The 107,901-nt window shown below is 39.9% G+C and overlaps 5 protein-coding genes and 1 pseudogene across 6 annotated transcripts; 3 read left to right on the top strand and 3 right to left on the bottom strand.

The window, feature by feature from the left end:
• Positions 1-6,241: 6,241 nt before the first annotated feature.
• LOC131234684 (2-hydroxyacyl-CoA lyase) lies at positions 6,242-9,205 on the bottom strand. The gene is made up of 2 exons (XM_058231609.1): positions 7,674-9,205; positions 6,242-6,792 (listed from the first exon to the last, which is right to left on the bottom strand). The coding sequence occupies exons 1-2, from the start codon at positions 9,105-9,107 to the stop codon at positions 6,478-6,480; spliced, it is 1,749 nt and encodes a 582-aa protein (XP_058087592.1). The 5' UTR covers positions 9,108-9,205; the 3' UTR covers positions 6,242-6,477.
• Positions 9,206-29,694: 20,489 nt separating this feature from the next.
• On the top strand, positions 29,695-36,684 carry LOC131234974 (uncharacterized). The gene is made up of 6 exons (XM_058232010.1): positions 29,695-29,927; positions 32,527-32,583; positions 33,803-34,056; positions 35,014-35,142; positions 35,610-35,675; positions 36,326-36,684. Exons 1-6 carry the CDS (start codon positions 29,759-29,761, stop codon positions 36,407-36,409), a joined length of 759 nt encoding a protein of 252 aa, XP_058087993.1. The 5' UTR covers positions 29,695-29,758; the 3' UTR covers positions 36,410-36,684.
• A 3,764-nt stretch (positions 36,685-40,448) lies between these two features.
• Positions 40,449-44,030, bottom strand: LOC131235208 (uncharacterized). The gene is made up of 4 exons (XM_058232353.1): positions 43,669-44,030; positions 42,615-42,797; positions 42,490-42,549; positions 40,449-40,921 (listed from the first exon to the last, which is right to left on the bottom strand). Exons 1-4 carry the CDS (start codon positions 43,915-43,917, stop codon positions 40,637-40,639), a joined length of 777 nt encoding a protein of 258 aa, XP_058088336.1. The 5' UTR covers positions 43,918-44,030; the 3' UTR covers positions 40,449-40,636.
• Positions 44,031-46,038: 2,008 nt separating this feature from the next.
• On the bottom strand, positions 46,039-77,132 carry LOC131234403 (DNA ligase 6). Its single transcript, XM_058231249.1, has 20 exons — positions 74,788-77,132; positions 74,547-74,664; positions 74,316-74,397; positions 72,106-72,208; positions 71,920-72,016; positions 66,306-66,408; positions 60,681-60,809; positions 60,295-60,342; positions 59,441-59,538; positions 59,268-59,333; positions 52,028-52,187; positions 51,778-51,885; positions 51,623-51,672; positions 50,906-50,940; positions 50,715-50,776; positions 50,347-50,508; positions 50,156-50,244; positions 49,559-49,658; positions 46,583-46,700; positions 46,039-46,478 (listed from the first exon to the last, which is right to left on the bottom strand). The coding sequence occupies exons 1-20, from the start codon at positions 77,036-77,038 to the stop codon at positions 46,288-46,290; spliced, it is 4,170 nt and encodes a 1,389-aa protein (XP_058087232.1). The 5' UTR covers positions 77,039-77,132; the 3' UTR covers positions 46,039-46,287.
• A 7,362-nt stretch (positions 77,133-84,494) lies between these two features.
• Positions 84,495-86,030, top strand: LOC131235655 (ATP synthase subunit beta, mitochondrial-like; annotated as a pseudogene).
• A 3,612-nt stretch (positions 86,031-89,642) lies between these two features.
• On the top strand, positions 89,643-97,239 carry LOC131235215 (fruit protein pKIWI502-like). Of its 2 annotated transcripts, none has more exons than XM_058232360.1 (5): positions 89,643-90,248; positions 93,118-93,217; positions 93,375-93,470; positions 93,585-93,665; positions 96,984-97,239. In XM_058232360.1, the coding sequence occupies exons 1-5, from the start codon at positions 89,725-89,727 to the stop codon at positions 97,044-97,046; spliced, it is 864 nt and encodes a 287-aa protein (XP_058088343.1). In that variant the 5' UTR covers positions 89,643-89,724; the 3' UTR covers positions 97,047-97,239. The 2 variants fall into 2 exon arrangements, with proteins under 2 accessions (XP_058088343.1, XP_058088344.1); XM_058232361.1 differs by lacking the exon at positions 96,984-97,239 and adding an exon at positions 96,539-96,565.
• The last annotated feature ends 10,662 nt before the right edge of the window (positions 97,240-107,901 follow it).

Below are 107,901 nucleotides of genomic sequence, written 5' to 3' on the forward strand. Positions count from 1 at the left end.
GATCGCCTTCTTTGTCCTAAAATATTCCCTCGGCAAAGCAACGACTTCCTCTGGAAAATCATTCCATTCATCATTGTGATAGATAAGTAAATGCTGAGGCAACCACTCTTTATAAAATTCAAATAGTTCTTAAGCACAGATTTCCTGAAACAGCACCTGCAGTTGTTTTTACAGCCACCAGATCTCACTTTCTTGTAATGCCTCTCCCATGGCTAGTCCAAGGTAGTCCTCAGCAATAACGACTTCTGACCAGCACGAGTGAGATACGCTGCATTGTGCTGCTCGCTTTCTCTTCAGATCAATCAGAACTCCTCTTCCACTATCCAACACCTTTGTGCTCTTCACTTCCATTTTTAACTAAAGAATCAATCCCTATCTGAATACTAGTCCTTATGCACAGATGTGACTCAAAAAAGTCTAACTATTCGCATTAATATACAATCCACCTTAGGGTAATTTTCCAGAAAAACCATTGGGAGGAAGACAGCATGCAAGGTGACCCTGAAAACTAGTAGGCAATATAAAATCTTATATATGAAATTCTTTGCATTGAATACCTTAAATAAATGTAATACAGGCTGAATCTGGTTCATCATGCTTAAAGTCCATTTCATGACCAAGCTATGCTGTGGTCCACATCGCATGGACAGATGATCCAGGCCATCATCCATTAGGTGGGGCACATAGTATACGAAAATATCCAGGCCCCTGTAATCCATGAGAGAGCCCTACATCCATTACATGGAATTGATACTTGGCTACCTTTCTATAAACGGCTGATGTGGAACTAAGCCCACTATGCAATAACATAAAGGCACGAGACGACATATGAACGCCAAACTGAAAATCATGGAGTTTGCATTCTTGACACTCTCACCTTCCATAACCACAATTTTGGTCTCACAAAGACCTATTTACATATTTCAGTCACTCCATTTTTGGTGGCCAGGCCATGGAGTGAAACAATATCATATGCTTGATATACATGTGCAAGGGCTTCTACTCTTATGCATCCCCCTTGCTTTCATCTGAGCTAAGACAGGTCAAATTCTCATGGCTGTTGGACAAGATAGAGAGATATCGATAGCAGCCGGAGAATATGCCCATTGGATGATACCGTGCATTGTTTGCCTATGGCTTCCTTCAGTGCTCAGATTCCTACAAACCCAGAACATTGTCTTTCCCATGATGATAAGCACTGCAATTAGTGCCCTATTCCACCTTTGTGTGTGTTGGATTCAGGTGTTCAAATCTGGGCTTGGTAGCAAAGGTGCTGCCTTGGCAAATTCCATCTCTTATTGGATCAATGTGTTGCTGTTGGCTCTTTATGTTAATTACTCTCCTGCCTGCAAGAAGACTTGGACTGGTTTATCAAAGGAGGCCTTACATGATATCCTCAACTTTATAAGACTTGGTATTCCTTCAGCAATTATGGTTTGGTAAGTAACAATTCTCCTAAGTACTTGTTATTGAAATATAACGATTGGTGTTTCGCTTTCCTACAGCCTATCTTAAGAAAGCATAACACTTACAATATCTCTTGTTGAGAAGCCTATTCGTATTTCATTATTAACCTATTAGTATCTGGTAAATACTCCAAATCTGGACTGGAATGGATGGTGTGGATTTTGGGAAGATGATGAATGCATTGAAAGCCAAAACAGAAACAGCATACAAGCCACAACAGAAGGTGACCCTATCGTCACTCAGCACTGACCAAAGCTACAAGGAGAACTAAAAACAAAACAAGCCTACTGAACCCAGGCCATCCCAAAGAGACGGCAGAAAAACACCAAACACCCAAAAACAATGCCAACCACTGCAAGCTCTTATTGCTAACCAGAACCTACAAAAACCATTGTGAAAGGTTTTCGAGTCCAGCAGGAAACAGCAATGCATGTACAAGGTTTGATAAGCCCATATGGGTGTAAAGTGCTGCCCATCTACAGCATCCACACGCTCATGCACATACCAATATGAACACACTCAAGAGATCTGAGCTTTCCATCAGGTTCGCCGCACTGATTAGATTTCCTGGCTCAAACATCGGACCATTTAACTACTCAGCTGGGCTGCAATGTATAAAACAAACGGACGGCTAAGACAATTGTTTCTACTTTCTAGACATCTTTTATTTTGTGCACCATGGGCCACACTAGAAGATCTATGCAATGTGGCCCACCTGATGGAAAGAGGATCTTGTAATGTCTACCATATTGACATGTGCTTGCGTGCAGATTGGTATGTGCCTGGGTTAGTGAAACCCCAATCAGGTAAAGAACCAAATGGCATAATTCACTCACTGGTATTAATTTTAGGACATTGGAGTGTGAAGTGCACAACCATGACTGAAATCCTCTCTCTAACACTCCGGTGTTCATTAACGTTCCACTTCAATGTGACACGCAACATCAATGTGCTGGATGATAGGATGTTCACATGATCATGTTCAGAGTCTCGCAGAATGTTTCCCTAGAAAGCACGCATGTGTGCATGTGAGCTTCACATTTAACAGGGTGCACACATACTAGCATGTTACATGTACTATACGTCCAAGTTGTGCAAAAGGTGGGCTCCACCAAGAAGATAGACTGGTGTGAGAATAGGCCGGTTGACTCATTCAAAGGCCCACCCTGACATGTGTGCCTGCCTGAGCTTCATGCAGGTGATATGGCAGGTTGGGTCCATGTTTCGCACGGTCCAAATCATAGTTTAAAACCCTGAAAATTTAACTCAACTCAATGTTCACCCGGGTTGGGTTGACTTGAAGATTCATCCCAACCCAACTTGAAGACTCAATAAATATAAATTAAAACTTCTAGGAGCAGCAAAGTTGTGTCATACCTTCATGGCTGGGATTGTCTGCCAGTCAAGACTCGTGAGGAGGTCGTGGGTTTGATTCCCCCTCCAATCTGTTTAGATCTTATTTATGAAAAACAGTCTTCACACAGCGACTGATTCGGCCCAAGTCACCGTGAGAGTTATAGACTTGATGAATCCTTCCAGGTCAGGGCCAAACTACTACCAGAAATGAGCTTCCTAAAGACTTGGCTCAAAATCTCATCAAGTCGAATCAACTTGGCTGAGTTTGAGTTGAGTCAGCAAGTTTTAAAACTATGGTTTAAATATCATATGCACATGACATGATGGCACATATGCTCCCATTGCTTGTGAAGGTCACATGCAGTGCAGTGTAATTGAACAATCTCTGCAATCTCTCCAACAGGGTGGCAACAAGTTACTACAACAATGACAGTTATTCCACATTGTTGCAACAAATGCTCTTTCTACAAGCATGGGGTTACCAAACTCACCTTCTTCTGGAAGTAGGTTTGGGCATTCAAATAGAGTGGAGTTGGCGACAATTAAGACTGCAGTGGAAACTAGCTATTTAGGTGGGTGGCCATCTCATGGTTGAGGGGGATTCTTCCTACGCCACTGCTTGGGATGCTGGGATAATTCCTCCCCAGAACTTGGTCTTCATCTTAGATGATATAGAGACATGATCTTGCTATATGGTCATTAAATTAAAATGTGTCCCTAGAGAAGCAAATCACTTGCAAGGGAAGGGTTCCTTAGGTCATGTCTCTTTACAGGGGACTCTTAACCATTGCCTTGGATTTGTATAGCTTTCTTTTCACTTCACAATAACGAAAGGAAAGAAAGCAGATGTTCTTTCTTCAGGACTTTAGGGCCTGTTTGCAGCTATCATTCAAAACAGACAGATCCAAACCCAATCAAACCATGAAACTAGACCTTTCTCAGCTGCTCTCTTCCTATACTCCCAAGTTACCAACCTTTGACCTTTCTCTCCAAGTCCAGCCACAATCATGGATTATTCCTTCTTCTCTTTTGAGGTCCAAACCCAACCGAACCCCCGAACTTTAAGATCTTGCTCTCTTCTGGATATACCCCAACTTTTTTTTTTCTTTAATCTTTCCTAATTTCCTCATTATCTTCTTTAAAGAAACAAGAGTTCCTCATTCAAGGATTTTTTTTTCCATTTTTGTAGTCATTGACTCGGCTGTCAATCGACTCACTAATTTGAGTGAGTAGGTTGACTTCAACTCACAAATTCAAGGACCACTATGCAACACCTTGTAACGTGAGTTTACATTTTCATAAAGGAGTGTTTTAACCTAACCTCCCTGTAAAACCTCAAAACTCTCTCTTAAAAATTAAATTAATAACTGACTTCTTGCAAAAAGAAAAAGAAAAACATTCACCTCCCTAAGCTTCATTAAACACGGTATTCCCATTTTATCCTGAGGATACAAACCCATGCAGTGCTAGAGACATGTACAAGATAAGGGATATTCATCAGGTGGGGGCCACCATCAACTTGCCCAGTCCAAAATCAGGTGGGTTATGTGTATGACAAAAATAGATAGAAGAGAAATACCAATGGCGTATTACATTCATGGCCCACTGGATGACTGTCCAGCTTGAATTTTGGCTCCGGCATGTTCATGGCAGGTCCCACTAACTGATACACTTGGAGAGATGAGTATGTGTAAGATCTAAGCCAGGCATGTTCATGGCAAGTCCCCACCAATTGAAATATACCAACATACTGAACTCGAGTAATCAGACATTCAGCAAGTGTACCCATGCAAATGTGCCTTGCAAAAATCAAGCTGGCCCACTCATCAGGTGAGTCACGCCTCCATTGAATATAGACTGCTGGTCTTTTGACTCCAATCACCATTTTTCTCCTACACATGTAATCCATTTGATGAGAGCACCTGACTGATTTCAGTCCATGGCATGTCATGGGTAGGCCCACCTCATGAATCTCTCAGATCTTACGTGTATGATTGGTCTGTGTGATGTACATTGTTTGGCATTTCAGGCCATCTTCAAGTGCCAAAAACAAGCATCACACATGTTGGAACCAGTATGTTCACTGAATGGTCCCCTTAGTGCACTCTCTGTCCTAAAAATCAGCATGGCCCACTCGCCAGGTGGGGAACACATGTAAATTGAGTATATACCACTGTTTATCATTTTTGAATCATACATTTCTATCTATGAGTCTGTCCACCTATATATATGAATGAGACAAATTTTCAAACTGTCTACTTCGATATATATGTATGGCCCACCCTATGAACAGCCTGACCCACTCGCCTTAGTGCACTCTCTGTCCTAAAAATCAGCATGGCCCACTCGCCAGGTGGGGAACACATGTAAATTAAGTATATACCCCTGTTTATCATTTTTGAATCATACATTTCTATCTATGAGTCTGTCCACCTATATATATGAATGAGACAAATTTTCAAACTGTCTACTTCGATATATGTGTATGGCCCACCCTATGAACAGCCTGGACCTGCGGGGACTTGCACATGTGTGCCATGCAAGCATATATGGGGGGTGTTTATGTTTTGCACCCAAAAATGAGCATAGGCAAATTAAAATCTCAATAAGAATGCTAAGCATTTAACGAGGCAAAGGCAGGTGCAGGCAATTAATTATTGTTTTAATTTTAGTTTTAAGAGAGACTGATGGAGTTTCAAGGTTTTAAAATATGCTTATTGTAAAGGACCCCTTTTGCAAATTATTCATTGTTGTTTTACATGTTTTTGCTTCCACATTAAATATTAGAGACTGAGTTCCCTCAGTGAACTTCCCTATTGTTCGCCAAGTTTGATGTGTGGAGCCCATGGTTAGCTTATCCAACCCATTGATCTGACCCCATCATGATTCATGATGGACCATGCCTTATTTCCCCCAAATTGGAAGATCTAGCCATTGAATCTTTGGTCTTTCCTCTATTGAATGTGGCTGGTTGGTGCATTTCTTCTTAACCATCTATTTGCATTTCAACAATGGAAATGTTAAAGTAGACCAATTACAGAGATCTTTTGGGCATGGTTCATCCATGATGGGGGGGGGGCATGGATAAACCAACCATGGTACTCACATTTACAAACTCCATGCACAATAGGGAAGTTACCTGTCCATAGCAAACAGGGAACTTGGCTTCAATCTTAAATTTCAGTTTTTTTTTTTTCATGAACAAGTCTTATGGTAGGTAAATAGTTCTCCAGCAGATGACTTTTTCATGAAAGAACCAAGTGACTCTTTCGGGCATCCGAATTGATGGAAGAAGACAGGTCCAAAATCAGATTCAAAAAAGAGAACAAGACTCCAGATCTTTGATACCAGCTGCATCCAAAATGCATTTCCAATAACCACATCACAAAGATCATATAAATATATGGAGCATGGCATCTGATATTCCAAAATTCTAACTTCATTGACTTTGACATGATAATGATATAAATACAACGTGTCACTCTCAGCGTTTAAGGACTTATTCAAACAACATAACAATCTCCTGATATGGACCAGTATATTAACAGCTATTGCATGCTAGCATCAAACCGTTTGGGAGTTATTGAAGTATGTCACAAAACCCATCAGACTCATCATGCGTGAAGCTCAATCCTAAAGAGGCACTGAGATACCTCAGTTCTTGTGCTGCATTCTGCCGCTTTCAGCACCAGCATAAGGATCGATGGTAACATTTATAACTGCAGGTTTCCGTGCAGAAAATGATTCAGTGAGAGCGGACTTGAGCTCTTGTGGTGTCCCAACAAGATAACCTTTTCCTCCAAAAGCTTCCATTAAGGTATGATAAGCTGCACCTGGGACAAAAGAAGTTGGTGCAGGGTCTTCTTTGTAAGGCCCTGTAATTTCTTCAGGGTTCCTCCGGTCACCACCATATACACCACCATTGTTAAAGACAATCACAACCACTGCTAACTGGTATCTCACCAAAGTCTGCAGAAGTTCAGAAAAGCAAATATGTTTACGATCTTCCACTTGAGCAATTGACAAGCATAATAAAGCAAAGAAATTGCAACGAAATAGTCTCCCTCCCACTCGCCACCAAATGAATACATGGCGCCCATATAATGATTAGAACTGGTGATCCGATGGATCCAAATATGGATGGCCGAAGAAGTTCCAACTTATTGCACCATCCTAAAAGTCTGATGAAATAACTTTTCCCTGTTGAATGTGAACATTGACCTTCGTTTTATATAGCCTCCAGTTTGCAGGCCACAGATCAGACAATTTGAACATCTAGAGCACAATCCATACATTTGGGGAGAAGATCGGGGATCCAGACTGTTGAGCTAATGCAACCCAATGTGGATGGAGGATGGCTCATAAGTCTAATAGGTTGGAAGATCCTAATCCTCCAATCCTTGGCATATTTACATTAAATGCGGACCAAAGAGTGGACCCCACGTCACTGAATTGTATATATGACTTCATGGACATGAGGAGAAAAGACTGCATACATTGTGCACACATCACCTATTGGAATGGCCAAAGACCAATGTCCAATTCTTGCCCATCTTCAGCCAGTTAGGAATCTGTGTGCACTGTAGAGATAGTCGTGTACAGATTTGAATAACCAACTAGCAAATCTTATGTAATATCATACGATATATACTTAGCTATACTATATTATTTGATATAGCTAAGTATATATCATACAATATTATTACAATATTTGCCAGTCAGTTATCTACATCTGTACATGACTAACTCTGGATGCACTCATGAAAAGAATGAGTGTTTCAATGTCTATCCATCCTTGTTTAGTATGGATGAATGCATGTGTGTATTGATGGATGTACAAGTGATCCAACCTCGACTTCTATGGCGCTGAACGTGAATCCAGAATCCCCTTCAACAGCAACCACGAGCCGATCAGGCGATGCCACTGCAGCAGCAATGCAGTAACCCAGACCAACCCCCATTGTTCCCCAAGTCCCTGCATCCAACCGCGTCCTCGGCTCAGTCTGAACCAGCACACCCCGCCCCACATCCATCGTATTGGCACCCTCCGAAACCAAAATAGGTGCCGGGCTCCCCTCTGCAAGAATCGCATCCCTTATAATCCTCATCGGCGTAAAGAAATTAAATGGCACTACATCCTTCGCCAGCTGAATTTCCATCTTCCCAACATTATCTTTCGCCTTCTTCGAAATTGCCTCAACCCACTGATGTGATTTTCCGAAACAGAAAGGATTGTCCTTAATCTCCTCATTCATCAAACCCAAAATCCTCTTCGCATCCCCAACCAAACCCAGATGCGGTTTCCGAAGCTCAATCTCTTCCTTTGAGATGTCAACCAGTATAAATTTCACATCTTTCGACCATTTCGGTGGCTCTCCAAAATGCAGCAGCCAGTTTAACCGGGCCCCAACAACAAGAGCAACATCACAGCGGCCAATTGCGAGTGACCGCGCAGCTGTTGCTGCAAGCTCATGCGTGTCAGACACCAAGCCTTTTCCCATCGGTGTCGGCAGGAACGGAATCCCCGTCTTTTCTATCAACTTCTTAAGCTCATTTTCAGCTCGTGAAAAAGCAGCCCCCTTTCCAAATACAATCAATGGCCGTTCCGCGTGTCTGAGCAAATCAACTGCTTTCCCAATTTCTACTGGTTCTGAGGTTTCTGGTCCCACACTTTCAGATGACGCAGCAGCAGCCAAGATTTTAGCAGCTTCGGATTCAGTAACCGTCTGGTGGAGAACATCCGTTGGAAGATCGAGATAACACCCGCCAGGGCGCCCCGACACAGCGCAACGAACCACTTCGAATACAAGATGGGGTATTTCCGTAATATCCTTCGCTTTCACAGACAGTTTCGAAAAGGGTTTTACCGCCCCAATCTGATCAAGCTCCTGGAAGTCGCCCTTCCCAAAGTCCTTCTGATCACACGAGCCGGAGATCATAACCATCGGCCAGGCGTTGGCCGCAGCATTGGAGAGGCCAGCGAGGCCGTGAACGCATCCGGGCCCAGAGACAGTGAGGAGAATGCCCGGGCGGCCGGTGAGGTAGCCGTAGGCAGATGCGGCATAGCCAGCAGACTGCTCGTTGTGGAAGGCGAGGAAGCGGATGCCGAGGGCGACGGAGCGTGTGGCAAGGGATGTGACAGGGATGCCGACAACACCGAACATGCGATCGATGCCGGCGAGGGCAAGGGAACGGGCAACGAGGACGTTGCCATCGATTGGAGCTTCTGAGGATTGGGAGCAATTGGATGGTGGGGCTAGGGTTTGGGAATTGGAGTCTGCCATCAGAGAGATGGAATTTGCAGAGGATGATGAGAAATGAGATTCGGGAAGAAATGGTGGAGAGGAATTTATAGCGTTCGGGTTACGGAAATACCCTTCGTTTTGGACAAAGGGAAGGCGTACCTGGGTCTGGGTGCAACTCGGGCGGGTTGGATCGGGTTGACCCCAACCCGACTTCTACAGTACCCAACCCGCAACCCGACCCGACACAAGTTCCATCCCACTCCACCCGACTACACCCAAACACGTTTGATTATTTCCAACCCGAACTAACCATCCATCAGGTTCTATCTTCATTTCTAGGGAAACGGATTAGCTATTCCCCCCTGCCACCAGCCCGGTGGCTCGTGGTCGGTGCTCTGTGAGCCCCACCATGATGTATGTGTTTCATCCATTCCGTTCATCCAATTTTACAGATTATTTTAATGTTTCATCTCAAAAAGGAGAGGTATATAAATCTCAAGTGGACCACACCACATAAAAACAATGGTGATTGGATATCCACCATTAAAATCCTCCTAAGGCCCACTGTACTATTTATTTGACATCCAATCTGTTGATTACGTCATACAGACGCACATGAAGGGAAAAAAAACAAAGATCGGCTTGATCGAAAACTTTTATAGCCCCCAAAAAGTTTTTAATGGTCAGCGTTCATTCAACACTGTTTCCTGTAATGTGGTCCAGTTGAGATTTGGATATACCTGATTTTTGTTTTCATACCATAAAATGATCTATAAAAACATGTAAACGGAATGGATGAAACAAATACATCATGATGAGGTCCACGGAGCACTGAACATCAGCCATTGGCCGATGGCGGGGAGAGTAGCCAATCCGTTCCCCATTTATAGGCAATGAGATAAAAAAACCTTAGGTGGGCCACGCCTCAGGAATGATGGGATAGGATGCCAGCCATAAGTTCGCATGTGAACTTATCATTTCTATCTACGGTTTGCACGTAGGTTCTCGTTTCTATGGGAACGCAGATTGCATCCTACACGAGATCTAAGGGGCCGCTGGGATGAATAGGTTTTATCCACACCGTCCATCCATTTTTCCATAACATTGTAAGATATAGACTCAAAACTGAGACAGATCCAAGACACAACTGAACCACAAAATGAGGATTAAACTCTTACCGTTGAAAATTTCCTATGCCCCCACAAAAGTTCTTAAGCCAGCTGATATTTGTTGTTTCCTTCCATCAAGGTCCATGTGACTTCATAATTAGCTTGGATGACAAATAAACAGTACATTAGGTTTAAGAGTTTTAACGTCCATCATCATTATCACCCTTTTTCTTATGGTGTAGTCCACATGATCTTTGGATTTGTCTTTGTTTTAAATAGTGCGGATAAAACCCATACATAAGGGTGGCCACTGAAAGCCCTTGCTTGTCCCTTTTGTTGACTGAGTGATTTACGTATATGAAATGGTGGGTCCCAAAGAGTTTAGGTCAAGCCCTTAACCTCATCCGCTACGTTAGAGCCATTAAGGTTTGATTTGGCCAGTGTTATTTAACTTCAAGTGTATGATAAATTCACACCCAGATCCATAGCTCAACTGACAGCCTGAGTGGAGTTACCTCGTTTCAACACTTGAGGTCCTGGTATCGATCCCTAGCAGTATATGATCAATTCAACCAATTACTTTGAAACATACTTTACCCATCCATGTACTACCGTCACAGCATCACATCCCGCGGCCACCGCATTGCGTTTTGCTTGGACGGTTTTGTGTAGATTGCAGCGCGCACGAGGGGTATCTGGGAGACATACGAGGATTTTTCCTTATACATGGCATGTTCCTTAAATCCAAACCGTTCAGATTGTGGAGCCCACTGTAGGTTGGTCACTTACTAAATTTAAGATATCTTCTCGTTGAATATGGAATACTTGCTACTTCCATTTTTACAGTAGATAAATGTCTATATATATCCCTGTTTTTATTTTTTTTAATTTATATTTCAATTTCTTCTTTTTTTAAATCCATATGTGCACTTTTATTTTTTTTGAATCCATCTTGGTTGGTTTGACCATTGAAAGGATGACATATATACATTTCTTAATTCCCCATTTCTCTATTCACATGTGGCTGCTAAAAATTGCCATTGGCATTCCTCATAAGTAGTAAGGGCTCTATGGGCCCACCTTGATGTATATATTTTATATACTTGGTCTGACCAAGTCATGAGTACACCTCATCATAGAAATCAGCGGGGACGAAATGGCTACGGATGAAGACCTTGAAAGCTTGGATAAATTGATTTTTATATTTTTCCTTTTATTTAAGTTTGTCTTACTTTATGAAAAGGTGGATGGCAAATAAACGGCATGGTGGGCTCTAAAATGTTTTAATGGTGAGAATCATTGTCATTACTGTTTTCAATGATATGTTCACTCGATACTCTATTTGAATTTTCTTTTTCTTATTTTTAGTTCATGCCTTAAGATAACATGTTAAAATGATGTTAAAAGAATGGACTGTACAAAAAGCTCCTGCTAAGACTATCCCTCTCTGGTTAGGTCCCGGTGGAGTAGTACGCAAGTGCACAAGCAAGGTAAGCCCAACCTGATAACGGCTATGATATGGCACGTGGAAGGGAGGAAGTCATACTCTCGCGAGTAGACGTCGCATTTCAATCGCTTGTTTGGTAAATAGAAACCCGACTCAGGAAAGGGCGTATCTGGCGCACTGCTCGCCTTCTGCTTTTGTGGCGACGGCTGTCAGAAGAAAATACCAAATCGGCCACGCTGTGTTTGTAGGGGGAGATATGTCGGGCATTCGCGCGAGGATAGATCAAACTGCCAGCGTGGCAGCGATGCTGGAGATCGGGGCCACTCATTATGTGAATCGAACGTCTCATCTTCAAAAATCAAGCTTGTCGGCTCGATAGCATTACCAGACGTGTAAATTGAATATAGGCTGTTGGTCAGCATTTTCTCCAGCTTTTCGGACACGTATGGCCCACCTGATGAGTGGGCCTGCTCAGTTTATGGGCTGCAATTGACCTCATCTCATCGGACCCGGATCTGGTGGTGTGGCCCAAACCACCCCAGCAGCGGTGTGGTTTGGGAGCTGTAGGGCCCACCAGGATGTTTGTGTTTTATATCCATGCGGCCCATCCGTTTTGCGAGTTCATTTTAGGACATGAAGCGGATCCGAAGCTCAAATGGAGCACAGCACATGAAACAGTGGTGATTGAACGCCCGCCATTAAAGATTTGAGGCCACTAAAGTTTTAGATCAAGCTGATATTTGTGTTTTCCCTTCATCCAGGTCTCTGTGACCTGATCAACAGATTGGATGACAAATAAATATTACGTTGGGCCCTAGAAAGGTTTCAACGGTAGGTGTCATTATCCCCACTGTTTTCTGTGGTGTGGTCCACTTAAACTAGGATCTGCTTCATTTTTGCTCCACATCTTAAAATGAGCTAACAAAACGGATGGACGGTATGAATATAAAACACATACAGTATGATGGGCCCCACATGATGCGCATGTGAGACATTAGATCGAAGCCATCAGTTGCGTCGCAATGGAAACCGGAAGCATCAGAAAAATCGGGCAGTTAAGAAACGAACCACGACTACGTCCCACACGCTTGCGTGCCACTTGGGTCAGCGATGAAATATTCATGGTGGGGCCCACCTGATTTGTGACCCTGATATCCCCAATGTAGGCCACTTCGGCATGTGTAGCGTGAACTACCTCTTCAATCCTCTCCATGCTGATGGCCTTAACGTGTCCTGAAAACGTTTTAATAAACTTTGATACTCTTGGCAGTAAAATAAAAAAATACTGAGATCTGAACTTAGAAAGCAACGGTGTGTAAAGCTTAGATATCTACTTCTTTAAGAATAACAGGAAATATGTACAAGGTGGACAACATCTTAACTAGAGTTGGGCAAAATTGATCCGATCCGGTTGATCCGACCCTATCAGACTCAATCGTAACCGAACCGACGGCCTGGATCGGTGAGGATCGGGTTAGTCATTTCAGATCCGAATGGTTTTCAGATCTGGCTCGGATCGTCGTCAATCCGGACAAATCCGATCAGAAACCCGATCCGAATGGACCCGATCCGATCAGATTCGACCCGATCCGGAGCCTGGCAAGGATTTTAATAGAGGATATCCAATCATTATTATTTTCCTATGGTGTGGTCCACCTGAGATTTTTACCCTCTAATATTTTTTATCAAACCTTAAAATGATCCGTAAAAATGGATGAACGGCATCGATGAAAGACATATATCATGGTGGGGCTCACATATCACGAACACAGCGAGTAGCCCATTCATTTCCGTCAGCACCACTAACATTATTTGAAGGCACAGATGACGTATTCAGTATGCTTTTATGTCATTGAGTAAACTCAGTGGGGCCTACCATGAATGTGTGTGGGTTATCCACGTTGTACATCCGTTTTTCTAGCTAATTTTAGTAGTTGAGCCGAAAATTGAAGAATGGACAAAGTTCAAGTGGACCACACCACAGGAAACAATGGGAATAATGACTTCCACCGTTGAAACCTTGGTAGGCCCCACGGTAATGTTTATTTGTCATCCAACCTGTTCATAAGATCACAAAGGCATGGATGAAAGGATAACACGAATAAAAGATTGACCCAAAACTACTGTGGCCCCTAAGAAATTTTCAACGGTATAATTTCAATTCACACTGTTTCTAGTGGTGTGGCCCACTTGACATTTAGATATATTTTGTTTTTGGTCTAGGGTACTCAAATTTTCTTTTAAAATGGATGGACGGAGTGGATAAAATAATTAAATCATGGTGGACCCCACAGAGGCTGGCGTGCTGAGTTACTTGGTAAGCAGTCTGCGGCCAGACTCCCAGTACAAGCACTAGCCACCAGCTGTGCCGTAGGCTGTAGCCTAGGCCAGCTGGCTGTGGCGTGCGAAGACGAACAGACGCTCCTCGAGCTCCGAGTTGTACGAACGGTTCAAAGGAGATCAAGTTATATGGGCCCACAGTGATGTATTTATTACATCTACACCGTTCATATATTTTTAGAGATCATGTATTAGCATTATTCAAAAAATAAATAATATCCAAAGATCATCTGGACCACACCACAAATAGCAGCAAAGAATGATTTTCACTGTTAAATCATTCGTGTGGTCCACTTGATATTTAGATCTGCCTTATTTTTCGTCTCAGGCCTTAAGACAAGCTTGCCAAATGGATGAACGGTTTGGATATAACACCTACCCCATCATCAGATGTACAAACCTCATTAACGTGAATACACAATTCACCCGGTCGAATTCACCAGGGCGTGCTTACGTGAAAAGCAAGCAAACAGTTTAACTTTAAAAGTTAAATAAAACCCTATGCACGGAGATTAGAAGTTCTTACAGAGCCATGTGGGGCCCACCTTGATGTATATATTTCATCTAAGCCGTTTATCGATTTTGAAGTATTATTTTAGTCATTGAGCACAAAAATGAGATATATTAAAGGTTAACTTAGACCACATTATATGAAATAATTTGATTTAATTTATACTATTCGAATCGTACCTAATCCGATCCGGCTCGGTTTTCCAGACCGAGGCGGACTCGGTTCGAGTAAAGTCAACCAGGCATCGGGTCTGTCCGAATCAGGTGACCCAAATCCGGTCTTGGATCGGGTCGAGTTCGGATCTGACCATTGAAAATTCGGATCTGATCGGATTATGCCTAATCTGATCCGATCAGGACCGATGCCCAGCTCTAATCTTAACAGAAGTTTCAAGATCTACCTAACTCTATTTATTTAGCGGGTAAAGTGGTATAAAAAATTGTAATACTTGTCTATACTCTACTTATATTCTAACAAATAGCTGTAAGAAATGTTTGATTTTTCAAATCCTTGGTAATGATGTGAATGGTTTGTTATTACGTCCATTTAAAAAGAGATGGAATTCTTACATTTATAAAGAGATGGAATTCTTAACATCGAAAAGGAAAATAGTCTCATTAAAATAGCATTCCCACAATGACGTATGTGCCTCATCCTCATTGTCCATCCGTTTTAGTAGAACATTTTAGGGCATGAGCCCAAAAATGAATTAGATCCAAAGCTTAGGTGGACCACAAAATAAGAAACAATGGTCTCTATGTAACATTCACTGTTGAAAGATATTTCTTTTTTTTTGCCCACATTAATGTTTATTTGTCATTTAACTCACATAGATAAAGGGAAAATACAAATATCAGATCGATCTAAAACTTTTGCAGCTCTAAAAAGTTTAAAAAGTTTTCGAGGTAGACATTCAATTATGATCGTTTCCTATAGTGTGGTCCATTTGAGTTTTGGAACTTTCTCATTTTTTTGACGTGACCTAAAATGAGTGGGGGAAGAGATGAATGACATGAATAAGTCTAGGGTTGTACACGAACCGGGCTATTCTGATTAACTCGCTCGACTCGGCCCGACCCGGAACTGAGTTCGGGTTGGGATGGGCCATTTTCTTCGGCCTGAAACTGAGTTCAGGCCGAGTTCGGATAAGTTCCAGTTCGACCCGACTCGGCGTGTGTGTGTGTGTGTGTGTGTGTGTGTGTGTGTGTGTGTATCCTAAATTCTTACCTAGTTACCCTAACCATTTACAGCAATCCAGGCCGTCCAAATCGTGGGTCTCTTTGTAGATGGAGCAAAGTCCTAAAAATCTATGACAAAAGCCCTTCCCAAAAATCAAGGTTGTTCAATTTACCTGCTAAAGCCCTTCCCATGAAGTAGATGGAGCAGAGTCAAAAAATCAAGGCCGTCCAAATCGTGGGTCTGAAACTGGCCCGAACTTGCCCGATTGCTGACTGGGGCGGGTTCGGGCTGGACAAGTTGGCCCGGTGACCGGGCTGGGCCGGGTTTGGGCTGGTTTGGCTGGTGACCGGGCCGGGCCGAGTTGAGCCCAGTTCGACTCGGTTCGGGCCGATGTACACCCCTAAATAAGTCACATACATCACAATGGGCTTCATAGTTTTTACTCTCATGCTTGGATACCTATAATTTCAAATCACAACCATCACCATCGCATCAAGAAAGAACACGAATTACCGATGAAAATAATAATTTCTTAATTACACTCATTTAGAGGGAAATTTGAAAAACTAAATAGACCCATGGATTATTTGTAGACACCCCACCTTAGGCTGATAAATTGATTAAGTTTGAAATGATGGATAGAAAATCAAACCCCAATCCTAAACCCTAGCCCTATAAGCATGAACCGTAAGAACTCCAATCTTAAACCTTAAACTCAGCCATTTAACCCAGTCAACTAAATTAGCGTAACCTTGAACCTTATGAACCTAAAACCCTAGAACATTGAGTCAAGTCACCTAATCAACTCGCTCAGTCAACATACTAACCCTACAACCCAGTCAACTAACCTAATTAAGCCTAAAACCAAGCTTAAAAGAAAGCTCAATTAGAGAAAAATGAAAAACCTAAAAGCAAATATCTTCAAAGCAGAGCCTCCACGAGCTTAGAGGATACTGTCTACCAAAGCAAGGAGTCCAAGTGGGGACCGACGGCAGCCAAGTTGCCACCAGTCATGTGGCACTCCTCTTTGGGGTAGCATCTCTCAAGCATGTAGAATTCTCTTTTTTCAAATCTTAAGCATGCGGTTGAGTGTATTTACTCTGATGCCCATTTCTTTACCTAAAATTATCATTTTACCACATCATTCAACTCATGAGATGATGTCATATGGCAATATCAAATCATATCCCTTCAACCACTTTTTGCCCTTATGATTAGCAGGAATTATAAGAAATCTAGGTTTGATGCTATAAATAGCCCCCTCTCCTCATTTCAAGCACTCACCCACCTCCATCAAAGACATATAGAAGAGATTTCTTAGCCTTAGCCATTTATTCGTTCTTCTACCAAGGAGAGTGAGAGTGAGAGAGAGCTCAACCTTAGTCCAACCTAGCCTAGCCAGAGTTCAAGCCTCCTAAGCCACCTAAGTTCAAATTTGAGCCACCCAATCTATCCTTGTGACACTACTGTTCATACAATCATTTAAGTTTCAATCAATTTCATCAAACCCGAGCATTAAAATTGTGCGACATTCATTCCATTCTCAACCCCCTTACTCACTATAGACATCAGCACCATAGTGCATTTCATCGTTTTCTCGCATCTAACTAACAAGTGTATGCTTTGAGGCTTGCCGATATAATCGGATCATGCCCACCAGAAACCTTAGTCGGTTAGCCGTCGTTTTGATAGCTACATCGCATTCCATCATTTTCTTGTATATAATTGACGAGCGTATGCTCTGTGTCTTACCAATATAATCAGAGCAGATCCACCAGAAACCTTAACTGGTTGGTCGTCGTTTTATCATAAGCATCAACACATCATTAAGCATCCACATGCATACGTATTTTACACCCTGCACTTGATTGTTACGAACATATGCTCTATGGCTTGCTAATATAGTCGGATCCTACCCATCAAAAATTCAAATCGGTCAATCATCACTATCATTGCATCGCATTACATTTTTTGCATACAAGAACTAGTCCCATTCCTCATAAATTAGTTCGATCTTGTGAAGTATCGTACATTCGTACGGGCAAAGTAGGTGCCTAACACCTTCCTTCTCTGTAACTGCGGTCCCTTACTCAGAATCTCTAAAACGTAAATTCATGAGTCATCTTAGGGTTAAGGATTTGTGGGTCTTCGATCTTAAGCGTTTCTACGAGTCTAACCGAGTGTAGAATCGTAATAATTGGTTAATGGTGACTCTATTAAAATATAATACCCTTTTACCCCCAAACGAAAGCCCTCAAGCAAAGTAACCAGTGAAAAAGTGAGAGTCGATCTCCCGTCCCCTCGTGAAATATACCCTCCAACGTCTACAAAATGGCGACTCTGTTGGGGAGAAATTAGTCATACTAGTCGCGACCCGACTTGAAAAACAAGATCTTACGGACTATTGAGGAATATCAAGTTCTCGCATATCTGCATTTGCATCTGCATCTGCATCAACATTCATACTAAAATCAACAACAAAATGTGCATCCACGAGTCAGGCGTCCTCGAAAAAATCTCCCTTATTGCAGTATAATTTGCAGCAGATCTCATGCAGCAATGGATCACCATGAGGAAGATGTTCAACCCTTCCACGCTCTCGATCTCGCAAAAGCCCAGCCTGTACAACCACAGCAGGCAGAAGCCACATCAATGACTTGCATCCAGGAAGTGGCACAAGGCATGAAAGCAATGCAAGACATGCTCTGGCAATTCATGCAAGCACAAGTTGTTGTAGCCAACAACGAAGTTGGTCCAGTTCAACAACAACAACAATCAGCTCACAAGCTCTTTCCAACCTCCGGTTCAAATTAAGCATAGCTACCGAACTCTGTATAGGACCACACTAGCCAGCGCAACCCTCGACCATGGGGCACTTTCTTCGGTACCCTCCCACAGCTGGGAGTCAATCTCAAAACAATCCCACAACTAGAATTTCTAATCAATTTCAAACTAATCCTGCAAACAGAATCCCCAGTCAATTTCAAGAAAGCTTCGCATCCGAGGCTTCCAGTTAATTTCCAGCATAATTTCAAGTCGATCCTGCAAATAGAGTCTCAAGTCAATTTCCAGCACAATTTCAAACTGATCCTACAAATAGGGTCTCCAATCAATTTCAGTACAGCCTCACAGTTGAGGCCTCCAATCAATTTTCAATTCTGTTTCAAACCGATCCTACAAACAGGGTCTCCAGTCAATTTTCAGCACATCCTACAGCAAAGATTTCAAGTGAATTTCAAGCAGTAGCTTTCCCGACTAGAAGCCCTGGAGCAACACTGGCGAGTGCCCACAATGGGGCCAGTGTCAAGCCTATTTCAACTAGCAGAACGTGAAGAATACCCAACAAGGGGATCACTTCTTATCATCTCAGCCTCCCCCAACCAGGATTGCTTTTCAAATTCAATTTCCCGCACACAGGAACACGATTAGATTTCAACAAGCTCCCCCATCACGGGAGCTATAGGATCAAAAAAATCGATCACTATACTGAAGAAGTGAAACATGCCTTGTCCTGAGAGATGTCGGTCCCTCAAACGAGCTGCACAGAAATAAAGGAGTTGCGAGAGCAGCTCCAAACCATGCAAAATTAGCTTCAGAGACAGTAAGGGATCGATCTCTCCTTAACAAAGCTTAGGGAGTTGTGTCCCTTCCTAGATGCGTAGGTACCTCAGAACTTCAAGGTACCCAAATTCAAATGATACGATGACAACGAATGTTTTACGATACATCTCAAGGCATTCTATGGAGAACTGAATGCAGTGGCAGGAAATGAATGAGCGCTCATCCTTATATTTTAAAAATCTCTGAAGGGTAATGCTTTGTATTGGAACACTTCCTTGGATTGACACCAAATCAAAACCTGGGAACAGATCTCAGAGGCATTTGTCAACAGATTTTCTTATAACCTCAACACGGCTCCTAGAAGAGAAGACTTGGCAGCCTTGAGACAAAAGGGTAACGAAACGTTATCAGCATATGTAGGGCAATGGCAAGCGATGGCCGCCAGAATGTGCACCCCAATCGATGAAGAGGAGAAAATCTCCATGGTCGTCCATTCAAAAAATTCGAGCATTTCTTGATATCTGATCTCACATCCCTTTGTAAACTTCGCTCAACTCATTCGTACTAGAGAGCAAGTGAAAGCAAGAATACGCATAAGAACAATCTCATTGTGGCCTCTTTAGGCCGCTCCAGTCAAACGGAACAAGGTCAAGAGAAGACCCATAGGAAACGGCAACGAAAACGACAACAGTGCTACCCATTGCTTCACAGAAGCCAACAACATCATTGTCATAACTTAAGGCAACCAACATGCGCCTCAGCAAGGGCGCTAGCAGTACCATCCTCAACATCAACAATAGAGATATCAACTACCACCCCCGTTACGGGAAAATCCACAACCTTCATGATAGTAATAGCAACAGGATCAGTAGCAACTCAGGGGAAATGTCCAGTACCCCCCATCAAAATAAGTAAGTGAATAGGGAGTTCAAGAGATTCACTCCACCCACACAAACATACGGCCAAATCATGACAATATTGGTGCAAAAACAACTCCTTACTCCCCTACAGCCCAGACCATTGCCAAATCAACTGCCAATGAACTACAACGAGAACGAGTACTGCGAGTTCCACTAGGGTCGAGGTCACTCGACAGAGAGATGCTTCTCCCTGAGGCATGCAATCTAAGATCTCATCAACAATCGAAAGATCTCCGTTTCAACCCCTATGACTGCTCCAGCGGCTCCCACAGACATCCTCCAGAATCCTCTGGCATAACATCTATTAAACCCTACCTCATCACGAGGTCCAGCTATCAATGTCCTCAAAAAGGAAAACATAATCATTTCTTTACTCCTCTGCGATTTATCCGTGTTATATCAGGAGACTGCTCAAATACGCCACTAGTCTTGCAAGGGGCACCCCAGACCCCACTCACAACAGCTGAGCGAATAATCCTTCAAGGAAGAAATACTCCATATAAACCATGTGAATCAGTGGTATCGAGAGGTGCACCCTCCAACTTCGAGCCAGTCATCCTGCAAGGGGCACCCCCAAGTTGCGAGCCGGTAGTATTGGAAGGGGCACCTCAGCATATGAGCCAGTCATCTTACAAGGAGTGGTAAGAATAATCACTGACAGGCCACTAAGGGAACCTTTCCGCATGCCGCATCAACAAGCACATGACAGGAAGAACCACCTTCATTTTAACACATGACAGGAGGACCCCCTGTTAAGCATCAGCGACACTCGAGGAAAATGAACCTCCATGCTACAAGGCGGTTCATTGGCACTATCTGGAGTGCGACAAAGTAAAGAACCTGAACCTTAATGGACGCGATAACAACCAAGGTGCTCCATCAATGCCAGGACAAGAAACACATGATGCAGCAGTGCAGCTCAAGACAATCTTAGCACAAATATCTAACATGCTTATGAAGGTGGTTCCCACAGAGAAGTTCAAGTTATGTGCAACTTATCTGGGCTTGACAAATGTATAAATGGAAGACGGAATGTGTATGAGAAGTGATGATGGAGCTATTATGTAAGGCAAAATTAGAGATGAGGAAAATGAGTTATGATGAATGAAGATTAAAGACATGGTGAGATTGTTGTTGACATCTCAAATCTGTCAGTAACAGGGGTCTGTCGATGCCATCGGCAGACCACTCAATGCCATCAATTAGAGGTCGATGTCATCGATAGATGCTCGATTCCATTGAGAAAATCCCAAAAATCCCATGTTAGTTGTTGGAATATTTTAGTGTTGCTACTCGATGTCATCGAAGTAAGTTCGATGATATTGAGGCTCATCGATGACATCGAAGGTCACATCGAAGATGTGAGCATTAAAGTGCCGAATTTGTTTCCTATTCCGGCTGTGATAGTATATATATCGGGTGTAATCAGGATTAGGGTAATAGAGAAGGCTTTCTAATTCATTCCTAAGAGTTTCAAAGGCATAATTATGGCTTGTGAAGTGAATTCGAGGCTTGTTCAAATCGGTAACGCTCTATCTCTTGTAATTTTTGCTTTCATAGTGCATTGCTCATTATTTTGTGCCATGGTTTTTTCCCGCAAGGGTTTTTCCATATAAACTTTAGATTATTCTTGTTTGCACTTGGTTATGTGATTGCGAGTACTTTGCCTGATTCATCTATGGGTGTTTTCGCAGTTCCCCACCAACATGAACCTACCCTCCATGAACCACTCTAAAATAACCTAATTTGGCTCAAAGAATAACAAATATTAATTGTTGACGAGATAGTAAAACTTCATCCAAAACATATAGTTAATTTTTTATATTAATACCAATGGTTAATATCATTACCTAATGCATGGGTTATAGCCTAGAGATTTGGACATAATCAAGGCTTTGATAAATATTTATAATAGCCATGATATACAATTGCACTGATGATAGGCATGCACCAGGGATGTGAGTGCTAATACAACATCTATCATGAGAGAGAATCACATTTATTCTAATTACATTTGATATATACATATACCACTGATGGAGTTTTCCTCCTCAATTCAGAGAAGAGGTAGTGCAGATCGAATGCCTCAAATCTTGGCATTACCGCGCTACTTGACTGGTCGAGGCTTGCTCGATTCAAAGTCCAGCAAGCTCTATTTTTTGATCTCGACCAGTCGAGGATCGGCTTGACCAGTCGAAGACCTAGCTCGACTAGTCGATGGTTACGCAGATTCTGCGCGGATTTTATTCGGACTACGTAAATTTGAGGCGGTTTCGCAAAGGTGCGAAACGAGAGTTTCATAAACTATAAATAGGGGTCTATAGGGCTATTCTAGGGCATGCTAAGGAGTTTTCACGACCAAGGTGAGAGAGAAAAAGAGAAAAGAGAAAGAGGAAGCTTGTGGAAGGGAAGATTCTTCTCGTAAAGGTGATCTACTGTGCAGTTGACGTCTCAGCACTTCTATGTCCTCGTGATCAGTGAGATCTCTCCGTTTTTCATTATTCTCTTATTGTTCATCAACTCTTGCGTGAGTGAAGAAGGTTTGATTTAAGCGGTGCGTACCTGTGATCGGTTGTAACGTTTCACTTTGTAGTGAATTGTTACTCTGGACTAGGTCCCGTGGTTTTTACCTTTTCGAAGGTTTTCCACGTAAAATCTCTTGTGTTGTATGGTTTGTGTTTTAATTTATTTCATTGCTTTATTATATCCCATAATTCTAGTGTTTGGGAAGCGAGATCCTAAGGTGTTTTGTGCAACACTTCCAACAACCACAACCTTATGTATGATCTGCAATACATTTGTTTGGACTGTCTTATCCTCTCTTGTGCATTGCACCACATGCCTCTATATGTAACTAGGGCACCTTTGACGTTTGTGATATCTTAAGACACCACTCAAATCACATTTATGAGGTTAACCATGACAATACTGTAAGGACTACATATACAAACATCATTATATGCATAATATGGGGTTGACCTATTAAAAACTCATGATCAGGCCTCCCCTTGATTCATATGAATCAGTGGATGTGTTCTACACATCACCATTAGGCAAAACATCAAGTTTTAGCTTAAATTAATCCCAGAGGATTGAGATTCATTTAAAATAGATTTTTTAGTTTAGATTAAATCCGGGACATATCTGATCATCACACACCAGATCCATATTACCCAAATGGTTGATAATGTGGAACAAAGCTTTGATGTCAAATTTGAGGTCAAATGGACCTAAATCGAGCAAGACCCAGCACGACCAAGCTCAAGGCATCTTCACCGCCCAAATCGTCCAATGTCGATGGAAAACAATTAATTTAGTGTGTGTCCCATGCAGTTTCCACCACTAGATCATCCCACTGAGTCATGTGGTGCAACTAAGCCTGTGACCGCATGATTAAAGGAAAATCTAACTAGCTGATGGTCATAATCGTGTTGGCATGCTCATTGAGATGAGGGCTCTACGCAATAACATGGGCTAATTAAACATATGATGCCATCACCGATAATACGTCAGTGAGCCCCATACATCCCACATGTGTAGACATTCAATCAAGTGGGTTGCATAAAGTGGTCCCGGCACACATGAACATTTGAACACATATGAATAACCATAATCGAATGTGACACTAGGGTAAGACTTTTTTATAATATCAAATTGTTTTTTTTTTTTTCAAAATCTTAAATTTTCCAATGTGAAAACATTTACACACATTTAATTAAGAGCACGTTTCAATTTCAATTGGTCATGCCAAAAGTTACATTCCACCGATTAGAGGATTTCCAACTCACCAAGGGCATGAAAAATCTAACCCATCTAAGTATCTCAGTCCCACCATGAGGATCACCTCGCACAAAAATCAACCATATCTACTCATCGGGTGGGCTAAATTTGTATTTTGCTATTGATCAAAGCCTAAACATAGTTTTTTTTTTCCGCATGGTCTACTTAATGAACAAAAAAGGCTAATATATACCTGCATAAGGTGATTCTCATGGTAGGGTCAAGCTATTTGATGGGTTAAATTTCCCATACACTTAATCAGTTTGAAGTTGACTACTGGGTGGACCATTACTTGTGGCCCAACTGGTTAGACTTGAAACTTTTTCTTTAATTAATTGGTTTTTAAAAAAAAAATAAATAGAAATTAAGAAATTAAAATAAAGAAAAAAGGAGAGAGAAAGAAGTTAATAATGAAAAGGAGAGTGGGAGAAGAGATGTCTTTTTCATTAGAACTTTGAATTTTTTTTAATGGTGTCCAAGATGTTTTTTCAATGACTTGAGATGGTGTATCTAATATCCTCAATTTTTATAATAACTTCGGATACTAGTAGCATTCTAAGAAGCTAAACAAATTAGGATTTATAATATTAAATAACAAATTATTTCGAACTTACAACTCAAGAACCACTAAAATCCAGTCACTTCTATTAGACTGAAAAATATAAAATTTTAAAATAATATTAAACTAAGACGTTAGCATCATCAATTTACACCATTCATTATATAAATAATAATTAATTAAATTTAATAGATTATAATTGATTAGATCAACCCATATTTAAAGAGTGTCCTCAAACGATAATACGTCCTAAAACAATAATACCTCCCATTTCGATAGTTGTCATCCTCGCACTGAGTACCATGACTCCATTAGCCAACTCAAAAGATGAGTGAGCATACAATAACGCTTAAAAATAAATATAGATTATGGTACAGCTATATGGCCATTCATCTTCAAGCACCCCACACCTAACATGTGTGCTAATGTGGCACGCACGTAACATGCAACACCTTCCATCATACACCCTAAATGTGCATGCCATGTGGACCAATCTCTCATATGGGCAACATGGGTCATTTTCTTCTAGCACTCGAACCGATGTGGCAAATGAGCTAGGGCTACAGCTCGCTCGGATGGATTAGGTGCACCATAATTTCTAGTTTGCACTGATCACACGTGGCAACAAAGCCTAAGTATGCAAGATCTGAGCCGTCCATCACATGATCACCAGCAGATGCCTTGTCTCTAATAGCAAGTGGATCTGATTGTCAGCTGCGCCACACAAGCACGAGTGCACACGCATGTGGTCCAACTGATGTTCAGATTGGCCTATGTTTTACACAAAGCATCTAGTTAGTGGGAATAACATAATGAGCGGCTCCAGTTGCTAACGCGTGCGTTAGTGCGGACAACATTCTTAGTACCTACTTTTCCTTTCCTGGTCAGACGCGACTGACCGCGTAATCTATGCAGGTCCAAGAATGTTTAGTGCATTCACCTGGTTCCTTATACTTACCCGGTGGTAGACTCTCAGGAGCTTCAACACCTGGTTGAGGGTTCGAGTACCCATAGGTGGTGAAATTCCACTACGGCGAGAGTGTGTGTGCGTATGTAAAAAAAAAGAAAGTGCATTCACCTTGCACGTGTATTTTAGGCACACGTGTGTAAAAATCGGAGCCTTTCGGTAGACGGTCCTCACATGGTAGACGCTATATCATGAACATCAGGTCAATATGATTTTCGGGTAGGCCACAAGTATAAGAGAAACACAAAGACCGTCATATTCTAGGGACCCACATGGCTCTCTCTATCATCTTATCCGTGTGATTCTCGAGACATGTGCATGTACGATTACTAGGGCGTGTCAAAGTTTGCTAAACTTAAGAATATTAACTAAGTTGGTCGGTACTCTTGCATAGAGACAAGATTGAAACCAAAATCCTTTTGACCACCAATTTGTTGATTTAATACTTGTCGTCTTTCAATATTTTGATCAAGAGAATAGGTTAGCCCTCACAAATAAGTTTCGTTAAGGATTTTATATTTCACTAGTGCTTTAACGTGATATTCTTCAATCACAATAGAAGATTTACACGGAACAATATAAAAAACTAGCATAAACATAATTAATCTTTATTAATGCATTGACCATGTTACAACTGTCGTGCTTTATGATTTAATTGAAGTAAGAAATGAGATAAATACTTGATGTACTTATTGAGACAAACAATTGAGGCATATGGTCAGTAGGATATAATCAAGATATAAATAACTCAATTAGAACTCAGATGAGCATAGGAATGATATAAGAACTTAAGATTGTAGATATTTAATTTACTCCTAAGATAAATGTATTGTACGAGGAGCTAGGGGTGTACATCGAGTTGAACCGAGTCGAGCTAGCCTCAACTTGACTCGAATTAGCCACTAGCTGACCTCAACTCGAATTCGGCTCGGCTCGATCTTCGAGCCTGACTAGCCAGCTCAGCTTAGCTTAGTCAGCAGCTCAGGCGAGTTCGAGCCAAGATCAAGCTGAGTTCACCTATGCAGCATTTTCACTAACACCTGGACTGCACCTTCAAAATCTCACGGTATTTAAGATAGTAGCAATGGTTTTACAGGTATGTTATCAAACACATTATAAGCAACATAAAAATCAAGAAAAAAATAGGTATTGGTTTCATATACATACCTTCCTTGCCACCAACCACACTTTGTTGGGTCATTTCATCAAACACTTGGTGAGCAACATCAATATCAAAGTAACCGAGTCACCGAAGTGGTTCTATCCGAGTTCAATTTGAGCTGGGTTAGATCCGAGTTGAGTCAAGTTGGGGCCAAATCAAACTCAACTCGAACTCATTTTCGAGCTTAAAAAATTAGCTCGACTCGGCTTGAACTCAGCTTTGAATCGAGTCGAATCGAGCTTTTTCGAGTCGAGTCGAGCGAGTTAACCGAGTTAGCTCGGTTCGTGTACACCTCTACCAGGAGTCATTGCACTATAATGAACTAGGCTAGGAAGTGTAAGATAAACATCAATATAAAGTAGACATGATATATATGTTTGACATGGGCCATCAAGCTCTTCTTAGGGTGCTCCTCTTATAGCTTTCTCGAGGCAATAAAAGTCCATCGCCGAGCTTTTGTATCCTTCATGTGGACTTCCAAGATACGTAATCTCTTCCTTAACAAAATGAGACTCACCTTGGAAAGAAATGACTCCAAATTCACCGACTTCTCGGATCTTCTTTTCATACTTGATCCTTTGAGGTGACTTTCATGCCCCACTCAAGATCTAGCCTGGGACCACCAAAGTTCACTTGATGAAGACAACCAGACAAAGGTCCAAGGACCTCAATGGCTAATCTTTATTGAACATGGCCAACCAACGTCTCTTGATGAGCTACCTTGTCAACTTGCAAGTATTGGATGGTCCAAATCAAACCACCTCCTTCATTTTATTACCTAGAATGGTGATAGCTTGGAGTGTTGGAGGGATTCAACCTCCATACTGATCTATCATTTGGACAAACCATATTTCTCATTCTCTTTATTCTGATGATCGTGTGAAACAGGACATAACATAGGTTTAATGATTCCCCTACAATTTGGGCCCTAGCGTTGCGTCCAGTTTAGCTTGGGCATCCATTCGCTCCCTTAGTCTTTGGAATCCTTTTGGGTCATTGCTTGTTTTTCGAACGTCTTGGAAAAATTTCTCATTTTAGAAGGATTGTAAGAGACAACCCTGTGGATGAGATCATATCTAGTTGTATAATATGATATACTTACTCGATGGGTCTTTTATAGCCATGCCAAGCATATTTATCATTTAATGGGCATGCTAATTGTGATCACATGACAAGTGATGGTTCGTTCCCTTAAAGAGCCTAATAAGGGCATGTATCGTCACAATAATGATAGAATGGTGGGCCCATAAATATTGTTTATACCATAAGTGGACTGAACACCAACTTAGTAAGGGCGTGTTTGGATTCACGTTTTGGTTGTATTGTATTGTATCCGGTACTGTTCACGTATACGTTGGGTGATATTCAGAATACATCCAATGGAGACATGCCACTAACCAATGTTTGGATAGGACTTATTACTCTAGCATGTATACAATTTCATATCCGATCAATGTTTGGAAACGATCGGATAAGGATCACACGATGTATATACGTGCGTGTAGTGGGGCTCACTCACTGTTCCATTGAATGATCTAAGCCATTCATTCACTTCGGAGGGTGGGCATTATCCTTGCCTAGGTGTCCTTTTGTTTCTATGCAAACTATTGCAAAATTTCAACCGTTAAATATGAAATGGACGCGGAGTAAACACCCTCATGTGCCACACTGATTTCACTCCAAAAGCACTCTCTTCCGGATGGTTTTTCGCCTAAATCCATTGGACGGAGTGGATTTTCCAAGAAGCTTCAAGAAGTGGGCAACCAAACTTCACTGAGTCGACGTCCGTCGACTCTGTTACGAAATAGAGGTTCCATCTTTTCGTTGTGGGCCACCACCATGCAGTGAAAGGTGGATCTGAACCGTTCAACAGGTAGAGGGAGAAAAACCCATCAAAAACATGTTGACCTTTCATGGCCATGTACTTCCTCATGATCGCTACAATGATCAAAAGAAAACCATTCGGCTGTTGTTTCAGCTTGAATGTCTCAGTGGGTCATATTATCGGATGATCAAAGCTCACCATTCATGGTTTAAACCTCGAGAGGAAGATGATGGACGGTGTAGATTTGTCAAAAGACAGAGATACTGGGCATTACCAGCAACACAGTGAAAGAAGAAAATGCTTTCTTCCTGTTTACGTCTGACTGAACATCCGACCGGTTGCGCGGTACAATCCCATCGATGATGCAAAGTGGTTCTCGGGCGTATTCACGCGCGTTGAATGTGTCGCCCGCCGTTAGTTTCCAAACGAGGGACATGTCCCATCAACCCTACTAATATAATACTATACACTCAAAACCGTGAATCCAAACACGCCCTAAGTGTAGCACACTGAGTAAACTTTTACCGGACCTGTGAGACCCACTGTGATGTTTGCGTCTCATCTACTATTGTCCATATGTTTTACCAACTTATTTTAGGGCATGAGCCTAAGCAACAAGTATATTTAAATCTCAAGTGGTACACACTATAAGAAATACTGTGCATTAAAAACTTATCTTTAAAAACTTACAGGGGGCTAAAGAAGTTTTAGGTTAAGCTGATAATTGTGTTTTCATTTTATCCATGTCTGCCTGGTGACAAATAAACATCATTGTGTACTCTGAGAAGGTTTCAACCGTGGACTCACTTCCCCTGTTTTCTGTGATGTCGTTTACCTGAGCGTTGGATATACTTCAATTTTGGGCTCGTGCCCAAAAATGAGCTGGTAAAGCAGATGGACGGTGTAGATGATGACAAATATGTCACAGCGGCCCCACGGAGTTTCCTCATAATTACCGAGTGCACAGTCCGTTTACACCGCATTGACGTGAAAACGTTTGCAATTGGTCATTTTTCTTTATTTTTAACTATTTTAACCGTTCATTAAATATATATTAACAGGATATTTTTGGCATCATTTCATCTTAATTATTTGTTTTTGATCCATCTAAAGCTTTTTCCTACTATTTGGACGGCTTTAATTCGAGTCAAAATACGACACATACGCAGTTTCTGGCGCCTGCGTATTAACTGTCACACTCTGCCAGAGTATCAAAATATTTCTCCTCCTGATATGTACACTACACGAGGCAACATAAAAAGAACAGTTGTCCGCCCTCTCGCTCTCTCCCCCTTCTCTACCCGCCGTCGATCCTAAACAGCGAAAGAGAATGATAAAGAGGCGTTTCTTCAAGCAAGATCTTGCGGATAGAAATGACGCATCTGACTCTTCTTCTTCTGATTCTGACTCAGATTCTGTAGAAGCAGAAGAAGAAGCAGAAGAAGAAGCAATAACTGAAACAAAAGAAGAAGCAGAAAAGTCCAAATCACCATCTTCCGGTTTGATTTTTCCCACCTGGGTTCTTTTACATTCTATGTATTTATGGATATTCTGAAATGGGTTTTGGAGATTTTCACATTTACAGTGTTCGTTCGTGTGTTGGGTTTGGCTAGTTTTATCTGTTTTTCCTCAACAGTTTTTTGGGTATATCTGATGTTGGATTCCGATATTCCAGTGATTCTTCCATGGTTTTAATGTTTATGCATGGTGGGATTTGGCGCTTTTGATTTCATTCTGGAATGATATGCGGAAATTAGATTGGTGCGGTTCTGCTATTCGCGAGTAATGGGTTTTCGCTGTTGTATTGGTTTCTCTGTTTAGTGGGGCTAATCTGCATTTGGTTCCGGGGATTTGAGGCGTTTTTCGTGTTTTCGATCTTCGTATGGGAGGATTTTCCTTCATTCTGAAATGGGTTGGGGAGATCTTTTCTGATATTTGTGAGTATTGGATTTTTATTGGTTGTATTGATTTCCCTGTCTTTTATCCTCTGGATTGTGCTTTATACTGATTTTCAGATTCAAGGGATTTCACATGGTCTCAAGTTCCATGTTTGTTTTAGATTTTATACGCAAATTGTCTAGATTTCATGTGCGTGAGGGCCTAATTGGATGCCTATAAGTTCTTAAAGTTGTAAGTGACTTACAGGTGAAAGTCAATTACAGGTTATTCTGATTTGGTAAGTCACTTATATGTAAGTTGGTTTTTGTGTTTGGGTAACATGTAAGTTAGTTACAAGTAAGAAGCTGTATATTCACACCAAGCTGATCTTGGAGTAGGGAATTGTTCCAAAATGTTATAATCACATAAGACATGTTGACACCAAATATGCCATTTTGCTAAGCCTAATTGGATGAATATTTAAGTCAATTTTAGGTTAAATCAATCATCAAGTGTGTCATAAAAATGGGCCCACGGATTCAAAATACCCACGATGCAGAAATCCTAGTAATGCTAAGATGTGCCAAAACAAAAACTTACTAGTCAACAGCTTGATACAACTCATTTGCAACTCACAAGAAGAGGAGAGGCATTGTACAATATGCTGGATTACATAATCAGATCCCTAGATGTGCCAAATTTCAGTAAGCTAAGCCGTTCTGATTGAGACAAGATAAATTGCTTCAGGAACAAAAGTTTTCATGGGGACACAAGCAGTCCAGTCAATTGGTCCAGATGTTTCCATGAAGTTTAGCCCACAAATAACGAACTGCCAAGCAAAATTCACAAAATCACATTGGTCAAATTATTGAAACCCTCCAGTCAATAGCCAAAAAAATTGAAAAAAAGAAGAAGAAGAAGAAGAAGAAAGGACAATAAAGATTGTTTATGGAAATAATAGGTCCAATCAAGAATTTGAAACACCCATTTGGAGGGACTATAGTTGATTGCTTATGGTTGTAAACGACCCCTTTGATTGTATGCTCCTAAACATCTCATCCATGGATTGGAAAACCAATGGCTACAAGAAAGAAGGCCAAGTTCCAGATCCACGCTGTCCATCAGTTCTGCCAGCTCATTTTAGGGCTTGGGCCAAAACATGAAGTAGATCTAAATCTCAAGTGGGCTACACCACAGGAAACAATGGTGTGATTGAATGCCCACCAATAAAACTTCTTGTGCGCCACAAAAGTTTTGGATCAAGCTGATATTTGTGTTTTCCCTTCATCTAGGTATGTGTGACCTTATCAACAAGTTGGATGGAAAATAAACATTTTGGTGGGTCTTAGGAAGTTTTTAATGCTAGACATTCAATCACCACTGTTTCTTGTTGTGTATTTGACTTGAGATTTGGATTTGCTTCATGTTTGGGCCCAAGCCCTAAAATGAGCTAGCAAAACTGATCGATGGCGTGGATATACCAAAAAATACATTAAGGTGGACCCCCACTATCATGGCCTCACTGAATCGGGTTGATTCAAATAAAAGGGAAAAAAGCTCATAACCCCTAACTGCAAAGTGGGAGAGAGGGGCACACAACGACCCTAATTGTAGAGAGGGAGAGAGAGACGCGCAACAATCATAATTGTAGAGAGAGAGAGAGAGAGAGAGAGAGAGAGAGCTTCTTCAGTGGTCGGAGCTTTGTTGTAATGGTCCTAATGGAGGTGTGTGAGCTTCTTCAATGGTCGGAGCTTTGCTGTAATGGTGGTGTGTTTCCCTCCTTTTCCCCTTTTTTTCAAAAATCAAACTGTTGGTCGGTAAGTCACTTACATGGAAATGACTTCTCACCCCTAGCCTCTAGAAGTTTCCTAGCAATTTTGCCTGTAAGTGACGTACAGGTGAATTTCCTCCCCCCTAAGACCACTTGGAAGTGACTTACCCTACTAACCCAACTTTCAGGCATCTAAACAAGCCCTAAATCTCACATTTGGTAGTTTATAGATTTTCTTATTCAAATAAGTATTTGAATGTGTTGGTTTTGATCATTGTTGATTCCTTTTTTACATCTTAATGATCTATGAAGTTTTTGCTTCGTCTTTTGAATGTGTTGGTTTTGATCAACGTTGTTTCTTTTCTTTTCTTTTCTTTTTTTTTTTTTTTCTTTTTTTACATCTTAATGATCTATGAAGTTTTCACTTCTTATTACGGTTTATATTGTAGGTTCAGGATATGAAAGTGAGGATAGTTCTGGGAATGAGGTTGATTGTGACTCTTCAGGTGTGGTTTGATTGAATTATAATGTTTCTGAATTTGAGATGCTTAGAGTGTGTTTTGGATGCATCATTGAGTTGCATTGAAATGACTGGTCTAGTGATTTGGAAACAACCAAATTGTAATTTCCTTGCCATTCACATCAACAATCTGGACTCCAAATTGCTATTATGTTACTTCCAAGCTGTAATTGAAAGGAATGTGAGGACAATTTGATGGCTACTTCCTCATTATTTTGACATCATTAATTTTTGTCATTTGCTTGCAATTTAATTATGTTCTGCATCAAAGTGCAGCTTTGGAGTTCTTTCTCTTTGATCTCTCTGAGGCATTCTATCTTTAATTTTTGAGAGGATGATTTTATTAGAAAAGCCAAAGACAAAAACAACATACAAGCCTTTAACAGAAGATGACCCGATTGTCCCCCAACAACTGCCAAAGCAAACAAAAATATATGAAATGTACCACCAAGCCCCTAGCCTGCCCAAAAAGATCTCCCACCCAAATCTCTCAAACAGAGTATTCTCTCACCCATTTCAAAGCCGATTGAGAGAGATCCCTTTAAATTCAAGAGGAAGAATGGCCCATTCAAAAACTAAAGAGGCTACTGACCACTTAAGAGCATCAATAGAGATCAATTCAAGATTTGGATGCAGTTGGGTTCAGGCCCAGGTCCTATGTGTGAGGCCCTGGACCTATGTCCAATTGGCTTCAGGTACCCATTGGGTCTCTCATCTTGGCTTTTGGTCAGTTTGATTGCCAAAATTATTAGTCGGTACACTAATATGCATAATATTAGTATTACAAGTAACCAAATACCTGACCTGACCTGATTTGTAACTGGGTCAGTTTTGGATCCCAACCCAGCCTTTTTAAAAGGGGTCCACAAATTGAAAATGTACCTGTTAAAATGGGGCAGGTACTCTGGATACCTGTGGATCTGGGCACTGGTGGATAGCCTTATGGGCTAGGCATGCTTTGGTTTCATGTCCAGATTTTGAACAGTTTGTGCTGTCCCGTCCTTATTCAAAATTTTGATTTTGCTTAGCCTGGGCCCAGGCTATGGAAGCCCCACTAAAAGCAAGACATTCTTCTTTCTGCATTTGGATAACATGCATAACAACCCTTTTTACTCAATTGGCTAACATAAATCATGCACATCAAGGATATTTCATAATGTTTTATTGTTTTTTATCAACTATCTTGATTCTTGAGCTATGTTCAGTTCTTATTGATGAGGATGAAGAGAGTATTGGGAACAGCACGCGACAAGGTCTTGAAGACGGTTTGGTAACTGGTAATGTCAAAACAGCGGAGGAGACACCTAATAACCCCACCAAAGCATCGAATTCAAAAGATAACACTCAAATTGATTTGGATGATTGTGTCTTGAAATGCAAGTCCGTCTTCAAGTGCAGGCTCTGCCCAAGGATCGTGTGTTTGTCCGAGGATACTTTAAAGGCTCACCTTAACTCAAAGGTAAGCAATGAGCATCTCCCAAGAGTAAAATAAATGTCTGTTATTAGCTCATACATTTCCCATGGAAAGGTGGCATTATGTTTACATTGAAGGAATCAGAAAATCACATACATAGCCCTGGAGAATTCCTAACCAGAAATAAGGGTCTGCGCCAGTTGGATTAGGCATGATTATGTGGCACAGTTAATTCAATGGTGGTAGATTATATAATTATTATCATACATTCTTGGGATGCTTTAGTGAGAAATTCATCATCGGAGCCTGTCCCAGATATTTAGGGTCCAGTTTTGTGATTGTTTTAGTGAGAAGTTATATTTGCTAATCGCATGGGCCTGTATAGCCCAGTGCCTCTACAGGCTACTGCAGGGGTCAAGAACATCCAAGCCGTCCATCAGGTGGGCTGCATCGACTTATCAGGTGGGATGCAGGCCCACAGTGTTCAAAACAAATGGATGGATAGAACTAGTTTTTTAAGCTGTCCGTCTTTTCCATCTATTGTGGCCTACCTAATGAACAGACCAGCCTGTTTTTTGGGCCAGGGCATGTAGAAAGTGGGGCCCAAATAGCGGACGACAGGAATCTTGCATGTGTGATGGGAGGGGCAAAGCCAGCATGTGGGATTAGGACTTCTGTTGTTGCTATTCACCATTAGTTTCTTTTGAGATGTGCAAAATCATGCATTGTCATGTCTAGTTTCTCCCCGTGTGCATGCTACATGGGTGCTGTATGGGTGTGGAAGATTTTGACGGCTGTTGCTTTAGAATTTTCAACTCTGAGAAGTACAAAATCAGTTGAAGCCCTGTCTCATTTGTTTCGATGCAGACGCAATTTGAAAACTTGTTTTTTCACAGACAAATACATTAAAATTTACTGAATTCATGTATATTCCACTTCTATATTTTGCTTGCCCAGTCAGATCAGATGTTTGGATGCCATAACAGCTTTCTTTTGCCACAGAGACACGCTCGTTCCAAGAAATTGCTGAGCGAAGGGAGGCTAAAGCTTATGCTCAATAGTGATGGTGAAATCGAGGAAGATCAAGAAACCCATGCGGAGAGGCATGCTCGAATCATAGCTCTTGCGCAGGTTGTTACAACTCAAATGCAGTTCAGTGATTCTTGTTCTGCCAAAAATTTAGGAGGTTATGTTACCCCATGTGTGTGTAGACAGCAACCCATCTACATCCACCAAGTCATCAAAGCCATCCATCAGTGTGTCTTGCTGTGTAGACGTCCTTGCTAAAAAATCAGGCTGTCCGTAATCAGGCGGGGTACAGTTTATGAGACAAATGGAGAGCACAAATGACCTCAGCCAAGATTTTTTAGGCTATCCATTTGCTTTTAACATTCTGGCCCACCTGATCAGTGGACCGCCCTAATTTTTGGGCAAAGGGCATATGTGCAGTCGGACCTACCTGATAGTTTGTGCATCTCTCACCCAAATGCCAGTGGCACATTGGGTGGTGTGGCGCATGTGGGGGTTTAGCAGACCTTATTAAAGGTTTCTTGTGTGTGCGCATATGTAATGGGTTCAGTGTGGCTAACTTATCTCAGGATTCAGCTAATTCAAAGAAGAGAAATAGAGGGCGGCAGCGGCAGAAGCTAAGGTTATCGAAGAAGGTAACATAATATCATATTTCAATAGTTTCTTGTGCCTTTAAAGCCTGTTTGGGTGTTCTTGTCATGGTGTGCTGTAGAGGCCGTTACGAAAAGGTAATAGTGGCCACTGTTACACGTTACGAGTTCATAAAGGCTGTAACGGCCATTACAGAAAAAATGACCTGTAAAGGCTGTTACAGCCCCCATTATGGCCCGTTATGGCCTCCGTAAAGGCCGTAACGGCCCGATAACGGTTCATTACGGGGCCGATATAGGTTTTTCGGTTTTTTTTTTTTCCAAAAAAAAAAAAAAGAGACTATAACAGCCGTTACACCCCATATCGTAAAGGTAATGGTGGAACGGCCACCGTTACTCTTATGGAATGCCTTGGTTCTTGCTCTCCTTCAGATGGCATGCACTTCCCCCAAAATAACATTGGTTTCCTTTCTGCTCCTACTTGAAAGGAAACCAACATGGAAGTGGAACAGAAAAGGTGGGAAAATGAAAAACTTCTTAATTCGGTTTATCATTTTTCCACCCTCCAAACACCAAGTGGACCAGTTCCGCTCAAATCACAGAACCAATCTTAATTTGGTAGTACTCCCAAATGAGCCCTCGATATATGAAAGAAGTTGATGCCTCATTGAGATGCTTTGTCTATGTGATTGCAGAAGCTGCGAGATGGTTCGCAGGGGGGAGACGTCAAGCAATCAACTAAGACCCCAACAAAGAAAAGGCGTAAGGTTGAAGATTGAGGATGTGGCGGCTGCATCATGTGCAAAATGGTTGCCTGAAACAGGTTGTCAGCACTCTGCAATTTGGCATGAGGTTTTAATTATTTGGTGTGAAACAGGCAAAGATTGATCAGAGAGAGTAGTTTTTGGCAAGTGTTGTAGTTTTTGCTCTCTCTTTCTCATATAATCATTGTCATCATCTCACCTACCCTTATTTCAACTAATTGGGGTTTGGCTACATGAATCCTTTTTCAAGGGCCATAACTGAAATGCCGTAAAATAAATTTGGAATGTCATTTTATCCCGATTCATGATAGAAGTTATGGCAAAAGTTTGACATTGGCTGCAAAGTTGATTCAACCCACCTTTATCTGGGCTTGGGACCGGCAATGAGAACACAACTCTCATTGGTGCTATGCAATAGACTATGACAAATACAAAGGTTGATTACAATTCAGAACTATCTAATAGTCTATTACATAGGTTGATTACATTCAGTCTCTCTCTCTCTCTCCCTCGTAGTCATATCAATTAACTTATTCTTGCAAAAATGAATAATATAAGGTGGACGGATTGGTAAGGGGAAAATTCAACAACTCCCTTGAGAAATAAAAAAAAAAAAATTTTAAAAAAAGAAGAAAAGAAGACCCAATGTATCAGTAGAGCCCTCTTCTTGTACAGTCCTTCACACTTCTGATGGATAAAGTTTGACAATCTAGCCCCTTTTCTTTGTTCTTTCGGATGGTTGAAGTCACATAAGATATTGGTATTACAAGCATTTGATGTAATACATTTTGGTGCTGGTTCTGATAGGTTTTGTGATTATATATAACTCAAAAAATTGAATTAAAAATAATAATAATAATAAAAATAAATTTTAAAAAAATCAGGGTGCTTTTGTTGTCTTCTTGACTTAAATAAGATGTGAAAATCTTTTTTTAAAACTCACACACACCTTCCCACATGGGCACTCAAACCAAGGACTTAAAAGGTGTTGAAATGTAGCACCTTTACCATTGAATCATGGATTGAGACCTATCAAATTAATTGTTTTTCCTATATGTATGTCAAATGCTTGTATCAGAACAACTATGTTATGCCACTGAAACCACTGCAAATGACAAAGGGTGAGATTGTCAAAATTTATCCCATGGAAGCATGGGAGGCGACGGGCTTTTACTGATACCTTGAATCACCCAGGGGGTTTTCTCAAAATTTAATTGGTTTTTAATGATTCTTGAAACCATCCCTAGAAAAAATAACAAAGGGAGAAAGAATAGAAATTTTGATCTCACTGAGTAGGATTTTTCCACATTATGGCATAGGGTAGCATTTCCATAGAATGTTTTTGCTGTTGGACAACCTTCTGAGTCTGACCATCCCAGGATCAGATTTTCAATGGCCCACTCACAACTCGTTCCTTCCAAATAAGTCAATGAAAGAAAGGAGAGGGGCCTACTCACTATAAGCAACAGGATCAAAAGCCCAATCCAAAACTTACATGAGCCAAAGCAGTGGGAACATATTGAGAGGGAACGCCCACCATGGATTATTGTGGGGGGTCATTATGTTGTGTATATATAATCACAGCCGTTTAGTTCCTTTCCAGTCCAGAAGGGTCAGTCCAAAACTCAGGCTGCTCATGTGGGCCCCTTTGCAATTTAAGGGTGGCTGTTTCCTACCAGTTCGTTCGTTGCTTTGCTGTAGCTCAGCTTAATTCTGAATCTGACCGAGCTTTTGGGCCCTAAAGGTTTTCTGAGGTGACGCATCTGATAGACGGGTAGGATCTTGTGTATGCATCACACTGGAGTCTGCCCCCAAAAATAATACCACAACTCCCTCTTCACCTGGCAATGCAGGAATAGACTATCAAAGAAGGGTTTTTTTAGCAAAAGAAACGAGTATTTATGTAATGATCCACACTGTTGATATGATGGGCCACATTGAATGATGGATCACCAAAACAATCTTCATTATTTGAAGACCCTATGGAAGGCCCACAGCCTAACGTTTGTAGGGGATGACAGTTCACACTCAAAAGGGAAAGAATTAAATTATCAAAAGGTTGAAATATTCTAATCTTAAATGTATGCCCAAGCCAAGATGAGGCACATCATGTGAACGGTTTGGATCATTGAAACATAATCTCATATTCAACTACTAGTCCTTTTTTCTTAATTGCTTCTCTTTCCCTTTCTCCCTCTTGTGATCTACTACTTCTCTACATGTGCATTGCACATGACATGGCACTAGTGTATTTTAGGCAGGCATGGGAAGTTAAGATTTTTTTTGCCACAAAAAACAATAAAAATAAAAATCATATTATAAAGATTTTTAGTGACAATTGAGGAACACGACAACTTACAAATAATGATAATAATAATAACAAAGGCTTTGCTAAGTGCACACACGTGTGCTATGCTCGTGTACACACTACACGTGCTAGCATGGCACATAGGTGCGAGATCCTCCATCCATCAAGTTTTGTCCAATATAAATCTGGTCCCCTCAGCTTGTGGGTCCTAATTTTGGAAACAAATGAATGGGTTATTAAATTTCAGTTCAGCCAAGTTTTTCGGATATGTATATATGTTTTACAAAATGTGGCCCCATCTGACCAGTCAATCAACTTGATTTGTAGGCTAAAATATCAATTTAGTGGTTCCTTTCTGATGGATGGATTAGATGTTGGAACTATTTATGCCATTTTAGCATGTGTGGCACGTACATGAGCTTTGAAATCACTTCAATACAAGATTAATTGAGTAGCACAACTTGGCTGATCTTGTAAAAGTCAGCTATTCTTGTATGAAGCAATCCAGCTACATGGAGGTTCTTCTTTCTTTTTTCAAGTGACTCCAACTCACCAATCTTTCCCAACAGAAAACATTTCATCAAAGTCATTTATCTTTCCCAGAGTACTGATTTTACCTATGCTGAGTGATAAATAGTGACTTGCCCTTTAGTGAATCACATAGATCGCAAGTGATTCAAGGGGCTGAGTCACCCTTCGATTGAGCAGGTCGGATCCACGCCCATGACAGCGACACCCTCTGTCATACCTGTGCCATTAAGATTGTTGAGATGGTTTTTATGGGTTGTTTGGATGCTGGAACTTTTATTAGTTGTAAAGGGTTTATAGGTAACTCACTTCCACTTACAGTTATTAGTGTTTGGATGGAAAATTTCACCTGTGAGTGAATTACAAGCTGTAAGTTACAGCTTTTCACCCCACCTGTAAACACTTTAAGTAGCTATTTTTGTGCTTGGCAGCACCAGATTTGGAGCTAAATGAAAACGGAGGCATTTCAAATACACCTTTTTGGTGTGTTTTGAAATCTCAGCAAAATGTTGGGATTTCAGTGTAATTCAAATGAAATGCCTTTTTTAGCTCATTTTTAAAGGCGAGAAAGTCACACATGTAATGCAAGGGTTGCTAGGCTATTGATCTACTCTACACATGGCAAACTGATGATACCCCAAGATAATCCAATTATCGGTTGTAACACTAAAATCACATCAATAAAATGATTCAAACCATCCCAATGTTGGACATCTAAATGGATAGAGTTAGAAAACGTCAATGAGTCTCTTGTTGGTAATCCTTATATTTGTGGCCCACACAAGGCTTGGAATTTCCTCATAGCCAAAATATATATTTCAACGGGCTTATCACCATCATTCTATCAAATATCACACACACACACATGAAAGCTGATTTAGTTAATCAAATCTAAGTTCTATGAATATATTGAAGAATTCTAATGCATTCCAAATACAACCTCCCAAACGAAATATTTGGATTCTAGTCCATTTCAACCAAACACAATTGAGGATTCAGAATCACCTTGATTCCAATGTATTTGTGATTTGGATTCAAATGCATTCCAAATCCAAGCTCCTAAACTAGCCATTATTAGATGTAAGTTACATCCCATCTAAGGTAACTTGTTTACAACTTCAAAAAGTTACAGATGTCCAAACGGCCCTTAAGCACTGTCATGAGACACTAAATCAATGAAGAGAACAACCACCAACCTGACCATACATTGCAGCCGAGTCAAGTTTGAAGACATGGGCTTCTTTGCTATAATGCCAATGCTGTCTGATTTACAATACACATTGATGAAATAGGTTTACTTGGTGACTGTCATCCTTTGAATAATAAGTCTATTAACAAAACAGAAATTATATGATTATATACACCAGAAAACATATGTACTAATCAAATTGAAAGATGGACCAGAACTATGTGACACGGCGACACCGGCACCAGAAGGCAGTGCCCCCACCTCTACCTTGGGCAACTGCTATTTCTTCGTCCACGTAAAACCAGATGAAGAACGGATCTTTCGTGGTTGGTTCCCTCTCCTCTCCTTTCCCCAGGTTGATTTTCAAGGGCCCGAATGGACCAATCTTTATCCGGACACACTCGAAGATGAAAGCCAAGATCCTGTTCTTCCATGAAAGCCTGCCTTCAAAGGTTAGGCATCCGATTGGCCCCAGATATAACCCGTTCTCAATTCTCTTTGCCTGATCATCAAAGTCCAAAATCATTAGTATTCAAAGTACACCACAGAACAAATCGCATGACCATTCCCGAAAAAATGAAAAAACTTGGAAACTTCATTTTCAAACTCACTAATCAAGCAATGTACAGAAGAATCACTTGTACTGAGTTCACATTGCATGTTCTATGGAAAAAAAATGGTTATGACTGTGGGGCACCACCACCTGAGACTAACCCAACATGGACCATATCGACCATTGGGTGGTGGTTCCCACGCGAGCACTGCAATGAAATTTTGGTGATCATAACTCCCTTACAAAAAACAGATTCACATTGCATTTTGTTAGTCCAGATTCTGAACTAGAGTAAAAAAAAAAAAAAAAAAAACTCAAAAATGTGAGTTTTATCCCAAAATTCAGATTGCTGCATAGTGAATCTTAAGTTTCTCAGTGATGATCAATGGCAGCAGAGTGATCCAGCCCCTAGATCCAATAGCCCCAACTCAATTCCAAACACATGACTCAGCACGTTGTTCCAAACTTCTAAACCTCCCCAGCTTGCTCATTTGTGGAGCTGATGCATCTCCATTTGGAGAACCTTCAATGAGTAAAACCAGGGGTTGATGATCCCCACCAGATGAATGGATGAGATCTTAAATATGTTCGGTAAAGAAACCTAAAATGTGGATGTGGATGTGGAACGTGGAATCAGGAAATGGAAAACCATGGATCCTGGTATTCCTTCCGTTATTTGTTTTGGATTCCAGTTTTGCAGTGGATTCTATGTAGGCTCACTTGGGATGGTGATTTCTGTCTCTTCTCTAACTTGAAAGTTCTTTTAACAGCTTTGTTGTGTGAAATGGAAGTCCTCAGTTTTTGAGGAATGCAGGGAAATTAAAATCAGTTTCCAAGGCTATCTTTTTCCCTCAAACAGATCAAAATTGGGTTTGCAAGGCTTTTTTACCCCTAATGAGGGGAGAGAATGAGGAACTGTTGCCGCTAAAGGTGGCTAAGAAAGAGAGAGAGAGAGTCCTGGCCTTTCTCTGCTTATGGGCTCTCAATCATATGGCTTTTAGAGGGCTTTCAGTGACAGACCTGCCCAGCAAAGGAGTCTGGTTTCCAACTTTCCCTTGGGGCCCGTTTGGACACACCCTCTAAAAGGTCGTTTGAGGCCTAAATGTTGTTTTGTTCCAAATGGCATTTGATGTTGTTTGTTTGGATGCACTTTGCAAACCCCAATCTCATCTCGCACTAAATAAAATAGGTGCTAAAACATGAAAAAACCCAATCCAATTGGATTCCCAACAAACCACTCGATATGCATGTATAATGAAAAACAGATCATGGGTTTTTATAACATTGCAATGAACATCTTATAGTAGAAACTATAACATTTTTCTTTCTACCTTAGGAAGAAATTTCTTAAGAAGAGGAAAAAACAGTATTGTGATCCACACAAACAGTTGAATTGAATCAAGCTCCAAACGTGGATATTTAGCATAAATCAATGAAATGGCATGAAATAAAATTCAATCAGTGTTTTCTTCAGACACTAAAGAAGATTTAACTGCACGAAGGCAAAGATTGCTTACAGTAGCATCGAATCGCTGAACAGCAGTGACTGGGAAATAGCTACCGCCCTCCAGACGACCCTGAAAAAAATAACATTAAATGAAATTAGCTCGATACAGACGATGATCAGAGTCTATTATTTTACCTTAGCAGTGAAAATAAGCATCCATGTCCTCCCAGGAGATTCTGTTCCGCCAAGAGTATCGAGAAATGCTGAAGGATCAATTTTTGCCTTCTTGATCACAGCAAGTGCGGAGAGAACCTCCGCCGCTGGGACCCGTCTTGTCTTTGCAGCGTTCTTGAGCACTTCTACGCTCTCCTCGACTCCCTGAAGAGCCAGAAAGCAACCCAAATCACCAAGCATTTCAGAAGATTTAACTATTAAAAAAAAAAAAACTTGTATTTAGAAGAAATTGAGTAGAAGAAGACCAAAAACCCATATACATATTTTTCTAAACTTTCAAAGGAAGTTCCTTTTTTTATATATATAAATTAAAGACCTGGTTTCAAGGAGAACAAAAAAACCTTGTATTTTCAATAGATGGAAAAGAAGAAAAAATCCCAAATTTCCAAGAAAATGGATTAAAAAAAAAAAAAAACAAAACCCAATATTTTCAAGAGATTGACAAAGAACGAGCAAAAAACGCCTAAATTTTCAAGGAATTTGTAAGAAGAACAAAACCCAATATTCTCAATATTTCCAAGGCATGGAAAAGAAAGATAGAAAAAACCCAACATCTCCAAGAATTTGAGAAGAAATAAAATCCCGAATTTCCAAGGAACTGAAAGGAAGAACAAAATCCAATTTTTTTCAATAATTCCAAAGAACATATAATATATAAGAAAGAAAAAGGCCCAATATTTTCAAGAATTTGAGGAGAGAAAAAAAAAGTCTCCAAGGAATTGATAAGAAGAACAAAACCCAACATTTTCAATATTTCCCAAATAAGGTATTAAAAAAATATTTTTAAAAAAAACAGTATTTTCAAGTAAGAATTAAAAAAATCCAAATTTCCAATCAATGGATAAGAAGAACAAAACCCAATAATTTAATATTCCAAAGAATGGATAAGAAGAACAAAAAACAAAAATAATAATGATAATGATAATAATAATAATCCAAGAAAAGACTAGAACAGAACCCAAAATTTCAAGAAAGAAAGAAAGGACTGGAATTTGTTAATTTCTTTTTGACTGACAATGTCTTCTTCTTCTTGGAGAAGAAGAGGGGAGGTTCCATCAAACTGGCTTCTTTCAATGGCATTGAGATGTGTGGTTGAATGATGGCTTCTGGTATTGAGGAGAGAGTGGTATGTGATTTTAGGAAATGGGTGGTTTTGGAGAGGGAATGAGTAGCTTTTGGCAAGAAAGATGGAAGAAGGAGATGGTTTTGTAGAGAAGGAATAGAAGATTGCTGTGGTTGCTATGGATGGTGATGATGATGCCATATTTCAGTTGGGTTAGTTATTTTCATGCATGGAAAGTGGGGATGATATTATCTAGTGATAGGGGATGGTGTGGTTCTTGCTTTACATAAAAGCTAGTGTGGTCTAGCCTCTTAGGGACGCCTGCTGTAGTACACGTGGCATGGCCTCAAATCAGAGCCGAGCAGATAGTGGGACTCCTTGTAGATTGATCCAAGAGAAATAATTAGATACTCCGGCAGAGTGTGATAGATGATACGCAGGCACTTAGAAATTACTTACAAATTCCACAACATAAAAATTAGTCTAACTAAACCTTCAAAATTACGTTAACTAGTGTTGATTTATCATGGACAAAAAATGAAGATTTTTTTTTTAAAAATCATCTTAGTATCGGATTGTTGGAAATTTATTGGATGGTTAAAATTGAAAAATATCCAACGGTCCTATTTCCACAAGCAAGTGTCCACAAATCAGTGGTTAGGATTATTCAACCAATCAAATCTTGGGTTTTTGACTTCACAACAGTGAGATGCACAATCTAATTGGTTTTATTCTGAGTTAGCTTATCCTCAGGTGTATAATTTTATAAATGCCTGTGTATCAAGCCTCATATGTGGCTAGAGTATTATATAACTCTTCTTACTAAGCACCCAATATTGCACCGAAGGGAATGACCATTAGAAATGACTAAGAAACAAATGTCTGTTATCTAAAGTTCAGGATTTTCAGTTGGATTTGATTTTTGGACCGTTAAATTTTTATTTTATCTTTTTCATTTTCTAACCATCCATCATATGTCAACCAATGGGTCAGTTGAGTCCTGCTTTCAGTTGAATTTCGGTTTATAATCCATATACAATGGTCCCAATCTCAGGGAGTTTCGGACTTGAGGTGGATGGCACGTGTGCATTTGGGGACTAGTTGTAAAATACCCAGCTCCTATCATTCCTCTCTCTACCGTGCAACAAGCAATCGATGGATTTTTATTTATTCTTTTGGGTGAGAGGATTGAGAGGCTGAGGTTTGAACATCACACTCTTTCTTTTCTTTCTTATCCTTTTTCCATCGGTGACATAGGATCCAGCATGTGTCAACCAAGCACTGGGGCCCACACATTCTGAGATAGCTAGATGATTTGAACAGCCCATGTTCTCGTTTACTAAAGGAAATTTTACAAAAAACTACCTTTGATTTTTTATAGTTGAATGGGAGCCATTAAATATTTTAAATGTTCTCATTCACTGATCAAAGGTTTGTGTCCCTGAGTGAGCCACCAAGTTGCTGACCCTTTATACCGGATGGGCCTGGGCCTGCATGTAATAAGAGCCAACGGTTCAGTTATGAAGTTGAATTTGAACCAGATTACCAAAGGCTCGATCAAAACCCAAAGCCAGGCTCATATATGATTTTAATGAGAAAGATTGAGCCTGAAGCTGAAGACCATCACTGAAAGAGCCAGGACCGGGTTTGATTAGTGCCCATGAAATGAAATCAGGCCATGCAGGATGGCATGGAGCATAAGCACTATTATCAGACCTCACAGGCCCTTGTATTCGATGTAGCGCAGTTCTCAAAATCGGATTTTCCTCCTTTTAATTTTTATATTTTGGTATCCTTGAAGGAATCACCTCAAAGGGATCGTAAGGAACTTATGCAAGATGGCACAAGAAAGATCAGGTCATTTCCCTGGAGGGAATGTCTCTACCAGCTCGGTTAGTCGGAGACCAAAACCACATTATTCACTAAACCGGAAGAGAGGTTTGCTAGAGTACATCCAGACCTATTGCAATAAGATAATCTAGCAGCTGGATTTAGGATTTTCGCAATGACCCAAAAGCGTTTGTGATAGGGCTCCCCTCAGAGAACTCTTGGATTAAATCTTTCAACCCTTCGATTATACATAGGCTATGGTGATCATCGTCCATTTTCAAAGCAAAAGATCCAAATTATTGTAAGGGTTGAAATAATCCAATTGAGAGCTTTTGTTTGTAGTCCATCTGCCGTAGAAAGTGAGAAACTTCATATGAATGGTTTGGATCATTGGATGATAACCTAGATTTAAAGGTTAAGGTCCCAACGTATCTTACTGCAAAATTTTGGGATGTATTCTAGCAAACTTCACTAGAAGATGCCATCTACAAGTTTGCCAAAACAGACCAACCACATTTCTGTATTTCCCATTTTTTGGGTGGTCTTATACCAGTACAGAGCATTATCTATACATGCGTGCCTTGAAAATGGCATAAGCTCAAGGACTGCAATTTACATTCGAGTAAGAAAGCAAAATGGGGCCCACAGAGTTCAATAAGCTGTACATACAAAAAACTGGGCCTTAAGTGTCAAAAGATTCTACTACACCCGGCACCGTCCATGTATCCGATGGAACAAAAATCAATCATCAACGCTCACTTCCATCTTTCGTGTCTGAGACTGAAACATATCAGCTATATCTGCTGCTGTGCTACAGTCCTCTGGCTTTCTATCCGAGACAGATCGGATGAATCTTGGGAATCTGATTGAGATTCCTCGAGAAGGGTGAACTAAGCCGATCGCAGCCTGATGAACAGGCGAGATTGTGAAGTCTGCAAAATAAGATTACAAGGTTTAACAACAGAGAGAATCGGCATTTCAGAAAACTGCATTCAAATGCCATGAATAGGAAAGCTTGAGAGGTCTCTGCACATACCTGCACCTCTTATTTCCCAAACAAGTTCTGGAGAAAACCATAGATCCGGAACTTCTGCCGTCTGATAATAAGGAGGTTTTTTGGACAAGATCTTTTCACCAGAAAAGAACTCTTTCATCTGCAATTTGATCAAGCAGGCACCCCTTTACCAATAGCAGTAACTTCTAACCCAAAGGCAAACGATCTGATAGTTTCAGAGCAGGAGCAATAACTTCTAACCCCTTTACCATTGGCATTTTTGTTCTGCACATCATTACATAAACCTTCTAGTGATCCACATTGATCATCTGGTGGGCCCAACCCAAGACGGCCAATTGACCACATATGTCTTCATGCAGTATCACAGTGAACTGATTGGTCTTTTTTCCCCATTGCTCAAGGATCACTGACTACATTTTCTTTTAATCATCCATCTGGAAGTCATGGGATGGAAGGTCTTATATTACAGCAGTTTTTTTCCCTTCATTTCTTTCCTTCCAATTGATTGTGTCCACCAAACGAGCCATCTAGATCACTAAAAAGGTGACACTGTCCTGCACACAATGCTGGCCCAAACTAGAACGGTGCTAGTACAGACCGAGCGTTCTATCCTCACCAGAGAGCTTGCTATTGCCAGGCCTAAAAGGTTGCATTGTAATGTTGCAATCATTGTTGAGTATCCCTGATATTATCAGTGTTGCTAGCTCGGTGATACTGATAACACCGATAGTATCAAAAATTCCAGGCATCGGCAATATATCGCTAAGTATCACCAATGTATTGATTTCACCAACGTATCACCAATGTTTTCAAATATGTGAATTACAGATTTCACTTGTATCGGCATTGTATCAGCAATATCTTGATAAAATCATCACTATAAACATATCGATATCACCAAAAAAATAGTTTATTAAAAAAATAATTTCAAATTTTTTTATGGGTGCATGGTTGTACGATGAAATTTTTGTTTATGTGTGTGTGTATGTGTGCATGCATGGATTGATGGATGGATGTAGGTATGTATATGTATGCATGGGTGGATGGATGGTTGGATGGTCAGATGTTTGGTTGGATGGATGGTTGGATGGTTGATTGGATGGATGGATGGATGCATGGATGTATATGTGAGTGTGTGCATGCATGCATGCATCAATGGATGGAATGATGGATCATGCATGTGTGTATATATGTATGTGTTATTGCATGTATGTATGTATGCATTGATGGTTGGATGGATGGATCATGCATGTGTGCTTGTATGTATGAATGTGCATGCATGGATGGATGTATGAATGGATGGATCCACAATGTCCCCATGTTTCCCCAAGGTTTCCCTGAGTCAACGTTTCATGCTTTTTTGGCCCCATTAAAGGGAAACTTATTATGTATGCGCCTTTTTTGCAATTATTTGATTCCTAAATATATAAATATGTATTTTACCATCTCTTGAAGTTTCATTGAGAAATTCTACCATTTTCTTCATATTTTCCCAATGTTTCCCTCAGTCATACAATTCCAGGTATCAACGATAATATCGGTTATCTTTCAAAAAAAAAAAGAAGTGATAATATCGGTGGATATCGATACATGCTTCTGTATCCCCATCTAGTGACAGATGTAACGATACCAATACTACAAACATTGGTTGGAATCAAACATATTTGTAGTTATGAAAAGATATGTGAGAGAGGAGAGGAAAGAGAGCTGAGAGAAAAAGAATGGGAGAAAAAAAAAAAAAAAGTTAGGGCTGGACATCCCCACCTCCCTTTTGCTTTTACTCACTTTTAAGCTAAAACCCAAAAAACAAAAAAAAACAAAAACAAAAAACAAAAAAAACAAAAAAAAACAAAAAACAAAAAAAAAAAACAAAAACAAAATGCCCCCCACTTGTTACAAATTGCTCCATGCACCCTAGGACTTAAAATGATAAATAAGGGGTCATAATGCTAGAGAAAAGTGATAAGATGGACTGTACAAGTGTACAGTCCAGATTAAACATCCAGGTGGGTTGTATGACTATACAGCCCACACATTCATAACTTCAACAATATCCAACGCATACACAGTCTCTCGGCTGTACAATAAACACATTGGTTGCCATATTCGAATGGCATCTCCTGGATTTTGGATCTTCGTTATTTTCTTTTCTTTTTTTAATTGGGGCAACAAGAATTTTATTAAAGAGGCACCGAGATGGTTGTTCTGGTTGTAATCTTTTATTTGCTTCATTGATTTTTAAGAAGAGCAATGTTACATATACACATGCATGAGTTATTTACACAAAAACAAGCATCTATATCCCTGTAACTAGGACGTGGACATCTGTCGATGTCGGGCATGAAGACAAGGTCTTCCGATGTGCCTAGAAATTTAATTCTACTCATAAATGTCAGCACAGGTAAATGTATCTATGCATCCATAAATACATTAGCACTTCTTGTTAATCTAGATTGAAGAGCAATTGACAAAACAAATATTCAATTGTCACACTTGATAAGATCTGGGCCATTCATCAAGTTAAGCCTACCTTGCATAATCCCTGGACAATTAGGCTTATCCACTCATTTTTTGGTCCTTGAGTGTGCATTGAATAGAGACACTGGTACAAATGTTTCCTTACCGTCGATATCTCTCACACACATGTGAGCCAACTTGCCTGTTTTTCGTAATATATGTTCATGATGAGCCCTACCAAATTGATGTCCTAAACTTCCTTATCATTTGAATGGGAAATACGGGATATCAAAAGTTTAACTACCAGATGAACATGCCCAACCTATTCTCGTTGTACATGCTTCACACGAGGCTTTATGCTACTGACAGTATATAAATACTGCTAAAATGGACCTACACGAGCATCTGACAAAAATGCTGCAATGGCAATTTTTTAGATGGAGCAAGAGCTGCTTGGCTGGTCCATTTCAGCAATATGATGCCATGCCCATATCTTGGTAACACAGTACTCATGACCTGCCTGCACTTAATGATAATTACCTCTACATAGAAAGAATCTGAAAATCCAGACATGACACGGCACACGCTCTGAAATTCTTCCGTATCAGGGTTGAAGCATGCCATAAGGAAAGGGCTGTACCTGAAACATAATGAGGATTCTGACAAAGTCAGACCATCAAAGTTCCCTCTCACAGTAAAGGTGTAGAGGAAGCCGCAAAATGAGGAAATATAATGGTTGGTTGAGAAATTTGCCCGGCCCAATAAACTGTGTTGGGAGTCTTGGAACCACCTTTGCTCGTTCAAAAGACACATATGGTGGCCCCTTCCATGGATGCGAGACATCCCCACAATCGCCCTCATTAGATTATCCTAACCATCTAATTGTGCCCAAATTTAACCTGGACTGTTGGTTATCATTGTCCATTTTCAAGATACCAATCAGATGGCTAGGATCAGCTGATAGAAGAGATTGGTCCAGCATGGCCCATCGCATGATGAGGCTCACTAGATGAATAGTTTATGTCACCCAAAGGCATGCTCTGCCTGTCACATTGCTGGGTTGAGCAAAAGATAGAAGTTTCTTCCAATCAAACGTCATATAATAACTCAAAAGTGAAATGGTTCTCAGATCCATACCACCCTGCCTTTCTCCCATTTCCATGCCAAGCACCAATAGGGACTAAATCAAGAGTGTCATTTGAACCATCCAAATAATCCCGTTTCACCTAAATGGGAAATCTTGTATCAGAATTTAAGAGATTACCATTGCAAATAACACCATTATTTGGTTTATAAAGATTCTTGGATCTGGTATCAAACTAAAATACCTTTAACCATGTTTCAGTGCGCTTTGATGCAGTGTATCCAGCATCAACATCTAGAGATTTTACCATGATTCCTTCACATGATGAATTAAATGCATCTTCAAGAAATGAGTTCATCTTAGTCAATGTGCCTTGATCATTCAAACGTGATTCATCAGCTTCCACCTACAAAATCAAAAAAATAAGAAAGAAAGAAAAAAAAGATGATACAAACAAATGAAGGTTAATTAGGGATCCTTACTCTTGCTCGGGTGGTAGACTCTCAGGAGTTTCAACACCCGGTCAAGGGTTCGAGTCTCCATAGGTGGTGAAATTCCACTAGTGTGAGTGTGTGGGGTGTGTGTGCATGTGTTTAAAAAAAAAAAACTTACAGTTATTTCCTTCGCAAATTCAAAATAACCCAACTTTTCCTCATAGAATAAGTCCTTCAAATCTGACAAATTTTGAAAGCAAGGATCACTTTTAAGAATTATAACAGATGATGATTGTTGATGGTAAACGGAATTCTTTTCAATGAAAATGGCAAAGCATAAGTACAGCAGGTGAGAAAGGAAAAACATACATCTTCGCCTTTGACGTAGGGAAAAAGCCAATAGCCTGTAAACAAGAGAATTCACTTTAGATCATCTAAATATCAAAGTCTCTTTTCTCTGATATCGTAAGAAATGATCAGTTCTATTTTTGTTATATATATATATATATAGAGAGAGAGAGAGAGAGAGAGAGAGAGAGAGAGAGAGCCCATTTAATGTTTGTGGGAAGAACCTACAAACTGGTGAACAGAAGCATCTCTTGCAATGTTTCAGAAACTGGACCAGACCGAAGGACCAAGTTGGATAGGAACAGGATGCAAAATAAGACCGGTTCGCTTGAGCCCCAGAACAACTAATGGTCGGCCATTTCTTTTAAAAAATAATTATACAATAAAACTCGAACATGTGATCTCCCTTAAAATGCCAAAGGAATTACCCACTATGCAAGAGGCGTTTTGGATGTTCAACTCATTCAATTTTATTTTATTTTTCTTATTGCACTTTTAGTAGATGTCCCAGGTTGAAACAATTCGACCAGGTCAGACTCTGCTGGTTGGACCAAACTGCCAACGAAAACTATTTGATATCTGGTCTGATTTTTAAAACATTATCTCTAGATAGCAATTTTTGGTTTCTCATAGAAGCAATTTTTGGTTTCTAAAATCTTCCAAAGAAAAATAGTTTAAACAAAATATTATAAGCCATCAGAATCCTAGAAAGTAATCAAGCATAGTTACGGTGATTACTGCTCTCCATTGGCAAACATGATATCAAAGATGAAGACGCAAATGTCAACCTGCATGATGAAGGAACAAGTTACGAAATTAAGCTTGAGAATATAAACAACTTGAGCAGTACAACAAATTTGAACGAGTATCAAAAATTGGAATTTAAACTGCACCTTTATGCTATCCATTGTAATCAAGGAATCTTTACTCCCTCTCTCGCGTGAGGATAGTTGTTGGAAGGCCATCAGCTTGCTTCCATTCTTTCTATCCACTGCAACTACCTAGTGACCAAAAAAAATGATGAATTATTTATCACTACAATTTACTCCAATGCATACTCTATATAAACTCCAATGCATTAATTTCAAATCGAATGACTCCAAATAGAACTAAAGAGCACATCCAGGTAAAATAATGTGTTACCTCTGCATCCAGTATGAAAGTCATCGCAGCAGGCTTACATGATTCCTTAACTATATTCACCAAATCTGGAAATCTAGATGTTGTTTCTTCACCATTTCGTGAAAAGACTTGCACAGACCCATCCATTAATTTGTGAATCTGAGCTCGTTGGCCATCATACCTGCAGTAAGGATAAAAGAAAATCAATCTGGCGGTTTATGCTTTGAAAAAAGATGGAACCAAATCAAAATATGTAGAGAGGAGTTCATAGTTTTGTTTTTTTTTGAAAGGTGGAGCTCGTAGATTGTTAAAAGAACTATCCAATCAAAAAACAAGAGAAAAAATTGTCTTTCCAAAAAACACTAAATAAATAATCAAATGATAAGAGCAAAATATCAGAACTAGCCAAAACCTTCTCATGTATTTTCTAAAATTTACAAATTTAATCAGGTCATGGCTTCTGTTTGTGAGCTCCTAAGTCAACCGACTGTCATGTTAAAATGTATGGCTGCATTCCTTCCATTTGCGCCAGTTGCAGATGCATAGGACTGACAGGCTAAATCTCCATTAGCACTCAAAATTTTGAGCTCATAGACTAGTGACAAAACCAGTAGATTGGGATACAAGTGCACAATAGTGGTTCATAGTCCATAGACTTGGTACAGGAGACTCTTATCCATAGATTGAGTCCATAGATCTAATCTCAATATAGAGGACTCGTATGCACGATTAACTAATTGTATGTTTGACATGTAGCCAAACCCAGATAGTTGGGACCATTCTGCCCAGATCATTCTTATGGGCCACCACATAAAAATCAAAGCGGTCAAATAGGATTGCAAGAATGAATGCAAGAAATAACCCACTTCCAAATCTATATCCAATAATTCGACATCCTCAATTACAGGTTCATCTCATCATCATCTTAGCATTTCTCCAAGCAATTTGGGGTTCGCTTTTAAATGGCAGATCGGCAAAAAAGTTTCATGATCAACAGGAAACTGCGGAGTTGTGTTCCAAAGTAGATAAAGCCAGAGAAGAATTATTTGAATCGATCCATAACAAGAAATGGATCAGAGACGCGGTTGGCCATGTCGGTAGATCCCTTGGTCTATTGTTTGGAGATAGAGATGAAGATTATATTACGCTGTTCCAATATATTGAAAGTAGAGGAAGACCCCTCCCTACCCCCAAAACTCCAACCAAGCAACTATCCAGATCCATCAGCAACAGAGAACTCCAAAGTCTGCAATCGAGTCCAGGACTCATAGCAGCCTCCAGTGCAAGACAAGGTCGCAAGGGGAACAAGGGAAGCTCTGTACCCCAATGAGAATCCTTTCCTGGAACGTGTGGGAGGTGGGTTCGAAGTAGAAAAGGTGCTTGATCAAGAAATCTATTGGGAGGAAAGATCCGGACGTCATATGTATTCAGGAAACTAAAGTTCCCTCATTCAAAAATAGGCTATTGGCCACGTTATGGGAAGCCAAGGATGCTGAGCGGGTAACGTTAGATGCATCCGGCTCTTCGGGTGGCATTCTAATTGCCTGGAAATCATCTAAATGGGAAATTCAGGCGTCGTTCATCGGGATCTTTTCGACTTCAATTATTCTCCAAGATAAGTCTTCTAATTTCCGTTGCCTCATATTGTCAGTTTATGGTCCTAATGAGGACTCTATCAGACCAGATTTTTGGGATGAATTGTCTGCCATTAGACAATCATTTACCGGTCCTTGCTATTTTGTAGGTGATTTTAATGTGGTCTGATTTGCTACGGAGCATTCTCATCGTAGAAGAATCTCAACAGCCATGGAAGCTTTCTCTGACTGGATTCAAAATCAAGAGTTAGTCGACCTCCCTCTGTCTGGAGTTACGTATACCTGGTCGAATGGGCATAGGGATCAAATCCAATCGAGATTGGACAGATTCCTCCTTTCTACGAACTGGCTGGAGGCATTCCCAACCTCGTCTCAACTGGCCCTTTCCAGGACTACGACGGACCACTGCCCGATCCTGTTATCAACGAAAGAAGATAACTGGGGACCAAAACCATTCCGATTTAATTGGTCGTGGCTCAAGATCGATGGCCTTCATCAGAAAATCGTGGAATGGTGGTCCAGTTTTCAAGTTGATGGCTTTGCTAGTCATAGGCTTCTCTGTAAGCTCAGACTCAAGGAGAGGCTTAAGGAATGGAAAGAGGGGAGCTTCGAAAGCGTCATGCTGACACTGAAGCATTATTCTCAGAGCTCCAACGCCTCGACGATGAAACTGAAGGTGGAACCATATCTATTGAAGGCTGACCAGGCGTATTCAAATTATTCGATCCATATCTGCCAGAGCATTGGAGGATGAAATCTCATGGAAACTGAAATCTAGGGCTAGATGGATATCTGAAGGAGACAGGAACACCTGATACTTCCATTACATAGCAAACATGCATGCTCGAGCCAAAGCAATCCTCAGTATCAATGTCGATGGTGTTCAGATAGATGACAAACAGGAAATAGCAGAGCACGCTGTTCGTCATTTCCAATCTCTTTTATCTTCTGAAGATAGGATCAGGCCCAGCCTAGATGGCATCTCTTTCAATTCCTTGGAAGAAGCAGAGTCGTGTCTTCTGGAGGCCCGGTTTTCTGAAGAAGAGGCTAAAGAGGCATTGGCCTCATTGGGGAGTGACAAATCCCCTGGTCCGGATGGTTTCCCCATGGTGTTTTTTCAAACTTTTTGGGAGAATATCCATCAAGATATCATGGATTTTCTACATGAATTCCATCCCAGGGACAGATTATCTAAAGGCCTTGGTGCATCTTTTATTGCCCTTATTCCAAAGGTAGCTGGTGCGAGCTCCTTCGCTGAATTCCAGCCTATCATCCTGATTGGGGGCCCGTACAAAATCTTGGCTAAAATTCTGGCAAATAGATTATCAAAAGTAATGGGAAAGTTAATATCCAACTACCAGAACGCATTCATCAGGGGCAGGCAAATTGTGGACGGTGCGTTGATCGCTAACGACTGCCTCCACACATGTCACAAAGATAGAGTGAAGAGTATTTTCTGTGAATTAGATATTGACAAAGCTTATGACCATGTCGAGTGGAGATTTCTGTAATACATGATGGGCCGCATGGGCTTTGGAGTGAAGTGGAGGAACTGGATCAATGAGTATGTAGGATCGGCACACTTTTCCATCTTACTCAACGGGAGCCCTAAAGGTTTTTTCAAAAGTTCCAGAGGCATTCGGCAGGGTGATCCTTTGTCTCCTCTTCTCTTTCTTCCGATTGGCGAGGCCCTATCTCAAATGCTGCTCCATGGTCAGGATACGGTAGAGCTGGGCATCGGTCCGGATTGGATCAGATTAGGTATAACCCGATCTGATCCGAAATCTCTATCGCATGATCCGAACTCGGACCGATCCGGGACCAAGTCCGAGTCACCTAACTCGGACCGATCCGATACATGGTTGGCCTGACCCGAACCGAGTCCGGCTCGGTTAGGGAAACTGAGTCGGATCGGATTTGATACAATTCGGATCATTTAAATTTAATTCAACTATTTCATGTGGTGTGGTCCACTTCAGCCTTTAATATACCACATTTTTTGGCTCAACGCCTAAAATGATAAGTCAAAATAGATGAACGGCTTAGATAAAACATATACAGCAAGGTGGGCCCCACAAAACTTTGAAAAAATTATATTAGTGTTTTCCCATATGTATTACCATGTTTACGTGTACTGCACGCAAGTGCAGTGCCATACTTTTCACGTCATTCGTCACTGGCTGTACAGAAGCACGTCACTTGCTGATGATGGGGTATGTGTTATATCCAAACCGTCCATCCATTTGGCGAGCTCAGCTTAAGGCTTGAGACAAAAAATAAGATAGATCTAACTATCGTGGGGACCACACAAATTGTTTAACGATGAAAATCATTCTCTGCTACTATTTGTGGTGTGGTCCAGATGATCTTTGGATATTATTTATTTTTTGAATAATGCTCTACAATGATATCTAAAAATATATGAACAGTGTAGATATAAATTATAATAAATACATCAAGGTGGGCCATGCAACTTTGATATCCTTTGAACCGTTTGTACAACTCGGAGCTCGAGGAGCGTCAATGCTCGTCTTCTCACGACACGTGCCTATATATAGCTGGAGACGAGACGGGAGTGAATGTTAGATATACATCATGTGGGCGTACGGAGAGGGGAACGGACTGGCTACTCTCCCTAACATAGTCGGTGCTGGGTGGGCCCCACCATGATGTATGTGTTTCATCCATGCCGTCCATATATTTTTACAGATCACTTTACGATATGAGTTTTAAAATGAGGTATATCCAATTCTCAAGTGGACCACATTACAGGAAACAGTGTTGAATGAGAGTCGACCATTAAAAACATGTTGAGGGCCATAAAAGTTTTGGATCAAGGTGATCTTTGTTTTTTCTCTTCATCTGGGACTGTATGACCTAATCAACGGATTGGATGTCAAATAAACAGTATAGTAGGCCTTAGGAGGATTTGAATGGTGGATATCCAACCGCTATTGTTTTCATGTGGTGTGGTCCACCTGAGATCTATATTCCTCTCATTTTTGGTACCAAGCCATAACTTGAACTTTAAAAATGAATGAACGGAATGAACGAAACACATACATCCGGATTGGGTCGGATCGGATCGAATCGAATCGGATTCCGGGTCGGATCGATCCGGGTAGGCATGGATCCGAATTCGACCCAAAGAGATTTCGGATCTAGCCTAACCAACCCGATTTGCATCGATCCAGGCCGTCGGATCGGATCGGAACGGGTCGGATCCACCGGATCAGGTCAGGATTGCCCAGCTCTAGGCTACGGGGATCCTCAAAGGGATTACAATGCCAGGAGTGCCTACGCCTATCTCCCGCATTCGTTTTGCTAATGATACTCTCATCCTCTCGGAAGCGGATCCGGTGCTTATTGACAACTTACGTATGACTCTTCGCTACTTCGAGGCTGTTTCGGGTCTGAGAGTAAATTTGGCCAAGTCAAAAATCTTCGAGGTTAACCTCTCGAAATCTGAACTCGCCTCCTTCGCCGATTCTATTGGATGTCCGGCTGTTATTTTCCCCTCCACATTTGTGGGTCTTCCCCTATCCATTGGCCCTCCTCCAAAATCAATGTGGGATAAGATCGTGATTAAATTTCAGAAATACTTAGCCAGATGGAAGTGTCGATATCTATTGATGGGAGGTCGGCTGACCCTTATCAAATCAGCCCTCTCAAATCTCCCTGTCTACTTCATGTCGTTATTCTGATGCCCTTCGTCGGTTCTGCACAAAGTCGATAAGCTTCGCCGAGACTTCCTTTGGTGCGGAAAAGATAATCAGAAGAAACTGCATCTTCTGGACTGGCAACAAGTTTACAAACACTTTCAGGAAGGGGGCGCTAGCATCAGAAATTTGAAAGGAATGAACTAGGCTCTCTTGGGCAAGTGGACGTGGAGGCTGGGCAATGAAGGAAGTTCATTATGGGCATCCATCGTTAAAGGCAAGTACAACAGCTCTCCTGGTGGTTGGTGGACCAAGGACTCCTCCATATATAGAGCCTCTTACATCTAGAAAGGGAACTTGCGATCCAAGAAGGCGGTGACGGACAACATCAGCTTCAACCTTGGTAATGGAGCAGCTATCAGATTTTGGGATGATCGGTGGGTGGGTGAAGAGCCTCTTAAAATCAGATTTCCCCATATCTACCGCCTTGCCCCTGATAAGCACATCTTTGTCGCTAGCTGCTACGTTGGGACAGCCTCTAACATCATTTGGGAAGTTAAACGTATCAGAAATCTACATAACTAGGAGGTCGTACGTGGATCTTCTTGAGTGCATTTCTATGATGGTGCCTGACCTCTCTACGTCTGACAGTTTGGTCTGGAATAAAGACAAATCCAACGTTTTCTCGGTCAAGTCTTTATATTCCCTCCTTACCCCTACCTCCACTCCATCAAGCCCGGCCCTTCCTTTTATTTGGAAATGCCCAGCCCCTCCCAAATACATTTGTTTTGCCTGGCTGGTCGGCAAAAACTGGATCCTAACGGTTGATAATCTAAGAAAGAGAGGAATGCAGCTTGTTAATATATGTCTCTGCTGCATGCGGAATGAAGAATCGGTGGTTCATTTACTGCTTCATTCCTCGTTTATATCTCATATTTGGTCAGAATTTTTCAAGAGATTCAATATCAATGGGTGTATTCCGAAATCCACCCCTCTCATGATGGCGTCTTGGCATGGCTTTAAGCCGGGGAAAGTTAAATCTCGGCTATGGAGAATGGCAATCCTCGCCATTTGGTGGTCTGTTTGGGAGGAAAGAAATGATAGATGCTTTAATGATAATCAGTCTACGGTTCAAGTAGTTTGGACTAGGGCAAAAAAAATGATTGCAGAATGGGTGGTTTACATCAATGGGAGTAAGGATTGTGATCTGTTGTTTCTAGGTTTTTAGTTTTTCTTTTTTCTGCTATCTCAGAAGATCTTTCCTTTGTATTTCTGCTTCTTTTTAATATAATATCGTTATCTTTGAAAAAAAAAAGTTTCATGATCAAACTATCCTCCAATTGTGAACCATCCTCTTTCACAAGCCTCTCGGAACTGGATGGGAGAGGTTTAAGTTAGCACATCTAACATGCCAACACGGTCCCACTTGGTACAGACCTTTCCAAAGGGCTAGCAAGCAAAGCAGAGTCATGGAGGGGCAGTTGCCAAGCAAACTGCTGAGGAGGAAGCACCCATACACATGAGAGGTCACGCTCAAGTAGTTACTGGCTCAAAATAGCAAGGAACCCTCCAACGGATGATTACCAAGTAGGCAAGTACCAACAAGAATGACATAACAATAGATTCAGACGCCATGCTACATCTTAGCACAACTATCGCACAGATGCTCTCTCCTCTAATTACTTATATGTTTAAACTTAGTGGGAGGCCCCACCTGGACTCCCTCACAATGCGAGCACAGTAAGACGGGTAAGTTGGGTATCATAGCCCCATTTGCAAAGTGGCAGACAACATCTGGTTTCGTTAAGATAGTTACTTCTTGACCACCTATCATCGTGTCACCACCTTGCCGGGAGCATACTTTAGCCAACCACATATGTAACGCTCAAGCAGACAATCTCCACTTCTATTTAGAGGCTCATCTATTATAAGAAAAGAGTGCTTCTAAACATATGGAACATGCAGCAGCTGAAAAGGGGCAATCTCAACTAGAAAAGTAGAACTCACTTATATTCACATGTAAAAGCTCTACCTTGGAACAGCTTCAAAACTTGATTTATTCCATTTGTAATTCTGTCACCATGAAGACAACATATTACAGGGGCAAAGCATAACATCATTATATAGCATCAAGATGCATTAAGTGCCAAAATGTACATAGGGGCACATGTAGTGCTTGCCTGGCAAGCATGGGTCTAATAGGTATGCCTGGCATCATTGACAAAGTTGTTGGAGAAAACTCAATGCCTTTGCTCAAGAGAGAAGGAACAACCAGATCCTGTTTACATAAAATCCAGGACATGCATGCACAGCATAAGAAATATGGCATAAATGCTAGTAGAGTGCATACAACATAGCAAAAGTAAATGATTTTTGGATGATCTCAACAAATCGCCAAATGGTAACAAGTAACAACAAATTGCAATTCCAAGGACGGTAGAAGATTAAAATTTGTTGTTTGAAGTGTTGTTGTTGTAACAAGTTGCAATTCCAAGGGTAAAAGATTAAAATTCGTTGTTTGAGGTGTTGCTGTACTTAACCGATTCTGTGAGGATGTTACTTACAAGTCACAAGACATTCTATAGTTAAAAAGGTATCTTCTGAAACTCAAATCATATTAATATATTTTGTTCCTCAGCTTAGTAAAAACTTTCTCCATTCTAATGGATTTTCTAGTTTTTCTACAGCTATTTTCTTATGAGTGTTGGCTCTCTTATAAAGAAGGGTATGGAGTAACTGCATTTTTTTATTAATGCTCAACATAATTAGTTTCCCTCTTATGTTTTACATGAAACCCTGGCAGTAAGAGATTTCTATTGCATATGAAAAATATCGAGATGCATAATTTGCACAAAATAATAAAACCCAATCCTTTGTGTACAAATTAGACAAGGAACACAAATTTCAATTGGAGTAAACAAGAAAAGTTGGAGATAATAAATATGAGCTTGGAGATAATAAATATGAGCTCGCAACTGCCATATTATTGTTAGATTCTTTCTTCGAAGAATAAGAAAAAGTATAGAAATTTTACCAAATTGGGAAGTATATTGTAGGCCTCAACAACTGCTCCGCAAATGCCCTGGCAAGTAACATAAAAGAGTTGGTCAGGAACAAGACCTGCTTGAAAAGTGAAAACAATCATTTCAAGTTCGATAAGCCACTTCTGTTATTAATATTACAAAAGGCATATCAAGATTTTTTCATAAAATATATGAAAGCATTGCACATTCAGATTATTAGAAATTGTGTGTGTGGGTGGGTGCGGAAGCCAAAAAGTCAGTTCATTGCATGGAAATTAAGAAAAAGAATAACTTTAAAAAACACTATGGAGCACTTCATGAGCTAATCAGTCAGCACAATACCAGCAGCCTGCACAATGTGCAATACTTTAATTTATGAAGCCACACAGAATTAAACCTGAAGCTGCATTTTTAGGTCTTCGGGCGTTCCCTTGCAGAGCAAATGAGGAGATGAGTTCAATACCACGGCCTGGGCCAATGCTGGTAGAATTGTTCTCATCATGGCCCCGATGCGCAAATTACGAACCTAGACATCAGATGGAATTTCAGGAGAAAGTAACTGATAACAAAATCTAATAATAACAATAATAACATATGAACTGAAGAAATAAAATAAGTAGTCTTGTATTTGTGGCTCATGACGTTCCCAGAAATATCATTGAGCAGATCAATATTATGCATCTAGGATAACAGAAAGAAGCGAGAGAGAGAGAGAGAGAGAGAGAGAGAGAGAGAGAGAGAGAGAGAAAGAACCATTACCACTGTTAGAGTCAATCAAACAATCCAAATGACTTTTGTTGACTAAACATTAAATAGCATTCTATAGGAAGACTTTGTCAAATCACCACTTGATCTAAAAGCTCAAGCTGTTAGAGGATGATGAACTCTGCACGGGAACATACCAGGCAAGGGTGGAGGGACACACAACTCACACCATAAATGGCCCCCCGTGGGAGAATATATTCCGGTGACATATTTGCTACTTCTGGGATTTGAACACTTGACCTTCCGCTCTAATACCATGTCAAATCACCACTTGATCTAAAAGCTTAAGCTGTTAGAGGATGGTGTATCGATGTATAGTGAGGGACTTTAACACTCTAACAGATTTCACATCAGCACTGCAACAAATCCCTGAGGCGATCTAAGATTCAACAAATGTAGGAAGGCATGGAAACATCAGAGGCAATGTATACTACCAGATCCGAAATTTTAACAGGAACTAGCAGCGGAAATAGAAACAGAAAGACAATATATTTGTGTATATATATATCAATATTGAGAGACCTTATTAAAGGATAAGGATAGGTAAAAAGAATTACGAATCAAACCAAGCAACAACAATTCATCATCATCATCTAAGCCTTATGCTGACTAATTGGGGTCGGCAAACCAAACAATAACAATCGCACAATGGAAATTGATTCTGACTAACAAAAATGGCCCATTAACACCGTCCTTTGTTAGATAATTATCTTCAAGAAGTGCTTCCTCACGTGATGAAAAGATAATTCCATTGACTGAATAAACAAGCAGCTTCCTCATTTGCATTCACTAATCTCCAATGAAACTTGTCTCCACTACCAACGCCCCAAAGCATCTAATAATATTGACTGAATCACCACTCAGGGACCAGCAATAGTGGGTCTACAAAGGAAGAGCAATATAGTTTCATACACTGAAGAAGAGCTTGAACTCCTGGCTCATATGAGTCCATCACACATGCAGGACCAAGATAACTTCATCACAGCCATTAGTCCCTAGCAATAGCCCCAATTCCATCAAGCATTGGATTCCCCATATAACTACCATTAAAAAATAATAATAATAATAATAAGCTTAATTTAGCCCGAAGATGAGGGTTTCCACTTGTCCACCACTTTAAGCTCACAACAGCAACTCCACATCACCTCCCTCTGACACAAAATCATGACCACTATGCTCCTTTCTCCCTCACACAAGATACATGACTTTTCACTTTTCTCTTTTGATCCTTCCAACAAAGTTGCCCTACTGTAAAAAAAAATAATAATAATAATAATAATAATAATAATAATAATAATAATAATAATCTTCTATTTCCTTCTTCCATAAAGACCAAATAAGAATGACCAAACCTACCTGCCCGGGGTTTGGGCGAATGGCTAGCGTTGTGGGTTTACTCCCCACAGACACGAGTTCGATTCCCCTTCCCGTGCTTTACCTGATGCACACGGTTTGCGGGTGATTGCGTGCATCTACAGGGATTAGTCTTGCCTTAAAAGGGGGTAGGGACACCCTGTTGTCATTAATTTTATTTTTTTTATTTTTTTTAAGGAATGACCAAACCTAAGTTCCAAAGGATACATCTACTTGGGGGTTTGTGATGGGGACATCAGAGGACCTACTCGAGTGTACCATATACGGAGACGACCACCCACATCAGCGCAACTTTCTTTGTGGATGGGAGACGAGTTCCAGATGGGGCCCACCAGGCTATCTTGAAGACCCCACATGGATTGGACGTGCATCAGGAAGACCCCACCTTGGGACGATGCATATGGGCTGTTTAGGATATCATTTTGGTCATGGGATTTCTATTTCATGTCGATCCGACCATTGGATCTTGTCGATCACGCCATCGGGCCACCAGATCTTTTAGATCAAGGCCCCTTGGACTCTGATCTTGCTTTCTTTATGTTATTTGTTATTTTTAGGTGTAACTTGATGGTTGACATTGATAACATATGTTTTAGTTTTCTTATTTTGAATGATGGGTCATTTTACTTAAGTAGCATAGTTGTAATTATGCTGGATTTTAATTCCGAATTTTTAATTATAAAAGCACGGGGTGGGTGGAGTTCCAACCCTAGTGGAGATTTAAGAAGAAAAAAAAGAAGAGAGAAGCTCTCTTGTATGAAAGAATTTTCCTTATTATTTTCTAGGGTTTTTTTTTAATTTTTTTTTTTTTTAAAAAAAAACAACTTCCCTTCCAATTGAATCGTAGAAGGGTACAAACTTGTATGGTGGTAGATTCCCCAAGGTATTCTTCTTCTTACATCATTCCTCTCTTTTCTTCAAAAGGTATTCTTCTTCTTCTCTTGTCTTCCTCTTTTCCTTCCCATTACAACCTTCCAAACCCTGGATCTTCAATTTCTTATTTTCCCCAATTTAAAAACCCTAATTTCAAAATCCTCAATTCTCATTAACCCTAGCTTTCCTAATTTCATATTTTCCCCTTTCCTAACCCTAATCATAAAACCTACAAATCTATCCATTGAGCGTAGAACGTGCTTATGCTAAATTGGAAGTTCTATTCTTCCATCGGTCCTAGTTTTAATTGATTTATGTGATTTCTTAGCATGCGGGCATGTGATTTAGGTTAAATAAGATTTTATTTCTTATTTTTTACTCTTAATTAATTGGTAAGTTAACATCTTTTGTTAATTGAATTACTTTATGGACTCTTTCATAATCTCCACATTGCATGCTAGCATTAAATCATATGTCCTGCATCAGTTTGAATCTTCCACCGCACCTTCATGAGAAGACGTTGTTGATAATAGAAGCCCATTGAGTGTTAACGGGCTCATTTGTAAATGAGGGTGTCATTTGATTGGGCATCAAACGCAGCCAGCGTTGATTCTGCCAAAACTGGTTTGCCTGTTTGCTTCATGCTCGTCCATGTATCAAGTGAAATATCAATTTCAATAGGTAAAACCAGAACAAAAGCAACAGTCCATCTTCATGAATTTCTGCATGTGGAAAACCATCATGGCAATTGACAAGCATAGCTGAGGATTTGAAAATCTCTCGATGTGTACACTGATTGATAAAATGATATTATCATGATATTTTCAATTTCTCGGCAGTTTTTAACTTTTCTCGACTTTATCGGGAAGTGATAACCATTTAATGCAAAAATCATTTAGAAGTTAAAATGTTTCATTTTATACCATCTATTTAAAATTTTAAATTAATATAAGTCCACAACTGGTTATTGTGAGGCCAATAATGGTGATCTTCATGTCCAGGCATATTGTGATACGCAGTGGGACAAGTCTTCGGATGATAGGAGGTCCATAATTGGTTATTGCACATTGATGGGAGGCAATCTTGTCTCTAAGATAACAAGAAGCAGTACGCCATCGCTCGCTTGCCTATGAAAGCTGAATATTGTTCCATGGCTCATGTTGCATGTGAAACTACTTGTAGGGGTGCAACTCGGGCAGCTTGGATCGGATTAATGCTCAACCTGAGCCCAACAGACCTCAAGAGTACCCAACCCACAACCTGACCTGACCCAAATTACAAGTCGAGGTGCCTCACACGAACCCAAACCCAAATTCCTCTATACTTAACCCTAAACTGAACCAACCCGACCCAACCCCAAATACATATGATTATTCCCAACCCGACCTGACTTGATCCAAATTTGCTCAACCCGGACCCAACCCAATTTCAAGTCGGGTAGGATTTTTTCAACCCTAACCTGACCCCAACAACCAAACAACCTTACCCAAACCCAAGTTGCAGCACTAGTTGTTTGGCTTTAGTCTCCACTCTTCTTCAATACATGGGCATAGAGATCTCCAGTCTTGTTCTATTACATTATAACAATCAGACCACCATTCATATTGTGTTCAATTCGATCTTTCATGAGAGGAAGAAACATATTGAAGTTGATTGTCACTTTGTGCATGAGAAGATGTTGTCTGGATTGCTTTGTATTCCATATGTTCAGTCTAGTGATCAGCTAGCAGTTATTCTTACTAAAATGAGAACAAAGCCTTGAGTGATTTATAGGGCTTGCATATTTCCCTCGGTTCCTCATATAAGCCTCCAACAGTGATAGGGGATTTTCCGATTGTTATTAGGTCATAGGTCAAATTATGAACTTAATTTATTCTTCTTGTTGTTTTTGTTGCATCTTTTACGTGTACAATGCTAAGTTATATATTCCTTGTCCAAGAAATCTCCAGTACTCGTTGATGAAAAAGTTAAGGCTATTGGCTTCCTCTCCTCATGAATTTGTGCTTGTGACAAGGGTTAAGATGTCAGTGATGCCCTATTTCACAATTCCTGAGAAAAGAATTGTTCAAGGTTTGAAATATATGATTCATATTCTTATTAGGAAATAATTCACAAGACAACTATGAAATGAAGATATGGTGCTTCATCTTCCTTTTTTTCTTTTCATGAGAAAGAAACAAAAATCTAAAATAAGGAATGAATCCCTGATACAAAGTGTAGAGCTGCTCATGCCTTCCTCAGCCAACACATCGGCAAATCAGCAATATACTACTTAGCTGTCTACAACATGGGTAAACGAAAAGTAGCCTGGAGGCTATCTGCCATATCTCACTACGACTAAACAGAAAATACAGCTCCCATGGTTCAGGGTTAGACACCTCGTACTATCCCTTGTCATCTCTTCGCAACCATATGATGCCTGAAGGCCCCAGGTTGCCTAAGGAAGGCCACCAAATTTTGCTTGGGATGGGGCCTCGCCTTTCAAAGGACCTCCCACTCATTGCATAGTGATAGATACCAGTCCCTAAGCACACCTGAAGCAGAGTTGCAATGGAACAAGAGAGAGATGAGGGTCCCATTTAATGATCCTTCATCTATTTTTACTCACTGGAGTATGATTACAGTACCGTGCTATTGTTATGTGCAATCAAAATTTACAAATTCAGCATGTTTCAAATGGTACTAAAGAAGGAATTTCTGCCTCTTCTATTTTTTATGGTGCTATTTTTTAACCGTCTTTTAAACCTTGAAAGACTCAGCATATTCGTAGCCCTGAGACCTCTGGCAAATCAGTCCGCCTGTACACTGCCGCCAGTAGCAAGTTTCTTCCTTTTCTTTTTTTCCTTTTTTTAATAGTTATGCCAAGTTGACTCACTGATTTTAACATTGTTCCATGGTGTAGAGAGTAAGAACAAGCTGGTTACTTGAATGTTTGCAAGGATCCTTATACAAGTAAGCCAATATAAACAATCACTAGAAATCAAATAAAATGAGTTCAGGAGTAACTCACCAATGTTCGAACAAGGAACTTCATCTCCCTCTCTCTACAAGAACGCATGAGATTTACAACGAGGTTCTTCTTACGAACAGTACTTCCACTGCCTGCTTCAGTACTGATGAATTCCGAGATAAATACACAGGTGTTAATGAATTAACTGGCATAAACTAAGCCTGACCAGTTAATAACACTATTAACAAAAACATGTTCCAAAATAAAGTAGGTTATAACACAAAAAATAATATCTAGAAAGGATGAAGAATTAATTAATAAGTTAAGAAAATACTCAAGCAATAATTCAAAAAGTGGTTCATGTAGTGGGGGATGGGGTGGGGGTCAGATTTTGGAAGGATATCTGGCTTGGTGAGCAAGCCTTGCAAAACATTTTCCCAAATCTTGCCCTCGCGGCTTTGGATCCAGATATTTCTGTCAGCCGTTGCTTCTCGCTCATGGGTAGCAATGGGGTTTGGAATCTGTAATGCAGAAAAGCCCTCCGAGAGGTAGAGCTTCAAGAGTTTTTGGCACTCCTTATCCTGTTGGAAGGGGTCTCAGTTTCAGATGGGGTTGATTCAGTGCACTGGATTAGTAATAAGTCCGGGATATTTTCAGTGAGATCTTTCCACTCTTCCCTCGTTACTACTGGCCAAAGCGGAGTGGTAACTAAGGCACACACTTTCCACCTTCGGTCCTATGGCGCTCCATCTAAAGTGGTGGCTTTTGCTTGAATGGTGGGGTGGAATAAGGTGCTTACTATTGACAACCTTCTTAAGAGGGCCCACTTCCTTACCAATGCGTGCCCTCTTTGCCTGAAGGATGAGGAGTCGGTTCCACATTTGTTCATGCATTGCAGTTTTTCCAAGGAGGTGTGCTCTTTCATCTTTTAGTTCTTTGGCATCACTTGGGTTCTTCCAGATCGCATCAACGATTTTTTCTGGCACTGGCAGAGGAGGGGTATAGGTGGGGAAGCTTCTAAGGAGTGAAGATTATTCTTATTAGCAGGGTTGTGGGCCATCTAGAAGAAAAGAAACAGAAGGTGCTTTACAGACATTATGGGCAATCCAGTGGGGTTATGTTGTTATGCTCGTTCTCTTGTACTTGCATGGAGGGCGTGTATTACTTAGTGTGTAATGTGTGTGTGTGTGTGTGTGTGTTTTTTTTCTTTTTTTCTTTTCTTTTTTTTTTTTTTGGGGGGTTGCAATAAAAAGGAGATGCAATGATGAAAAAAGACATCCGGTAGACTGACTGGCTGAGAGAGAGATCTGATGGCTGGGAAGATACAGGGGTACTATTTTCCTCTCTCTATTCCCCACTCTGAGTGATGGTATGGTCAAATGATTCAGTGACAAAAAGAAAACAGATCATAATGGTTGTGACTTGTGACTAGAGGGAAAAGGTGTTGACTGGGATAGATAAGGAGCAATAAGACAGTGATATGGAATTAGAAACTTTTAGAACTAATAGGGATCTGGAAGGATTGACACTGGTGGAAGCCTAGAGGCAACTTTTGGTGAAATTGATACCAGCAAGTTGCGGCTGTAAATGGAACTGATAGTAACCTAACAAGAAATTATGCAAAAAACACATTTCCTCCGGAGAATGGGTACGGAACTGATGGTAGAATGTTACGCACTCACATTGAATGGAATTGCAAAGACTAGGAAGTGAACACATGATGAGGTGAGGCATACTTGAATTGAAAAAGGCAGCTAGAGAATGGATGAGAATGAATCAATATTGACGATTACATTGCTGCCCCTGGTTGCCATCGTTAAAAGATAGTTAACTGATCTTTGTTGCAAAAGACACTACCTCATTCACATGAATCATTGAATATCATTGATCTCTTGTTTATGTCATGGATTATAGATACCAGAGGTAATGGCACTTCTAAAGTTACCCTTCAACAGGAAAACTATTCTATAGAAAAACTACAGACATTTCTGCGATGACATGCTGTTTCCATGTGTCTGATTTGAGGTCGTGACTTTGATTCAAGTTGATCCCTATGATTCAATCATCAAGTCATAGTTTTTAGTTATATTTAGAAGAAGAACTAGAAGAAGAAGAAGAAGAAGAAGAGAGAGAGAAGTTTTAGGAGTATCTAGAGGGAAAAGCCAATCATATAAGGAAACTTGGTAGTGGAATGACAATGTACAAAAAGCTATTAACGAGAAGTGTTCATGTTTCAAAGCCTAGCAAGGGGCTAGAAACCATGAAAATCTTGAACAACATAGAGCTGTCAAAAAGATTGCCAAGAAAGCAACGAGGCTATACTTAAGGCTTATGATGATCTTTACAAATAAATTAGAAACAAGAGAATGTGAGAAAGATGTCTTCAAACTTGCAAAAATAAGAGAGGAGAAAAGTAGGGACCCGAAACATGTGAGATGCATTAAAAGGGATGATCAGAGTGTATTAGTCAAAAGGTGAAGAAGTTATTTTCATAACTTGTTAATGACAATCACTTTAAGAACATAGGGATGTAATGAACCATAAACTTGAATGACGCAAGAGTCCATAGATTCTTTCATAGGATTAGGATATTTGAAGTGAAAGAAGCTTCGAGAAGATGAAAATAAGAAACGCCCTTGGACCAGATGGTATACTAACAGATATTTCAAAGTGTATAGGAGATATTGGGATATTTTGGTTGATTAAGTTGTTCAACTAGATCTCTAAATTGAAAAAAAAAAAAAAACCAAAAAAAAAAAGTTGCTCAACAAGATTATAAGATCGAAGAAAATGCTAGATGAATGGAGGAAAAGTGCAATGGTACTTATTTATAAGAAAAACCTGCACTAATCATCGTGGGATTAAACTAATGAGCCATATTATAAAACTTTGGGAAAAAGTGGTTGAGAAAAGACTTAAGGGGTTGTTTGATAAAACTTATTTTTAGTACTTATCACTGAATTTTGATATTTTCAGTAATTTATACGATTCAGATTGTTTATCAAATCACAATTATTAAGTGCTTAAATTAATTTTCACAGAAAATATGGGTCATTTTTTCAGCTCCCCTCCTTTCACTCAACGTTGAAGGCTGAATGCTGAAAGCAATGGTGCATTAAAAAAATCACTTTTGACTAAAATATCCCTAAAATTATTTCAGAATTACAATTCAGCACTTAACTTAATTTTCATAGCTTATTTTTCGGTTTATCAAACGACACCTAAGGCATAAGACAAATGTATCAGAAAATCAGTTTACTTTCATGGCAGGGAGGTCTACAACTAAAGCTATCTTTCTACTTGGACAATTAATGGAGAAACAGAGGGAGAGGAAGGATCCCGACTTCTTCTTCTTTTTTAATACTTAGAGAAAGCTTATAATAGGGTCCTTAGAGAATTAATCTAGTGGGCGTTGGGAAAGGAGTTTCAAGAGGATACATTGACTTGATTAAGGATATGTATGAAGGAGCACTAACAAATGTGAGGCCCACTAGTAGAGGGACCAATGAGTTCCCAATTACATAGGCTTGCACTAGGGGTTGGCATTGAGCTTGTACCTTTTCACATTGGTTATGGATGGGGTGACAAGGCATTTGTAGGAAGAGATGCCATGGTCTATGTTGCTTGTAGATGACAGTTTTGATTGACAAGATGAGGAAGGTGTAAACGCAAAGATAGATTTATGGAGGGTTGCTTTAGAATCTTAAAGAATTTAAAATTAGTCACACACTAAAACAGAGTGTATAGAGAGCAATTTTAGTAACAATAAGAGTGGGAACGAGGAATTAGTTAAGATTGTTGACCAAAATGTTACCCAAAATGACCCCTTGGATATCTTGGATCGATAATTCATGAGAGTGGAGTGGAGATATTGAGAAGGGCATTGCCCACAGAATTCAAGCAGGGTGGAAGAAATGGAAATATGCCTCGGGAGTTTTATGTGATCACATGTACCATTCAAACTGATGGGAAATATTATAGGATAGCTATAAGACCAGCCATGCTTTATGGGACAGAATGTTGGGCAATTAAGGAACAACATGTTTACAGGATGAGCATAGCTGAAATGAGGATATTGAGATGGATAAGTGGCAAGACAAGGATAGAATTAGACATGAATGCATATGAGGGAACATAGGAGTAGCACCAATAGGTAATAAGATGATGGAAAGTAGACTTGGATTGCTCATGTGCAATAGAGACTAAGAACTGTGTCGGTTTGAAAGAGTGAGTTGGTAGAAGCTGAAGGCTCTAAAAGGGCAAGGGGAAGGCCCAAAAGGACATGAGTGGAGGCGGTAAGAAAGACCTGATGACCTATAGTCTAACTCAGGCTATGGCCCTTGAAAGAGTAGAATGATGGAAAAGGATTAATGTAGCTGACCCCAATTAGTTGGGTTGGTATAAGGCTCACATGATGATGATTTAAAAAAGAAAAGGAAAAGAAAGAATGAAAGAAAGAAAGAAAGAAAAGAAAAGAAAATGGCAATTCATCTAATTGAAGGCAAAAGAAAATATGAGCAAAGGGAAGGGAGAGGAAACATGAATAGATGGAAATTTGTGGAACTCTCATTTTCCCTTTTCCAACTAAAAACCTTCTTCGACTGTTACAAATGTAGATGAATATAGAAAAGAATGTACATTCTGCTTCAGAATTTGACCAGATCTGATCGGATATGAATTTTATGTTCAATTGGTTATGCCATAATTTTGTTCTGATTAAAGAAATACTATCACAGCTTTTGGGAGGCAAATATTTGTTGACTCAAACATCAATGACATAAGTGTTATTTTGGTGATGAATTATGATAAAGATGCAGAAGAGATCATTGAGGTTTTCCTAGCTGAATGTTCTTGGCTAGCATGTCTCCTTTTACCTGGCAAAATAAAATGATAATCCCAAAGCCATGAATGTTTTGAGAGAATGTGAGAAGACCCATAGGCTTTCTGTATTTTTTTTTTCTTTTTTCCCATCTCACTGTTTTCTTGGTTGAGGAAATATAAGAAGTCATGAGGCAGGCAAGTTATCACATTGGCTCAGTGAGTCGGACATGTGACTCATCTAAGTCATCCTGATTTTTCAGATCCTTGAAGTTCTTTTCTAACTTCAGACCCGACAAGCTGAGTTTTAAATTTGGTCCATTTTCTAGACAAGTGTTAGCTGAAGATGACTTGCTGGTCCGTGCAAAAGCGTGGAACAATAATGAATGTCAAAATTGTCATACAATTGTCTTTTTTATAAAAATGGACCAACATAATCAGAAACGGTAAAGGAATAGCATATAGTGCATGCACCAATACAGATAAAATACTCTTAACCTCCTTTTGATTGTTTGTTTCCAGTCTCAAATAATACCCAAACAAATAAACTACTCAAACCAAGAAACTTCTCCCATGATATTGTTTGTTACTGTTCTCTCCCAATTTTGATGGTAGTGTCCTCATAGAATAACAATTATTAAACAAACAAAAAATTATTGTGCATTAACACCCAGAAACAGAGGTATAAGCCTAATTCACCATTTCAAGTGGACACCTGGAAAGAAGCAAATTATAAATAGTGGAATTTCTCATGTTACCAAAGATTAAAAAACAGGTTACATTCAATATACCAACACAGCATCAGACTGCAGGGTTTAGTGCTGGAAATTGAATTGAAATTAGAATAATTTAATACCTTATCTTTCGAAGCACAGCAAATACTTCTCGGATAGAAAGTGGGTGAGGGGGAGCAAGTAATGATTGTGTCTGCCGGCATAGTTGTGCAACATCACCTTTAAAGATCACAGACCATCAGTAAGTTATTCAAGAGAATGTAGACAAGAAAAAGAAATAGATTTTGCAGAGAACTATTCATCTCTACCCAGATCACCCAAGTTATTGTACATGTCTCTTATTTTGGACCTGTTTGTTCCACATGCCTCTTCGAGTGCAGCTGAGACCAGGCTTCCACCAATGTTCAGTTCCTGGAATTGTGATTACATATTACAACGTGGTTTAACACCATTCCGAAAAATACAGAAGAAGAATAAGTGGTGGCTGTGGTCTAACTACAAGTCTGCCAGATAAAAGTTACATAAAACAGAAAAAGAACTCCCCAAAGAAAAGGAAAAAACAAAAGAAAGAAACAGACTTGGTAACAAACAGCCTCGACTACATTTTAACAGCTCGTGATAAATATGAAGAAATAAATAAACAAAGCTCAAACTGGAGAAAACTTTGAATTCCTTAATTGTCAAAAAGTTAAGTAGCATGTTATGAAAGAACAATCACACTGATTTTATTGAACTGAAGATATATAAAGAAGGCAATTATGTTAATCAATTAAAAACTAGTATAGGGACAGGATTCAGATGGCTTGAAGACCAATTTTGAGAATAATACACATGACACCACGGGTCAAGTTAAATATGAATATAAATAATAACAATAACAACAACAACAATAATAAAGTCCATTGCAACCTTTGACCATTGAGATCCTTCAAAAAAAAAACTTTGCGCATTGAGTGAACACTAGTCACTTGCACTGATAAGATTATAGTCCTAATTTCTGTACTTATGAATACTGCAACAAAACTTTACTTCTCGAAAATTTAAATTAAAAAAAAAAAGATGCAACAAAATTATCTTGGAGCATCGCATTGCTTTCTTTCTTGCTAAGAGAATGTTTTGACCTAGAGCAGCAACATAACAGTTCAAGTAATAGTAGATCTCTTGCCTTGTTCATAACATACATTTTAGTTCCAGACTCAACAAGCAATTGGTATTCTTCAATCAGCAGCCTCATAGGTATAACTCTGCTCCATAATAGACGGCAGCTAAGAAACTCATCGATTCAAAACCACTCTTACTTTAAATGTGAGGCTCCTGTTACAGGGATTTCTTATGCTGAATAGGCATCTGAAATGGGAATGGCAAGGCTATGCCGCCTTAATAACATGAACTGTAATTCGGTAAGGCAGGAAAAGGTAACTATTCGCATTCATTATTATTCTTGGTGCTGACTCAAAGTTCCCAGAAATCTTAGAGGGGGGAGACACATGATAAGTTAAATTGATTTCTGGCTAAATGAGAATTCAATACAGGTGGATTATAATCAAAATGCAAGGCTCCAGCTCTCCAGGTTACCTTTGCTCATTGACTTAATTTAAGATTGATTGTTGATATTTTGCAAATAGTACTAGATGATATGAATTGTAATTTGCTAGGTTTTGAAGGATTGCTAGGATTACATTTTAACATGTATAGTTCTTGATTGTGATTATCATTTTTTTTTAAAAAAAAATCTTGGTTCTGAATCTTCTTCTGATCATTCATGTGGATTTGGAATTCCAGAAACTTGTGATGGTGAAAATCACTGGTCAAATGACAATTCAGACAAGAAAAATAAAAATTTGGAAGGTCAATTCAGTCAAGAATAATTAACAATAAAAACAAAAGACAACAGCAATCTGAAAATACCGCAGATGCAAGGGAATAAATGCAGAAATCCAGTTGAAAAAGTAGGCAGGGGAGCATAAAGTTGTACACTATTTTTTTTTTTAGAGATAACTGCAATTTATTGAAAAAAGGAAGAGCAAACAAAAGGAAAAAAGAAAAAACAACGAAGGAGCGAACTGCTGAGATAGCAGAGAGCTCCTGGGCACCGAGAAACGACAGATCGACCCTCTTTAAAACCTTTACATTCACAGGCCATTCGATCACCAACTTTTTAGCCTTTTTAGCCTTTGGCCTTTGACCCTACTGCCCTAATAAAGTTGTACATTATTAACTGAAAAAACAATGTAATGTATAAAAAAACTCGCTAATTCCCATTTCAATTTGGAAAATTTTATTTAATTTCCACACAGTCATCTTGGTACAAAAAAAGAAAAAAAGAAAAAAAAAACTCATACAAGCTCCTAAAACGAAGCTCTTAATAGCATGTGCACAAGAACTCTGGTGTTGTCAGAGAATAATTCACATGGAATACAAAACAAAGAAAATAATTGACATGGAATACAAAAGAAGGAAGAAAACAAAACATTGTTGTCAAATGATAGTATACATGTTAGGATGGATGTAAATGAACCATGTTTTCATGGTCAGCAGCAATTTTATTTGTGCACAGATACACGGCAGGTAGCACATCTTCAGGCGACAAGGCAAGCAAGCTGTGTTATGAGGCAATGCAGCAAACACGTTTCCTTAAAATACATCAATAATATTACATTGGACTCCCTTGAAAACGAAAAGATTGACTTCCATATCAACAAATAAGACAAATAGGTCAAAAATAACAAAGCAACCCATCAGGACAAACCTTCTGAACATGTTGCACAGCATACCAGTGGCTTTTATCTTGCCTCTTTCTCCCCCCACCAAATCAAATGTCCGAGCAAGATGTAAATAGGGAGCAGGCTGTCCAGCCCTCCAGCATGCTGCAAATGCATCACACTATCATGCAAGGTTTGTAACAGGAAGTCCTAACCTGTGGAGTATAATAAATCATGCAATAACAGACAACACTCTCAACTAACTGCTAATCCAGTGAGAGCACCAACCATTCTCAACAGGACAATACTTTTCAAGTGGTAGTGATACAAAAGTTGCATTCATATCCCGTGATGAAAGGCCCTGTGCAAATACATTAGGCACATTTGCTGTTTCCTCAGGGCGATTGCTTTCATTCCCAGCAATATCGCATTGTGTTTGAACTGATGTGCTGCAGAGCTTTGAACTCCCCTCTTCGTTGTCAGATACACCAACACGATTACTGTAATGAATGTCCAGTGCCAGATTAACATCTCCTTTTGCCTTCTCCAATATAGAAGCTGCATCATCTCTCAATATATTGCCATTTATTATCTGAAGAAACTGATCCAACTCTTTGTATGATCCCAAAGCATCACTCAATGGCAAGTCTAAGCTATTGGGACATTGCTTGGCCGCGGCACTAGAAAGCCCATCAACCTGAGAAGTATCAGGTACAAGTTTACCAAAAAACCTTGTTATGGTAGATTGTTTGCATCCACTAGATTCTGAAGTTGAACTTGATCTTGCTTTCTTCCTTGGTTTATGTTCAGTGCTCATACCCTTTTTTCTCAGAGAAACAGTGCTTTTTATAGAGCGAGTTGTGTTAGGTGACTTGTTATTTTGATTTGTGGTAATTTTTTCGTTAGGGGTGCCATTGATGGATTTTATTTCAGGAAGGGAAGAGGAATCTTTGCACAGGCTTTTTTGACAGCTGGTGACAGACATAGTATTGGCAATTGCTTGCTCATGTAATTCTGTTTCATGTTCATAAAAGTCAGAAACTGCTTCAACAATGTCTCCATGAGATCCAGTTAGCAGATCTAACATTTGCTCCCGGGTGACCCATTTTGGCAAACAATCTTGAAGCTCTTCTAACAATCCTATATATTTCTCATTCAGTGCAATTGAATCCTCCAAACCATTGACATTTTCCATATCTGTTGAAGGTGTGTTATCCTCGTTCTCCATATCAACTCCCCTGTTCGAATCAACGATGCCAACATCCACTTCCTTGTCATCAGTCTCCAGTAACTTCCGATGAAAGCCCATCAAGAATTCATGTTTATTGGCCATCTCATCAACCAGACCCACAAAATGCTTCTGCATTGAAGCAGCATGCTTGCTATCAAGCTTCTCAACATCCAAACCCACAGTAGGAATGACCCGCTTCGGCTTCAAGAACCTCACATAATCTCTCAACTCATCATAGCTTGAATGTTCACTATACGGAATGAGATGAATCTCACATGAATCCTTCGCCCTCACTGCAAACCCGTCTTTCTTGGCTCCATACATCCACCCTGTGGGAACAAATCCCACAGCCTTTGAGTATCCTCTCTCAACCATAATCTCCTTCATTTTCACGAAATTGGGTCGAAAGTAAGGCCATGTCTCGCCCAACAGATTCCAACCAATCACATGAACATCACTGCCTGAAGCATCCTCCGTAAAAAACCCACAATCTGCAAACCCCAAAACACGTAAAACCTCCATTTTCCTACCATCTACGTGCAATAAACAATCACACCGACGCGAGATTTCAAGCAAAATTCTCTCTTTCCCAACAACATATGTTGAGACAAGAAACAAGATAGAATTGCCCAGCCCCTTATTTTCAGTTCTAATTCTTTCTATCGTTTTTGCCACGTATTCAATCGATTCATCTTGCAATGGAAAAACCCATTTCGGATGACAATATGTCGTGTCTAGGAAAACCGCATCTGCGCCCACAAAACCCTTGAGAGCCGAGTCAGCTCTCATTGAGTTACAGAAACGGAAGTCACCGGTATGAACATACCTCTCACCCTGAACCTTGAACAAGAATTGAACAGCGCCTGGGCAGTGATTAGCATCAATGAGAGTGACATCACAGCCGTCTATCTTGACACTTTCGTTGAGAGTCAGTGAGACAACAAAGAGAGGAGTAACTTTGAGGATTTCAACGAGGAGGCGGGCCGTGGTATCGGAGCAAAAAATCATGCCTTTCGACCAGGCGGGGCCGAGTCCCGCATAGTGATCAGCATGGAAGTGGGAGAGGAAATAGGAGACGGAGAAATCCCCGGATGATTTGAAGCCGTCAATCACGAATCGAGTTTTGGGGACGATTTTTGATTGGGGGAAGTTGGGAGGGATTGGAGGGAGAGGAGATTCGACAGAGAGGAGATTGAAGGAGGTAGGAGGGGTAGTTTGGGAAGAGAGAGCGGAAAAGGATTTGTAAGAGGAGATGAAGAGGGTGGATGAATCTAGGATTAGGGTTTTGGTGGGGAAAAGAGGAGACATGGGATTGGGGTTTTAGGGTTAGGGTTTGATTTTTTCCGCAATGACAAAAATGGAGATTTGAAAGGAAAGGGATGACAGTGAGAGATGGCGCGAAATGTTGGTTTGGTTGGGTAAAACGGGGAACGGGAAGTGGAAGTGGACTCGCGGGAGTGAGCTTGCACGTGCGGCCATATCGCGCACCCCTTGGCTGTGTGCGGCGTTCATCCGTGCGGGATAATAGCAGTTAACGGTTGGATTAGGAAGTCCCATGCTGGTCTGCCCCAATGGAGAGTTACACGTGTGTGCTGATGTGGACTGGTGATTATATTAACGGACGCAGGTACTACCCCCACCAGGACCTGGCTAGAGACAGACGGTCCTGATAGTGGCTCTGTGGGGCCACAGTGATTGTGTTTGACCACTGCGGTCCATCCATTTTCAAATATCATTTTAGGGGATGAGTCCAAAAAGGAAGCAGATCAATGGCTTAAAGTGGACCACACCATAGGAAGTGGACTTGAATCTGAACCCATTAGATGGGTCCTAAATAATAGGTGTGGACCCTCTAAAATTGGGTTGGGTCCATCAAAATCCTCCTAGGACCAAATAACACTATATATCATCTATCTACTATACGCCTTTGGATTCCTTCTTAGGTTCCCGCTGTGGGACCTTCAGCACGGTTTTTCATAAAACCACTCTTCTTTTTAAGAGAGTGGATTAGGAGAGAACCCGGCCTCACCCACGGGGTTATTGTGGGGCCCACCCTCATGTATGTATTATGATGTATACATGTTGTCCATGTATTTTTCTAAATTATTTTAGAGAATTATTGGATAAATGAAATAGATTCAATTATCAGGTGGACTGTACCATGGAAAACAAACAGTGTTCGAGTAGCCATTAATGGACCACAAAAGTTTTTGATCAAGCTAATGTTGTTTTTTTTTCCCCTTCATCAAGCCTTATGTGACTTTATTATCAAATTGGATGGTAAATAAACACTACTAAAACATTAAGGTGTGCCCTGAGAAGTTTTTAATGGTAGGATAGTCAATCACCACTGTTTCTTATGGTATGGTCCACCTGATAATTGCATCTGCTTCATTTTTTAGATAATGCCCTAGTAATATGGAAAAATGAATGGACAACATAAATACATAATACATACATTAAGGTGGGCTCCACGGTAGCCCCACGGCAAGGTCTCACCTAAGCCACTCTCTATTTTTTAGGGGAGCCCATTGGGTGAGACCCCATCCACCAAGGTGGGTGGGACACTTCACCGTAGGGCCCATTGTGATACATGTGATTACATCCACACCGTCCATCCATATTGAGAGCTCATTTTGGGGTATGATCAAAAAATGAAGCAAATCCAAATATCAAGTGACCTATAATATAGGAAACAATGGTAATTGACCATTAAAAACTTTTCATGGGTCACAAAAGTTTTGGATCAAACTGTTATTTGCGTGGTCTCTTGATTCAGATTTTGTAACCCTATTAACAGGTTGGATGGCAAATAAACATCCCAATGGCCCTATTAAGTTTATAATGGTGAGGATTCAATCACTATTGTTTCCCTTCGGTATGTTCCACATAAGATTGGGATGTGCTTCATCTTTTTTAAGATTATCCCCTAAAATGATCTTTTAAAACAGTTGGATGGTGTGGATTCAAGGCACGTACATCACTGTGAACCTTATAGTTTGGGGCCCCACCCACCCGAGTGGATTCAGGGTCTCACCTAATCTGCTCCCATTTTTTAGTATCTAAAATGGCTGAGGGGAGGTTAAGGCATAGGGCTACAACTTGAGTTTGGGTCAACCCTAACATAATTGACCAGCATGGTAAGGCTGTCAAAGTCCTTGGGCTAGGCTTGGATTGAAAATTGCATCCAGTTGAGCAAATTTAGGTCCAGTAAAAACAAAGGAATTTGGGTTAGTCACTTTGAGTTGGATTTTAGGTTGTACTTGTGAGTGGATTCCTCTGAAGGGTCAGTCAAGCTTGGATTGATTTTCAACACAATCCAACCCACCTAAGTTGCACCCCTATTGCCCGCCCAAATGGGCTAAAGTGACCTGATCTGGAGCCCAAACGTGAGAACAAATCAACTCAATGTTAGAAAAAAAATCTAAATTATAATTTAGATACTAAAAATAAGATTAGAAAATTAATTCAATCAGGCTGAAGCAGATATTAGATAGATTTTCCTTAAAGCTTGATTTGCCCCATCTCCTCTCACGATAGAGATTGTCGATAGATTACTGACAAATTGCTTATACAATACTACAAGCATTATGATGGTCCTGCGTGCAACAACAACTAGGGGACCACCGTGAGAACTCAGCTAATGCAATCAGTCTTGGGCAGACTCAGTGAGTTATAGGAATTAGACACTCAGTGATTTCTATAACTCATTTTGCTACTAACTTATCAAGAGAGAAGAGAGAGCTTATATTTTTGCAGAGAGTAATTGGTTTGCTGATTTTCAGATGCTCTGTACCTAGAGAGATCCTGTTTATGTGGATGGGGCAAGTGGATCATTGTATTTGAGGCCATCAATGGTTATAACGATACGAGAAATGTTTTTGACCATTGGCTCATTAATCCAGACGTTTCATGATGTTGGATCAATGATTTGTCCATTTATATCTGCTGGATCATTCATCTGACCATTTGGATTGCTAAATGGCTAGCTGTTTTTTTTTACTGTTGACATTAACTAGCAGCATTGTGTAGCCATTCTCTGCAATGGATAGATATGACTGTTTAATGTAAACTCTATAAGTTAATCTTCTTGCACTTAGCACATCTCGCACCGTATCACGACAGTTCGCATAAGGTCACGAGGGAATAACCACTTGAAGCTTCTCTTTTCACACTTAGCACCTCTCGCACTATCTCGCGACAGTTCACAAGGGAGCGATCACTTGTGACACGATACATGTAACACCCTAACCGCTCCGATAAGATATTGTCCACTTTGGCTGGCACAATGTCCACTTCACGGCTTTGTTCTCGCAGGTGGAAGTAGTTAGCGAACCACGAGCAAAATGTGTCTTACCATTAAGGTCAAAGCCCCACATATAGACCAAGATCTTAGGCTCTCCCTTTCTGATGTGGGACTGGACACCCACCTCCTTGACAGCTGGCTCGTCACAAGAATTTTTATCACTGGTGGAACTTTTAGTGAAGAGTTTCAACCACATTCCTCTAGATGTTGTCCTTATTACATCTATCATTAGATATTTAGTGAAAGGATTGGTCAAGTTTTTACTTTTCAAATATGAGATCGCAATGATTCCATTTTGAATTTACCGCCTTTACACAATCATATCTCAAACTTATATGTTTTGACTTTCCATCGTATTTGTTGTCATGGGCTGTCACACCCCAAAATTCGGTATCTAAGTTAGCTATGCCCGAATTGGAATTAACAACATGGTATATTAAATCATATTTAATTACATTTCACACAATTTCTCATTAATTTCCATATAAATTAAAGTCAAGCTAATGGGGAAGATAACTAAAGTCAATCATTAATAAAATGTTCACAAATTTATCATCAAATATCATCAATCATCTCTATTACATTGAAATTCAATTCAAACTAATTCAATTAACAAATACATTGAAATTCAACTAGTTCTCAAATAAACAAAAAGAAAACCTTCAATCTTGGTCAACCGACTCTTCATACTCATACATTGCAAAGCATTCTAAGATGGTGTGGGCGCGACAGCTCATAAGGTCACATCGTTCCTAAATTAAAAATGTTACATCTATACCAAGCACAAGTTTAGTACAACGAAAGGAGTTCATTATAACCAATAACTTACTGAATCGCATAAATATGTAATTAAAATCCAACAATCTCAAATAATTTGAAATATGAAGTGAACATTCGTAATCTCATGGGAGTATTTCCAGATAGAGCACTTATGATTAGGGGTGTACATGAACCGAGCTAGCTTGGTTTGCTCACTGGACTCGACTCGAAAAAGCTCGATTCAACTCGGTTCAAAGCTGAGTTCGAGCTGATTTTTTGAGCTCGAAAATGAGTTCAAGTAGGCCCCCGCTCGACTTGACTCGGATCGAATCCAGCTCGAATCCAACTCAAATTGAACTTGGATTGAACTAGTTCGGTGACTCGGTTACTTTGCCATTGATGTTGCTCACTAGCTATTTGATAAAATGATTAAACGAAATGTGGCTGGTGGCAAGGAAGGTTTGGTTGGTGGCAAGGAAGGTATGTACACGAAATAAATACATTTTTTCTCTTTGTTTTTATTTATTTATTTATTTTTATAAATGTTATTTAGAAGGCGTTTGAGAAAATGCCTGTAAAACTTATTTGTAAAACAGTGAGATTTTGAAGTTGCAGTTAAGGTGTCTGTGGAAATGCCTCAATGGCAAACTTGGCTTGATCTTGGCTCGAACTCGGCCTGAGCTGGCCTGAGCTACTGGCCGAACCAAGCCAAGCTGGCCAGTTAGGCTCGAGGACCAAGCCGAGTTCAAGCTAAGGTCAGCCACTATTCGAGCCGATTCGAGTTGAGGCCAACTCGACTCGGTTTGACTCAATGTACATCCCCACCTATGATAATCTTTTAAGGTGTAGCCCAAGGCAGAGCACTCGTGATAATTCTTTAAGGATTCACCCATGGCAGAGTACCTAAATAATCTTTTAAGGATTCACCTAGATCATAGCACCCGATGCAAATCTTTTAGGGATTCGCCTAGGGCAGAGCATCGAATGTTGATCCTTTATAGATTTACCCAGGACAAAGCACCAAATGCTAATATTTTAGGGATTCACCCAGTGCAGAACAACCCAATGCTAGTCAATTTAGGATTTACCCAGGACAAAGCACTAAATGCTAATAATTTTGTGTTTGAGACCGTAAATTTCGTACATGTTTAATTCATGCTTATGTATTTGATTAGTTAAATTATTTGAATACTTGAATTAAAATATATGCTAAGGCACTTAACTTGTAAATTGCACACAAACACACTATCAATTATATACTAGTTGCTTCATTGGCATATATATTGTAGTTTATGTGATTGGACTCACTTTGGCTTACAAATCATATTATTAATTGCCTTAGTTTAAATCGAAATATTAGTTTAAGTAAGTGATTATTGTTTAATTTGTGAAGTTTTTAAGTGGTCCTATTCACCCCCCTCTAGGACATGGACATTATTTCCTTAGCTCCATCAATCCTTTGCATGCATAGCTTGCGGGCCCCACTGCCCGTAATTTCACTTTCCAGAGGCAACCATAAGTTTCGTGGTTCTTTCGCCGACAACCTTTGATTGACCTTCATTCCCCATTTGGACCTCTTGACCATTGGTCATGTCTTCATAGATCCTAAATACATATTTGTCATAGCATACATGGGCTATGGTAGTTGTATCGTACCACTAACCAGAAACTTTCTCCTGAACTATGTTCACTTTAGTGATCATTTGCGTTATGTCGTCTTCTACTGCACTAGTCTCTTTCTTAGGCCTCTTGCATTACCTACTGACTCGACTATCGAGTGAAATGCCCGATTTTGCCACATACATAGCAATGACCATTGGATTTGTTGTTCTTTTACTTTTGAGACTTTTTGAATTTCTCATTTTCTTTATTGAGTTTCAGGGATTCATTCGTCTTATGATTATAATTATGGGATAACCTTTTTATTGTATTCATCATGGATGGGGACATACCATTCGCATCATCTTTCTTGTCTCGGTTGCGAGATTATACCTTAATACAAATATGCTTTTGAATGTTCCAAGGTGAATTCTTCATATTTGTGCAGTAGTTTTTTCATGTAATCTTTTCAATTTGGATTTAATGCAGCTATTATACATCAACCCAGAAAGATTCAGACGGGCCAATTTTTAAGATATTTATCTTATTTGCGATCGGTTGCAATTATTGGACTTATGCCATAAGTGGCTTACTGTCTACCATTGTGAAATCGAAGTGCCTGACAATTTGAAATTTCAGTGTTCCCTCTTCTTCAGCCTTGTACTTAAATTCTACTTCGTTCTAGATTTCCTTGGCTGAAGATGTTTTTGTATACATGTCATAGATGCATTTGGACAGGGTGTTAGGATGTGGCCGTGATACAACAACTCGTCTTCTTTTTGCTTGGTTCTAACAATGATTTGTATTACAGTATTGATGTCAATTGTTTCTGAAAGTACCAGTGGCATGTATGTGTTCAAGATGTAGAATATCTTAAAGGTAGTGAGAATGAATTTCAACTCGTCCTGCCACATGGTGAAGTTCGTGCCATCAAACCGGTCAAGCCGTGTTAGGTCCTGGTTCATCAATCTGATTGATGTAATGGGTTCAGGATGTAGAATATCTTAAGGGTAGTGAGAATGAATTTCAACTCGTCTTGCCATATGGTGAAGTTCGTGCCATCGAACCGGTCAAACTGTATTAGGTCTTGGTTCATCAATCTGATTGATGTAACAAATTCAGTATCCATGTTCCAAATTATGCTTAAGATTGTTGGAAAATATTTGAACTGATAATTCGAATATCGAAAATAAAATCAGAAAAGCAATTCAACTGAGCTAAAGCACATATTAGATATGCAATCTTCAAAGTGTGATTTACCACCTCTCCTCTTAGATTAGAGATTACTAATAGGTTTTTGACAAATTGCTTTCAGGATATGACAAGTCTTCTATTGGTCTTGCATGCAACAATCACAAAGGGACTATTGTAGGAACTGGGCTAACATAGTTAGTCTTTGGTAGACTCGACGAATCATAGGACTAAGAAACTTAGTAAGTTATAGAACTTAATTTGTTGTTAACTTAGTTCTCCCCCAACGGTGTTTCGGGAGCGTTTGGGATCTGTCTAGAAAATGCCATCTGGTAGGGTAGTCAACATGATTCTATCCTAAATAGCGGGCAGAAAAGTATGTTCAGGCTTGAAGTTTTGCTGTCTGTATTTGGATAGTGATGCATTTGTTGTCCAAAATGTGAGGCTGTCTGAACACACTTTTAGGATTTCAATTTTGAGTTTGATGTTGGCCAAGATCTATGCCTTTTGAGTTGTTACTAGAAAGTACAAAATGGTTTCATGGGTTTCTTAGTTTTTGAAACTGTTGATCTGTAGTTTTTTATTTGATTTTCTTTGTTGATATGTGTGGATGTGGTTATTTTAATTTTTAAGTTTATGACTTCCTGGCTGTTTATGTGATGTTTGTGTTGTATGTGCTTCATCTGTTCTTGGGATATCAATGATGAATTTTATTTTCCTTTTCTTGTTTATGTTTGATTGTTGTTTAGGTGCCTGTGGGTAGGGCTACTCTCGACCGCATCATGAATGTCATTGGGGAGCCAATCGATGAGAGGGGTGAAATAAGTAAGATTTTTGTAACCTTGCTGAGTTTCATTTATTAATTGGAAAAGGCTATTTTATTTATTGTAATTTTGCTTCATGAACACCATGTTTTATATTGTTGATATATTGAATGCTTGTTATTTATTTCTTAAAATTGCACGTATTGAAGAGTTCCAAGTAGTTGACTCCCTTTTTTGCATGTTTCACAAGCATGGCATTCGGTGTTGTTGGATCTTAGTGCCTATTTTAATGACTTTGAATCTGACTTTGTAACTACCCAGGTCGTGGATATGCTTGCACCTTACCAGATAGGTGGAAAGATTGGGTTGTTTGGTGGTGCTGGTGTTGGGAAGACTGTGCTTATCATGGAACTGATTAACAATGTTGCCAAAGCTCATGGTGGGTCACGGAGTAATGGGGAAGCCCATTTTGAACGCATGTTTGATTTCTCTATTGCTTACTTTTTATTATTATTAATTTCATCGCATCAGGTGGTTTCTCTGTCTTTGCTGGTGTTAGTGAACGTACCCGTGAGGGTAATGATCTATACAGGGAAATGATTGAGAGTGGTGTTATTAAGCTCGGAGAGAAACAGGTCTGTAGCATTACATCTTATTCGTGATTTGTTATGATTGGCACATCCATTCGGTATTTGTTATTCTCATAGGTTATGCATTCATTCTCTTCATCTTTGTTTCATATACTGCAGAGCGAAAGCAAGTGTGCTCTTGTGTATGGGCAAATGAATGAGCCCCCTAGTGCTCGTGCTCGTGTTAGGCTGACCGGGCTGACTGTAGCTGAGCACTTCCGAGATGCTAAAGGGCAGGACGTGCTTCTCTTCATCGACAACATTTCCGTTTCACCCAAGTAAGTTGCCTTATTTATGAATTTATTGAAGATCTGGTCATCCTTCTGCATGGTATTATCATAATGAGAATTTTCTTTTTCAGGCAAACTCTGAAGTGTCTGCTTTGCTGGGTCGTATCCCATCTACTGTCGGTTACCAACCAACATTGGCTACTGATCTTGGAGGCCTGCAAGAGCGTATTATCACAACAAAGAAAGGTTCCATCACCTCTGTCCAAGATATTTATGTGCCCGCTGATGACTTGACAGATCCAGCTCCTGCAACTACCTTTGCTCATCTTGACGCCATGACTGTGTTGTCACGACAGGTTTGTTTATTTCTCTACTGATCCTAAGCTGCTGCTTCACAGAAGGATTTCTTCTATGTTTGGCCCCTCATATTTTATGGCTGTCTTCTAACTGACCCAAATAGCTGGGACAAGGCTATGATGACACTGATGGTCGTTTTCTACTTGTGCCCAGATCTCAGAGCTTGGTATCTATCCTGCTGTCGATCCTCTTGATTCAACATCTCGTATGCTTTCCCCCCATATTTTAGGACAAGAGCACTACAATACTGCTCGTGGTGTCCAAAAGGTTCTCTAGAACTACAAGAATCTTTAGGATATTATTGCAATTTTAGGAATGGATGAGCTCAGTGAAGATGATAAGTTGACTGTGGCTAGTGCCCGTAAAATTCAAAGGTTCCTGAGTCAGCCATTCCATGTTGCTGAAGTGTTCACAGGTGCTCCTGGAAAATATGTTGAATTGACGGAATCCGTAGCCAGCTTCTAGGTAAGGAAAAAAGAAATTCTGCCTCATTGAATGGGCATTTATTTTCAAGTTTTCTTTTTCTGTCTAGAATATGAATATTAAGAAATTTGGACCAATGGAAGATTGGCAGATAACATTAGCGTATCGTTATCCTTCTCTGTTGTCTACATTTAATGTATATATTGTTCTAAAATGTTACTTGTAGAAGCATTGTAATTTCATTGTATGTGCATTATAGAGGTATACAATTATCCATAAGACAAAAGGAAGAAAAAAGAAGAGTATAAAGTTCTGATGAGGCTCTTTTCAATAGCAATGAAAAGAACATCACTGCTAATTTTTGTGATGATGGGTCACACTAGCAATATTGCAAATGTTGAAGTAGCTCCAAGTCGGGTCCATACTCCATCATCACCACGACTAGTCATATCCATGGAACATTTTTCTCTCAAAGTTCAGAGTTACTTGGCGAGGATTTCTTGCTAAAAGTGATGTCTTAATTGCCTTTGAAGATTTGTAGCTGGCAAGCTAAGTGACCGTTGAACACAATGTATGTCCCGCCTGCATTGCTGATGGTGGCAACAATACCTTTTTATGTTTAGTGGCACTTAGATTTTAGCCAAACCTGATTTTGGCTACAATTATTTAGTTCTATGACCGCACCATCCACAATAGGGCCTGCAGATGAATGGACTGAATGTACGGATATTAGAGTGCTTGATGACTACCTTAAAGTATATGAGCTTTAATGTTAAGCTTCAGTGACACTTTTGCTGTAGCAATTGCTTTTTGACCACACCTGATGGTAGCTAGTGTAGGCCTGACAGATAATGAGCTTATATATTGGCACTTTGTGTTGGATGCTTTGCATTCCCAATTTATTAATAAATTATCAGTTAGTGTGTTGGCCACAGACAAGTACTTGCCTTTCACAGACTTGTGTTGAATCTAATTTTTTTCCTGATCAAATTGTTTCATATACCTCTTGCAGATTCTATTAATTTAACACTTGGCTCTTCGCTTCTTATCATGTCTTTTAATGCACATGGTTTTGTCATGGTTGACAGGGTGTTGGATGGGAAATTTGATGATCTTCCTGAACAGTCTACATGGTGGGAGGAATTGAGGAGGTCATCGCCAAGGCTAAAAAGATTGCCAAGGAGTCTACGACCTAATGGGCTGGTTTTCCTGTTTTAATGAATAATTTGATTGATACAGTCAATGCCTGTATCCAAATTTGAATTTTTGAGGTCACTACTATTTAGCTTTCCATTTTCATTTTGACAGGATTGTGTTAGTTTCAGGAAAAGAGTGATGGCTGGCCCTCAGGGGCGCCTCTTTTTTATCCGAATAAAAAAGAAGCGGACATGTTCATAAGTACTTATGTTGGATCATTGAACCCCTTACATCTGCGTTGGCTTCTGGTGCCTTTTTTGTTTTGTACCAGTCCGTTGGATGTTTAATGGTGTAATTGTTTTTTTTAAGCATAACTAATTTCTGTTGACAATTTAGACAATGCAGAGAAAGGGCTGGGGCTGGGCCACCCGGTGACATCTATTGCAGGTGAACGGCCCAGCTAGTCAGTCATGTTACTATCAACTTCCCTTTTCGATATGCTGAAACCTTCTGTGAAATTTGTTATTACGTTGTAAGTTTGGCAGGGAGGTTTGCATCTTTCTCAAAGTTGTGATCCATCTCGTCATGTAATGCCCCATCTCAGGATGGTCTATGATCCTCAAGATCTATTGTGTTGAAATTTGATAGATTCCGACCGTTGTTTCTAGCGAATCCTTACCTTGTGAGGGTATTGAAACTCTGATAACTTGGCCAAGTGGTTCATCGAGGTTGGACCTTACCTTTCGGATGAGAGAGGCCTGGTTCACCACATGTTGTGGAAGGAAAAGTGATTTTCTTATCTTGATTAGCAGTTGGGTGATGGTGATAGCTTGGTTGAACCAGATGGTCCAATCCGTATCTGATGCCTGGCATTTGTTTTGACCGTTGTGTAACAGCAAACGCTGTCATGAAGCAGCCAAGCGATAAAAATGTGTGAAGTCCAGATGTAAACATGCCATGGTGTTTTCTTTTCAAAAAGTGCACCGGATGAAACTATTGTATTGTAATGCTGTTACACACTTAGCCAACTAGATCATTCTATCTTATAGGCTATGTTTATCTTTTCAACCTTTGGTTTCTCCCACCATTGCACCGTGGAATCCAATGCGGGTAGGCTATGCTTTAAAACTTGCATTGATTGGATATTCACAATTTTCTGTTTCCGTGGTGTCAATTAGGTGAGTTATTATCATATATTTGATTATTGGGGGTATGCTTGGGCCCTTTTTATGGTAGGGTGCATGGGAGATCAGATTACCTCGTTAACAAGGCACGTGATGGGTCTTTCGAGGAGAGCTTTAAACTGAATCCATGCGTGCACCTGCACCTGAAGTCCATCTAGCGGATGGGCCCGGAAGTTTAGCTAAAATCCCCTACCGTTAAGGGGGCGGTTCAAAACAAAAGAGAAGGAAAGCAACGATCTCCCCCTAAATTAGCAATCCGAACTATTAGAAAATGACGTATGCGTCCGGTGGAGCTTGTACGGTTATCTACTTGAAAGAATTGCAGTAGCAGAGAACAAAAAGGAAAGAATGGAAAAATATTCCAAAGGTTACCTGTCGCATCTAATCTAAACAGGAATGCACTCTACAGGGGTGGCACTGGCACTGGCACTGGCACTGGGCCGAAATGTCACGTGCAGACTTCCCCCTAGTGTCGGGGCTTGGGGTCCAAAACATCCCCAGAGGTGGGGCCTGGATCAACTATAAATCACCCAACTTACCAATCCAATCATTAAATGGGGCCACATATGCATAAAAAGAATGGATGATTTAAAAACACTTTGGGTGGCTCCTATTTAATTAGTTAGAAAGCACGGTTAGATTTACAGCAATGTTCCCATGCTTGCTTAAAATCATTTTATACAGTGCGACTCTGCATGGAAGGGATACTTTTTTTTACCCCAAGATTGGCCCATTTCAAACCTTTGGTCACATTACTACTTAACCAATAGGGCCAGCCCTTGCCTTGGCCGAGGCCGGGCTAGATCAACCACGATCGTAGCCAAGTTCATTTCGACTCCTGTCAGTTCCCTGGAGCAATTCAGTTGTTACGACTAATGGGGCTACATTGATGTACACGACGTATATCCACGCCGTCCATCAGTTTTTCTAGCTAATTTTAAAGGTATGGTCCGAAAAACGTAGCAGATTCAAATCTCAATTGGACCCCACCACATGAAACATTGGTGATTGAATTCCCATGATTAAAATCTTCCTAGTTCCCACCATAATGTTTTGATAAGGTCACACAGATCTGGAAGAAGGGAAAACACACACACCAGCTTGATCTAAAACTTTTGTGGTCCCAAAAAGTTTTTAATGGTGGGCATTCAAATCCCTACTGTGTGGTCCATTTGAGATTTGGATCTGCTTCATTTTAGGAAAGATACGCTCAAATGAGCTGGAAAAACTGATGGACGGCGTGGATATATAACACATTCATCAAGGTGGTCCCCACGGTCAGGGCAACACTATCTAACTAACGTGTTACCCTGGTCACACCTAATCCACTCCCTCCAAATTTCAGCTACCCCAATGTTAGCGCGACGACGACGACGGAGTCACTCACCACTCCCTAACTCCATTACTCAAAAGGAATGGCTCTCACACTCTCACCGCCTCACCTCTCGCTCTCCCCTCTCCAACTCCATGCCTCCTCCATGTCTATCCTGCGCCACCTTAACCTGCGCACCCGCCGAACCTTCTCCTCAATCTCCGCCGCTGTCCGCCAAGACACCGCTGTCTGGACCCAAGCCCCTCTCACCCTCATCTCCCCTGCCGCCGAGTCTCTCTTCCACGTCAGCATCGACGTCTCGGATTCTCCCGATCTCGCTGCATCCCACTCGCGGCCCGGGCAGTACCTGCAGCTCCGCGTCCCTGATGCTGCCAAGCCTGCCTTCCTCGCCATCGCCTCCCCGCCTTCTCTCGCTGCTTCGAAAGGCGAGTTCGAGTTCCTGGTGAAGACCGTCGCGGGTTCCACTGCCGAGCTTCTGTGCGGTCTCCAGAAAGGAGATGTGGTCGAATTGAGTCCGGTGATGGGGAAGGGATTCGACGTCGATGCGATATCACAGCCGGAGTTGTTCCAGACAGTGCTGATCTTCGCGACTGGGTCCGGAATCAGGTATGTCAGATTGAAAACCAATCTGGGTTTTGTTTGTGGAAAATTTCAAATGTACCTCTGTATTTGTTGTGTAATTACACTGATATGCCTACTTCTCTTCCAATTAAAGATACACACCAATTTTTTCGAGATAATTACTTTTCTGTACATTGATAAATCAAGCAAACATTCTATTGAAGTCGAAAATTTGTTCATATTTTACTTTTAATTACTCTCCCCTTAACGTTGCGGGTTGAATGTCGACCATTGATTTGTTCTCTTTGACAATCTTGGTGATCTTAAAGGTTTGAAAATATTCCATTCCAGGGAGTATCGTGCAAGGCTGACCTTAGTGGGACTGGTAATGTTGGTGGTTCTGATCACTGGGCCATGAGCTCACTTGTACTAACTGACAACCCAAATGGTGATATACGTACTCTTTGTCCAAGCGTTATATAATGCAATACAATATAGGACACAAGATTCGGACCAATTATTTTCTACAGGGCCATTGAACACAAATCAAACTAGTCCTGATCGGGTGTATCTAAACACATGGAACAGATGAATGGGAATGAAACCCTCATCATTTTATCTCCAATAGTGAATGTGCCATGGTTTAAAAATCAGTGTCTGGACAGTTCTAACCCTTTCATTGGTGGTGTACAAATGAACACTAAAAGATGGAAATCAGAAACTGCTCCCATTAAGCAAGGAAATGTCAAGTTATTAAATGGTCAAGATAATCCAATCATAGGAAAATTTAGATAGGGGCCAATTAAGGGCTGAGCCTACAGGACGCTTGGTTCAGATCATCATACACATGTTCCACATGTGTGTTACACAATCTAGAGGCATGAAAATGTTATGCCTTCGGATGCAGGTTGTCCGCTAGTAATCTGCTCGCAGTTGATGGTGGCATTGATCACCAGTGGATTGTGGGCTGTTTCTTATTTAATTCTGTTTGCGGTCCATTTGAAGGTCACTAGTTGGATGGTCATGATGATGCAAAAGGTGTAACTTTTGGTCCTTGACCTAACCATGGTGGACCCCCTGAAATCAATTGTCCTGCTCTTGTACTGGATGGCACATGTTCTGACGATAACATGGCATAATTGAGCAATACCAAGGAGTCTTTCTAGGGTGCATGCATCTGTATGTGTGGCTACACATGGAGATGGCATTTGAACCATGAGTCAGGTGATTCACACTATGTAGATGGCCCGGCTCAAATAAGATCAATCCACACGTTTGGATAGCTGAAAGCGTTTACTGAATGTGGATCAGTGGCAAATTTTTTAAAACAATCCATTTTAGTATTAGCCCACATAATGAGTAATGAGGTAACTGACCAGGTTTTTGTGCCAGATCACCTATACAGTGGGGATAACCTGATGTTGTCCTGCAAAGATGAAAGATCAGCACATGTGGTCATGTGGCCAGACACAAGACATCTGATCTGTACAATGCATGTGTAAATTTGGACTTTGGGCAGCCATCCATTTCTCTCAATACATGTGTGGTCCATCTGATAGCCAAAGTGGCCTAATTTTTGGGCCATGGTACTGTCACAGAAGGCTGGCTAAATGAAGAGCTTGCACGCACTTGCCGCTACAACACATTTCTAGAGAATTAGATCCAACATCTCAGTAGCCATCTTCAGCCCTACCCACAACACCGGGGTGTTGAAAAAGGGTATTTTAGTCAGAAAATAAAATATTTGCTTGACTAACTATCTTGGAAAAAATGGTGTATGAATTTAGTAAATAGCACAGTGTCTGATGCAATGAGCAGGCATTCAATACCCTCTTCAGTCATTCTTGAATGGTTAATTCAGTAGCTGACATAACTATCTTCACCTTAGAATTTTGAGAGTATGTAATCACACGCCTCATTGGAATCTTCATTGCAGAGTTCCAAGGATCCATATTAAAGTCGATCTATAAACTGTTGCTGAAGTCTCTCTCCCTTACCAATTTGTTCTTCCTGAGCAATATGTATCCGCATATGGCGTGAAAACGGGCACTGTATTATGAAGGGTTCTGTTTTTCCACCTTTTTCCACCTTTTTCCACATCAAATTTCAAGTTGAATAAGAATTGGAAAGTCCTGCTGTTATATCCTATTTAGCATTTGGATGGAGCTCTTATCTCATCAGTCCACCACTAAAAGAGGCAAGATCCAGAGTTCTAGACTGTCTTGTCAACATTTCCAAACACCATTACATAAACTTCATCTGGATCAGCCAGAGTACATGATGATTCTAATGAGGCATAAGTAAAAGCTCCTCTGGAGGTTTCCTGCTTATTTACTGCAGTAATGTCATTTCCTGGGTTCTCTCATGGGTTCTCAACCATGGAGGTACATTCATTTTCCATGTGATTCATGACATACAAACATATCCTCCAGACTAAAGCTGCTTTTTTGCGAAGTTCATGAAGAGGATAACATGGTAGCTGATACTTTAGAGAAGAGAGGGTCTGTTGAGAAGTGTGGTTTGTATTGGGGAATCTTTTCCTTGATGTATCCTTCTCATCTTCACATCATTCTCATCATCATAGAGTTGTCCTAACTTTTAGGTGTTGGGGTTCTGATTTCTTGCCAAAATTTAAATGATAGCTGCTTACCCTACATCAACCCTCCTCTATCCAAGCTGGGACTAGATGACGCATTGCTACCTGGTAGAGTTATTCATAAAAGATTTCACCATTCATAAAAGTAAAGGGGCTCATATTTATTTCTTATCCAGCGGGCTTATAGTGTTTGAATAGATAAGTGGGCATGTCTCCAACCTTTTCATTTTGTAACATGTTAGAATCCGACACATGGAATGTAACTGTTCTGTTTCATCCTTTCATGATCTGGTTTTTATTTTTATTTCTTGTTGGCAGTCCAATCCGGTCCCTCATCGAGACAGGTTTCAATGCTGATAAGAGATCAGATGTACGGCTTTATTACGGGGCTAGAAACCTTCAGAGAATGGCCTATCAGGTTCGGAAGACAGAATTCAACATATTATAAATTTATTCCTCAAATATTTACAGATTTCTGCAAGCCATGAAAAACTATATATATATATATATATATATATATATGTTTATTTATTTATAGGTCTAAAATAGGTTCTTGCACTTTTCTCTGACAATAGGATAGGTTCAAGGATTGGGAATCTTCTGGTGTTCGAATCGTACCCGTATTATCACAACCGGATGATAGATGGAAAGGAGAAAGTGGCTATGTACAGGTAGTATTTTTAATCTTTTAATTTATTAATTGATATCAACATTTGGGCTCTACTTATAAGAAGCAAATCATAATTTCTACATCATGCTAATTATCTTTGAGTAAATATCTGCAGGTTGCTTTTGCTAGAGCCAAACAAATATCCAACCCTTTGTCCACTGGTGCAGTTCTTTGTGGGCACAAACAAATGACTGAGGTTTGTCTCCTTTTTGAATTAAAATGCTTCTGTTAGTAATTCGGGTTAGAGCTTGCCTTAGCTGTTGCAGTACTTGTTGGATATGTCTTTTGGTTTGAGGTGTTCACCAACAGGGTTGTTTGTTAGTAGTTTTAAAAGTTAAGTGACCTACCAAGGTCCATGGTTTGTTATGGTTTAGGAAGAGAAGTCTTGCGAACTTCTTTGTGTAGCTTGGTTGAGATGGATTCAATTTGTTGTTATGGATAATTACTGCAGGAGCTCAATTGCTACCTTCACCTATAGCTAACTCATTTTAAACTTTCTCACCATGGAGTTGCTGTGTACTTGTTTTAAGAAATTGAAAGATCAATTTGATAATTTACATACCTGTTGCAGTGGCATGTTCTTTTTTCTCTAGGGAAGCATGCCGTCAATGTGTTTGAGTACTTGAGCTTTGGTATAGTTGCCTATGTATTCTCATTCCAGGGGTGCTCAAATTTGGGCTGGCTATACTTTCTGCTAGATGGCATCATGAGATACACTATATGGTTGTGTTAGTGGAAGGTTCCATTAACAGCTAGTGGCTGGCGAAAAACTCCAAGGCCCTGTTTAGGGTCATGGAATGAGACTATGGATTTGATAAATCCATGAACTTGTCAAATTCATAGATTTGCATTGAGTTTGGAATTGGCAAATCCCAAAATCCACTGTTTGGAAATCAAGCAATAAATCCTTGTATTTGAGAGCATTTATTGCAATGGAATAACTTTTATTTCTTTTAAGCAAGTCTCCCATTTTGTGGATTTCCAAAGTCTTTAGTATGTTGGGGGATTTGGATTTGCCCCAAATCCATGGATTTATGTGGGTGTGGTTTTGGAAATCCACGAATTGACAAATCCTCATCAAAACACCAATAGAGGAGATTTGAAATCCATCAATTTTACAAATCCCCACCTCAAATCCCTCACTTAAATTGTTGTTTGTGTTTGGGATTTGCCATATCCGTGGATTTTCGATATTCACACCTCCATAAATCCGTGGATTTGAAGCAAGTCCGAATACCCAAAAATACTAAGGGCCTTTTTGGAAAGTGGGATTAGGTGGGATGGAATTGCATTTGGTCCCATGCAAATTCCATCCAGTGTTTGGAAACGACAGGAAGGATGGGATTAATTGAGGTATCATTTCATCCAGTCCCAATAGTAGATACTGCGGGATTTCTGGTGGATTTCGAAATCCACTACATATATGGGCCCCATGTTGATGCATGTGTTTTATCCACGCCATCCATCCATATGCGTCATTCCCATGTGACATTTGAGTTGCATATGCATACTGGTGACCGGCATCAGTTGTGAAATCTGGTCCATTGATTACAATTCCATGGTCCACCAAATGTAGGTTTCACTTTGTACGGTGTTTTTTGCAAATGAAGAATTTGATCCCAAATGGGGAATTGGACGGTCAAAATACCATGGTATTTCCAGACATGCAATCATTGTGCAATAATGGTGTTAATTCCATCTAATGCAATTCCATACCTATACCATTTAATCCCGCATTCATATGCAATCCCCATAATGAAAATTGGATGCCCACAAACTTGTGTCAATCCAACCATCAAGTGGCCACCATGTGAATTTCAAGGTTTTTGGGTGGTTGTCCAGTCTTTTCTATCATGTGGCCCACATGATGATTAGATCAACATGATTTTTGGGTCATCCTAGTTTCATGATGGGCCAACCCTGTTGGATGAATTGGATGTCATACATACACCATGATGAGCCCCACGTGCATCTAGTTGCACTGTTTTTCATCTACAACTCACATATGAGACCTTCCCTTTATGGTATTTCCTTGCAACAAATTGCCTGCCATTGCATTAAATGCTCCCCAAATCCATGAATTTGTAGTTTGGTTCCCAAACAGTGGACTTCAGACCATGCCAAATCCAAATCCAATGCAAATCCATGCATTTGACAAGTTTATGGCTTTGCCAAAGTCAAGTTCTCGTTTACTGATCCCAAACAGCATCCAAGTGAGTCCTTTAATATCTTAGAGATGAGACTTTGGTAGAAAATTTATTGGAAAGTCTGGGTAATTTTAATCACAAGTGCTGTGTGAACAGCGTTTGTAGACATGAAAATTGCTCACCCTAACCATCCCAAAAATGACACCTGATCCTGATCCTTAATCTTGCATCGATATGCATAGCTTCTGAGCCAATGATCTAGTGCCTCATGAGGTGCACCACATGCATCACCAACCGGAAATATACCTCCGCTACCTGCATGTGATTACCCAATGCTTGAGAGGGAGGGGATAATGAACTTCTAATCTTGATAAATATAAACTGTTCCCCGAGGAAAATGACTGCTGCCGATCGCTTATCTCATATATTCAGCTAATTCTATAAAGTGACATGAACACCATTTTTTTCGCAGTATGAATTGAGTGTTAAGTGCCGATATATTCTTGCCAAATTTTGATGGGGTGCTACTAGGTTTAACTATTTGCTTGTTATTTTGTATTTTCTTACTTTATTAGCTTCATTGCTTCACTGGTTGGAGTCTGGAGTTCCTTTATGTGCTATGTCACTTTTGGCTACATTGGCATATAGTCCCAGAACATTTCCTTTTATTCCCTAATTTAACTAGTTTTTGCCAGCAAAGGGGAAACATAAAACACTTTGGTTCAACCTATGAGTTGTGATGGAGAGTGAAGACAAATTGGACTTAAATAATCAATGCACAATCTGGAAAATGATAGCGTATCCAATAATGTGTGTAAAACCCTTCTCACAGCCAATAATCCCGCGTGTTTTTCAATTTGTTCTTTTTATTTTTGGAATCTAACTGTGCCGGCGGGAGTTTTGCCCTCTCATTGCCGATCAGAAGTCTTGCTAAAGGAGGAGGGTTGCGTCAGGTTGGCAGCCGACATCTTCTGCCACTATTATCATAATTCCTGACAGCAGAACAGGATTTGTGTAGCCAACTCCAATTAGTTGGGTAAGGCTTAGATGATGATGATCTTTGGTTCTTTATAAAATCTCTGATAACTAAATTATATTTTAGTTCTTGCATGTGATGGCTTTTCTAAATTTTAGTAGCATGGTTTTGTTGGTCAATTAGGTGCGAATTATTACTTTTGCTGACTAAGGCACTAAAAGAACTTTTACTACTTGCCTCTTAGAGCTGCTGGTGTGAATGAAAAGGACTGAAATAAATTTCAACTGCTTTTAGTACTTGACACATCGGAAAATTTAGTGCTACCTTCTTCCTATGATTTTGGGAATCCAAATTTTGAGAATTCATGTTGGTAATATCTGCACTTTGGCAGGACGTTATATCTGTTCTCACCACAGATGGAGTCTCAAGAGACAAGATATTGATGAACTTCTAATTATGACTGGTATGCATGCAGTCTTATGTGTTGTGTAGCATTCTCAACAAACAATTGGAATCTAATTCCTTCATTTTCTTGTGTGGAAGATAAAGCATTTCTGATTTTGATAAATGCCACCTACCTTGGGATCATTGTTCGGAAAAGAATAAGAAATAAAAAGGATCCTTCATTTTGGGGCTCTTTATGAATACATTCTGTGCATGCATGTCTACAAATCAGTTACACCCTGATCCATAGCTCAAGTGGTAGACTGAGTGAAAGATACCTCGTTTCAACACTGAGGTCTTGGTATCGATCCCTAGTGGGGGTGGCTAACAGTGAAGTGTGAACTGACAGTGGGGTGTACTAACAAGCTAACAAAAAAAAAAAGGTCTACAAATCAGTTGGGGAGGAGGTTCTTTCGTGATTAGGGTTTTTTTTTTTTTTTTTTTTTTTTTTATGATTCCAAGCAAATTATGGGAATGAAGAACCACCCCGTGATTTGTAAACCAACCCTCAGATTCTTCAATGGAAATGCAGAGACTTCCTCAACTAATTATGTACTCTTCATTTGCATCTCCGATACTCCATGAATATTGCAACACTTCCATTGCTTAAGATTTCTCAACTTCAGGTGTCAGGCCTGAGTATTGGTGGATACTATGAATGAATGTGGTTGGCTGGTTGCTTGTTTGAAAGTTATAATTGGTTCTTAAATTTTGCTACTTCCATTAATATTTGAAGTCTTATTTATTGCATTAGATGTCCTTTCTACTCGGCATGGAGTGGTCATAATTTTTTTTTGATTAACCAGAGTGATCGTGGTTTAAAATATTGTTGGATATATGTAAATAAGGGCATTTGGAACTGCGAGTGAGATGCAAGAAGTAAAAGTCAAGGAAGATAACTACCTCCAATAATAATCCAACTCTACTATAAAAGTAGCCATGATGCAAATTGGCTTCAAGCCTAGTCAAATAAAGGATGAGCCCTTTGGATATTGGTACTGTAAAAGTTAATGGAGTTCAATTGAGGATGAAAAGAGTAGGACATAAAATGTTATGTAAAATGCTATGTAATAACATAACAAAACCAGATTATGCTAATATGCATAAAGCTCTCTTAGTTCTAACTCGGATTGACTCCTCCCATTTCTTGTCTTCTTGGTTAACTCTCACAACTATTCTTCATCTTCTTACATCTATTTACCCAAAGTTTTTGAGGATTAACAAATTGAGTCATAGCATCAGTGTTCACCAAATTGGTCCACATCATTGGTTTCGTTCATTGTGACTTTTAGACATGGCAGTATAGCGAACATTTTCCTTGTAGTCGAGAATGGCACGTGGTGGGAAATCAAATGACATGGATGAAAACTGCTGGAACACCTGAGTTACTACTGAACTGTCACTCTAAAAAGTGAATTACACAGCTTTTGTGCTAAGATGGTATGGACGAATATTATTTTATTGTGCCTGAGAGGTCTTTGGAAAGCTCTTGAGCGCCTTGTATGAGTGAAAACATGAATCACCCTAGGAAAATGGAGGTCAATAATTCCTGTCAGTATTGTTTCTTTTGGAAGACAGATCAACATACAAATGGTGTTAAGCTTTAAAAAAACACATAAATGGTGTTATTTTGATGAGCTTTTTCTAGATGACAGATGGAAGGAGGTGATGGGTTAGATGGTAAATCAACATGTATTCTTCCCCTTTTGATCTTCACAAGTTAATTCAATTATCGTAGCATTTTCTTTTCAAAGAAAGATTGGCGGTTGAAGGCTACCATAGTAAATGAAGGATATGCCTCACTGGTTGCACATTGATGTTCTAAATCAGTGTCCAAAAGCTGCTCCGATCAATTGTTGATTAACTGAAGCAACTTGGTTTTGGCCTAACCAAGCCTAGTAAAATCTGATCTGATTTGGGCCCGTAAATTCGTTTGACTTAGGTAGGTCAATCGTGACTTAAAGGCAGTTGACTTGACTTGGGTGCATTCCATTCTGAGTCCAGGTATTTAAACATTGACATGGCATTTGTGCTATAGCTGTATGAAGAGTGACACAAAAGTGGCAATGGATTTGGGTGCGAGAGCGGGGAAGCATCAGTTTCAGAATGTTGGCAAGTATCAGCAAGTTGGAAGTGGGAGCTGGAATTGGAAGTATGATTGAAAGTGGGAGTGGCACCCAGTTAGAAGGATCATGCAACTAAGTCCTTGTGGCCTGATTCTGTGGGGAAGTTGTTGTCTGATTGGCATGGTTTCAAGCTTGGAAATTCCATTTCTATAATCTGGCGCATGGCTATCCTTGCCATATGGTGGGCTGTCTGGGAGGAAAGGAATGAAAGGTGTTTCAATGATTGATCATCTTCAGCTAGGATCGTGCCAAAAAATGGGTGATCGAATGGGCAATCAATGTTAAAGCTTTAAAAGGGTTTGACCTGTCGGTTTTGGGTGTTTAGGCGCTCGCTGCTCCCTCAGCAGCCTGTTTCCTTTTTCTCTCTTTCTTTTCTCCTGTTTTCTTTCTTTTCTTTTTAATATATCTGCAGTTACTTATTAAAAAAAAAAGTCCTTGTGGCCTGAGAGGTTATTAGATCACATTTGATTCGTCGTGTTTGTTGAGATTTGCTCTATTGGTTCTTGTCTGTGTTGTGCATAGGTTATTTTGCCTGTCACATTAAATAGCTTTTGTATTGCTAATGTCAATGTGAGATTAATGTTGATGTTCTTACAAGAATCATGACATTATGTCAGGGTATCAACTATCATGTGTGTGTAAAGGTTGATTTTCTATTACATAATAGGGCTGCAAATTGGGTTTGGGTGACCAAACCCAAGTCTAGATTGGGTTGTTAGGGTCCTCAGGTGGGGTTAGGGTTGGAAAACTTCGACCTGAATTGAAATTTGGTGGGGTTCGGGTTGAGTTGTTTGTTGGATATGGGTCTCTGGGGCCCGCTCGTGAGCAATCACTAGTGGGTGGGTCCCACGGCTAGAACTCAGAAGATTCTTGGCCGAATATCCATTTTCTAACCCTCTTCTTTGGAGCATCAAATTCAAACAAGAAGAGGATTGAGATAAGGGAGAGAGATTAGTTGTGATAGGGATAAGCCCTATCGCATCCAAACTGCTCCCATATCCTCTCCATCCCTCCCTCCCGTTATAAAAGGGAGGCATTGCCTCGGTATATGTATCCCTGTATAAGAGAATCCCAGATAGAATTTTAAGAAGAATAATGAGTCCAACCATTGTCCATTAGGTTGCTTCTAGATGGTTTGAACTGTTGATCGTGTCTTAGGACTATCTTGACTGTAAAATCAGAGAGGTGAGTAGATTCTTTTCAATCTTGTAGTAGTTAGGCAGACCACTGGGCATGAGCTGTCCATCTTCGACTTTGCGAAGGCCCCAAAGATCGTGTAGATACTGTTAGATGTTGCGGGCTCACCCATCATATGTGAGGATATGAGATGAGTCATGACTCATGTTTGATGAGTTATGTATTGTAGTCCCAACATATGCCTGGTATAGTCTATTTCACGATGTGGATTGTAGCCATTTGTGTGGACTTGTTACCTACAAAATGCTTTGATTTGATTTAATCATTGCATTGTGCAAGTAGCCAGTCCTGTAGGTGACTTTGTGTCCTTAGCTATCCTCTTGTATATATGAGGATGGGATTGAGTATTGCTATTTTAGTGTGCAATGATGAAGGTCCCAAGATTGGTCGGATTTCGTTACGCTAGGAAAGTGGCTTGATCAATTTTGAATTACAGATTTGTTTGGAGAAGATCCTGTGACAACTACACAAAGTTTCTAGAATTATTAATATGAACTTGAAGACATTTGTGCGTAGTATCGAACGCCCCTCCCCCCCCCAAACAACAATTTTCAACTCCCTAAAGCCTCTCGCTCTCACTCATGATGATACTCCCAATCTCTCTCAACTCTCTTAACTCTCTCATCACTCCAATACTCTCATATTCTCATTCTCTCTTAACTCTCTTGCTCTCGTACCCTCTCTCATCATTCTAATACTCTTATATTCTTTCTTAAGCGTAAACTCTCTTACTCTCTCTCTTACTACACCAATGCTGTAATCTTTCACACAATTTTGAGTATATGCAATTAACGCATTCATTTGATAGGTATTTGATTTGATAGGTTTTCCAATTATTGATACATTGGAAAATACAAAAAAAATTCAATAGATGCATTCAGAACTCTGAAATACTTATATAGCGAAGTCATCAATCTTGGCACCAATTAGATTCCCCAATGTAAAAGTATTTATCAACTTGCAACACAACACAGGTGACAAGTTATTAAAGATAATCCACTTGTATTCTTTACCACCATCAAACTTAAAATATGATTTGCTTTTGGAATTTGAGTATTATCACATCCTTATATTTCTATGGCAAGCTAAGCCGAAAGTTTGTGGAATGAGGTTCTCCTCCCGTTCTACCCAACAGATGGTCTTTCTTGATTACTAACACACTTCAATGGACATCTTGTTGATATTTATGCATGCTGGTCACTATGGTCGGCATGTTGTGTCTGCTGAATTGCCTAAGCACAATTGAGAGTAGGGGTTGAGAAATTCATGATCAGCCTGTTACTAATATACATCCTTGCTATTGGAGCCACAAGAGAGTATGAGCAGCTTAAGAATTCAACCCACTACTTTGTAATAGCAGAATGATGTTAGCAACTTAGCATTGATTTTTGGGCCTTTTGGATCACCACCCGCATTATTGCTTGATTGGATAAAACCACAACTTTATTTTAGCTTTGACCACTCACATTTTAAAGGTGTTTTAGAGGACCCATAGTGTATCAAAAATACCTAATGTGAAGAAAATTAAAAAACAGCCACATCCATCATTTAAAATGATGAAAATGGCTTGTAAAAGTTAAAATTGATGAACTTATCATGCTTTTGAGAACTACACTCACAGGCTATGCCATTCCAATTTTTACAAGGGCATTTTTCTCATTACATAGAGTCATGAGTGACTCGACAATAACAGTTTTTTTTTTTTTTTTTAATTATTTTATTATTTTTTAATTTAATTTCATTTAATTTTTTTAAATGAACGTGGACCCCTCAAAAGCACCCTTGAAGTGTAGGTGGCTATATGTATATTCAAAATAAAGTGATGTTGATGCTGCTAGTAGCCAGTTGTTACTAGTCAGTGTTGTGGGCCCCACCATGATGTGTGTTTCATCCATGCTGTCCATCCATTTTCCAAATCATTTTATGGCATGAGCCCAAAAATGAAGTGGATCCAAATCTCAAGCGGACCACATCACAAGAAACAATGTTGATTGAACACCCACCATTAAAAACTTATTGGGGGCCACAAAAGTTTTGGATCAAGTTGATATTTGTTTTTCTTCCCTTCATCCGGGTCTGTACTATGACCTAATCAACAGGTTGGATGTCAAATAAACATTACATTGGGCCCTAGGAGGTTTTTAATGGTGGACATTCAATCACTACTATTTTCCTGTGGTGTGGTCCACATGAGATTTAGATCTGCCTCATTTTTTGGATCAAGCCCTAAAATGATCTGGAAAAATGGATGGACGGCGTGGATAAAATGCATACATCATGGTGGGTCCCACAGAGCACTGACCACTAGCCACTTGGCTACTGGCAGCATCACTAGCCAAACCGCATCCATAATATGGGCGGTCTTATCCCTAGGAGACTGTTCCTAGCCATGTATTAGGCCATCAATTGAAATATTCTATGTATTTTCTCATTCAGTGAACAACTTTTTTGGTGCGTGGTATATCCAAAGTGGGTTCCATCATACTGTTGGTCTGGATTAGCAAACCATGGACTTGTGTAATAAAAATACAGATCAGTCTTTAGAAATTGTCATTGGGCACCGTATAAAAATGTTCTCACACAGGAAGAGAACACATCCTTAAGCCCAGTTTTGAAGACACCTAAAAATGAATTCATCTTTGTTTAGTTAACAACAATTATGTGTTAGAGATGTTTAGTTAACAACAATTATGTATTAGAGATCTTGATCTCTAATACACTAATGAGTTCAAGAATTACTTATTAGAGGTCAAGATCTCTAATACACAATTAATTCCTGTTAATGTAATTGAGACAAATCATTTTTAGGCGTATACCAAGCAGGGCCTTACTGTTGAAAAATGAGATACTTCAAGATTAAAAAAGTTATTTTACTTGTATTTCTTGCATACACATTTTGACAGTGGCATATCTTTCTTGCATACTTTGAAAATGAGAATAATTCTTTGACTGTAATCCAACTCATGTAATAGACTATTAGATAGCACTTGATTGTAATCAACCTATGTAAGAGTCCATTACATTGCGCATGTGGGAGTTTTGTGCTCTCATTGCTGGTCCCCAACTTTGATAGAGGAGGGTTGCATCAGGTTAGCAGCTGGCCTCAAACTTATGCCATAACTTTCATCATGGATCTGAACAATATGACCTTGAAAAGGAGAATGATCACGCAGAGTGCACTACATGGTAATTATTATGGTCTTGAGTTGTCATGGAGCACCTCGAGTGTGTGGATGACATCTAGCAAATGATCCCAACCATGATGACCGGATGACCTAAAAATTAGACTGATCTAACATCAGGTGGGCCACAATATACAAAACAATGAAAAATGATAGGCGAGTTGGATGGCATACACACCACAACAGGCGTTGCATTTATCTTGGAGTCTTCTTGATGGTTGTACATTATTCTCTTATGGTGTGCCCCACCCGATACTTGGATTGACTGAGTTTTGGGCCATACCCACTTGATGATTGTATCGACTTGTTGGCATGCACATGCAAAATGGGCCACAATAACTCAACTTTCTAACTATTATCATGGAGTGAAACTATATGCAATTATTTTATATTAAAAACAAGTATAATTTATAATATAGAGATGAGTTCATTTGTGATGATCCTCATTGCCAAGTAGGTCTAACTACATTTCATGTGCTACAATGAAAAACAGATGAAATCCATAGCTCAACTAGCAGACTGAGTGGAGATACCTCGTTTCAACTTGGTATCGATTCCTAGCGGGGGTGGCTAACATGGAGTGTGTGTACTGACATGGGTGTGTACTAACAAGCTAACCCAAAAAGAAGAAGAAGAAGAAGAAGAAGAAGAAGAAGAAGATGAAATCCATACGTAAGATATCTTTCAATTTCACACACCAGATATCATTATACACAGTCAATGCATGATGATTAACAAATAAATGTATTATACCTATCCTTAAATAAATGTTAGTAAACATTTTTAGATTGTTGATGACAAATAGTATGCATTCGATAGACATAAATAGAGATTTTTTTCTTCATTTGCTTTGATTAGGGGATCAATGAGTCAGGTATGGGTGAGGTTAAGGTTAACCTAAAGCTAACATGTTTACTAAACATGCCAAGACTTTTAACCCGAACCCGATTGATAACCCATTGCCTTTTGGCCTGATCCCACCCACTTAAAAATTCATCAAACCAACCCATTTAATTGTAAATGGGTCGAGCTTGACCAACCCTGCTTGACCTGGCAGGACCGCACTTGTTTTAAGAATGGTATATGGGGCTAAGGGTATGCCGGCACAATCCAATTAGTAAACACATACCAAGTTAACTCCATCATGTGAATGTATCTACCTATTGCCATTTGTCTATTAATTTGTTTTGAATTTTCGGTTGGGATGCATTGGTTCATTTGGCCCATTGATAAGCTATATGTTGGTTTGTCAGCGGGTCAGTTAAGGGGTACCCATACCGGCTAGTTCCTGCTGTGGTTCGGTCCCACAATGTCTAAATGCCAAACTTGACATTCCGTACCTGGGAACTAGTAAGGATAGAGTACTGTTAATAGATTTGTGTTGGGTTTGTTTCAAGTTTGGGCGTGGGTACAAGTTAGGTTGATCCAACGATCATGTGGGCCACTGCTTGAATTTAGAGGTTTTTGGGTGGTTGTCAATTGTTTTCTATGCTGTGGCTTGCCTAATGATTGTATAGGGCTGATTTTTGGAGTATTACATCGTCATGGTGGGGCTCAATGCTCAGTTAAATGGAGTATACATAACATAGTGGGCTCCGGTGAAATGGGTGAATAGGTAAGATAGATAACAACTGAATATCATGTGAATAACTTTTATGCCAAAACGAATAAATTTGCTAACTTTACATGTAGAGGGCCCAATGAGTTACAAAGATATTGGATATATCTAACGAAGTTGGAATAAGGTTACTCACAACAAGACTTATATAAGAATCAATTGTAAAATAAGGTTATCAATATAGGACTTATACAGCAATGTGCCTCCTAATTATTAGTATAACCTACTAATCTGGTAGAACCTGCCTCGACACGACTGGGCCTGATCCGTTTAGTGGTATTTGAGTACCCAACACGTATCAGCATCCAACCTAACCTGATTTTCAAATGGTTTTGATTTACTAGAATCGGCTCAACCTGATTTATATAATCGGACATAAAAGAATACAATTAAACCTGTTCTTTCATAATTCGGGTATACCAGATACTGCCAGTTTGGGTAACAACTAATAAACCTAGTTATATGGATGGGTTTCGGTCAGGTAGGTTACATGTGAGCTTTATCTGCTTATTTTAGTAGCCATCTAATACATTTTCCATTTTGCTCGAGCCCAACATGCCTTGGAAATCAATCACATAAGTTGATGCTGAATCTATTGCGGCCCAGATTTGATATTTTGGTTTACTCCAATATCTTAATACTTCTCTATTTTTAAATTTTAAATTCATTTATATATAAATGAAAAATCATATATTAGAAAGTGGTGAAAATATAGTGTAATATCCTGCCACAAGAGCATGTTCGACAAATTAAAAAATCTGTCATGAAATACGTATGCTATTAAATGCGAGACCAACTGTCAATAAAATTGTCATGAAATCATTTTCTATTGAGCCTCAAAATGAAAGGAGAATCTCACAAGTACTGGAGTGGACAATCTCTACTCACCTAAATTAACAGTGTTTCTCATGATACTGGACTATTTTTTGCTTTTAGACTCTATTTGGATGACCAAACTTTATTGCAAAAGTGTAGTCTCACTCGGTCAGGATGGTAATATTATCGTCCAACAAGTGCCTCATTATCAAGATTTCACCTGTATGACATTGAACAGGTTGGCTCACCTTGAGGAATAAATGATGCAAAAATCAGTCAGATCCACTAATCAGCTGGTTTGAACATGTACTCCAACCGGATTGATGGTTATCCAACGTTTTATGTGGTCGGGACCACAAGATGAGTTAGATGTGTTATTCATAGTGGGGCTAACCTGTCGGGTGTGTGGGATGTTATACACATGCTGAATGTGAGAGTTAGGAGCTTGTGGGATGATAAAATCATCAAGTATTGGCCATTCCACGCACACCATTTAGAAGTAAATTAGCATTTGTAGCATTTCTATTAATATACATGCACCATTTAACACTCTAGACATTGAGATTTGAGGTTTGCTAGCCATGCATTTGTACTCTCTTGCACAAAAATCAGGTAAGGTCTAGTCATGCCAGGCGGGATGCCCCTATGTGGACATCAAAAGAATGGGTGGTCTTAAATAACTGCCAATTATTCCCATTCAAAGTTGATCTGGGTCCCTCATAAGTGAACCCGCGGCTTCCATACTATAACAGATAGTGAACAGAACCATACGAGTGTCTATATCCAAATCTAATGTATCTCTATGAACTCAGTCGATTAAAGCCTTAATATAAGGCTATCGGGTCAGGGACTTGCTCATCGCGGTGGGTTGGGCTATCTGGTGTCTCTAAGAACTTTTTGATTAAAGCCCAATTCCATGCCATTGGGTTGAAACTTGCTGATCTTGGTGAATTGGGCCTGATCCAGTGGAATGGATTTCCTTGTTTTCAATCTTTCAATTGCATGATACTTGGAATGCATGGTTTCTTCTCAAGGTTTTGGTTCCTCTATGAAACTAGCTATGTGCCAACATGTCTAGCAGGGTCACCCAACCATGAAAGTGAGCACCCCAAAAAATCAGGCTTGTTTTGACGCAGGGAGGGACATGATGAGGTCGATCTTACTCGGAGGATATCTACTTCGAATCCATAGAGCTCTCTGGACCCTTCACAGAGCTTCCTCGAATCCATGAGGGATAAAAGTAGAAATAATTTCTAATAATTTTAAAATAAATTGATTGATTATAAAAAATGAAATTACAATCCTTTAAATAATGAGCTCTAACCTAGGAAGGAGTTTTAGACTCAAACTCCAACTCAAACACCCTAAAAATGTGATTTATTATAAATATTAAACTAGTAATGGATAAACACCTAAAACATGATGATTCTATAGGCATATATTTTGGAAGTAAATCTAAAACAGTCGTAGAGTATGCTCCCTCAATTTAGAAACACATTCGGAAGATCACCTTTCTTTGCGCTATGAATTTTCTTTTTAACTTTTGCTCTTGCCCTTTTTCCCTAAAAAATAGGGAGCGGATTAGGTTCGGCCCTTACCATGAGGCCCACCTTGATGTATCTATTCTATATTCATGCTGTCCATCCATTTTGTCAGATCATTTTAGGGCATGAGCCAAAAAATGACGAATATCCAAACTTCAGGTTGACCATACTATATGAAACAGTGGTGATTGACCATTAACGGGGCATAAAAGTTTTTGATCAAGCTAATATTTGTTTTTTCCTTTCATCCAGGTTTTTGTAACCTTATCAACATGTTGGATGGAAAATAAACATTATGGAAACATTAGGTGGGCCCTTTTTTGGCTCATGCCCTAAAATGATATGGCAAAACAGATGGAGTCATGGAGATATAGAATACATA

The sequence above is a fragment of the Magnolia sinica genome, chromosome 19, assembly GCF_029962835.1.
Source record: "Magnolia sinica isolate HGM2019 chromosome 19, MsV1, whole genome shotgun sequence".
NCBI classification, from domain to species: domain Eukaryota; kingdom Viridiplantae; phylum Streptophyta; class Magnoliopsida; order Magnoliales; family Magnoliaceae; genus Magnolia; species Magnolia sinica.

Excerpts from the sequence above, each read along its gene's own strand:
- LOC131234684 (XM_058231609.1), bottom strand. The coding sequence starts at position 9,107 with ATGGCAGACTCCAATTCCCAAACCCTAGCCCCACCATCCAATTGCTCC. Across the intron at positions 6,793-7,673 it reads TCAGCGCCATAGAAGTCGAG|ACTTTGGTGAGATACCAGTT; the intron begins GTTGGATCACTT and ends GAACTTCTGCAG.
- LOC131234974 (XM_058232010.1), top strand. The coding sequence starts at position 29,759 with ATGATAAAGAGGCGTTTCTTCAAGCAAGATCTTGCGGATAGAAATGAC. Across the intron at positions 29,928-32,526 it reads GTCCAAATCACCATCTTCCG|GTTCAGGATATGAAAGTGAG; the intron begins GTTTGATTTTTC and ends TTTATATTGTAG. Across the intron at positions 34,057-35,013 it reads AGGCTCACCTTAACTCAAAG|AGACACGCTCGTTCCAAGAA; the intron begins GTAAGCAATGAG and ends CTTTTGCCACAG.
- LOC131235208 (XM_058232353.1), bottom strand. The coding sequence starts at position 43,917 with ATGGCATCATCATCACCATCCATAGCAACCACAGCAATCTTCTATTCC. Across the intron at positions 42,798-43,668 it reads TCCAAGAAGAAGAAGACATT|GGAGTCGAGGAGAGCGTAGA; the intron begins GTCAGTCAAAAA and ends CTGGCTCTTCAG. Across the intron at positions 40,922-42,489 it reads TTCAGCGATTCGATGCTACT|GCAAAGAGAATTGAGAACGG; the intron begins GTAAGCAATCTT and ends TTTGATGATCAG.
- LOC131234403 (XM_058231249.1), bottom strand. The coding sequence starts at position 77,038 with ATGTCTCCTCTTTTCCCCACCAAAACCCTAATCCTAGATTCATCCACC. Across the intron at positions 50,941-51,622 it reads ATGTTTGCCAATGGAGAGCA|GCTATTGGCTTTTTCCCTAC; the intron begins GTAATCACCGTA and ends TCTTGTTTACAG. Across the intron at positions 50,245-50,346 it reads GCACTGAAACATGGTTAAAG|GTGAAACGGGATTATTTGGA; the intron begins GTATTTTAGTTT and ends TTTCCCATTTAG.
- LOC131235215 (XM_058232360.1), top strand. The coding sequence starts at position 89,725 with ATGGCTCTCACACTCTCACCGCCTCACCTCTCGCTCTCCCCTCTCCAA. Across the intron at positions 90,249-93,117 it reads GCGACTGGGTCCGGAATCAG|TCCAATCCGGTCCCTCATCG; the intron begins GTATGTCAGATT and ends TCTTGTTGGCAG. Across the intron at positions 93,218-93,374 it reads TTCAGAGAATGGCCTATCAG|GATAGGTTCAAGGATTGGGA; the intron begins GTTCGGAAGACA and ends CTCTGACAATAG.